Source organism: Carya illinoinensis, chromosome 4 (assembly GCF_018687715.1).
Source record: "Carya illinoinensis cultivar Pawnee chromosome 4, C.illinoinensisPawnee_v1, whole genome shotgun sequence".
Taxonomy (NCBI): Eukaryota; Viridiplantae; Streptophyta; class Magnoliopsida; order Fagales; family Juglandaceae; genus Carya; species Carya illinoinensis.
The window spans coordinates 31,877,578-32,021,756 of NC_056755.1; the positions used below are offsets into that span (position 1 = coordinate 31,877,578).

Genomic DNA, 144,179 nt, shown 5'->3' on the forward strand with positions numbered 1-144,179 from the left:
TTAAACTTTCAAATAAAAAATAAAAAACAATTCCAACTTTTTCAAATTCTCAAACAAAAGTAATATTATAAAATTATATTCTTACAATATTTTAACTTTGTCATATTTTTTATTCAACTTTTTCTCTCTCTTTTCTAAAAACCTAAAAAATACTCAACTTATACTATCTTACTACTATTCACAAATTATCTTACTACTATTTACAAAATTTTCATCTCATCTCACTCCTCAAACCTCCTCTTAAACGATCTTGGAGTACAAACCAATAACAAGTATGAAAGATCAACACATAATGAGTAAAAATCATCACCACCAACAAGTAAAAACCAGCACACAGTGAGTACCAACAAATATGTGACAAATGGGCACTCTAGGGCAAAAACCAACAAGTAAAAATATTGAAATCGTTACCCTAGCTTCAAATTGAAAAAGATTACTCTAAACCAATGAGTAAAAACCATTGCCGAGTGAAGTAAAAATCATTCCCATGTCGGATGGTGTTTAGTCATGCATAGGAAACCGAAATTGAAATCAAGAGTTGTAGCTGACAAATGTTCTTAAGCCAAGCTGAAATAGAGAGGAAGACAACAATCAAACTTCATATGTGTCAGGAGTACTCTTATACTCCAATGATTCCTTGCCAAAAAGAACATAAAAAAGAAGAAGAAGAAAGATCAAGAACAATACAACTTCAAGAACAAAACCAAGATTCCATTGACAAATCTTGGAGAGAATTTTTGAGGAATTCTAAGAACCTCCACAATGTCTTTCAATACCAAGACTTGAACACCTTCCGGCTTATATACTTACGGGAATGTGTTTATTACATAATCAAATCGCATCACTTCAACTAAGTAATAAAACGCAACAACAACAAAGTAAAATGCACACTATATACCTTTCCCTTAGTAAAATACGTTGTTTCATTAATTCATTTTATAAGAAAATGCAAAGTCTTATTAAATCCACACACCTTTTTTCATGTTGACTTCCTCTTTTGCACTTAAATTCATTAAAGCCTTTCCCCATGTAATTTCCGTAGGGAGTCCCAAGTATTGTTCTCCACTAAAGCCCCTAGCCACTTGATCAAAACCATTGTTGATGCATGCCCACTTTCTTCATCCTCCTTTCAAGTATAGCTTCTGGTCATAGTTGTATGGTACCCTCATGGTCGACTGGTGGTAATGAGGGCAAAGGCAAAATGTGTTCACCCAGTTTCTTCTTCAAGCATGACACATGAAAAACTGGTGAATTTTAGAATTTGAAGGTAGAATCAACTTATAAGCCATTGTTCCTCCAGGAGTGAGGCCAGAGGTTCCTACTACCATACCATCTTGGGGAGTGAAGGAAGGGCTGCTCACCCTAAGGTTCCACAACCCCCCCTCCCCCCCCGCGGGCCGCGGCAAAGGGCTCCTGTGTAAAGGGTGCCGCATCTTTTGCTTGTGGCGACCATGGCTCCCTCGACTTTAGGGTTTACAGCTCTTATAGAAGAAGGAGATGATGACCTTCAGATGGCCTTCTTCAATGCCTTCCTCAAACCAGCACCCCGTGGGCACCCCATGGAGGTGAAGTAGTTCCCTACTTTCAAAGAACCACCTTTGTCAGTGCATCCCAATACCCTGCTCGTGGTGCTTGAAGCTCCGATCCTTCCTTCGAGTCAACAGTTGCCTATCTGAAAGGAGACTAAATTGGGCCCTCTCGTCGTAGATCTAAGTAAAGTCTGCATTTCCATCCCGTCGCCTTCTCTTAGTCACTCTATGGAGCAAGAGATTGGTTCCTACTTGGTCTTAGAGGAGGCCATGCCGCAGTCTCCCTTTGTGGGGGAGTTCGTCCCCTCAGGAATGGAGGCCACCGTCAAGCCGAAGGGGCCCCTACATAGGTTGAAGTTCCCACAGCAATCGTGGAACCCTCCGAGCTTTTCTCAAAAGTTACTACCTTCGAGGAGCCGGTGGTCAAGTCGATAGAAGTTGAGGCTAAAGGTAAGCGACTGTAGTCCTCTAACCCGGGCCTTCCTCCAAGTCCCTCCCAGGCTTGTATGGGCCCTTGTGGAAATTAGGGGGCATCCAGCCATCCATGTATTCTGGAGTCAAGAAGCCCGAGGCGACGGGTTCGAGCTTCAAAAGAGCTCAAGCTAAGGCCTCTCTTCACCCAGTTATCTTCCATTCTCACTCAATTTGATTCTCTTAATCGTTCCTTTTCTTTAATATTGCTCATGGAGTAGGCTACAGATCAACTAGCTACCATGATCGTGGGGGAGCGAGGGGAAATCAAGGAGGAGGACCAAGAGCTTATCTCCCTGGCGCTGCTTGCCCACTTGGAGATCTGCAAGGTGAACTAGGAGGTGGTGGACGTGACACCCTGGCGAAGGACTTGGACACATTGAGGGAGCATAATATGCTCCTACGAGAGAGGGGCATGGAGCTTTGGGATGAGATGGCCCTCACAGATGGCAAGTTGGGCAAGGTGAGGGAAGAGCTTGCCTAGGTCATTGTGGGGTGCAAGCATCTTCGGGACAAGCATGCCAGGCTCCAATGACACTTGGGGAAGCAAGAGGAGGAGCTGTAATCAGCACAAAGTGGGCTCGTGGAGCTCCAGGCCTAGTGGAAGCAACTAATCAAACAATGCAACTCAAAGGCTGGGTGGCACTCGTAGTTGTTGTTCGAACATTTTGAGCTGACTCGGTCTGTCCAAAGCTAAAAATTCCTTTTGCAGCAGTGTGAGGCCTAGGTTCACTCACTGCAGTCAAAGTTGCTTGGAATAACCAACACCATCTTGGCTCGTGAGGTCCATATTTTGGCCATGGAGTGCCACAGCCATTCGGAAAAAGTCATGGGGCCAAGGTTACAACAAGAGTCTTGAGCGACTAACGGATCATGTGCTCGAGCACCCCATGACCAACCCCAATACTCTGAACTTGGCTTCTGATTAAGATGGAATGTTGCATATTTTATAGATTTAGAACTAATATATTTTGATTATTTTATTAACATTATTATTAGTTTTAGATGAAAAAATGGCTAAGAAGCATAAATCCGAGCTGTGATTTAAATAAATTAATATCATGATTTATATTTAATTTTATAACCTATGATTTAATTGGACAATAATTCTTCACATGCACAACACGTTTTTAATATTCTAGTCTTGCTTTTTATTTTATTTATTGCTCTATTATTTTTATGGTTTCTATTTCTTTTTTTAGGCCTTATTTCTTAGGAGTTGCTCTACACTAAAAAACGGAGAGTTTTGCATGTGCTTTCTAGAGACACAAAAAATAGAACACTATTGGGCTTCAAGAGGGACTTCAGCGTTGGTGTTTGATGAAAAGAGGACTATCTAACGGGAGCTTTGGATGCAGCAGAAGAGAGAAGTGGACTTTACAGCTTGGAAAAGAAAGACGCCGTAGGGGTTTCGTTTGACGCAGCTTGGAAATAGGGGATGGAAAGGCTGGCTGTTTTATTTGGGAAAGTCTTGGATGAAGGAAAGAAAATGCTAGATTAAGAAGAGAGAAAATCTAACGAAGAAAGAGGAAAAGGAGAGGCAGCAGAAAATGAGGAGCGTTTTAGAGAAAGTCTTGGGCTTAGGGAATGGAGGAGTGATTTACGGAAAAAAAAAATGCAGAGCTGGGTCTTTTTTCGATACAGGGGACTTCTGGTTTAGGGGGACTTGGAGAAAAAGACGTGGGGCTGCACCGAAAACTTGACGGAATAGAGAGAGCTTTGACTGGGTTCGGGAATAGAGGATCATAGGGAGCTAGCTTTAGGAAAGTGAGTTTATGGAAAGTACTTAGAGAAAAGGAAAGGGGGCTTACGATTTTAGAGGTTTGGAGCCTGAGGGCCTTTCGGGGAAGCTTGAGTGAGACACCGACTTACGAGAGCTGCTCGGGCTAGTTAGTGAGAGACAATACAGGACCTGCTTCTTGGACAGCAAATGGAAGGAAAAAGGTTGGGTTTTCCTGGTGCTGAACGAAGGGAGATACTGGACTCTAGTGGAGTGAGGATGTTGGGGAGTTCTTTTGGGCTCTTCTCTCCACTTTTGCTCTCTTCTAAAGATTGTTTTCTTGTGTTTAGTTTTGTGTTTTATTTTAGTTTTATCATGGAGAATATTTATTTGATTTCCATGGCTCTTGTGATGAACATGGTTGGGTAAATTTTTACACTAAGGTTAGAGGTGAAGTCTAATGATTTAAACATTTTTTGATCAATATTAGAGTTTATATTGTGAGTTTGATCGATTGAATTGTTTTATTATTGGATATTTTGATTATCTATATATTTATCTTGATTTATTGTGACTTCAAAATATATTGAATGCTTGAAAATCCTTGTGATATTCAAATGAGTTTGTGATTGTTATAATCATCAATTGTTTATACTCAATCATTAGTGACTATGTTTCTTGACCTTAAATGCTAAATCTTCCAATTAAACAGAATCATTATTCTAGTTTAATTGAAATAAATTGATCGAAAACAATATTCTAAATTATTAGACGGATCCTCAAAAACTTAGTCATTCTCCATATCGATTTATTTTCTCATTTTAGTTTTATTCTGCTACTTTAAAAATCTTCATCTCGATAATTTTCTCTTCCATTCGATTGCAAGTTCCTTTTAGTAATTTCTTTTCATTGTTTGAGTTTATTTTCCTTATCATATAAGTTAATTCTTGTGGATTCGACCATGTTAGGTACTACATCCCATGTATACTTGTAGGTGAAACTGCTCTAAATTTTTTATTCACTAGTTTGAGTCAAATTTTAAGCGCAACAGCTTCCATTGAACCCGACCCCTAGGCCTTTGCATTCACTAAGTCCATTGAGAAGGATTTGATGCCCTTTTCCTTCTAGGTTGCCCTTGCCCTGCCTTGATAGTTGCACACGCCTCTGCTTCATTTCCCATTTTCTTCTTTTGTTTTTTGGCACCTGATGGGGCTGCGATTGTAACGCTTTCATATATATATATATATATATATATATATATATATATACACTTTGCCTTATGCAACTTTCTTTTGTTTCTTCGTTGACCGGCTCCTATCTTTGTGTATCTCCTTCTTTTCTTATTCTTCTTTTTTTAAATTTACTGAGTCCAGACCTTTTGATGCATCGTGGGACTCAGATTGGAGAGTACGAAGGTTAGCAAGTCAAGGGACTTTTGTCTGACTAGCCATGTGGAGCTCGGGATGCTCCAGCCTGACCAATGCATCATGGCGAGTCTAGGGACTCGGTTTGAAGGGCACGAAGGTCGGCAAGTCAAGGGAGTTGTGTCCGATTGGCCATGTGGGTGAGCTCGGGATGCTCTAACCCATCCGATGCATCATGGTAAGTCTCCGGACTCAGCTTGGAGGGCATGAAGGTTGACAAGTCAAGGGACTTGTGTCCGACTGGCTGTGTGGACAAGCTTGGGATGCTTTATCCCGTCTGATGCATCGTGGTTAGTCTAGGGACTTAGCTTGGAAGGCAAAAAGGTTAGCAAGTCAAGGGACTTGTGTCCAACTGGCTATGTGGACAAGCTGATACTCTAGCCCATCTGATGCATCGTGGCAAGTCTAGGAACTCAACTTGGAGAGTACAAAGGTCGGCAAGTCAAGAGACGTCCGACTGGTCTTGTGAGCAAGCTCAGATGCTTTAGCCCATCCAATGCATTGTAGTGAGTTTAGGGACAAAGCTTAAAGGGCACGAAGGTCGGCAAATTAAGGAAACTTAGTTCCAACTAGCCGTGTGGGCGAGCTCGGGATGCTCTAGCCAGGCCAATGCATTGTGATGAGTCTTGGGACTCGGCTTGGTAGTTCTTGATCTTAATATGGTCAAATCAAGGTGAATGCATCTCTTTATTTGTAAAGTGTGATCGTTACATTCTCATAGGTGAAGTTACAATATCTAAGGGAAGTACTTCTTTAAGTGCTCTGCATTCCATAGATGAGGAAGTTCGTTGCCCTTATCGTCTTTAAGGCAGTAGGACTTGGGCCTGCCACCAGCCATTACCACATATGGCCCTTCGCAACTCGGTCCTGACTTGCCCTCCTCTTGGGTGGTTACCCTGGTCTGCTTCAACACTAAGTCTCCTACTTTAAAGGAACACAGCCTGATACGTTTGTTGAAGTATTGCTCTGCCTTTATTTAATTGTTCATTGTTCGTATTGTGGCTTCATGCCACCTTTCTTCTAGAAGATTTAGGTTTTCCTTTAGTCCTTCACTATTGAGGTTTGGGTCGAAGTGCTGAACTTGGTAGGTAGGCATTCCTATTTTCATTGGTATCACCACCTCGCTATCGTAGGTGAGGGCGAAAGGTGTCTCTTCTATGGGGGTCTTGATAGTTGTTTGGTAAGTCCACAACACCCCCGGGAGCTCCTCCTCCCATCTTCCCTTCTTGTCTCCCAACCTCTTCTTCAGGATGCCCATCAAAGTCTTGTTGGTCATCTCAACTTGCCCGTTGGACTGTGGGTGTGCTGGAGAGAAATATTTAAATTTGATTACCAATTCAGTGCACCATTCCCAAGAAAGCACAACAAGCTACCTCTCCTGAGAAGTTGTGAAGAGTCACGTGTGCTTTAAAATTCTCCAAGTGATCTACCGACTCTCGAGATCCATCATACATGTTGATCTGGGAAACTTTGAATTTAGGTGGGAGTGGTAATGCCATCACTTCATCGTTTTAGAGAAGATCAGTTCGTTTCAATAGCTGCTCCATAGAGGAAGATCCTCCCATTTTTCTCGTCATCTCCTCATATTTATCTACGAGGATATGCAGCTCATTGCATAATCTCTTCTTTTCTAAGTCCTCGGCGTTCATGCCTCCTGCACTATGTGGGTCTCCTTCAGTCTGCTCGTTGTGTGGGTAGGTGGTGTTGCAGCATTTTGTCATTTTAGCTCTTTGTTCTCCTTCCGCAGCTACTCAACCATTGTTGTCGCCTTTTTCAACTTTTCTTCAGCTTCAGACAACTTCACTTCTTTGTTTGTCGTATTCATATCCTAGTCACAGGTTGTTTGGGATTGCAAGGTAGTTAGTGTGTGAAAGTCACACTAAAGTCTGCAGAGATACCATAGACGGTGCCACTGTTAAGAACGTGTTTCACAATACCAATTGCATGGATGACTTGTAATGGAGGAGACGGTGGCATGGTATGCCAAGTGGGACTCCAATGCCTAAGTTACCTTTATATGAATGAATGTCATATATGTTACATTTAGATATTATTTATAGGAGCATGAAAGTGATGACAATGACTGGCCTTAAAGTCTATTTTGGATCATCCTTTACTAAATACATAGTATAACCTTCCTAATCAAACGAATGCGTTATCTTTTCACTACATTATCCTTAACGCATCTGTAGGTTAAATCCTTGGGCTTGCAGACAAACTTCAATTCTTGAAGTCCCAAACTTGGGCCCTCCAACACATGGGTTTATCCTTTCGAGGCCTTGAATATCCCTTCTAGTAGTAATAACAAATCTAGAGCAGTAGTTTATGATGGATCATGTGGTACAAATAGGGGACTCTGAGTGTTTATTCGCACTAGAATGCTTTCTGAACATTGTCAAAGCCTAGGAATGGGGTGATATCTCTTGGTGGAGGCGTTACCACCTTCCTATATGCTCTAGCAGTATCGATATTGTAGGCATCCACATCTGCCTGGATGTCGATACTGACCTCAAGAGCGGAAACTCGAGGGAGAAGATGAGGACAAACTCTTCCTCCTTGGATTCCAATATGGAGACCTGGCTGCACAAAGTTTTGGGAAGATTATTCTTGAATGGCTCCAGCAAGGTTGCATTCCTATTTGGTAAGAAAGGAAATAAGGGGATAAAATGCTATGATTGTCTGGGAGGTTAGCCCGTTCTTTTTATTTCCATTTCGTTCAAGCCGAAATGACCAAAATTTTGTGTCAAAACAATAACCAACATTGGTTAACTAGTTGTTTTGTTTCGGCTCAAATTCTAGCCGTTATGACTATTTTCAGTCCATTCCAGCTAGATTTTGATGTTTTGGCCGAAATACATATTTCATTCCGAATTTGAAGATAATGGTAGTTTTTTAAATATTTCGAAAATAGGGAAAAACTTTTACCCTTGACATTTCTTTGTATCCTACCATGAAAAGGCAACTCAAGGCTCAAATACTCCTTCCATTCATCAGATGCTATGAGGTGCAAATCATATTTATTTTTTAGTTTTTTTAGAAATCATTGGATTTAAGTGTAAATTTGTAATCCGTAATTTCTCTACTTGACAAGTCCTCATATTTCTCTACTCGACGAGCCTTATTTCTCTATATGTTTTTTTTTCTTTCAAAATTTCTTAGATTTGAGTGTAAATTTCTAATCTCTCTCTCTCTCTCTCTCTCTCTCTCTCTCTCTCAAACTTTTGGCTTTTGGTTTTTCAAAGTACAGTGACGCCAGGTTCATACCCAAAAGATTAAAAAAAAAAAAAAAAAAAAGAAAAGTGAAATGAAAAGAACCTAGAGGCTTTTAAAGACTGTTAAGCATTCAGGTCTTCCAACTTCAGCTCAAATAATTTTGAGAGATATTGATAAGCTATTAATTGTATTTTCTCTATATTTTTCCATGTATTCCTGAATATGGATTTCATGAGAGAATTACATCATAAATAAAATGTCTTAAGGAAGAAGTCTAATTAATAACCCATTACATAGTTAATCATAAAATCATATCACTTAATCTTAAGTATTATTGAAAATTTGAACTTGTTAATTTATTTGTCAATGTTTGGAATATAGTTTATATCAGGCCTGTGCATAAAAGGCCATGGGCCGATCCGTCTGCAAGACCCATTATTGGCCCACCTGACAAAAGTCGGGTTCATCGGGTCAAGTGGAATAACGGGTTGACTACGTATTATATCGGTTGACACCGACGAAACCGATCACAAATTTTAGCTTTAAATCGAGTTATCTTCTCAAACCCTAGCCAACTTGCCATTCGCGGTCGCCGTTCACAGTCACCGTTTGCCTCGTTGCTTCTCCACGAGGTCCATATATGCCAACTCTCAACTCTCACGCACTTTGCCGTTCGTGGTTCTAGCCATTTGCCTCTATTGCCTAGTAGAAATGCCTATGCCGCCTATTTTTTTTCTTGTTTGGTTTCTAAGAAAATGTAAAATGGACAGGAAACCTGGGATCGTTGGTGGCGGCGAGATTTGTATGAGATTTGTTCCATGGGATGGATGAGATTTGGCATTTGTGGAATAAAATTGGATTTCAATGATTTTCCTTGCGGGAGTATTGGGTGGTGATGGGGGGTGTTGTGTCGTGTCGTTTATTTTCTAGCAAAAATGCCTCTGCCTCCTATTGTTTTACTTGTTGTTTGGTTTCCAAGAAAATGTAAAACGGGCAGGAAATCTGGGATCGTTGGCGGCGGCGAGATCTATATGAGATTTGTTCCATGGGATGGATGAGATTTGGCATTTGTGGAATAAGATTGGATTTCAATGATTTTCCTTGCGGGAGTATTGGGTGGAGATGGGGGTTGCTGTGTCATGTCGTTTATTTTCTAGCAAAAATGCCTATGCCGCCTATTGTTTTACTTGTTGTTTGGTTTCCAAGAAAATGTAAAAGGTTTAGGAAGCGATCAATATTTTTCCGTGTTGTTCATAGTATTTTTCTCTTTTTTCTTTTAATCTCAACATTCTTGTAGAGATCTGTATGATGGGTAAACTGTAGAGGTCGGCCGATGAAGAAGAAAGAGGGCATTTTTCTTTTTTTGGTCGGATCATGCGGGTTCGACCCTATTTCGTTGTTGACGGGTAGGGTTGGGTCGGGTTGGCGCCTTAAATTCAGAGGTTCGGGTCGGATCGGGTGTATACCCGGTATTTTTTGGACGGGTTGCAGGCCTAGTTTATATATATAATTGTCTATATAACGATTATTCTAAAATAATATATCAAAACATATCGATATTAAAATATTATGTTTCCATACTTCAACCGAAACAGTCAATAGAGCAAATTTCAAAACTATGGGGTAGCCCTTTGAATACTCGAACGTCTTTTTTTTCTTTTTTCTTTAAATAGCCACGAGGTCGCATGCATTTTTCAATATTGTTTGGCGGTGACCAGAGCATTGCCGATTTATATATTTTTAAGACACGCATCCCACATCTTTAAATAGTATTTGGATAAAGAGTCTTGCCATTGAACGGCCCGGGTACATTGGGCTCCGGCGCAACTCTGACTTGGCATATACTAACATTTTTTTTAATAAAAAATAAAATAATTTTAAAATACAACCCAACTACTCTATCGTATAAAAATTGGGATTATCACTTTTGTATCTCTTCAAGTTTTCTTTCTTTCAGTCTGTAAGGACAAGAACCATGGGGCCAGCCTTAATTTTAGAAAGAGACTCAAAATAGAAACCACTCCCAAGCCAAAAACTGTGTAGGGGATCCTTCTTCCCTCCCTCCCTTCCTCATCTCTCTTCTTTCTCTTTTCTAGTTTTTCTTTTCATTTTTTTTTTTTTGTTTTTCAATGTAAAGTATTGCGAAAGATCGATCTGGTACTCTCCTACATCCAGTGACCATCATGCACCCCACCTAGAATTCTCAAGGTCTTTCATACGGGTAAAAAAGTTTACCAAACAGAGCGATACATGAGCCACATGCATGGTCCAATATTGACGCGTGAATCCCACGCTCCTCCGCTAGAAGTGCTTTTCTACTTTCATGTGCAGCTTTTCTGGGTTCAAGACCACCGAATGCTTCAGACCAAACTATTTGTCATACTCCAAGGGTGGTGCGTGTCCCTCACGCGCCATGTCAATCTCTGTTTTGTACTTTTTTACTCTTTTTTTCATGTAGTTTCTCATGTATTTATGTTTTCTAATTTTTACTTTGCTATAGGTTTTATTAGGAAAAAAATACAAAAAAAAATTAAAAAATAAAAAACATTGTCTCTAAAACCCAGGTCCATAAAATATGTCATCCACTCCATGGGAGTGTGTGAGGGAGGTTTGTTGTTGTCTTAGACAAAGTTCTAAGACAAAATACTGTCTCTCAAGTGATTTGTCTGGAGAGGCTATAGCATTAGATAAGATCATGTCAGTAACAAAGAAATTTATATATTAGGGAGCTTAAAAAGTTAGTAAATTGCTTGTATTTATCGTGTCAAAATTGTAATATTTATTTATGAATGAATGAATAATATTTCACTATAAAATAATAATAATAATAATTAAATTAAATTTAAAAAAGGATAGGAAAACTCAAGCTGCATCGCGAATCTTCCGATGCCGTTGGACGCTGTTCTAAACTCTCCATAGTTGTCTTTCTACAGTCATTCTGATTATTTTATTTCTTTTCTACTGTCTTTCTCTAGTTCGGGAAGTTGCTGCCGCCGACGTGAAAAAGATACTACCGCTGGTGTGAGGAAGTTGATGCCGTCATAAACAAGCTAACGTCGCTACCATTGTGAACACGATAATTCAAACCAAGAGAAAAAAAAAATTAATATCTATTCAAAATTTCAAATCAAGATATGTTCAAAATATAATGCCCAAAGGAATCTTCAGACGAGAGCGATGGGCCATTTTACGCAATAACGAATCCCACGGTGGAAAGTTGAAATTTAGCCGATCTAAGTGAAATACAAACATGGCAAATGCTAAAGTTTCAATATAACAAAGAATTTAAAAATATTTAGATTCGATTTGATAAGTGAGATGAAAATTTTAAGTTTTAAGATGAAATATTAAAATATTATATTTTAATATTATTATTATTTTGAGATTCGAAAAATTTGAAAAAATGTTGAATTATTTATTATATTTTATATGAGAATTTGAAAAAGTTGTAATAATGAGATGAAAATTTTAAATTTGAGATAAAAATTTTATGGTACCAAACTGAACCGTAAATCCCTTGGAAGATACTCAGTCAAAAGTCACGGTACAAAATGAGAAAGAAATTATCTCCGTTAGCATTGTTGCAACTTCGGCAGGCTTTAGAGATTTTGTCTAAAAGGGGGGAAAGCAAATGGAGATTTGTGAAAGATGTTAAAAGTGAGTAAAGACTAGGGTTGATTCCTGCATGGTGTGGGGTAGTTTGGACCCTTCCTTGCACCTCGCCCCGCACCATGCGTGGGAAGGATCTTCAACCTCGCACCCCACCCCAGTGTCAGGGGGTGGAGTCGAAACACCTCATCCGCCTTGCCCTCAGCCCAAACCAATATTACTAATGGTTCATTGGGTCTAAAAATTATTTCTGAATCTAAAAATATATTTTTTAGACGCAAATTATAAAATAATTAAAATTGCAAATTAAAGTTTATAAATACAAAAATATTTAAAATATAATAACATAGTTCTTAAACTCGTTAGAGTTATATTTTGGATTGTCTTGGCCCTTTAGGCCAACCTTTATATAGAAGGCAAAGACAAGACAATATTCATACTTAAGCCAAGGCAATACATATTTATATGAATATTGTATTGTCTTGGCCTTCTATAGAAAAGTTGGCCTAGGAGGCCAAAGTAATCAAATAACTTGAATACATATTCAAATTTTCAACAAATTGTATATATTTATATATAATATATTTATATAAATATATAGCTGGGCGGGGTGCTGGGCAAGGCTCCTTTAGGGTTGCCTTGCCTGCCCCTCGCCCCCACTGGGCTTTCTCCTTGTGGGGCGGGGTCCCATGTAGGGCGAATAGAGGCAAGTTAGTGGGATGTGTGCCCCTGCTGCCCACCCCTTAATAAAATGGTAAGGTTGTAAGCTCTTTATTTTTCTTTTTTGTAATAATCTTCAAAACTTTGCTCTTTCTTCTAAAAATGCCCCCTAGTTCATCCATAAATTTACAAGCTTTTATTATTTTAGATGTGATGTGGTGGGGACATGTTAGGTGCATCGCGAGGCTTACGCATTTTGGGCCATTCCTTGAACTTTTTATTGATAAATCAATTTGCACTGAATGGACAAGAAAAGTTTTGTTCTCAAGCCAAGTTGGTATGTAGAGCATCTCTAAAAAAAATTTTGCATGCTATAATTTGATGTAGAAGATAAATTTTAAATTTTGAATATTACAAATCAAATTTTATTATTTAAGTAGTATGGATGGTGTATTCTACCCACCAACTTGAGAATAAAATTAACTCTATTAAAAATAGTATGAGCGTAAAAAAAATCAAAATACTAGTTAAACCAACGAATTAAACCCATTGGTTCAATTTGTAACTGGTCCAATCTGGTATTGGTTCTTAAGAATTTAAACCGATTCTAAATCGGTTTTGTACGGATTTTCTTATTTTAAAAATCGATTTGAACTGAATCAGAAAAATATATATATATATAAAATATTTTTTTATATTATATTACATGCTAAATTTTTAATTAATATAAATGAAATTTTAATCTTATTATTCATGCCTATTAATATTATAACTAATAAGTTAATCTTACTAATAACTAATAAATTAATTTCACTAATACGTTAGATACTACTACAGTATAATTAGACACTAATGAATTAGTAATTATTAATAATAAATAATAAATTCAAATAATTAAGTTTTGGGCAGGTTTGGAAGTAAGATAAGAATTTTGAGTTTGAGATAAAAGTTTAAAATATTATTTTTAATAATATTATTCTTATTATTTTGAGATTTGAAAAAATTATATTGTGATTTAAAAAAGTAAAATTATTTATTTTATTTTGTATACAAATTTGGATAAGTTATAATGATGATATGAGAATTTTGTATCTCTTCTTACTTTCAAACATATCCACGTGTTGAAAAAACCGGTATGTAGCGATTCAATTCCAAAACTTGACCAAGCCGAATCAGCTACACCTCTAAACAATAGTATCGTTTTATTTATCATTTCATTTCACTTTCTACCAATCATTCCAAAGACGGGGATATAAAATGCATGACATTTTTGTTTCGAGTTTGAGTGCATTTAAAATTTTAAAATCTACCTTTAAAGAAAAACTGGTATGCTTTGCAAATTTAATATAAAAAAAATTAAAATCTAATTTCTCATAAAAAAAAATTTAAAAAAAAAAAACTCAAAATCAAAATTCCATTGAAAAACCATTCCAAGAGATTATACAAAACAAATGTTACAATTTTAAAATTACTTTAATATGCTTATTAAATAGTAAATAATTTTTCAATAACAGAATTATTTTAAAAAATTCTACAATTAAAAGCTTTATTTATAATGTTTTTCTTGCTTCCTAATTATCACAAAATTTGATGATGTTTGACAATGACAAAAGATTTTTAAGAGAATAATGATTAAAAATATAATAGATAATATTATTGATAAATGTTAGTTGTATTCATAAATCTTACTCTTAACTTAACGTAATGTAGTAGGTCTACTTTATAATAAGACCAGTGTTACAATCTAATTGATCCATTAAGGACTAATGTTGATAGCAAGAGCCTTTCATCCTATCTCATTTAATCTTAATATCCAAACACCATAAATACAAACACCTTTTAATTTTAAGGTTGTATTTAATTAGTTTTTGAATTAAACTCAATTAATCTCAAACTGATCATTGATGGGATCTATTAGTTTTTCAAATTCTTATAAAAAAGATAAACTCATACCATCCTACTTCATATATTTTAACCTAAAAAGTTAAACACATCTCAACCTTAAATAATTAAACACATCTTAACGTAACTTACAAAATATTACTATTCACAACTCAACTCAACATCTAAATGTAGTTTAAATATTCGACTTTTTCGTTTAATTATTACTTAATCAACTTTTTCAAACTTCCAAACAAAACAAAACAAAAAATAATTCAACTTTTCCAGATTTCAAAATAAAAATTATATGCTATCAATATTTTACCTTTATAATATTTTTATTAAATTTTTTCACTCATTTTTCCCAAAAATCCATAAAACATTTTAATTCAAATCATGTACCTACTATTTACAAATAATTTTACTACAATTTATAAATCATCTCATCTTATCCCACTATTCAAACTATGCCTTAAATCTTGTCATTGGAAAAAGTGGACTTCTATGTATGTGGGGAAGCCATATGGGTAAATGGGGTTTAGGGATCTAGACTCTTTTAATTATGCACTCTTGACAAAGCAGTCATGGAGAATGTTAAACTATCCAAACTCCTTTCCAAGTAAAATTTTCAAAGCCAAATATTTTTCACACTCTTCTATTAGTTCTGCTACATCGGAATCTAAGCCTTCATACATTTGGAAAGGTATCTGGCATGCAATACAGTTACTGAACGAAGGAATAGTATGGTGAATTGATGATGGTAAGCAAGTCCACATTTGGAAAGATGAGTGGTTGCCGCATACTAAATCAAATCACATTTAATTTCCAGTGAGTGTATTATGTGAAAATGCTCTAGTTTTTGAACTGATTGACACAAAGGCTGGCCAGTGGAATATGGATCTACTTCAAGCTATCTTAAATCATAAGGATATAGTCCAGATCATGCAAATTCTTGTAATTGGTGAAGAGGTTTCAGACAAACTAGTGTGGGGTGAAAATTTAGATGGAAAGTTTACTGTGAAAAATGCTTACTACCTGTGATGCATCTGTCCCAGAGCAATAGAGGGGAATCTTCACAACAGGTTGTGCCTTAGTATCTAAGGAAGAAAATATGGTCTTTGAAAGCAACAAATACAGTTAAAGTTTTCATGTGGCGTGCTTGTGTTAATGCCCTCCCTACTAAACTAAACTTATTTAAAAGAAATGTGGTTGTAGAAGCTGTTTGTCCAATCAATTTACAAGAGGTTGAAGCTAGCACAAGATGTGTGGTTAACGAGAGATTGAGCTTTTCAGAAAGCAGCTATAACAGATCTAACTTTTGAAAATATCTTTATTAAGATGATGGAGAGATGTTTTTTCACAGGATTTGGTCTTATTTGTTGTTATTGCTAGATCAATTTGGATGAGAAGAGACAAACTGATTTTTGAAAGTTCATTCCAAGATCCTGCTTTTCTATACAATAATGCTATAAATGAAGTTTCTAATTACAAGGTTGCTATGGAAACTATAAGAACTCATCGGGGGATCACACAATCTCAACCACCACAGTAGGAAGCCCCTCCACCAAAGTGGGTTAAAGCCAATTGGGATGTAGCAATCAATACCAATAATCAGAAGATCGGTATTGGTGTTGTTCTTAGAGACGATGAAAGCCATGTTTTAGTTAGTATGATGAAACCTTTAACTTATTGTGTGGAACCTTCTATTGTGAAGCGAGGGGCCTACTGGAAGTAACTAATCTATGTAAGGAACTCAATATGTAGCAAGTCCTTTTTAAGAGACTCTATTAAAGTTGTTGAAGCTTCTATCGAACAGAAGGAAAATGATGGCTCTTTCAGATAGTTGATCTCTGTAATTCGTGGGGCATTTAATAATTGCTCTTGGAATATAAGGCATGTTAAAAGGGGAGCAAATGGGGGTGCAGACACATGCTAGGGAGGCTAACAGAGTACTTGGATGTTGACTCGATAGCGGCTTCTATCATATATTGTATGGGTTGAAAGCCTTATTACGTGATAATCAAGAAATGTCTTGTCTTTAAAAAAGAAAAAAAAAACGACAGAGAAGATGTATTATTTTATGTAGCGGTGCTAGACACACAGCTGGCGGCTCCCGCCAATGGTTTAGAATTATTTATTTATTTATATATATTTTTAATATATTTAAATATTTTTTAAAATATAAAAAAATTATGATATTATTAAAAAATATTTATTTAATTATTAAGGAAAAAAATAACAATAAAAAAATTAGAAAAAATATAAGGGTAGAATTCAGCGATGGAAATTAGCAGTAAGACTAGTATTTTCCTATAAAATATTATTGGGAGCACCCCCGTTTGGGAGTAGCCGGCGCACACCTTACATGGCGCTAAGGTAAAAGACCAAATTGTCCCCTTGTCCCCCAGCTTCGAATTCCCTCCCTTGAAGGCAAACATTTGATTTTCTCTCGAATTCGCTCCCGCCTCTTTTATACCTCTAGGATGCGCTTATGAAGCGAGTGCAATGGAGTTCTCCATGAGAATTGCCGGGGGATTGAGAAATGAAGATTCAGACCCTATCCTAACAGGGAATTGCAGCAGCAAGAACCCATAAAATAAACACGAGCACATAGCTCATGGTGAAAATGGGGACCGCGAGCCCACTTGTAGCTGCAATCTCATTCCCACCTCGTGGGATCAAGTTGTTGGCAATCGATTGGAGTTGCTTAGCTGTAGACCAAGAATGAGACACGCTCCATGAAAGAGACCGAGAATGCCGCCCCAGAGAAGGAGGAGTGACGACGATGATGACCCTTGCTTGTATTATGACGCCCAAATGACCGATTTCTGTGTGAAAACACCGAACTAGTCTTTCTCGTCCAGCATTGTGAGTGCTAGATCCATCAAAGCCTTTCTTGCACGCCTAAACTGGCCTTCACCCAATGCCCTCTGGCGAGATTCTAAATCGCACACAACTATCTCCAAATGCTTCTGCCATAAACGAACATTATCAATCCCATTACGAGTTGCGTTACAGATCTCAAGCGACTTCACACTCCTTTCAAAGAATTCAGCAACCAGTCTGTCCAAAGGCGGCTTTGAGACCCATACTCTGTTTTTCACCAACATAATCCTAAATTCCTCCTAGCAGCAGACAAGGATGTCCAAAAGCTTCCGTATCCACGCAATTGAGAGCAACTCATCGGCACTAACTTCTGAAAGGTCATGGAAGCGGTCTCTAACCTGTTTCTAGAACAATTAAAGCTCAGATTCCTGGGCACTGAGTTCGTGACTTGTTTCCAGGGAGGGAACTTGTTCTCGCCTTATACTCCAAATCGAACGACCAAATGAGGCCAAGAGTGAAGAAGAACCTGGTTTATCAGTGGAGGAAATTGTCACAATATTCGAGAAAAAGGCGAATCTAAAAATCCAAAACCAAAATCCACCAACTTTCAAGATCTATCATTATTATTCAATTGACAATCCGAACGAACGCAGAAGATTATCGGTAAATCTCAGCATAATTACGTCAACCAAATCAAGATTTTTAACCAATTTTATCTGAGCCAGATCCCATATACAAGAAATCTCAAAAACCTAGCTTTAGTTACGACCGGATGAATCGGACCGAAACCCATTAACTCCTATCACTGAGATCGAAAAAATCTTGACACTCAGATCAAGAAGTTTGAGAAACTAGATGGTACGAGAAGTCAATACTCAAAGAAATATTTGGTTTCCCAAGGACCGGCAGCTCTGTGCAGACGAAGTACTGTGCTCGATGTTTCTAGCCCGAGAGACGGCGTCACCGGTGATGCTGAGCGGAGGAACCTGTCATGCGGGTGACGAACGGGAGCTTTCGCGGGAGGATTTCGAAATGGAAAAGCAAACCGAGAACCCCATTTCAAAAACGCACGTTTTCAATTTTTTAATTTTAAAAAAAAAAATCGGATTCCATGTATGGTGTGCAAGTGTGCTCCGCTACGGTTGTGAATCTGTAGTACTACTCTTTTCCGATTGTATGATACACCCGGATTCACGGAAAAAAAACACGTGAAAATAACCCATATGATTCAAATGCCGAGAGAGAGAGAGAGAATTTCATTTATATTATTTTCCCATTTCTGGGTCAAAGTTGAGCCTCAGTCTTACGTGTGAATCATTACAATATTCAGATCATGGCGAAGAACCTAACAAGTGTGAACGCTGAATTCTATTGGCATGGAAACTTCCGTAGGCTCCAAATTTTTGCGATCTTCTTCGATGGCTTGGGTCCCACAATTTTCCAAGACCTTAGACCTCAAGTATCCAACTTTAATTTATGCTTCCAGTCAACTCCCCATGGCCGCCATCTCCTTTGATTGGCTCTTTCACCGTTTCGGAACACAGGCCTCACCATAGTTTCTCCAAAACAGCCATACATCTCCAAAACCCAAGAAGATACAGTCAGCGTACGACACGAAGAGAAGCTTTCCAGATGAAAGGGAGAGATATGGAGAAAAAGCTTTCAGAGGCAGCAATGGAAGGAAACGTCTCGACCCTTAAAGAATTGCTTTTAGAAGACCCTCTAATTCTCGACAGAATCATCGTTTCTTGCGTATCAGAGACTCCCCTTCACGTATCTTCCATGCTGGGCCACTTGGCTCTGACCAAGGAGTTGCTGAGTCTGAAGCCCGAGTTGGCCTCCGAGTTGGACTCGCACGGATCGTCTCCGCTTCATCTGGCGTCGGCGAAAGGGCACCTGGAGATAGTCAAAGAGCTGCTGTTGGTGGATCCCGAGGCTTGCTTGGTGAGGAACCAGGAGGGGAGGACTCCACTCCACCTGGCGGCGGTTAAGGGGCGAGTTATGGTGGTGAGTGAGATGATCCGAGTCAAATCTGAATCAACTCGTGTGCTTACGGATCGAGGTGAGACGGTGCTGCACCTGTGCGTGGGGAATCATAATAGGTTGGAGAGTTTGAGGGTGTTGTTTGAGGCTGTTGGGAAAGAGGTTGATTTGGTGAATTCGAGGGACTGCGATGGGAATACCATTTTGCACATTGCTGTGGCCAAAAAGCATATTGAGGTATTCTTTCTATACTCCAATTTATCATTAACACCAAATACAATTATTCTTATATGTATATAAAGATGCTTAAACTGGCGCTCATATCAACGACATTAGAGATCTTACCTATTCAAATTCTTGGGGTTATGGCGTTTGACAAACTACAATTGATTGATTGAATCTCAGAAATCTAACTCGCCTCTGTATTTTCAACTCTGTTGTGCTGAAGAACTGGGTATCTCTTTAGTCTTTTAGAGCGTCTTGTGGAAATAATCACCTTCTTTTTACTAAAAGGGCATTTATAAATTTTTGCAGACCATAAAGTTCTTGCTTGCTCATACTGGTGTGGATGTAAACGCATTGAATAGAAGTAACTCTACGGCATTAGACATTCTGGTAGGGAGTCCCAGAGATTTGAGGGATATGGAGATTGAGGAGTTGCTTCAAGGTGCTGGGGCTTTAACTGCAAAAGATATACCTTCTATTGTGCAAGACTGGGCTCCAACGAAAGTTCCTCAGGTAACAAAATCTGTAACCTCACCACTAATGTCAAAAAGGGGTAGTGATTCAAAGAAGCCAGCAGCCAAACAGAAAGATTCTGATTGGCTTGGTAGGAAGCGAAGTGCATTGATGGTGGTGGCATCTCTGATTGCAACTGTGGCTTTTCAAGCTGGAATAACCCCACCAGGAGGAGTTTGGCAAGATGACCTGACAGTGGACGGTAATGGGAACCCTGTAGAGAAGCCTCACTCTGCTGGAACATCAGTCATGGCATATACAGACTCATTTGAATATGGCCAGTTCATGATTTTCAACACAATTGCTTTCCTCGCATCTCTAAGCATAATTCTTCTACTTGTCAGTGGATTGCCAATAAAACGTCGAAGATGGGTGTGGATTCAAATGGTAATATTGTGGATTGCAGTTACTGCCCAAGTGGCAACTTACTTTATTGCCCTTCGTCACATGTCACCAGATATTATTCAAGCGCAAATTATGCTACGTAAGGTGACTGAGATTTCAGTCCTGACATGGTTGACATTAATGGCTGTTGTTTTTATAGGCAATATCGTTCGTATGAATTTATGGGTTCTCAGGAAGTATGGATATCTCAAGGAAAAAGAGGCAGTGCCTCAAGCTGCAACTGATGGTGAGCAGGAAGAGGTTTGAGGCAAAGTTTGTAGAGAAAATTTTCTTCGTTGTTTTGGTGTAGACAGTATATAGCCAATCCAGTTCTTCTTGCTGTAGTGTTGTTGATATCTCAGATTTTCGCTCCATTGGTCCACGTGATATGGATGTTGATGCAATCCTTTGTCAAGATTTGCTGCAGATCAGGCATTGTTGTTCTTTTCTCATAGATTCCTAAAGGAAGCCTATCTTGATGCTGATTGTTGTTGGAATGGGTTAAATACACCGCACCATGATCTTTCTTCGAGGACTCTACATCTGTGTGTCAAGTCTTTTGCCAAGTTTTCTACAGACCAAGCCCGATTCAAGCATGAGACGGTTTGAGTTTTAGCAGCAATTTTGGATGAAAATATTGAAAGCAATGCAATGTCTTCCTGATTATTCAAGTATGCAAGGCCGTTATTGTAATCTCTTCCTTTGTTAATTGTACATAGTATATATTTGTTTGAGAAGGCGTCCTTATACTGAAAAAACACAAAATGGTAAATTCTAGATAGTACATTTCCTTGCATTTTTATCTTGTTTCATTTTACTTTCAATGGCTGAGGTGTGAAGGAGAGAAATTCATGAATGGCTTTCAGCTGCTGCTGCTGAAGACTCCCCTAGAATTTTAGCCAACTGCAAAAAGCATGGAAGAGAAGACAAAAGTCAGCTTTCACCAAACCGGTGAAAACCCAAACATCGATTTCTTGGTGGGTACCTGATTAGTAATTTTTTTTCCCCCTGAATGGGAGATGATGATTTTTCTTAGCTGAAAGTGCCAATGTTTTTTCTGGGTTTGCTGAAAGTGCCAAGCTAACGGTTATCTAATTCCAAGGCAAATGTAGTCTAGAAATGAGAATCAAAAGTCATACAACTAAACTTTCAATGGTTTCAGCCTCAATAAGAGTTGTCAATCGTAGTGTTCTTGGTCATCTTGAATCGTTGAAGCTTTCTAGCTTTCTAGATGGAGTATAAAAAAGCGGCCTATATTTTCATACATAGACCGGAAGCATTTTCCCAGCCGGGTTGACCGGTTGGGTTCAATTTTTTGTCATACTTCAATTTATGACCCTTCTTTGGCAGATTTTTCATTTTTAGTAATGAATCGTTATACGTGTACAATTTCTTTTACAATTTTTTAGAAAATTATATTTTAGCATTATAAGTTATTTTACAAAAATATTTTTCATTCAAAACAAGATTGTATAAAGAGTTGTGAAAAGAATATATATATATATATATATAAATAATATTAGATACGGTACTAAGGTATACAAGTCTCACGTTATCTTTAAAAAAAAAAAAAAAATTAGTAAATTTGAGACTAAAAAATTTTTAATAATATATCTCATTTTTTTAAAAATGATTACTCATAACTTGAATATCATTTATCTAAATATATATCATTTTTCAATTATATTAATTCTTAAGTACATTCAAAATTCCTCTCCGCGTACGTGGCATGTTGCCATCCAAAGAGAACGTTTTTGTAACCGATAGAGTCCTTGTAAGATTTTCAAACGACGATGTATCCTAATGCAGCCACTTGGACGAATGGTATCTCGACAACCGTTTAACACCGGAAGTGTTAATGGGATTCGATTGATCTGTCAAAAAGAAGTCATGACTGGTTAGGATCGGGATATATTTTATCTTATTATTATAAATTTTTTAAATTTTTATATAAAATATAATAAATAATTTTATTTTTTTTAAATTTTAATTTTAATTTTTTAAATTTTAAAATAATAATAATATTAAAATATAATATTTTAAACTTTCATCTAAAAAAAAATTATGATCTCATTCTCCAAATTTAACCTTAGAGCACTTCTAATAAAATTTTTTATCTTATTTTTTAAAATATATTTTTAAAATATATTATTAAAATTTATTTTTTTTTATTTTGCATATTCTCTACATCAGTTTATTTCTTTTATATCATTTAAATGTTATACTTTTTAATATATTTTATTTATTTCAAATAAAATAAAAAATCAAAAAATAGAGAAATAAATGAATAAAGAGTAAAAAGTAGAGAGAGAAATTAATTAAATATTTATACAAGTGTGTACCGTATTTTATAAATGTAGAAAAAGAACTGTAGCAAACCGGATATTAGTGATAAAATACATAATCTACTAGATAAGCTATTTTGAACTATTTTATTCAAACTTTACAAAAATAAGAATTACATAATCCATTAGAAATGCTCGGTAAAAAGGTGCGCGAAAGATATTTCGTTACACCTCATTACCATTAAATATTTAGATATTTTGATAATTATATTAGATAAACATCAATAAAAATTATTACTTTTATATATTTTTCAAACTTTTAAATCAAAATTAATTTTCTTCTTAAAAATTTGAATATGTGAAAAAAATAACTTTTTTGAATATGATTATCAAATGGGGCTAAATATCATTTCCCTTTCTCCACAACTAACTAACAAGATGCGAGTCCCACGTAGGAATTGACTACACGGTACCGTCCCTTTGCAAATCGAATAGGTATCATAGACCATTAGAAGAGATAAATTGAGGCTTTAACTATTGTAATTGATAATTGATATTTTACTCTATAAAATTATACTTTGGAATATCATTAAGGCTTCATTTGGTTTTACAAATCATCTTATCTCATCTCATCTTATTTAAGTATTACAATTTTATCAGATTTTTACATAAAATATATTAAACAATTCAAATTTTTCAAATTTTAAAATAAAAGTAATATTAAAAAATTATATTCTAATAATATTTTATTCAATTTTCAACTTTCATCTTATCTTATATGTATAACCAAACGAGACTTAAGTTTTAACTACTTTTGACTTTTGATTGGTATTGTTTTCTGTCTTGGCTCGATGTATATGGTTCAAAAGGAATACTTTTATACATGAAGGTTGTTTTCAATATCCTGTTCTGTTTATCAACAAACAGTCCAAGCTATTGAGGACTTTATGGATGCAATGCACCATCAACCTGTGACTAGAAGTAATACAGAACCTACTGCATTACATTGGGAAGTTCCTTCTCCCAATTGGGCTAAGGTAAATTGGGATGTGGCTACGTGTGCTGACCATGATAAAATTAGAGTTGGTGTGTTGCTAAGAGATTGTTCTGGTTCAGATAAAGCCTATGTTTTATTGTATTGATCCTACAATTGCTAAAGCCAAGGGCTTAATCAATGCTATTTTATTTTGTCAAAATCTTGGCCTAGATTACTAGTAAAATTGTTAAATTTCTGATACTTTAGAATATCAATTGCTAAATTTGTACTTTAAACTGTTAGAAATATTTTAAGTAGTGGATGAACCTACATAGACAATAAATAATATAATGTATAATTTTAAAATATAAGGTTTGAGTAATGTTTGTAAGGCCCATTAAACGTGATTAATAAATTGACATAATTGGACTATTAACATATCTCTATAAGCATATGATTTTAGTCAGATCATGATCATTAAAGTGGTACAGGCCCAAATCATATATAGAGACTCGTTAAAAATCCATGTAATTCCATTATTTTATGATTTGTGGTTCCTACTTTAAATTCATTATTGACTCTATGCACTCCATCATTGTGACTTTTTTACAAATAGCTAATATTAGACGTGAAAGACCAAGCCGTTGCATTATTCTCTCTAATGGCCATAGGTACGCTCTCTTAACCATATTTATATAATGCTTTGACATGAGATCTTAGCATATTCAAATTCTTCAAATCCAACAAGTGTATTAGAGCCCTCTTGTCAGATTGTTGAGGTAATATGGCTTCATATTTGTAAAATACGGTTTTTTATCATTTGTAATATGATTTCATACTTTTATCGTTTTTCACCATTTGAAAAAATTTTATTTGGTTTTTGAGTGACGGGGGTAATTGGAACATTATTTATCAATCTATTATGGTGATTATTGATGTGTAGTTCATCTGATTTTTCCATAACCTCCACCTATGGTGGCACAAAACCAACTTTATGGAGACAAAGTTAGTGTGGAGACAATTGAAGTCTATAGATTAAAATTAGAGTCTAGTTTTTATTTAGATTTAGGTGAGACTTTTTATGTACCATTATTTAGACAGAATCTAATTTCTATTTTTTGTTTGGACAAATTTGGTTATTCTTTTTCATTTGGAAATAAGAAATTCAATCTTTTCTAGGATTCAAATGTCAATGGTACTGGCTTTTTAATTGATCATATTTATTTGTTAGACTTGCAAGCCTCTTATTTAAAGATAAATGAAACCTTGCATGTATATATTTTTGGTATGAAGAGGAGGTTGATTAATGAGAATCTCTCTGTGTTGTGTGGCATAAGCATTTTAGACATATCTTGAGAGAGAGAATTGAAAAGCTTATGTCAATTGGAATTATTGGTCTTCTTGATTTTTCGGGTTTTAAAATCTATGTTGAATGTATAGAAGATAGGCAAACAAACAAACATAAGGAAAATGAGTGTCAATAGGAGTTTAGGCGTCTTAGAAGTGATACATATTGAAATTTGTAGTCTATTCCCTATGGGATCTTAGATTGGTAATGATATTTCATCACTTTTATGGGTATTTATATTTGATACATGAAAACTCATAAGCACCAAATGTTTTTAAGGCATATAAAGCTGAAGTTGAAAATCACCTTAATAAGAAAATTAAAGTTGTTAGATTTGACTATAGTGGTGAATACGTGGTAGATATGACGGATTAAGCAAACAATGTTCTACGCCATTATTCCTCATCATATCAAGTCGGTGACTCCAAGCCAAAATGGTGTGGTTGAAAGACGAAATTGAACCCTAAAGGATATGGCTAAGATCATGATAATTATTCTTCTTTACCAGATTCATTGTGGAGGAGAGACTATAAAGATCAAAATTTATATCCTTAATCGAATACCTAGTAAATTAGTAGATAAAACCCATAGGAGTTATGAATTGGAAAAATGCCTAGTATTAGGCATTTTCATGTTTGGGGTTACTTAGTTGAGACTAGGCCCTATAGGCCTAATGAAAGGAAACTAAATTTAAGAACAATTAGCTGCTACTTTATTTGGCTACTATGAGAAATCAATGGGTTTCAAGTTTTATAATTACTCTTCAGGTGATACCATAATTGAGATGGATAATGTTAAACTCATTGAGGATATTCAGGATAGTGAGAGTATACAACCTAGAGATATTGTATTCGAATAAGAACAAATTGCCTAAGAGTATTAAATCAATTGGTTGTAAATTAGTTTTTAAAACAAAGCGAGACTCTAAAAGCAATGTTGAGAGGTATAAAGTACGTATAGTTGCAAAAGGTTTTACTCAAAAGTTTCAATCGATAGATCAAAATTAGGCTAAATCTAATAATGATTTGATTGTTTTTTACTTGTAAAGATTAATAAAGAAAAGACGGTGTAAATAAGGACATGCATAGAAAAAGTTGAGACCATTGCAATAGATCATATCATGAAAATTGATAGTTGTATATATTGGGATGGTGACTTGATTTTTTGTTGAAAATGACATTCTAGAGACTTAGCTCGACTGTGGCTCGAGCAAACTTTGACTCGACCTTGGCTTGAGCGAACTTCAGACAAATTATTCGCTCAATAGTCTAGTAAACTTTAGACAGTTTATTTGCTCGACATCCACTCGACACTTTGCTCGAGCAGATGTTTAGAAAACCTAGTTCTCACGTTGTTTTACATATAAACATATTTTTTGTGAAAGTGAGTGTGGCTGAAAAAGAGAGAGAACTTCTGTTTTGATATTTGAGTGCTCATTGGGTGTACTATGGCTTTGGAATTGAGGACTTATTTGTTACCTCTCTTGTACTCAATCTTTGTTAGTAATTTCCTTTGAAGATCAACTCCGCCAGTAGACGTAGGCTATAATTTGAAGCCAAACTACTTAAATCTTGGTATCTATGTGTGATTGTTGATTTTCGTTTCTTTTTTTAGCTTTGATATGCTTCCACTATTACTTTCTCTACATCTAGTTAGTCTCTAGATCTCCACTCAATCCCTATAAACTGGTATCAGAGCACTAGACTTTGGTGCTCATCTTGATATTTGAGTGCTCATTGAGAGATGGCTTCGATGAAGTTTGATATAAAGAAGTTCAATGGTCAAAATGGTTTCAACTTATGGTGCATCAAGATGAGGGCCTTTGTTACGACAACAAGGGTTGGCGAAAGTCTTAGAAGAGAGAGTGTTGGATGAGCCTTCTACATCAACAAAGGAAGAGGAAGAGAAATTGCATAGTGCGATTTTGTTATCTTTCTAATGGAGTTTTTTGTGAAATGTACGATGAAGAGACCGCCTCGGGTCTTTGAAGGAAATTGGAGAGTCTCTAATTGAGGAAGTCACTCACCAACTGTTTGTATTTGAAGCAACGGTTGTACACTCACCGAATGAAGGAATGTGCTCGTCCAATTATCTAGATGAATTTAACAACATTATTATGGATATAAGGAATATTGATATTAAACTTGACAAGGAAGTTCAAGCTTTAATTTTATTGTGTTCATTGCCTATGTCGTTTGATAACTTTGTGAACTCAATGTTGTACGGTAGAGATACCATCTCCGTAGAAGATGTAAAATCTGCTTTGAATTCTAAGGAGTTGAAAACAAATTTGAGTGTACAAGATACGAATAATAAAGTTGATAGCTTGTTTGTGAAATATTCCTCTAATGGTAGAGTTGGTAGAAGTGGTTTGGATCAGAGTGGTGGTAATTCCAATAACAACTATAAATCTAATAAGAAAAATGTTAAACATCACTATTGTCACAAATTTAGTCATTACATAAATGAGTGTCTGGGATTGAAGACCAAAGAGGACGGTACAAATTCCTCTAATGTTGTTAGTGTCATTGAGAATACTAACAAATCTAATGTTGTCTTAGCAGTCAATGATTCTAACAGTCATTTTGATAACAAGTAGGGTTATAGATTCAGCTTGTATGTTCTATATGTGTCCCAGGTGCGATTGGTTCACTACCTAGGAATCAATCAACGATGATTTTAGTTGGAAATGATATAGCTTGTGAGATTGTTGAGACTAGTTAAATCAAGATTCAGATATATGATGAAATTGTTAAAACTTTGTCTAATGTTTTGCATATTCCATCTTTAAATAAAAATCTTATATCTTTGAGCATTCTTGACTCTTTTGGTTATCGGTATTTAGCTAAAGGTGGAGTCATTCAAGTTTACAAGGACTTTTCAGTGGTAATGATAGGGAAGAATACATATGGTCTTTATTTTCTTCTTGGTGAGACAGTGATTAGTAAAACTATATCTTTAGATGTTCCAGATTCAGGTGTTAATGGTTTATGTCATATGTGATTAGGCTATATGGGTGAATGAGCATGGTCATTTGTGGGTAGGTAGAATACAAGGAATTTTGGTTTTTGTGTTGACATTGTATTCTTGTGAAGCAGTGCAGAATCAGGTTTGCTACAGTTTATTTGTTTTGATCTTTTGGGTACATTTTATACAAGGTGGTGTCCTGTTTGTACTCATGTTGTTTGATGACCAATTTGAGAAAAGGTTAGACTTGTTTTCTGAAGCAGTGAGTAATGTGTTTTATGCATTCAAGCACTTGAGAATGCTAGTGATCTATAGACATGAAGGTAGTGTTTTTCAAATCATACAGTCAGATCCAGTCTATAAAAATGGGATAACTAAATGGATGAATAAGACTCTTTAGGAGAGCCCATAATATGCTTTTGTGTTTAGCTAGCTTGTCTACAGATTTGGGTGAAGCAGTTAACACAGCTTGCTATTGAGTGAACCATTCTACTTTCACAACATATTCTATCTTCCACAGTAAAAGAGAGTAGGGTTATAGCAAGAAGGTGGAGTTGCTAAGAGAACTTCACAATAGAGTGCAGGTAGTACTCTAAATCATGCTATTGGAAAGAAGCATGATTTTGATTTTGACATTGGCATATAGTGAGAGCAAGTCTATAGGTTTGTCATGTAGATAGAAGAGGCAGTTTGGCTACCTTAGGGATATACTTACACAGACTTTGTAGTGTTCTTACTTTGGTAGAGAATATTTGTTGTTAACCTTCGTGTGTATTCAAAAGCTGTTGTTCAAGTAATCAGTATGTATCGTAGTGCATTTGTCTTTGTGTGAAGAGATTGAGATTCTTCGTTAGGACCAAGCCTCTGATTTGGTCAAATTGCATATGAAATTGAAGACTTTTGGGTGGAAATCAAGTTCCTCAAGGATAAACATTGTATTCTATTTGGGATTCATGGAGGACCCTTCTTGGTGCATAATTCACTTGTGTTGTTTAGGCTTGACAGAATTCAAGCCAAGGTGGAGATTTGTTGGAATGGTGGCTTGATGTCCTACTGAAAATGCAATTCTAGAGACTTGCCTTGACTATGGCTCAACCTTGGCTGGAGCGAACTTTAGACAGATTGTTCGCTCGACACCTGCTCGACAATTCCCTTGAGCGAATGTTAAGAAAATATAGTTCTCACGCCGTTTTACATATAAAATGTATTTTTTTCCAATGTGAATGCAGCCAGAAAAGATAGAGAACTCATTTTGTGATATTTAAGAGCTCATTAGGTGTATTGAGACTTTAGAATTGAAGAGTAATTTGTGATACCTCTCTTGTACTCCATCTTTGTTAGTAAATTCTTTTGAATATCAACTCTATCAGTGAACGTAGTGTCAGAATCCCTAAGAAAGTGGCCCCGGGCCATGCCTCGACACGACCACTGTTATGTCGTGTTAGCACCACGGCCAGATTTAATTAATTAATTTATTATTTTATTTTAAGTGTTTTATTACTTATGGGACCTATTTAGGGTTTCCACATTGTAAGCTTATAAATTGGACCCTTAGCTTTTATTTTATGATCTTTTTGACATTTTTTCTTGGTGGAATGGTTTGGTTTGTTCTTGTGAATACTTTCTGTACTTGTGCACTTGGACTTTTTTGGGTACAATTCGTGAATCCCAAGGAGAGTATTAAGATCTTGGAGGGGCACACCACAAGACTCACTAACATCCTTGATGAGGTCACCACTGTGGCCAAGTTAAGGATGGTTTTGAATACCACTACCCGAGATGGTGAAGAAAATAAAAGGATCATGGAAGCCATGAGAAGAGAGACACATGCGAGTATTGAGAAGCTCGAAAGGATGATGGCAAATGGGCATACTCGTGAGCAAGTGCCTATGATCAATGGGCAAAGGCATGAAGCCGTCGTGAAAGGGGTCAAGACAAGTATTACAAGTTCTATGCATGAACCACCAGGGCACGAATTTAGAAGGGGTGGAAGAATTGAAAATAATCTAGTGGTTGTTGAGAGATGGATCCGTAATGAGGATACACACACTACAACTCCTAGTATAAGAGAGGAGTATCAAGGTGCATGGTTTGAATGGCCACAAGGACAAGAAGACTATGAGGCCAAGTATGGGCATGAGCATGAGAGGCTTTATGGCCGTGGAGATCACTATGAGAGAAGAAAAGGTCATTATGGCTGAAGATATGAAGATGACCATTATGAAGATAGAAGGGGAAATAGGGCTTATGACCGGGGACCAAAGAGACCAAAGGTGGACTTTCCTAAATTCAATAGGGGGGATCCATACGAGTGACTTGATAAGGTGGATCACTACTTCCATGCATATAAAATTCTTATACACGAGAGGGTGTCAACGGCTTATTTTTTTTTTTTAGGGAAAAACAAGTAAGTGGTGGAGATGGATTAGAGACCAATATGAAAATGATGAAAGGCATTGGATGCACAACCTTTGAGAGGGAATTCTTGTTACAATTTGGCTGGTCGCCTATCATCAATAATTTGGACAACTTGCCATGTTGAAGTAAGAAGGGAAAGTGCACCATTACATTGAGGAGTTTCGGCAACTCCAAACTTTAGTGAGAGGTTGGTCGGAAGAGTCATTGATTGGCACTTTTGTGGACTGGTTGAAGCCATGGTTGGCTAAGGAGATCAAATTGAAGCAACCTAAAAGGCTTCAAGAAGTGATAAGGATGGAGGAAATTTTAGAGGAAAGCACACATACGGAGAAATGCCAATATAAGGATATAGAGAGCAAGCTTACTACACTCTTACAAACCAATGATCCTTGGAAAGGTAAGGAGGAAATATGGAGTACTTCTAAGTCTAAGCCGCTTGAAGTGAAGAAGCTCACAAGAGAATAAGTCCAAGAAAGAATGAAGAAGGGCCTTTGTTTCAAGTGTGATGAAAAATAGGACATAGGACACAAATGTAGATCGGGACAAGTGTACATGTTGATTGATGACAGAAATAATGAAGATGATGATGATTGCTTTGTTGAACCATCTAGCCAAGAGTCCCATTAAGAAGGGGCCAAAGCTAATGAAAAAAAAGAGGCAACTCCCTTAATACCATGATCGGGATTCAAAAGTATACTGTCATGAGGGTGATGGCATGGATAGGGACAGTTAAGGTCACATTCGTGGTGGATAGTGGCTCCACATATAACTTTACTAACTCCAAAATTGTCACCAAGGTTGGGTTGAAATCTATGGCTATAGAGCCATTTGAGATGAAAATAGCAAATGGAGACAGGATAAAATGTGAAGGGCTAATAAAGGAAGTGAAGATGAACGTACAAGGGGTGAGAATAGTGGCATACTTACATGTGCTTCCTTTAGTAGAGCTTGAAGTGGTCTTGGGTAATCCATGGCTCAAAAGCCTTGGAAGGGTAGTGCTTGACTACAACAAAATAACCATAGAGTTTAAGCTCGAGTCCAAGAAGAACATTTGGGCAACTTTAGCATCCAAGGAAGTCGAGTCGAGAGATGTCTCAATGTTAGTGAAGTGGGGCAAAGGTGGAGCACATTATTTTGCCATGGAGATGGCTAAGGAAGATTATGAGGAGAGGGCATGGAGAGTTTCGAATTTGATCCTTGAGGGCAAGGTTGTTCTTGAAGGGATGAGGATGTTAGAACCCCTAGGAAAGTGGCCTCAGGCCATGCCTCGACACGACCACTGTGATGACGTGTTAGCACCACGACTAGATTTAATTAATTAATTTATTATTTCATTTTATTTATGGGACCTATTTAGAGTTTCCACCTTGTAAGACTATAAATAGGACCCTTAGCTTTTATTTTAGGACCTTTTTGGCATTTTTTCCCGATGGAATGGTTTGGTTTGTTCTCATGAATATTTTCAGTACTTGTGCACTTGAGCTCTTTTGGGTGCAATTCTTGAATCTCAATGAGAGAATTAACACCTTGCAATTCATGAATATGTGTTGTCCATTTATCTATCTTTGTTTTATTACCTTGCAATTCGTGAATATGTGTTGATTCTTTTTATCAATCTCTTATTTATTTTCCATTCACTCTTCATATAATTTATTTATCAATTTTTTGCATATTTCCATTCTCTAGTCAAAAATCCAAAAATACTTTTATATTCTTATATTTTCTAGTTTGTTCATATATTTTCTTGCATTTTTTCACATATCAAATATATCTTAAGCCTCCATCTTTCCAAGGCCAAATTCTCATCTTCTAATCATAAATTACGCCCAACACATTTTCACATCTATAGATCTATAATTCTCACATGCCATAGCCTAGATCTATAATTTCATATCCATTCCATATACTTTTCATACACTACCTACCAAACACTCCATAAGCCTCCATAGATCCATATTCCATCATAAATCTATTTCATAAAACCATAAAACCCTATATCTATCCTAAATCTATTGCCTCTAACAATCCTTATCAAAAACCCTAATTCCCATAAGGATTTCCTATATCTTAGGAAACCTTAACCCTAGTCTATAATTCATAAATCTTAGAATCTTTCCTAAACCCACTTAAACCCTAAAGGTCCTATCTCTTCTTACCTTAGCCAAATTTTCTCAAACCCTAAAACACTTCCTCTACTTTTGGATCTCATCTTACATATCACTAGTCCTAAAATCATTTCCACCTTTGACCTAGCCAAAACCCTGACTATTCAAAACACTTCATCCAAAATTAGCAGCACTATTCATCCCTCATTCAAACCCTAGCCTCACTTCACCATATCAACCCTATTCATCATCTAAGTGTCGCCAACATCAAGGGCAACCATCAAGCCGTTTCACATTGCATCAAACACACAAAATTAACACTTAGATTACCTTACTACATCTTCATCATTATTACTTCCATCACTCAAACACTAAACCTTCATTAACCTAAGGACCCTCCATTGCCACGCAAGTTTAATGCCAAGCAAGTTGGCTAGGCATAATTGGTCATAACCACAACAAAGCGAGTTCGTGGACCTTAATGTTTAGGACTAGACTTCCACTGATCTCCACTCGATTCCTATACGATAAGATATTTAAATAATATTTGAGATAGATTGAAAATAACAACTAGGTCGTATCTTGAAATTGCTTAATAATTATATAAAAAGAATTAAAATAAAAAAATAATGAAGTAGTTTACTCAATGAAAATATAGAAGAAACAATGAAGAAAATGAAAATAAAATGTTTTTATTTATTTTATTGATGTGATTTACTAAATAAATTATTTTATATTAAAAAAAGGAAAATGCTAGATCCCTGCTGGGAGCTACCGCTCCCATTTTTTTTTCTTTTTTTTAGTGATTAAGTAAAAATTATTTAATATTATTGTAAATTTTTTATATTTTTTTAAATATTTAAAAATATTAAAAAAATAATACAAAAAAAAAAAAAAAAGAAACACAAAAATAAAAAAAAAATTTTGCCCTAGCGGGAGCGCCAGCGGTGGCGGTATCACTATCCTTTAAAAAATATGCAGCGAATCACTTTACAGAAAATGCACCAAAGTTAATGGCAGGTTGAGGCGTAGGGTTCTTTCTGCCTTCGACTGTATGCAGAAAAGGTCTTTGGTTCTTGTCGCTGTGGAACTTTCCCTCGTCACCGGCGTTAACGATAAAAATGGAAATATCGTTTCCCCTTGATCACGATTAGAATTTTAGAAGTGTATATATGTTTGTCCAAATTTTAAGAGTTTTATATCAGAGGAAGAACAGATTTCTGTCTCCACATATACGTTAAGCACCACGCTCTCTCTCTCTCTCTGTCTGTGATACGGTTTTGGCATAGCAACAATGTCGAGCAGCGAAGAGGAGGACATAAATGGGGATTCGTTTCAGAAGGTGAAGCAGAGGTTCAAGGATCGGTCTAAGGTAATCGTTATTCTCTGAAATCTATTGGTTTTGAGGCGTGATTTGTGTTTCTTATTGGTTTTTACGGTCTGGGAACGTTTGCTTCTGTAGGCAGTGGCTCAAACCAAGGAGATGTTGTCGAAACAAGCGGTTCAGACGAAGGAGATCCTGTCCAAACAGGCCATTAAGATCGCCAAACAAGCCGAGGAGCACGAGAAGTTCATTAACAAGGTGGTCTTTTCCTTTTTAAGCTGAATAGATTGATGGGGTTGATTCAATGACACTAGCTTTATTCCATGAATGGTTTACATGCTATTGTTTATCCGTTGGGTAAGTTAATATTTGGATTTGATATCAGCGTGATCTGGGTTTCTTGATGTCCAGGTAACTCATCTTGTCGGGGTTCTCGGGTTTGGTGGGTTTTGCTTTCTCTTGGGAGCGAGTGAGTAGAATTGTTTGATTGATGTATTGCATTAGCACAAGTGCTCTTGAGAATCTCTTTTTAATTATTGGCTTATTCGTTAATTTTTCCTTCATCAGGACCCCAGGATATTCGCTATGTGTATTGCTTGTTCTATGTCATCTTTGTTCCTCTCCGGTGGATATATTATCGGTTCAAGAAATGGCATTACTATCTTTTGGTAAGGTTTACATTAGCTTTAGAAGTTGAAATATTTCGTGAGTGCCAATGTTCACTTTTTAATTTGATTTCTAAGGCGTAATTAATTCCTTGGCCATGGGTTTTGAGCTCAATGGTATATTTCTGTATGTTGTTACAAAAAATAGACAGGCGGGTCAATTCTTTAAAAGTTTTGTGCAATTTTAGTTGCTGGAACAGCCGTTTTCGGCACCAAGACCCTTTAGAGAGAAGGGCGAGCTAGTTCTGGAGAGAGAAGACTAAAGAACCTATCCAGGACTAGTCATTTGAAGTGTTCTATTTGGGCAAGAAAATATTTGGGTTGAGTTACTGGGGGAAGACTTCTTGGTGTCAAATTTAACAGAAAATGTGGAGAATAAGCGTTTTTTTTTTTGGTTTCTTTTGGTTTTCCATAATATGTAATGTTTCTTAACTTAATAGCGGTAGTGTTCCCTGTACAATATGACTTTTTTAAAACAAGTAATCAGCAAACAATATGATAAAAGGAGCATAGGAGGAACTGTATTTTTAAGGGAAGTGTGACTATGATTTTGGTATAGCAAAATTTTCAATTCTCTATATATTATATGCATCTCTTTATGCATTCTATTGAAAGCAGCTTGAGGAAGCTTTGTATATTTGTTGGACACTTCCTAATTTCAGCTTTGCCCCCTTCAATCCAAAGACAGTCATATATCATTTTTAAGATATCAAACAGTTAGATTGTTGTACTTCGTTATAGGAATGATCTAAGATGAAAATGAGGAAGTGACATAGGTGTTCTTGTGTCTCAGGATTTTTGCTACTATGCCAATACAATCTTCTTGGTCCACCTTCTCTTTTATCCGAAGAATGAGAAGCTTTTTATGGTTTGTTTCTCATTTGCTGAGGTGAGCAAGCAGTCTTAGGGTACTCTGCACCTTACTGGAAAATGATTTACTTGTCCACTTTCTAGCTCATTTTGATGGTACTGCAGGGACCATTAGCATGGGCATTGATTGTTTGGCGCTGTAGCTTGGTTTTCAGTTCTCTCGACAAGATTGTTAGTGTCCTCATACATCTTTTACCTGGTGAGTCATACCTTCTTTGTTTAGGTAGCCTTTTTTATAAAGTACATAGACAAAATGTTCTAATGACTTATTGGGGGAAGAAGTTAAAAAACCAAGATTTAGAAGATGAATCATTGAACACTTCCACATACCATAGTGAAGCTATGAACAAAATTATTGTATTCAAGTGAAATTAACTTTGAGTTCCTAATTAGAAATTCAATTCTTTACTACTAGGCTTGAAGATTATCTAATCCTATCTCAAGTGCTGAATCTGGAAATGGCCTAACATGGGGTGGCCCTATGATCCACCCACCAGCATTGGGGTGGCTCGGCCATCCCCATAGGTTGGAGGCCCACAATATTATTATGGGTTTCCATGGTCAAAGACCCAAGCCATGGGTCTCAACGGCGAGAGACCATGGCCAGAATATTTGACCTAGCTCTGCCATTGCTTATCTTGTATTTCTTAACTAGAACCTCCTAAGATTCTAATATCCTTTTTAATATTTTTTATTGGTCGGTAAAACCTTTTTTATTGATGAAAATCGTAGGCAAAAGCCCAAGTATACGGGACATATACAAGAGCAATGCCTAAGCGTGCTAGTTTAGTGATACAAGGAATTCATGGAAGGTCATGCCATGAAAATTAATTACAATTGATCAATGGAGTAAAGTGTTGAAAAATAAATTTCTAAGCTCATCCATTGACTGCTCTTGGTCTTCAAAACTTCTTTCATTCCTCTCCCTCCAAATGCACCACCATATGCATATTGGGACCATCTTCCATATTGATGCAATAAATGAAAGTTGCCCCTAATGCTTCTCCAAGAAACTAGGAGGTTGCTTACCCTTCTCGGCATCACCCAAACTAGTCCCAACTGAGCAAAGACTTTATTCCACAAAGTCATGACAATCTTGCAATGAAGTAGTAGATGGTCAACAAACTCTCTGCTCTTCTTGCACATACACCACCAATCCATGACTATGATTTGACGTTTCCTCAAGTTGTCTAGAGTGAGAATCTTTCCCAAAGAAGCCATCCATACAAAAGTGCTACCTTTAGAGGTGCCTTTGTCTTCCAAATCCTCATCCATAGGAATGAATTTGTGTTATGTGTGGTCATGGTTTGGTAGAAAGAGTGAATTGTAAACGTCCCTTTCTTAGAGGAGCACCAAAAGATCTTGTCTTCAACTCTCCCCAACAAACAGGTGGAGTACACAAGGTCAAAGAACTTTGAAAAAGCATCAATCTTCCAATCCTGTGCTTCTTTGAGGAATGTAACATTCCATTGGGGAATGCCAAATTTTCCCAATCTTCTTTCATTCTTGCTAAGCCATAAACTTATGGATAAACTTCCTTGAGCGCCCGATTGCTGCACTGTACATCATGCCAAAATGTGGCCTTCAATCCATTACCCATAGTAAAGCGAATATTTCTTGCATATGTATCCCAACCTCTTCTTATATGCTTCCGTAGCCGCACTCCATAAGGCCCACTCACCTCATTAGAACACCGTCCTCCCCATGGTTCCCCATGCTTCAATTCGATGACGATTCTCCACAAGGCCCCCCAAACAAGGCTTTGTTGAAAGATTTCAAGTACTGAATACCCAAGCCTCCTTTAATGGGAAAGAAAATTGTGGCCCATTTCACCAAGTGGAATTTAAATTTGTCATTTATCCTCCCCATAAGAAATCATGTTGGAGTTTCTCCGTGCGATGAGCCACCTTGTCAGGGAGAGGAAATAAGTTGGCAAGTTGGAAAGAGTACTTTTGATTAGGGTCATCCTACCACCTTTGGATAAATACATTATCTTCCAACTAGCTAATTTTTTCTCCATTTTTTCTAGGACATCATCCCAAATGATTTCGATTTAAATGTAACACCCTATAGGAGACCAAGATATTTCATGGGCAATTAAGATATCTTACATCCCAAAATGGACTCCATAATCTCCACGTTAGGAACATCCCCCCACTGACATTACTAATTTGGCCAATTTCACCGTCAACTCTGATGCAGCTTCAAAGCATAATAGGAGAGCCCTCAAGGCTCGAATTTGATCATGGCTGGCCCACAAAAGATTAAGGTATCATCGGCGAATAATAAATGAGATATGTTGAGTGAGCCAGTACTTGTCTCCCCCACTAAGAACCCAGATATTGACCCACATTCCATAACACCTGAATCATCTTACTAAAAACTTCTATTAGAAAAATAAAGAGTAGCAGAGATAGAGGGTCACCTTGTCTCAATCCTCATGAACTTTTAAAGAAGCCTTTTGGCTTGCCATTTACCATTATAGAGAAACAAACTGTAGAGATACAATGATGGATCCATGTATGCCATTTTGTACCAAAGCCACATCTCTCGAGCATGTAAAGTAAAAATCTTCAATTGACATGATCATAGGTTTTTTTCCATATCTAGCTTGCACAAAAGCCCTAGCTCTCTTGAGTTGAGTCTACTATCCAAACATTTATTGGTAATAAGTACTAAGTTGAGGATTTGCCTACCTTTGACAAAGGCTTTTTGGGGCTTTGATATTAACTTCTCCAACACCTTGCTCAACCTATTTGTCAGTACTTTGGAGAAAATTATGTACAAACCACTCACCAAGCTAATGGGACGGTAATCTTTTACCTCTAAAATGCTAGGCTTTTTTGGTATGAGCGCTATAAAAGTTGCATTTAGGCTTTTTTTCAAACCTTCCATTTTCATGAAATTTATGGAAGACCCCTTGATGTTTCTTTGAGCTCTTTCCAGCATGTTTGAAAAAAGCCATAAAGAAGCCATTCAGACCTGGAGCTTTGTCACCTGTCATGTGTTTTAATATTGCCTGACCTCTAACTCGTCAAATGGCCTTCTGAGTTGTTTCATTTCCTGTGAACCAAGAACATCAAAAGCAATCCCATCTAGTCTTGGTCGACAAGAAAATTGTTTCGAAAGCACACTCATAGTAATTGACAATGTGATCTGCAATCTCAGTTTGGTTGGAGGAAGCCCCCCCATCTATCATCAACATCTCTGTAACATTGTTTCTCCTATGTGAGTTAGTCACATGATGGAATAACTTGGTGCATTTATTTCCTTCCTTCAACCTAATGCTCGCGATTTTTGTCTCTTAAGATATTTGTTCCAAGAGAAAAACCCTTTCAATGTCTGCAGTCACTTGGGTTTTATGAACCCTCTCTGCTTCAGATAGTTCCCTCACCCCTTAAGTTCCTTCAAGAGAGTATTTTTTTGGCGTTCCACATCACCAAACACTTGCTCCGTTCCACACCTTCAAATCTTTCTTCATGGACTTAAATTTGCAAGCTAGGATATAGCTGGGGTTTCCATGAGATTGGTAAGAAGACCACCATTGTCAAACTCTGTCAAGAAATCCCCTTGACTTCAACGACATGTAATCTTGGGCCTCTATGAAGACCTCTGCAATCCAGGAGGATAGGAAAGTGATCCGAACACAAATTGGGGAGTCTCTTTTGAATAAGGTCCAGATAGTGTGCCTCTCGTTCTGGGGAAATTAAAAATATTTCAAGCATTGACCTAGAAGGTTGTTCTCGGTTGCTTGACGAAGTGAAGGATCCAATTGCAAGAGGAATATCCTGTAAATCTTGTTCAAAGATGAAGTTAGAGAAGTCTACCATTGGTGGGTTAAAGCTAGAACCACCCGATCTTCCACTCGAGAATCAAGTGACATTGAAGTCGCCACCAAGACACGAAGGTAGATCCCATAAATCCATGAGCCTCTCCCTTAAATCTATCAGCTCCTTCTTTATGCCAAGTATGGAAGTTTTCTCTACACAGCACCCCTTGAACAGAGAGCCACCATCACTTCTTACGTAGACACTTCTGGTTGATGGTGCATCAGACCTCCTCTCTGCCCTTCTCTCTAATAGTAACTTCTTTCTCCTTCGATATCCTGATACTGCCCTCCAATTCTTGGTTTGACAACCCTCTCTTCCCAATATCACCTCTGTTCTACCGGCATCAACTCTCATGGCTGGAGTAGAGCTTGCTACTGCCTCTGCATATGTCTTAGCACTAGTTCCACCATGTGTGGCTATCTTCAGAGGTCGCTGGATGAGAGCCTCAACACTCCCGTATTTCTTCCCTGCGGCTTTACCCAGACAACCACATATCTCACGAAGCTCCATAGCCATCTTTCTCCAACCTTGACCTTTGACTTCTTCGGGTATGATGATTAGGCTTCTCCTTCCACCATCTCTGTACTCTACTATGGTCAAGTATCTTCCATAACCATTAGAGGACTGTTGTGCACGATAAGCACTACTACTGAAACTTGAAGTTTTGATAGATTCCTTATTACCATCCGATCGAGAGCATTCTTCCAGAGTCTGCACAACCCATATCACTGTTGTAGAACTTAGTACTAACTCTTTAGTCACCTTCCTTCCCCTCTCTATGATACTTATTGCTTGAGTTCCTGCAAATGAAATCTTGAATAGCTTTTCTCTGAGGAATACCTTCGTGCACCCCATCCTTAACAATTAAACCTCCTAATATCTTCCAGAAAAAATGCTAATTGTGATCGCAATTACCGGCCATGAACATTGATAACAAGTAGCAAAGCTAATGAAAGCCTATGTATCCTTTTTAATATTGATAAATACAGATGTTACATTCATGTCTTTTTTAATAAGAATTCTATAAAATGTGAAGAGTAGATATTACATTCATGTCTTCTGGTTTGATGAAGCAAATTCAAGTTTTACACATGCAAGAGTTTCATTTTAGGTTAGGTTGTCTCAAGTTGTGACTGGCTTTAGCTAATGGTAAATTTGTATGGCTATCTTAAGAAGGATTGGTCATAGATAACCTGCTGTAGTTTATTGGTCTAAAACCCATATCAATGTTGAAAAGATTAATTGATTGCTGGAATTGCTCACGTTTGACTACTAGATCTAGGTTTTAAAATATCTTGCTTCGATCTCATATCTTTAGCAGGTGCTTTCGAAGTCTGAGTAAATATTATGGGTAGCTTTTTGGCTTGTAGTTTTATGCAATATACTTTTTGAGGGGGTGAAAAAGTGGTGTGACTGCTATTTTTTGAGCTGCAGGTCATTCCACTCTTCCATTTGCAGTACTCATTTAAAAATTTAGTCATTTTACTAGCTAGGCCTGTACACATAGGCAGTCAGAGAGATCTTCCATTACGATTCTTATTGGATGTAAAGGTTTTTGTGCATGGATCATCTTATGATGAGAGACATTAATAACCAAAACGACACCCAACCAACTCCAGCATCGGCCCAAAAACTGTTGGGGAAAATAATTAGACCTTTGCAGTTGCCATTTAAAAAAATGAGACTGAAGCTCGTATCCTATTAAGGAATTAATCTATGTAGTGACCATAGCAAATTCAAGTATTAAATTCCCGTGGACTGCAACTTGAAAGACAAGTAAAGCTGGTTTACTGGGCTTCTTCCAGAAGATAGGACAGCTTTATGATGTTACAAAACAACATCCTTTTAGCATATTATCAGCAAGTTCTCATACATCTAATCCAATATTTATCTTTTCAGGTCTAGTTTTTTTCACCATTCGATGGTGGGATCCAGCAACCTTTGCAGCCATGCACCCAGAAGGAACTGCTCGTAGAGCTTCTTGGCCATATGTGGAGGACAAATCCTATCTTTGGACATGGCTGTTTGTTGTTCCACTAGTTGCCTATACCCTATGGCAGGTTCTCTATTTTCTCATTGTCGATGTCTTGCGTCGACAAAGGCTGTTAAGAGATCCGGAAGTTATGACATCTTACAGGTATCCTTTTCTGCTTCGCCCTCTCAAAAGTATTTCTATGGTACATTTATCATTTGTTGTATGGTTAGAACTGTTCACACAGATTTATTTGCTATCTTCTTTTGTTAATTATATTTTTCTGCACTTCACGCCAAATTAATTTTCTTTTCTACTCTTTCGTTTGGTAGGGAACTCTCAAAAAAGGCACAGAAAGCAAACAATCTTTGGTGGCGCTTAAGTGGTTTGCTGGGGGATCAAAATCGCTTGTTCATGTACATTGTGTTCCAAGGGATATTTACTGTAGCAACCATGGCACTCACTGTTCCTATCTTCCTGTCATATGAATTGCATGTCATTTTCCAATTACTTAAGGTCTCTGCATCTGTATGGAATGGCGGAAGCTTTCTGCTAGAAGTAATGCCTAGGCAGGTGATTCTCAAGGAGATGAAGAAATCGGAGATGCAGCCAATACAACCTCAGCAAAATGAATCCTCAAATGCGATGTGAAGTAACACGAAGACAGAAATCTAAGCAAGCTATCCAGTCTGACGACCACTTAACTTTCTTAATAGTCACACTTATGTAGAAGTTTTTGTTCTTTCTTTCTTTTTTCCTTTCTTTTTTCTTTTTTATTTTTTTTTTATTTTTTTATTTCCTTTAATAGTTTGTGTTTTTCTTTGATAGATGGTTGGACCTGCCTTGGGTACATGTTATAATATCCATGCATACAACTTCACTGAAAGAAATCTGATAATTGCAAGGCTTGTGTGTTGTTAGTGTGCATCACCTTGTTGCTCATGTTGGATTGATACTAAATTCTACCATCGTGTTAGTTTGCAATCGCCTTCAAATTATAGCACTTACTTTCAGGATTTCAATGCAGTAAGTCGGAACTTTAAGGAAATCGCACAGGTTATGATCCAAAACTGATGGTTAATTCCTTAGTGATTTCACTCTTTGGGGGCAATTCACAGTCCCCACTCCCAGAGCAACAAATCAAGAGGCACATCTTTTGGCACAATGATTCTTAACTGTCAATTTGACGAATATTTCCCCCATCATCTATCCCACTCTATTTCATACTTTACATGATGTTGCTTCTATCGATTTTTGTATTATTTGGAGAGAAAAAAATCCAACATTTATTTCTGAAAAAAAAAAAAAAAAAAAAGAAGAAGAAATACATCTTACGAGATTCCACCAGATATTTCAAAAACCTAAAAAGAATAATTACATCGACAACAAATTTTTGTCTTTGATATTCTATTTTCTTTTGAATACAACACATGATGGCCTGTGACATGCATTTAGCAGTTGCTAATTACAATAACAAAACCCACTACAAGGCCTGAAAACCAAACAAGAATATGAAAAAGAAAAGAAAAACCACCACTGCCGGTTTGACAGTGGTTCCAGGACACCAATGCCCATATAAAATTGCACACTATCACTTTAATAGTGACATATGGCTTCTTAACAAATAACCCCTCTCGTTGATGTAACACGAGGGGAAAAAAATGAATTGACCCAGACGTCAAACCAAGAAACCGGCCTGGGTTGATGGAGTGTACTATACATATGAATGGCAACAAACAAAAAGACTATGCACAGGTTTTAGCACATCACTTGACATGCAGGTCCCACAGGCAGGCATGAGAACAAGTTTTGAGCATCCAAAACCATGATCATGAAACATCACTCTGCACGTGGAAGTAAAAACCCAAACCCCGAGTTTTCACTAATTAAGGGAGGAGGATCGATGTCAGCTATATCTACTTGTTGCATTGACTTGGAGATGTCATCAACAGAAAAGGGAATGCTGCATCGATTGAATAAAATGTAAATAAACATAAGGGGGGTGCGGATATGATTGGAGATAGAAAATCGACAGAAAAGTGTAGTGATGTAAAAATGGTACCTTGAGTCATCATCTAATAGAAATGAACTACTAACAGCATTGCTAGAATCCTCAGTCATCATAACTCTCATGCTAGAAATAACCTGTACCATTAGAGAAAAGTACATATGATATATCTGAAGAATAAAACTTTTGTTAACACCATGGCAATGACGTAGGTTTCAACTTACATCTGAAGATACGCTGTGTGTGCCATATTTGTCATCCCAGTACATTGTACTAATCCTGTATAACTGCTGTATGCTGAGCACCTGAAGAAGTAGACAAGCAGCAAACAATTTCACTGAGAGAAAAAAAGAAAAGGGGGGGGGGGGGGGGGGGGGGGGGGGGGGGGGGGTATATCAAACGGTATTGAGTAATCTAAATGAAAAGAGGCACTAACAGGACAAAGTTCCTTTGTTATTTCATTCAAAGTCTTCTTCGGTTTTTGATGTATGACCTGAATTATTAAGATATAGGTAAGCCAATATGAAATAGCGGGGTAGCCAAATTAAAAGATATGAAAGACTTATGCGCATGAATCTTACTAGGAATCCAACAGCCTGCCTAATATGCTTTAGTTCATCCCAAGCTGAGCCTGCATACTGTACACAAGAATTTCAGGTTAGACAAAATGCAACAAAATGTAGGGAACAAAGGTCGCACATTTTTTAATAGTGCTCACTTCCTCGGTAGCCTCATAGCACCATTGTTCTAATTCAGCCAGACCCGCTTTTACATACTCCCCATTACTGAATGAACAACACTCACGCCGCAAAAGAAGACTGCATCAGCAAGCAAGTAAAATTTTGAGTTTTATACAATTTAACGAGTATCTTGTGACTGCAATATATAATAAATCAAGATTAGATGCAACAGAAGAGAGGGACAAGAGGAGAGAGATGGATGCATCTACCTGTTGAATAGCTGAACATTGATGAATGAGAATATCTGAGTGAACACTTTACGGACTAAGAATGGGGGCACCTATAAAGCCAGAACATGTTAGAGGATAATACCATTCCAACAAGAACATAATTGCAGACACCATAGAAAACAAAAAAAGAACACAATTGCAGATATTCTATTTGAAATTTTATGACTTACATAGTTTGCTTTCATTGTCTTCAAAAAATTGTTTAAGCTTTTAACAATGCGCTGCCAATGGGCAATTAAAGCTTGCTGAGCAACGGCATTAGCTTGGGAACGTCCTTTCACTAAACTCACCCGTAATGTCCTGGGTGCCTGCATAATATCGAACAAACAAATGAAAACAAAGTGGTTTTTGCTGGTCATCCTACTAAGATAGTCCCTTCCCTGAAGAAGTGAGACCAACTACATGTTTGTACCCAACAGCTTTTTATGCATTCAAATATACCATAGTGTGTGGGGATATTCATGTTAGTGTTGTGAGTGATTTTAGCTTCTTCTTTTTTTCTCTCTTTTTCAAAAGAGTACAAAATGAGTGATTTTAGCCAAAATGGGGGAAAAAACTGGTTTTCCTATATGTTTTCAACAGACTGAAACTTTGAGGATGTCATAAGTGGCATTTTCATCTACCCATCACTTTTGATTAAAAAAAAAAGGATTTATTCATCTACTGCTTTTGATAACAGAGATATTACCATAAAAAGCAATCATTAGACTGCTTCAGCCGGTCTTTTTTCATTATTTTCAATTGCAGTTCTTTTACAGTCCAGCGGAAGTGATAAAAATTGTAGCAAAAAACTTCTTGAGTTACCTGGATACATAATCCAAGTAATGGAGAGATCTCTTTCTTTAGATTGTCTCTTATCATTCCATATATCTTCTCAAGGAAGGCAGTAAGTTGCTGCTTAAACAATAAAGCCGGATACTTTGCCTCCACTTGCCTCAAGTCATCAAGTCTACCAAGCCCTCGACCATTAAGAAATGAAGAGAGCCCTGCACTTTGAGGAGATGCCCGTAACCCCTAGAATTCCCAATAAGAAAGGAATAAAAGGAAGAAGAATTAAGGGACAACAATAACAAATAAAACCCAGAAGAAACTACATGTACAAGGTTACATGGATGCTTCGTACCTGAGACACTCTTCCAAAAAGAGAAGCCGTTGCAGTTCTCCGCCGTTGTGGAGTCAAGCTAGCAGCTCCACTTGCTTTTAGGGTGTGTTGGAGCAGAAACAATAAAGTTGATGTATTTGATAACCAATAAGCTAATAGATCATTATTATTCGGGACCTTCAATAAGTATGAGTCACCAGCATTAGTAACATGAAAAGGTATTGCAGGAAAAAAATCCAACACAACACAAGGCAAATAAGAGTTGAAACTTGGAAGTAATTCGGTCATTGGACAGATGCACATCGCTCAAAGACGACAGAACGGCAACTTACCTCTAATGCTGAAGCTATGGTATGAATGATACGATCAAAAACACTAGTTCTTTCAACCTCAAATGACCTCCAGTGCAGAAGGCATTTGTATATGACACAAGCAGAAACAGGTTTGCCCCGAGAAAATCCTAAATCTTGAGATATACATTTGATCAGAAGGTCCTGGTTCTCCTGTAACCAGAAAAGCAGAGAGCAAGAAACCAGTGAGAAGAAAAGGAAATACCAAACAAGGTTTAAGTAGGCTAACAAGGTACAGATTGTTTCATGTACGTCAATGGTAACTTACCTGCTGCTTCTCATTAAGACATTTCTGTGGTTTTTCCTCCGATTCAGGCCCACGTGCATTTGATATAGCAAGGGTTGTATCCTGAAAAAAATAACACAATAAGAACTAACTGTTCGTCCATTGCCAAGACTTTTATTACCACCTTAATTATCAAAAGGAATGATCTCTTACTGATGCAACCTTGGCTTCTCCATTTAGAACAATCCCATTCTCAGGTGTTCTCTGTAAAACTCAATAAACTTCCCCATAAATTTCTTCACAGTTGTATATTATATGCAAAGAAATTAAAATGACAGTGAAAATTCTACGGATACCTGAATAATCATAGTCTTTGGTCTTGCAGACAAAGCTTTTCCAGTTGGTGACAAGGCTAGTGCCTGCTGTCGAAGTACTTGATTCTCGGACTCAGAATTGGAAAGTTTCTCTTCTAACCTGAATCACACAAAAATCAAACTTAATGGACATTCTAATAGTTCAGTCAAAAGGCAATTATATGTATGTGTGCGCGCACATACACACAGAGGGAAGCAGGGAGGGAGGGTAGAGCTGTATGCCCTTGCATGCACACACAAACACAGAGAGAGTTTACATTTCTAGAATAGAGGTGACAGGAGTGGCAGCCCAAATGAAAACTGATAGGCAGGTTGGAGTTGGATTCCTTATGGAATTAAGGTAAACTGAGAAAAATATTTACAGCCAAAGAACAAAAGCCAATAAGCAATGAGCAAACTGTGAACTTGCAGATATGTTTCAGCGTCATCACCACTTGGTTAAAGGTCTCTCTCGCTGTTAAATTTTAATTTTTCCCCTTTCATGTGGCTTAACTAGTAGTTTTACCCAAGGGTACAACATAGAAAGCCAAAACAACAAATAAATTGACCATAGGGGATAGTTAAGATCAACTTAATGCAGCTGCACTCAACTAGACAGTGAAAAGAAGGGGTGGATTCAGTCAAAGATGGTCTGCAATCACAACAAAAACAATACTTGACAACTAAACAGTTTGATTCTCGCTGCTCTTTACACACCTTTGCAAAGACTCCTGAAGTTGATCCACTTTTTGCCCTGCATCTTCAAGTTTTTTGTTCAGTTCTGTATTTCTAGTCTCAGAATCTGTGCAAGCTTTCCTCGCTTCCTCTGCCGTCTGCCTTTCTGATAGTAGCAAGGCCTGCACAGTGGGAGGTTCATTTAGTCAGTGAACCCAACAAGTTCAATCTCCCAAGTCACTCATAATTAATAACTCGTAATTGTTACAACACGACATCGCATGAGATTCACAAAATGCTGGAATGATAGCTCATTTTTTGGTTCTAAGAGTTGAATCTAAGACAATGCTAAACGCCACCCAACCTTTTACCACCCGAACCAAGAGACACTATCAATAAACCACAAGTTTGTTGCTGTAAATATTGTAATTCTCACTTAAACTTCAAATGATACCTAGTATATGGTACATCGACAGCTTGATCAACACACAATAACGAAGAACAGATGGAATTCACATGTATGTGCCATAATGAAATTTCATGTCTCCATTAAAGAGACATGCCCATCATGTTTCGTTACAATTTAGCTATTCTAGTCTGGGACAACATTATTTATATACTCACATCACATCAGTTAATGAACGCCTTGGGTAAAAACTCTACAATTACCATACACTCAAAGAACTCATGGAGAAAACCTTATGGATACAACTATTATCATCCAAGCTAGACTGCATACCTTTAAACTCTCCATCTCAGCAGTCAAATGATCAATCTTTTCCATATCTTGGATTATAACAGGAGTCTCCTTAATGACTGGAGGTGCTTCTTCAATAGATTTCCGAGATGCTTCTCGTTCATGGATAATCCTGGCATTTGTTTCTTCTACTTGTATTTGCATTGCATGCAAAGCATCCTGTAACTTTGCAATTTCCTGGGCCTTTTCCTCTTCCAAGTCAGTCTGTGATTCAATTCAACATGAATTTAAATTATATTGCAAGCAAATTGAGGTGTGTATAGTCTCACCAATCAAGATCATACCATACTTGATGTGGAAGAACAACATAAAATATAATGAAGTTACCCTTAATCTCTTCTCAAGCTGCAAACGCCATGTCAGTTCTTCCACACGCTTTTCTAGTTTGTCTTTCGCTTCTTTAAGGGCCCCAGTTTCTCTTGAAGCCTGAATAGATTTACAGAAATGGTTACCTACAACCTAAACTTTATTCCTCATAGACAATGTTTGATGTAATACATCGTACTGGAGAAAAAGAAGCAGATTAGGGAACATGATACCATTTTGAGCTTCCTGAGCTCTCTCCGGGCAACCCTTTGCCTCCAACCACACTGAGAAACTAGTGCAGCCTTCTGGAGACTCTTATAATAGGAATATGCTACGTGGCCACGTAAATGAGCCTGCATTCCACCCAAAGAAGATCACCCACTCATTAAACTTTTTGACATGTTTCAAACAATATTTAACAATATTTAAGTGCTACACAGATACTGTTATTGCAGCACAATTGCATCATTTCTTTTTTTATATCCCATGATAATGTATTTAGAAGACATGTGAAATAGGACCTGGACAATAATTGCCGCCTTCGTTTGTTTTCTGAATCTGAATTCATTGCGAGCAATCATTGCCCTTAACCCTGTCTGCAATGTGATTGCAGACAACCGTACTGTTAAGTATGATTTCCGGATAATGTATCGTCGGAAGTTCTTCTGAATCATCAGAGCTGCTGCTTCTCGACGTAATTGCTCATAGAGTTTCCGAGCCAATATACCTGATCCAAATCAAGACAAATTGATTTTTAAAAAACCTGGATTGGGACTTTGATTGGCTAAAAGATGCAGTTACTAGAATACTACTATGTACCGTGTTGGTTTCTTGTCTTAGAAAATAATACTATCATGACTATGTCCAGCATATTGGAGTAAATAATTCGATGCGAAACTATATAAGCTTTATGCACTGTACATGAATATGTCCCCATCTTACTTAATTGTTTTCCCAAAGCACTACATCCCATCTCAATGAACCAGCCCTCTCCAACTCACACATACAGCTAACTTGCAGACAAGCACACACGCACATAGCTTGAGCTAATTAATATATGCACAGTTAACTTTGAGCTTGCCTTTGTTTCTTAGAATGTATTTAGGTGTTTTCTTTTGTATACTTCCTGTGTAGATGGGCTTCGCGGCTTTCGCCTATACATTTGTTTCTAATAAAATTAGTTCTTACTTATCAAAAAAAAAAAAACTTTGAGCTCAGGTAGTTTAGTTTGAAAAAGGTTCAGAAAATTCTCAAGGAGTTTTTCATTGTAAAGTAGTTAAAATCATATGGCCTTAGAAGAAAGGACAAGGTATTAAGTTTTATAGAAATTTCAAACTAATCTAAATTGCAGATAAATTTAAAAAGAAAAAAGAAAACAAACAATTAAAAAAAACAAAAATAACATTTGACATTAAATCTCTCAAAATAAATTGTGATCAGATGCTGCGAATCAACATCATAAGCAGCATTGATTGAAATCAACTTGAAGGTACCTCGTAAACATGACTGCAATTGAATCCCAGCTTTACGTAATTCAAGGAACTCTTTGCGTGCAATATATGTACGACTTTGTCTTTGAATGATTCTAGCGGCATTTCCAAGCACCTCTGCTCTTCTTGTGTCCAACTCAGCCATCTGACCAGCTCGTAGGAAAACTTTTGTCTTGCCTATCTGCAAAGCCATGATGAACAAAGAAAGATATCAGAAACACAAAGATGGCGAATGGCCTAATGCATAGTGCTGAAATATATCAAATACAAGCATTTAGAAACATTTAAAGAAATCGCAATGAGATTCCTAGATAGGTGTCAGGTAAGTCAGTACCAGGTGGATAAATTATGATAGAATTGTACAAGTACCAGTTCCTATATTGGGTCTTTACTGGATAAAACTAAGCTTTACAAGTAATTCTTCTCTTTTAATTGGCACCGGGTGTCTAGGAAGTCCCGAATAATCCCGGGGGTGCACAAGCCCTCGGCAAGGAGTTTCCCACAAATGCACCTTGAGTAATTCAAGGAGAAAATCCCCCAGTCCGATGGCCCCTAGAGATTGTTTGCACACAAGGGGATTGACCAACTCTTTTGGAGTATAAGTTCGAATGTAGTTAACACTTTCCATGGGCCATTATAAACGACATCAAAGCAAATACCACCTTGTGGCACTATAGTGTGGCATGGACTCTAACGCCAACCATGTGGCACTAGGGTACTAAATTGTGCAGTGAACTCGAACAGGGACATCAGAGAAATGAGTGAAGGCTGTAATGCCTCAGATAAGTCCCATATTGGACCAATGGATTCTTTTATATATATAAGTAGGAAGATATTTTATTGATATTGAAATAGGCATAGCCCAAGTACACAAGAAGTATACATATTGGACCAGTGGATTCGGATTTAGCATAAGTGTTAAGTTCCACATTAATTCTTTATTAGATAGAATTCAAATAAATAAGTTGGGCCAAGTAATTGGGAGTTCGGAACCTGCTTGTTTAATCAAGCACTTTTGGAGAAGTGACTTTGGTGCTATCAAAATGAGAGAGGCCTTTGGGAGAATTTTAATAGATTCTAAAATATAGATGCAATTGGTGTGGATGGTATTCCAATGAGGTCCAAGGATTCCATGGAATAAGATTACGGAAAACATAAGAAAAGATCGGTAGAAGTTCTCTAAATATACTCAAATCCTCTTGGGTGCAAACAATTTTTAGGAGCCATTGGATTTGGGGAATTATCCCTTAAATTACCCGAGGTGCATTTGCAGGAAACTTCTTACCAAGGTCTTGTGCCCCCCGAGATTAGTCGGGACTTGTTCTCGAACACTTGGTGCCAAAAAAAGAATTTTCCTAAGTATACTAGATTTGAGGTGGGAGATGGATCCAAGATTAGATTTTGGCATGATTTGGGATGTGGAGATAGGGTTCTCAAAGAAGCTTTCTTGAACACATACAATGCTCAAGGAAGCTTTCTTAAATGCATATAGTGTTTGCTCGTGCTAAGGATGCTTTTGTGTTGGACCATTTGGAGAGATATCTTGTGACTTCCCTCAAAATGTGAGCTTTATCCGAGCAGCTTATGACTAGAATACGCCCTTCCTGCATTCTTTCATTTTTTGCACTCTACTAGGTGAAGAAGAGGAAGGTAAGATAAACTTCTTTGGGCCCTTTCCAAGAGAAGTCATATTTGAAAATTAAAATTTAAACAAGGAAATGGCATATGACAAATTGTCATAAGTTATCCTTTCTTTGTCACTCATATTCCTGATTGCTGTAGGTTTTCAACAGTGCAGGTGGGGAAGGAAAAGGCATCAGATATTAATGACAAAATATTGGGATAAAATCAAATTCTTATCTTAATCCAACCTTTCCCTGATGCAGGTTTCAAACTGGCATAAGAAGTTATCCCCATGGCAGCAGGGGCCCTAAAGGGTGTCCTTGTCCCAACCTAACCCCATTACAATTTACAACTAAGTAGCATCATCAAGATAAGTCAAAAAAAGGTATGTGAATTACCTGATAACCTTTCAATCCTTTCTTGTCCATAATCATTTGGCACGCAACTTTCTCATCGTAGCTGTTCATGAAGAGGTGATAACAGTTACTTAAAAAACAAAAATATACTGTACAAGAATAGAAGACTAACAGAAGAATTAATGAAAAGGAATTAACAGAGAAAAACAAACACATGATGTGACATTAAATATTCACATTTTTAGCTTGAGGTTAGGAAGCCAAGCAGCCAAAAAATCTAGAAAAAAGGAATCTAGACTTACTTCCCATCCAAAACTTCAGGAGCAAGAACGCCAAAGCGGAGAAGAAACTCATAAAATGTTCGTCGTGTAGGATATCCAGCACAGCTGATTCTGATTGCCTCAAGAACACCCTACAATAAATAATAACCACACATGAAAATCACCAAATGAACAGGATTATAAAACAATAATGATCTTGACAGGTTTCGCAAAATGAATGAAAAACTAAAACAAAGCAGAAGGTATATATAGATTATACTTACACCGCATCGTAATTGTTGGATAACATTCAGGTTCTCAAAAATAGCGGGCTTGAGGACATTGTTTGGCTTTACACATCTGATGTAATGGGGTTCTGTGGAACTCAAGGTCTCCATCAAAGATTGAAGTTGTAACTGCATTTTGAGAACACATCTCACTGCTTGTCAGAAAAATATCTATCTAAATATTTGGGTTGAGAACGTAAACCATATATAGTAGGCACATAACTTTACATAGGCATATTCAGAATTCTAAGTATTAACTGTTTTACAACAAGCACCATAATTGAAAAATGTAGTAAATCTCTATCTAAAAATTGTTAGTCGTTATGTTCATCAAGTTAAACTGTGGTATGTCAATCGAGTCAGAATTTATTCCTTCAACATGACCAATTCCATAAGAAAAAGGAAATTCAGTTCTGGACCAGATTCCTTTTTCTCATATTAATCTCCATAACTATTACATCAACAGGAAGTGAACGCCACTGAAATAACAGAAGATCACAATCCACCAACATGAAATTCACAAGCTTTTGCAATTATGTGTGGGATTTCTTTCGTACAGCTAGTTAGTTGGGCTCAATAATAATGTGTGTGATTTCTTTCATTGGCCTTATCAGGTCAATTTTCATGTGTATTTTGAACTCGGCCTTAAATCCACTTCATCCTTGGTTCACAAGTATGCTAGCAAGCACATGCAACCCATATAAGAAATATACTAACACAAGTTGACGTTAATGAAGAAAACGATTGAAAAGCAAATACTATTACAGGATTCCTGATTCATCTTCTCTTGGGTGTTATGCTTAGGGAACGCAGCATGATGCTAGGTTGATTTATTTGTTCCAATGACATTCCTACATGTAGGGATGTAAATGAACCAGTCCGCAAGATTGCTCGCCCGATAATTGCTCACTCGAACTGAGCTTGACTCATGAAAAAAAAAAAGCTCGGTCGTGTATGCCTATATATTGAATATAGTCCACAATTATATGTTAGTTAATTAAGTACTTCAGTGATTAATTATGGTAAATATTTTATAATATGTGTAATAATTTGTATGCAGGACCTGGTAGTTTCATATACGATGTAGAAACCATATACAAAATGTATTCCTAAAAGTGTTATAATCTTATAATTCAATATAAGGTTTATATATTAGTTGTAAAAATTTCATTAGATTTAATTTTTTTTATAATTTGGTATTTTTAATTATTCAATTCATTAAAAAATAAATAAAAAATATATAAAAGAGTGTAAACAAAACTCAACTAATAACTCGACTTAGCTTGAGCTCGTGTTTGATCAGATTGGCTTGGCGAGCTCTCAGCTCGAACTCGAGTTATTTGAATTCAGCTTGACTCGACTCGGATCGATTACAGCCCTATGGCTACTTGATGTATTTCAACCTCCAACCAGTAATCATTCCTCATCGACAATCCGTACATTGGAGCATCCAAAACACTTGAGAAAAGGCAAGCAGATAATCACTACAATTAATTTACTATTCTTGAGATATATTGGCCATCAAAATTGTTTGGATTTTGATGGAAAACATGCCCTTTCATGTCGGTTTTCAGCACTATACTATAGTGATTATGGCTCTCTCAGACTAGACTCACCAACATCAACTCAATTGACTATGTCAAGCATGATGCTAGGGTGAATTTTTATGTTTCTCTGCAATTCCTACATGCTGTATTTCAGTATTCACGGCAGTAATCATTCCCCATACAAGCCCTACATCTGAATATCCACACTTAAAAAAGCCAAGTGGAGAATCACTGCAACTAATTTATTAGACTTGAGAAAAACCAAGTGAAGAATCACTGCAACTAATTTATTGGACTTGAGAAATGTTGACCACCACAATTGATTGGATTTTGATGACAAACCTGCTCTTCTATGTGGTTGAGTTTCAGCACAATTTATGGCTCTCTATGAGATGCAACCAACACTAGACTATCCAAAATCAACTCTATTGACTATTTCAATCATACCCATGGCTCCCCTTTCCCAAAACACGACCATATATTATTAAATTCTACAAAAAATCAATAATTTACCCTCGCCAAACTACCACTCTTTCTGCAATATGATCATCAAATACCAAAGTTGTCACTCTACCCATCCAAACTACTCTTCCTTTTACAGTTTGACCCTCATTTAAGATCCAACAGTTAACATCAGCCACATCACTTACTTTTCATTCATCTTAATGGTCAGATATTAATGAGGACTTTTTTTTTTCCTTCTAATTGGTGATGTAACAGGATATTAATGGTTAAATCTCAAAGAAGGGAGAAAATTACAAAATGAGCAGTAATTTGGAGAAGGAGAATCGACAACTTCCTTTTCACCTTGAAATGAATTCCTCAATAAGATCTGACCATTAAAATGTATAAAAAGTATGTGATGCGGCACAATATCAACAGTTGGATCTAAAAGGAGGGCAAATTGCAAAACAAGCAGTAGTTTTCTTAGATAACTAAGATAAGTTTGATTAGTGTTCACTAATACAGAGAAAAGGATCGTAAAATACAAGGGGGTTAACAACAAAAATGCCTAGCAAGAGACGGAGAAAAGCGCAAGAAAATCCTGGAAAGTAAAGCTAGGGAGACATAGGTCAGTTGCTGTCCAAATGTATAATGAATTTAGAAAGAAAGCCTTGAGGTCTTCTATGTTTATTGCAATTTCTTCAAAATTCAATCATTTCTTTCACTCTATATGTATCTCATCAAGTGAATAAGAATCATCCTCCACAATGTCTCATTGCACTGGTTCCCAAACCACCCCTTTCGACATGCTAAAAGGTCTACCACTCTTATAGGCATCACCCAACTTTTTTTTTTTTTTTTTTATAAGATAAATTTGATTAATGATAAAAAAAAAGGCACTAACCAAGTACATAAGGAGTATAAATTAGATACACCTAGCTTGAAGAAATAGAAAAGTCAAGAAAACTATGAAAGCTGAAGTTAATTAAAACAGTTTGCCATGCAGTGCTAGTTACGTCACCATGTAGTAATCAAGGTTTTCCTATTCCTCATACTTAACATCTTTCTACCACCAAGATGTGTCACTTTCTTAAGTTGTCCAAAGTAATTACAGCCTTGCTCTTCCAAATGGTCTTCCATATAAATTATTCTTTCACTCTACTATTCAATATATGCCAATGCATCTTGTTTTTCTCACCCAGTCTTAGTTGAAGAGAATAGAGCTCGATAGGCAACAAGGTAGAGTCACCTCCCATTCCTGTGCTGCTACTCTACTCCCCATTGAGGGGAGCTATCGAACATATGTCAGTTGTCTACCACCAATACATCTTCTCCCCAGCAATGTTAAACAGATCTGGGAAGGCCCTTTTGAAAGGCTAATCACCAACCTTACATCATTCCAAAACTTCATTCTGGTTCCATTCCCCACCTCATATCTAATGTGCCAGCCAAGGAGATTCCCCTCTCTTTCTTCGGATATTCTTCCATAACCTAACCCCATAAATCTCACTCACCTCATCGGTGCTCCAACCACCACATTTTTGTCATATTTGATCTCCAACACCCTCCTCCAAAGGCTACCACTATCATTTGCAAATTGCTAGAGCCACTTCCCCAACAAAGATGTATTAAATGTAACCAATCTTCTATACCCAAACTGCCTTCAAAAATTAGAGAACACACCTTAGGCCACTTCATCAGGTGGAATTTCCTCTCCTTCCCGCTCCATAGGAAATCACTTTGTATCTTCTCAATACAGTTAGTAATGCCTATAGGTAGGGATACGGTTATAACGTTAGTTGGTGTATTTGAGCGGCTGCTCTTCATAAAGTTTGCCCTACCTCCCTTGGATAAGTACTTTGAGAAAACTTCTAAACTTCTAAGGACTTTCATGGAGTTTTGTAAAAGCGTGGGTCCCATTAAAAATATGCTTGGATTAAGAAAATTTTTTAGCTATGTTTTTATTAGAGTTTGAAAAAGTGGTGGGGCCCATTGAAAATGTGTTTGAGAAGAAAATCCTTCTAAGATATATTTGAGTTTAACGAAAGTCATTTGGGTTTTTGTTTTTATGGAAATAAAGAAAAAAAATTTATGATATTATTTTTGAGATTGCTTTTGTCTAAAGATTTGTATTGCGGAGAGAATTTTCTCACTCCTTGTTCCTGAAAATCACCATCTCCAAACTTGAAACTGCTTCAAAATAAAGGAAAAACCAACACAAAGAACGCAAGTGTTTAGTGTTTGCCTCCCAAAAAATCAGCATATGATTTGCAAATCATAAGTGTGAGATAAGAAATCCTTCCCCATTACAAGTTCTAGCCAAGAAGCCTGAAAGATGGTCACCATCCACTAGTACTGAAATCATTCAACTAAGGATATCCCTGTCGTAACCCATGTGAGCTGTCAAAGAAATCCACAGGAGAGCCATTCACCACAACTAAAAAGCACATCGTGGAGATATATATGGGGGACGAAAACTTTGGTAAACTGAATGGTAGTAGGGTGGTAAACTATATAGGTGAAAGTGAAGTGACAATTTTAGTGTTTTGGTGATTAAATTGCAAAAGGAGTAGTATTTTGTGGGGTAAAATGTAATTTTTCCAAAGTCTTATCTACTATCTGATTCAGGCGGAAGTTTTAAGTGTGAGATAATCATATGGACATGGATTGACTACGCTACCCTATTTAATTTGGCACCGTTGTAATGTCTATATCAAACCTGAGTTACACACTTATCGTCAAAAGGCACTCAAACTTCAGCAGAATAAGTCAAACCAACACCAAATGCAGTCACTTGATCTAGTTTTTTGGGAAGAGTAGAATGGTGATACCTTAAAGCGAGAGCCAATGGAAGAAAATTTGGATGACTTTGATGATTCCTCAGGAAGTCGAGGAAATAGGCCTGCCACAAAAGAGCACTTTGACGCCGTCAACAGATCCTGATGTTCAGCCACGACATAATCTTTGTTTTTATCAAGGAACAAATCAGCCAGATAAAGTACCTGTTACATAAAATTGAAATATTTCAGCAAACATGAAAGTGAAATACAGAAAAACATTAGGATATATGTTTACCTCTCCTGCATAGTGAGATATGGTAAAACTAGTACGAGAAAGCTTAGGCTTGATAAAGCGCTTGTTGTTTTTGAATGTCTGATACAACTTCTGAGCAAATGTTTCATGTGTGGATTTGGGAAACATGCTGTCAAAGCAATCAAACAAACATGAGGATGAAAAGAGAGGATTTGAATTATGCTAACATGGCTAAAAGTGGATGTAGTCAGATATCACCTTCATAATAATAAAAAGGAATATGCATCATAAATCCATGTATGGATTGGTATTTGGGCCCATTGAACTTGGAAGCAATGGTGGCTTATGTAAAGCAAAAAATTTAGCTGCTTACCAGGCTTCATCCAGAAGTGCAATAATTCCTCCTGGTTTCTGCAAGAATATTGAACAGCTTAGTTGTAATAAAATGATGCTTTGGAAGAACAGGTGTGAAATTTGGGTATAAAGAAATGTGCTGGGATGGATGGTGATGTGTCAAACATATAAAATTGACAAGCAGTTGATGAAATTAACATGAAGCAGCAACTGACAATAGAACACCTTCTCAATCAGATCCAAAACATCTTGGTTATCAACAAACTCTATGTAGCTCCAATTGATTTCTTCTTTCGTATACTCCTCTTGTTCCATTTTGAAGACATGCTGCAAACCTCACAGTTACCCCAAACCCAATGGTAAGAGAGTGTAGAAATTTCATATAAAACGGGGTTCATGAACAACGCTGTGTGTTACCATACCTGATTGAAATGTTGTTGCAGTTTCTCATTTGTAAAGTTGATACAAAACTGCTCAAAACTATTGAATATAGAAATTTGTCAGATGCAAGGCTCAATTCATTGCAAGTGAAATTTATATTCAATGACTTACCTATTCTGCTTAAAACTCTCAAACCCATAAATATCAAGAACTCCAATTAATGATTTTGAGTTTGGATCTTGCCCAATTGAATTGTTGATTTTATCCACAATCCTGTAGATAATTGATGAAACACATATTAGAACCCAAATATGGAGTAAACAGGACTTATTAAACACATCAACTTCCTTGTCTTGTTGACATGAGACATCATATATCCCTATTGATGATTATATTATGTTATGAAGTGGCCATGCACATGAGCACACACGCACAAAGAGCATGTTCAGGAAATTCCATTTACCAATCAAACAAACGAGAGTAGACGGTTTTAGCTAATGCATCCCTGCTACCCACTGCAGCAACAGCATCAAGAGTTCTTGTAATAACTTCTTCTGGTGTCACCATTACACGCTTAATCAGTGCATCTTCCAAGCTCTTAGCATCACAACTGCCACAGGAGATAAGTCAATAAAGGTGTATGACTCAAATAAACAATAATTCAAATGAACTGAAAATTCAACAAAAAAAAAAAAACAATTGAAACAGAGCGTACTTAAGCAGCTCAGCTGTCATATTCAGATGGAATCTAGACTGCTCATCTTTAATGACAGAAGAGTCAGCCTCGTCTCCCTTTGCAAATTCAATATTTCCAAGATGCAGGATTGCAGCTACAACCCTAAAAATGGCCTCCTGAATAGAAAAATCTATTACAAATCATCCGAATGCAATAGCAACATATACTCTTTATTAGAACTAAAGGGAAGACTGACCTGCTCTTCCTCGCTGATTCCAACTACATCCATAGCCCTTCTGGTGGCAAGATACTCATCTGCATCATCTATTGCAGCCAGCTCATAACAGTCGGATTGATTCAAGTAGTGGAATGACTTAGGGTTTCCCAACTTATACTTCTCTCTGTCCTAAATTTAGAAAGACAACAGTGATAGTATAACTACAGGCATATCTGGTATTAGATGCGCTCAACACTTGATGAGAACTTGTAGTCATCTCAAAAAGAAAATAGGGTATAATTACCTCAGGTGGTGCCGCACAAAGAAGGTAAAAGCAATGGTAGTTTCTTTCAGGATTTGAAATTTGGCAAACACGAGACCTTTCAAGCAAATAAGTTCGTACAGCAGCCCCAGATATCCTCCCGCTCTTGTCAAATTGGATCTCAACAAATTTACCAAAACGACTGCATTGTGATGACAGGATAAACATAAAGTAAGACGCGCTCCTATGCACAAGTTGAACTATACAACAAACATTCATGAAGACTAGTTGTATCATAACTCAACTATAACAATATATCACAACAATTAGCAGTGATGAACCCACTGCTGCCAGAACAGAGACAAACCATCCTGTGAGGACAAAGGAACCAAGAACTGACCCTTGGTCCATTTGAGTACATCATTGATATCTTTCCTAGCACAATTTCAGGGAGAAAGAACGAGGGGGATTGAGGGGGACAAAAAAATTACCGTTGTCATCATTTGAGTACACCATTGATATTTTTCCTAGCACGATTTCAGGTAGAAAGAACAAGGGGGATTGAGGGGGACAAAAAGATTACTTTTTCATCTAAAACTTCCCCAATCTCCTCATATACTCGTGTTATGACATTAAAATTCACCTTAAGAGGCTTAAGATCTTTTATATGTCATCCAACTTTTGTCATCATTTGAAGAGAAAATGAACTGGTGTGCTTGAAACCTGCCTACTTACAGCTAGGCCTCTGGCCCATGTATTGGAGGAGTGATAATCTTCGCAAGTTTCACAGTGAACGAACACTCACCTTGAGTTATTGTTTCTAACAGTTTTGGCATTGCCAAATGCTTCAAGAACTGGATTGGACTGTAAAAGTTAATCAACAGAAACTCCAAGTCAGGCAACATTTCTATCCCTTAAAAATTTATGGACATATATCAAGAACTGAAGATAATTTTTAGGAAATAGAGTTCTGAGCCAAAAAAAAATTGGAAGCTTAATCTTACTTCTAGGACTTGTTGTTCAACCGTCCGACCTTCTACTCCAGATCGACCACCAAGGTATGCAAGATATCGCATAAGCATCTTTGTTGTCTCAGTCTTACCAGCACCACTCTCTCCACTAACTAGAATTGAGTTGCTTTTCCCCTCATTGATCATTGCCCTGGTAAATATAAGTATAAAACAAAGCATAAGTATGGAAAAAAACAAAGTATGAAATCTAAGAATATTTATATCACGTACCTGTATGCAGCATCGGCAACTGCAAAAACATGAGGACTTAGCTCTCCAAATGCAGCTCCTTTATATTGTTCCATCATGTGAGTATCGTATAAATGTGGTAATCTTTGAAAAGGATTTACAGCAATCAGGATATTTCCGGTGTATGTCTGGGGAAGTATTTAAAAAAAAAGTATAATAAGACTATCCATAACTTTCTTGTTTTGTTTGACTCAAAATCCACTTCAATGCATCAGTTTACAGAAGGGGAGGGGAAAAAATCTTAAACATCTTACATAAATTTCATTAAGTTCATATCGAGTTGCTAAGTTGTGCAGAACTCCCGGTTCATGTAAATAAGAAAGCTTTGTCATGTCATCTACACCTCCAGGAGGGGCCTCGGTATCCTTTGGAAATACTTTCGTGATATCCGTGACAACCTGCAATTAATTTTTCCAGTCAGTGAAAACTATTCAACCTTGGATCCAAAATTATTTATAGAATTTTAAAGGAAAATTGCACTTTAACACACCCCCCCCCCCCCAAAAAAAAAATGACAACTTCTTTTTGCAATATGATCACCAAAATTACGAAAAGTGTCAATTTACTCCCCAAATTGTGAAAAATGAAATGGTCTATTTTTTTGCAACACTAGATTAAATTTTTTTTACAAGTACCATTTGCCTTAGAAATCAATAAACTTGATGCTAGAAAATGGGCCACCCAAGCTATGGAACAAATTTCTGCCATACAATATGATGATCTCATAACAATATTTGCATCCCAAATTTAACACATCCTATGTAACAAATAAGCTAGTCTGACTCACGGTTTTCCCATTTGTGGTCTGCACATGAACTTCTTCACCATTGATTTGGAAGACTTCTCCATCAATCCATGCCAGTGATGGCTCTTCAACCCATACGTGGGAACCCACAATGATGTTATCTGGTCCAGCCTACAAAAACAGCAGAGGTCATAGGTGTAAAGAAGATGCAGAAGTTTTCAAAAGAAGTGAAGAAAATATAACTGTTCTACAATGTATATTCATAAAGAAAAGATGGGGAAGAAGCAACACCAACTACTGAAATTATTGTCTTCTCTCCAACATTTGACAGATGCCAAAGAAGTGATGTGCTAAATTAGGAATCAATCCATGCCATACCATCCAAAAATTGATTACAAAAATGTTTGAATCATAGGAGGATCATATGAAGAACTTATTCGATGACTAAAGAAGTATATCATCAAAAATTGTTGAATGATATGACAGGGACATAAACATGCATAGGAGGATCATATGAAAAAATTATTCATGCAAAAAGAAAAAATATATATATTTCAAACAGTACGGGCCGATAATTAGTCAGGCTCTACATGATCAATAATGTTGGTCCGGGAGTCCATGAATACTTCTTTTCTACCAAAAATAACTTTCTACTTACCACAAAAAGCACCAAGGATAACATGGAATGAGAGAAGAAACTAGCAAGACTAAATTTCATCGCTGAATTCCCAATGTAGCAACACTTTGGCAGACATTTCTGTGCATCCACAGCCACTGAACATGAAGCTACTGTCACATTTCTCAGCATCACCTACTACCCGCCACTCCCAAGGGATGTTTCACGTCTTAAGTTATACCTTTAGTGAAAATTCCACCATCATGTACAAACACTTTCATACAAACAAACAACGTGAACTCAAAATCATTACTCCCAAGTCTCAAGGCACAACCATCACACCTCAGCTTCTCTTCAAGCAAACTGGTTGGCCCAATTCTTTTAATTTGAACTGAGACAGAACCACATCAGGTTGTACTGATCGCTCTAATGTGTATAAAAATTATTTTCTCCATGGTGTTCAGTTCAATGAATCTCACTTGCCCACGGCCAGACTGAACTCGTTCACCCACTAAACGTCGATCCCATCGAACTTTGTGCCAATCGCAATGTATCCTTTTATTTTCAATGGAACTTTCTGTGTTTTAATTGCCATGTGCCCGTACCCCCAAGAAGCAATGCATTAAACCACAAATTCCGCAATGCAGGTGATAAAACAGGAATGACTTTGCAACAAAGTGTGAGCCATATACTTTGCCAAAAAAATTTCAATGAAAAAAAAAAATCCAAAGCTTTATAATAGAACTATCGGCGTAATAGATCCTAACATAATTACTAACAAAATCAATCCGGTTCAAATATAAACTTATATCCCAAAACATATCAAATCCGATTCAACTGAGCCAATCAACGAATCAAAGTAAAAGAAACAATCAGCCAAATGAAGAAGAACAAAAACATATACATATACATAAAAGAGTCTCTACTGCATTCACTGAATTACCATAACGATTGCGGAAAAAGCGATCTTCCTCTCTAGCTCATCCGAGGCTGGAACGAGTCGAGCAGAAACAGAATCAGTGAGTCAGATCGGACAGGAAGCTTTTGAATTACAACGGTAAATGGAGCAAAAGAAGACGATAATAAGAAGAATACAAAGTTCTATAGAGCGATTTGATTATCTTTTGCCCACTTCCTTAGAGCTCTTTTGGTTCCTTTCTCTCTTTATTCTCTCTCCTCCAGAGAATGAGTTGTGGAGGGTTTATATATATATATACTGAGACACACGAAAAGCAAGTTTAAGCTTCTCGCTGTCTCTCTATCTCTCTCTAGAGTTCTTATTGCTGCTGTGTACCTCTCTCTCTAAGATTTTAATGTTTTTTTTCTTTTTTTCAAATTACTGGCTGAAGGGGGTCGGTTGGGGTCCGTTGGAGGCTCAGGCTGGTTTCAACCTTCGTGGTCTCCCATAAACCTTTGTCTAATGGTCCAAAACCGACATTAAGGAAAAAAACAAACGTGCCTTTCGGCTTTTTTCCGTGTTTTTAGACAGATATTTGCTAATATTTACGGGTTTATCCCTTCCTTTCATGGTACATAACCTTAAAGTTATACTCTTTGTACAAATTAACAATTTCAGTGATTCGGGATCCGATCATAGCAAATATATTTTCTCTCTTTCTCTTTTTTAGTTAAGAAGGAGTAATCTCAAATTAAAAATTATATTCTAATAATATTTTAATTTTATAATTTTATTCAATTTTTTCAGTCACTTTTCTTAAAATTTAATAAATATTTTACTCAAACTATCTCACTATTATTCAGAAATCATTTTATTACTATTTATAAAATTTGAAATTTTATCTCATTTTCTAAACATTCCTTAAATATCATTTAGAGAGGGCCACTGAATGCCACCAAGTCCAAATCTACTTACTTATTCGGCATTAACATTACATTGTAATATCATGTATTCCGTAAAAATAAAAATAAAAAATAAAAAAATAATCCACATGAGCAATTATAGATTTTATATAGATTGTTATCATCCTATACTATACTATTTCTTTTTATCTTTTTTTATTTTTGGTTAAGGAGGACGGTGCCTCTAAAATTTCATTAAAACTCTCATTTTTAATAGACAAAGACCGTGGTTACATCTTAAACCCATTTATTAAAAATCAATCAAACAATAAACATCATTCAACATGAAAAATAAAACTATACAAAACCTCAACTAAATCCATAACTTAGGAAGACCCAATTTTTTAATTTTTAAAAACCCTTTTAATAACTTAAAAATATTCTCATAAAACACCCAACGATCTGACAAGCCTTCTGCTCCAATTTTTGCAAGATAATCAGACAATTCTATACTATGATTGCTTAATGTTGATTAATGATCAGACTTTCTGTTGGCAGGCAAAATATCCAATCAATCAGAGATTCCCAATCCCATCCTTGGTTTAAACCATCAAACTTTCGAATATTAGGCACATTTTTATTCTTGAGGGCATATCCGTAATTTCGAATAATTGAAAAACTCATTTATGAAGGTTTGAAAATGGAAAATGCTTTCCGACCATAAAGAGAGAGAAAAGAACAGGTTTGAAGATTTTCGGCGAGATGTGATTTAACAATATCGTACTCATACAGTCATGGTCGTCCCAACATTCGCTGGCGATTTTTATTTTTTTAACATAAATATTTGGGCCGCATGTAACTGCTCGGACCGTATTGTCATGTCCTAACATCCCTTAGGGGCAAAAACCGACAATTATGCCATCATCAAAACTCATTTAAAAAAAATATAACTTCTATTAGGTACAAGTAAAATTATATATTAATTTACGTATTAATATTGATTCTTTTATATTTAAAATTTAAATTAAAATTTTTTTAATAAAATTTATTTTTTGACCAATCATATTAAATTGATATACATATTAATACACAATTATGTTTGTAACTAGATTTTTTTCAAAAAATATATATATAGAAAAATTTTATATAAGCAAAATTGACAATTTTTTGAGTGTTCGATAAATATATAGACAAATTATATGGAATTACAAGAATAATAATAAAAAATTTTAAAAAAATAGACGCAAGCAATGTGTAAAGAGAAATGATATTTATTATTATAGAGAGTGTAAATACCGTGCATTCTTTGTTTAAATAAATAAATAAATATGAAATTTATATAAAAAAATTAATTTTTTAATAATTGATCTTATTATGTTTTAAAATGAGTGCGTAACACTTACAAAACTTATGACTGTATCCATGATTGCTCTGATATATTCTCCCCATATTTATATAATTTCTTACAATAATTTATCACCTCTTTGTACTATATTTTTGTGAATAACTTTAGATTTCATTATGGGCATGATCATTTATTTAATTACTATATTTTGTAAACTAAGGCCAAAGGGAAATATTGATAAAAATTGAAAATATAAAAAGCCTTATGAGAAGGAGTAAAACTTGTTTTTAATACTTCAATTTATTATAGAATAAAACTGCATGCGATGTTCGATTGGTAATATTAAGATAATATAATATTGAAGGACTTGAATGTATAAATTTAGTAAGATATTTCTCAGTATCTTATACGATGATGTCATGAAATTCTCTTGAGCATGTTCGGGTTTAAGTGATTGGATGGAAGGTAGTTTCTTCTTGTGTTGGAATGTTTTTTAAAATATTAAAAGAAAAGTAACCGAAAAAACGAGATCTGGCGGCAAGTGGGCGGAGTAGGCACAGACAAGAGAATTTTCCGAAATTGACCCAAGTTTCAAGGGCACGACAGTCGACTAGACATGGATATCTTCGAAGACAAGACACCAAATTGACCGATTCGTCCATGGTCTCTCGAGCGCACAACCAATCGCGTTCTATTGCTTACGAAAACTAACAAACCAGACGTGGCAGCATCCTATTGCCCAGTTTTATCGAGTTCACTTGGCCGGTTGCTTTGTTCTTTAAAAAATGAGTTTTTATTAAGCATAAGTAAATTTACATATTAATTTGACTATTAATATTAATTTTTTTATATTTAAAAGTTAAGTTAATATTATTTTTAATAAAAGCACATATTAGTGCATAATTATTCTTACAAATAGATTTTTCTTTAAAAAATTAATAAATAATTAAGATATTTTGAGAAAAAAGATATACTGAGTTTACTTTTTCATTTTAATCATTATTATATTTATTTTTATTTTATTTTTCTTTACTTAATAATTAAGAAAGTAACTTTTAATATATTGATGTATTTTTTTATTTTTTAAAGATATTTAAATATATTAAAAAATATAAAAAATAAAATTTGTAGTAATGGGCATCCCAGTGGTCAAAGCTAGGCCGCACCCTAGTACCACCTTTTTGAAAATTTAGATAAGAAATGTTTTATTTTAAGGAATTTCCACCCCACTGAAAACGTTTTGTCTTGCATTTCAGGTTTATCTTTTTTAAAAAAAAAAAATATATGAGACTTGCATATCTTAAAATTATAAATATAATTTATCATCATAATAAGACTCACAGTATTTATACGAATTTTGATCAAACGATAGGATATGTTTGAGAACACAATTGTTTTTATATTACTTTATTACTAATTACTATTTTTTTTATTATCCACAAATTATTTTATCATTATTTACATACTATTTTAGATACTCTTAATCTGTGTTGGGGAATACAAATGTTCTCATACTTGATCAAACTACTTCACTATTATTTAAAAACTATTTACTATTATTTCATTACTATTCATAAATTATTTTACTATTATTTATAAATAATTTTATTACTATTTATTGATAATTTAAAATATTCTTAACATTTAAACAGAGCCTAACATCCAAACAAAACCTCTTAAAAAGTGTCCTCTTTTTCCTCTCTTTCGTGTTACTATTGACTTGTCATTTGCCTGCAGTAATTATAGGAAAATCATAATATAAAGAAAAAATCTTTATCTATAAAAAAATTAAGATTTCTTAAAAACATTTGTTTAGTCTTAGATATTTTATTTTTACATTATTATTATCTAAAATAATTTAGTTTTTGAAGTATTTCTAAACATGTTTTTGAATTTAATAAGGTATTTTTTATATATAATTATAAGGGTAATCTTCTTAAAATAAGTACAATGTAAAGTTTTGGTAGTTTGGTGGATAACTGTCAAAATTATAAATTGGATGATTGCTTAAGAAAAATTGTGTTTTTGTCTCTTAATTTTTCTAAGTTGGTAAATTGTTAAAATATAAAATAAATAATAAAATTTACCTCTTTTCATTGAAATAAGATTTTGAGATAAGTGATGTTTACAAATGATATTAGAGTAAAGGTCTTGAGTTCGAATCATGATTCTATATTTTATCATATTTAATTAAATATTCTGCATGTTAGGTCACCTATTAAAGTGTTAAAATATAAAATAAATAATAAAATTTACTACTTATCCCAAAAGCTTAAGTCAATGAGAAGATAAAAATTTTATTATTTATTTTATATATTAACATATATATATAAACAGTTCTGCTTGCCGGTTACAGTCGATGTACAGGCAGCTGACGTCAGCATCTATTAAAAAAAAATCTCATTTACAGTCTTCAGCAAAATTACTGAGAAGAAGAACGCCCAAACTTGATTCAAGTGAGGGTATTTCAACGAATAGGAAGAAGCCATTTGAGGAGAAAAAATTGCCGAACTCATTTTGACCGAGAAAGAAGACCATCTGAAAATAAAAACACCAAAACCCATGCCGAAACTCATTTCGACGGAAAGAAAGAAGACAATCTGAGAATAAAAACGCTAAAACCCATTTCGACTCAAAGCATTTCAATGGAGAATGAGATATTAGTACACCAAAATGCCGAAACCCATTGGAGAAGGAAACGCCCAAACCCATTTACAACAGAGAACAAAAATGTCCCTCGACTGAGAAGAAAAACCAGGTCCCAAACCCATTTCTTATCTAAGCTTGTCTATGTCTAGATGCTTTAAAATACTTTCTTCATGTCTTTTTATCCACTTTTTAAAAATGTAGAATTATTTTTCTTTTCTTTCATTGCCCAATTGTGTGTGTGTGTCTTGAGAGTTGAAAAAAAAAATAAAGAAGAATAGAACCTGGGGAAGCAGTGAAAGGAAAAGCTTAAGGAATGAAGAAATTGAAGGAGATAGGAGAAAGAGAAACTCCAAATTAGAGAAAAGTCAACTGTAATTCGTGATGGACTACGGAAAGATAAAACGTACCGTTTAATTAAAATTTATGCCACGTTGGAACCGACTGCACGGCGTCTCTCCATCCCAACTGTAAAAAGTATTTCTCATATATAAATGAAAATTTATGAATTTTTAATACTTTATTGGTAAAGTCATGAACTATATTTAGGTGAATTTTGCTTTTTTATTGGTTTGCGTGAATACGTAGATCTCAATGAAAGTCAAACTTTTTAAGTTATCAAATTGAAATAAAAAGTTTGTGAAGAATTAACTCATGCCTCACTATGTTCATTGCTAAAACCGTAAAAGGTGGGTAATATTGTATCTTTTAAGTTAATTAATTATTGACCAACAGAAGTCGTCACTAATTTGAGCCTTAACGGTGAAAAGTGAACGTAGGTCTTTTTACGGCGAGCCTTTCCGTCGTGATTGCTGTAGTAGGATTTATTAATTATTGTGGACCAGCAATACTTTAATTATTCCTTAACTCGGACAGGTTCAACGGCAATGCTGCCTTTGGAACTTTAATGCATTTAATGAGACGTGAATGGCGCCTTACTGCCTTTCTACATATAGAATATTTTAATATATTATAAATAATAATTAAAATATTTTATTAAATTTTAAAAAAATGAGAGAAAAAAATCAAATAAAAATATGATAAATTGAAAATATTATTTAAATAGAATTTTTTAACATAGTTTTTGTTTTTAAATTTGAAAAAATAGTATTATTATTTTTTATTTTATTTAACAATTTTAAAAAAAATTATAATGATTAGATAATAATAAAATAAAAAAGTTGAATTGAAATTAAAAATATTTTGTATTCGAGTAATATTTAAAAAGAAATATCTAAGAAAGAGTACTTAAAAATAGTTATGTTGTCAGTTAATCAAAACAAGAAATAATCAACTTTATAAGCTAATAAAAATAAAAGAACCAAAATAAATTCTAAACATACAAATTAATCTAAACAACGAATAAACTACGTACTAACAGAGAATGAACTAAAGTTTTGGAATCTACATCATTAATTCATAGTGAAAATGCAAATTGCTAGAGTTTGGCTATGATTAGTGACTAAGATGATAGACATCTTCTTAAATTTAAAATTTGTATTTTAGATGAATGTAAAATACTTTGAGTTCATCTGGAGTCTATAATTAAGAGTTTAGATAAGTCAAAATACTATTGTGAAGATAAGTTCAAGATGTAATTCTAGTTTCAAGGGTCTTAACTTATCTAGAGAAGAGTTTGAATTTAAAACCAACACATGGTGAGAAGATAAGTTCTAGACATTAGCAAACTGTCAGCAGAATTTCACTAGGACTTGAAACCTACTTTCAGAAATATATTTAAGTTGTCCTAGTAATTAGGATTTGTAGAGATTTAGTTATGGAGGTTTTTAGAGCACCTTTTAGTACTTATTTTGGTGTTGAAGATAATTAGAGATTCTGACTGCTACTGCAATAAAGACAAACAAGTAGTTTGTCTGGTCAAATAAGAGTATCAATTAACAAAGATTTTGTAATTGAAAATTACTTGTAAATGATTTTTGAATAATAAAATTGAATTTTTTAAATTTGGCTATCCTGTAGGGTTTTACCTTTAAAGAGTTCTTTAAAGGGTTTTCCTTCGTTACTAATCTTGATGTTATGCAATTGATTTATTTTATATTAATGCTTTCTTTTCGTATAATTGCATGAATATTGATTAACTAATTGATTGAGTGAATTTGTAGATCTTTGTGTTACCATACATGGGTATTTGGATAATTTCACATAGTAATATATTTATGATAATTGATTCTTCCTAAACATTTATATGACAATTTAGAAATCAATCTTGTTATCATGGAATATATGATCGTTGAAACTTTTTTTTTTTAAGAAAATATTTAAAATATGTTCTTTTTTGCTCAAAGATATAAGATCAAATAATCACTTATATATGGTGAAACAAATCACAAAAGATATTAGATTTTATTTTTAACAAAATTATGAATCGGGCTCTTAATTGATTAAGATTATTCTAAATCATAAGAAAAATATGATTGAACTCATATCAAGAGCTCTATCTCTCGCAATTGATATGAATCAAGATAATATATCGCTAAACGTATTAATAATTGGAAAAAAAATCAATCTCATATATAAAATTATTAATTTTCAATGAATTTTCATCCTCAACCTTAGTTGAAAACTTAGCTAGACATGTTTATGAAAATAAACTCCACAATTTGAACTTAAATAAACATCACAGCAATATTTAAAAGTGGGCAAGGAGAGAGTTAATAGATCAAGTTGATTATTGAAAATAAATATCTTGCAAAATATTAGCTCAAAGAAAAGAACAAGAAAGAAAGAAAAAAACCTAGGTACTAAAACAAAGATCAATTGAAAATGAAAAGATACAAAAAAAAATTGTGATTTCTTTTGTAATAATTTATAACAAAATTGCCAATTAATCCGGATAAACATGATCCTCTAGTGCCACTTTTCAACTTTTGGGCTCTCAATTTCTAAAAATGATTTCAAATATTGATTATCAACATTAAAAATATCACCAATTTTAGAATTTTCAATCTCGATTGTCTAGTCAGTCTAGATCGTAATTTTCCTAAAAAAAGATGTAAATGAGAATCATCAAGGATTTCTTGATTGAGTTCAAAGGATTTTCTTAATATGTTTTGATCATGAACCATTTTCATTTGTTTCTTATATGATTTGGCACAATCGTAGGAATAATTACTAGTGTCAGCCAACTCATTCAATTGTAGTTTCCTATGGGTACTTGCCTGGTCAAGGTCAAAATTTAGCTGGTTAATAGCCCAGTATGCTCTATGCTCTAATTCAAAAGGGAGATGGCAGGCCTTATCAAAGATGATTATGTATGGAGACATTCCAATGAGAGTCTTAATTGTTGTACACTATGACCATAATGCATCATTGTGTTTAAGTGACAAATCCTTTCGAGTGGGGTTTCTGTTTTCTCTAATAGTCTCTTGGTTTCACTATTTGATATATATACTTGACACTACTCTATGAGTGATAAGGGATGGCAACTTTATGATCATTGCATCTGCAAGTAATGACCTCTACATTAGATGGGAGAGATAGTGTGGAAGATAGAAGAAGAGGGACAACTTTTGGTTGCCACTTGGTGGTGATCAAAGAGGGAACTAAATCTAATAAGGAGTTGATTTCCTCAATTGATTTCTTAATAGTAAAATTGCATCCAAAATGAGTAAGACAAGATTCAGGAGGGTCCTCACAACTTGCTTGTATAAACGTGTCCTGAACAAGACCCTCAATCATATTAATCTCATAAAGATCTTCATCATCCAGTATTTGCTTGTTTATGTGGAAAATATTAAGCTCAATAGTCATGTTTCTAAAAGATATTTTCATCACACCAATTCGGCAATTAATTAAAGCATTAGATGTGGCTAAGAAATGGCGACCCAAAATAACATGGACTTGTTTATTAACATTTTGATTGGGCTCAATGTCTAATGACAAAATCTACTAGAAAATAGAATGAATCAGCCTTGATCAACACATCCTCGACGATACCTCTTGGAATCTTAATAGACCTATCAGCTAGTTGAAGTGTCATTTGAGTGGGGGGTAGTTCTCCTAAGCCTAACTACAAATATATAGAATATGGTAGTAAGTTCACACTCGCCCCCAAACTAGTAAGTCGATGTGTATGACCACGTATCCATGTTTTCATACACTACACAATAATGTAATTTTTTAATTTTTTTTAAATAACTAACTACAATTTGTAGAAAAATAAATTTAGTCAATATTCAATATGTTTTCCTAACCTAGATCCCAACAACGGCATCAAAATCTTATTGTGAAATCTTAAATATACTCTCAAGTGCACGAATCATGTCAAGGTACAGTTTAACAAGAACAATTTCAAACCCACACAGACTTGTAAAAACATAGAAAACAAATCAAATATAAGTCAAATAAATTCTAATCTAATTTAAAAAGATGAATTGTAAAATAAAAACGAAATTACTAAACAATCAATTAGTGAAAGTAAGAAATAATCAGCTTTATAAGTTAATAAAAATAAAAGAACTAAACTAAATTCTAAAGATGCAAATCAATCTAAACAATGAAAAAAACTATTAACGGAGAATGGACTAAGATTTGAAAATTCACCTCACTAATTCGTAGTAATATATTTATGATAATCGATTTTTCCTGAACACCTACATGGTAACTCAAAAATCAATTTTATTATCATGGAATATATCATCGTTGAAACCTTTTTTTAAGAAAATATCTAAGGCATGTTCTTATTCACTCAAAGATATAAAATTAAATCATCACTTATATCTGTTAAAATAAATCACAAAAGATATTAGATTTTATTTTTAACCAAATTATGAATCAACACTCAACTGATTAATATTATTTTAGATCATGAGAAAATCATGATGGAACTTATATCAAGAATCCTATCTGCCTTAATTGATTTGAAGTAAGTACAATATATTGTTAAACTTATAAATAATTATTGAGAAAAAATCAATCCCATAAATAATATTATTAGTTTTTAATTAGGTTTCATCCTCGAACTTAATTAAAAACTTAGTTAGACATATTCTTAAAAATAAAATTTAAAATTTAAACATAAGTAAATAACAAGCAGTATTTAAAAAAATTAAAAAATTTATAAATTATAGTACTGTCAAAACCTAATCATATGTGCAAAACTAGAGATAGAATTCTACTGCTACGGCACTTGTCTATTTTTTTTCCACTGTTCGTATCGTCGTACGTTCCCGTCTGTGCCCTTGTGTAGTGTTAAAGCTCCTTTTCAGTTCGTAAGTATTCCAGCAAGTGCCTTTTTATTTTATTTTCTTTCTTTTCTTGTATCCAATATTCCACCGTGCAACACTTGTCTTCTAACTTTTCCAAATCCTCGGGGGCAAAGGAACAAGTCTTTTCTTTATCTTTTTTTTTTTCTCTCTCTCTCTTTTTTTTTTTTTGGCTTTTTTTATTTTTATTTTTTTTATTTTTTATTTTTATCTACTCCACTCCTTATACGTTCAACATTTAAAATTGATTTGAATTTAGAGATAAGATGATACGAGATAAGATACTTTACGAATCTAAATAGGACGTTAGCCTTTCTTTACTACTTGTATTATCAATAGAAGTTTATCTTTTGGAAGACCCCAACTTCATATTATCTTAATCATTACAAGAAACTGTTTATTTGTAACCAGTTATTTCTTGTAAAAGTGACTATTTTCTATTAAAAAAAGTCTATTACCTCTTGGTGTTGGTTCGAATAATATAGTTGAGTTATTATCTTTGTTGTATGGCCTTAAAGCTTGCAAATCTAGGGGGATTGGTTATGTGGAAATTGAACTTAACTCGCAAGTGGTGGTTTCGTGGTGGAAGCATTGTAGATATGAAGTTTGATATCTGGAGGACTTTTGGGAGGAGGTTCTTGAGATTATAGATTTTATGGGTTGTTTTGTGAGTCATGTCTTCCGAGATGGTAATAAAGCCGCCAATTGGCTTTCTAAGTATGACGCGCTTGGTCATCACATGGAACAACAAGCGATTGGGAAAATGCCGAGGTTGTTGAGAGGTTTAATCCATTTGGACAAGCTGGGTCTTTCTTCTTTACACTGCCGCTTTTATTTTGTTTTTCATTGCTTTTGTAATTCTTTATTTACTTATGGTTTTTTGCTTAGTTTTTGTTTTGTTTAAAGAAAAAAGTCTATTTTTATCGTAAGTGGTCTTTTTTGTTGTAAATAATCAATCATAAATGCTCGTTTTTTATATAGTGCTTTAAAATTAATTCTTTCCCAACCTTAATTCCTGCATTGAGATAAAATTCAAAGTTAAAGTGAAAAAAAAAATATAAGATGACTAATAAAAATATAATAGTTAATAGTACATAATTGTAACAATGCTTTACATAAAGTAGTAAAATTATGCAAATATAAACTATTATCACAAGGGTAAAAGGCTAAAGCTCATCAAGAACCTGTGAAAAATTGAAGGCTTGGTTTGTAAGAGCGTAAAAGAGAGAGAGGAAGGGGGAATTATCAACTGAGTGACGAAACATAAAAGTATAAGGATTGACTAGACATGAAGTAATGATGGGACATAAAGCACGACATGAGATATAAAGCAAAGAGGGAAGCTAGAAGAGAGTGAGGGCAACAGAGAAGTAGATTCCAGTTGAGCCTTGGGGTGGAGAAAAGGAAACCAAAGAGTTATAAGGGAATTCTTAATGGGAGTAATTGTAGAGAATTTGGTGAGAATGGAGAGATTGTAACAGACTCAATTTATATTGGGCTTACACCCAAAACTCGTGGACGTAGGACTCAATACAAAACCAAGTAAACTAATATTTCATATATTTTCAATTATTTATAATTAAGCAATCCATGAATGAGAGTTCCAAACACATCACCATCCTCAAACACCTCGTGAGAAGATAGGGCCTTTCGACCATATTGTAATGTGTTCAACTATGATCGGAGAGTGCTCTCCCTACATGGACAAGTTGATTTGCTTAGATCGGAAATGGCAAGTTCCCTTGAAGAAGCCCACCAGCGTCGACATGAAGCATAGGTCCGAGGAGCAGAATAGGATGATCTACTTGCCTAACTTAGCCAAATGGAGAGAGATGTTGAGGAGCTTAAGAAGAAGAACGCTGACTACACCGCTCGCCTACTAGCCTCCGAGGAGGAACATCGGGAGGTAAATATCTGACTTAGTATGGCTGAGGGTGAGAAGGTCAAGGCAGATCAAGATCTGGTAGCAACAAAGAGGGAGCTCAAGGAACATGACCACCATTATTTGTAGCTGAATGAGATCCTAGAGTCTCACAAAAAGCTGGTTTCAGAGTCGGAATAGAAGGTGACAGAGCTAAATGTCAAGTTAGCTTGCTCGTAGAGCGAGGTTGCTTGCCTTTTTCCTCTACTGACAGCCACCCACTTCGTTCGGGCTGACCTTGGGGTCTTGGATTCAAACTCGGGATCAAACAATTGAGGGAACTCTTGCTTGCCCATCCCGAGATAGATATTTGCACCTTGGATTGGAAGTCGATCCGAGCTAGTTCCTCTGCTTATCATGTTTTTTATTCCCTTGGGTTGGATACAATGTCGGACGCCTTTCCTCCTCCTCGTTGTTCCTAAAACCCTTTTTTACTTTTTATGTTTAGATTAGGAATGGGATATTGTATATGCTTGGGATGATGTGTTTTGAATGACTATCTTGATTTTAATGGTATGTTTTTGTTTAAATGAATATTGTGTTTATGTTTCAAGGATTATTTTCATCTTGGCTCTTACGATGTTGTGTGTTTTATGGGTCGTGCCAGTGTGATGTGTTTGTGATTTTTCTTCCTTTTTGTTACTTTTTATTTTCACCCCTTCCATTGTTTATAAGTGAAATGACTAGTGATAAGAGTGTTACGGGAGGATGGCTAGACCGCGTAACCTTGGCAATAAGAGTATAGCGAGTGGGTGCCTTGATAGCGTAACTCTGGTGATGGGTGTAGCGAGAGGATGCCTCGACCGCGTAACTCTAGTAAAGTGAGTGTAGCAGGAGGATGCCTCTATCGCGTAACTCTGGTGATGCAAGTGAAGTGGGAGGAAGTGGGAGGATGCCTCTACCACGTAACTATGGCGATGTGAGTGTAGTGGAAGGATGCCTCGACCATGTAACTTTGTAGATGAAAGTGTAGCAGGAGAATACCTCAACTATATAACTCTAGCGATGGGTGTAGCGGGAGGATGCCTCGACCACGTAACCATGGCAATAAGAATGTAACAGGAGGGTGTCTCGACAGCATAACTCTAGTGATACAACTGTAGCAGAAGGATACCTCGACTACATAACTATGATGATGTGAGTGTAGCGAGAGGATGCCATAACCTTGTAACTTTGGAGATGAGAGTGTAGTGGGAGGATGCATCGACCGTGTAACCCTGGTGATAAGAGTGTAGTGGGAGAGTGCCTCGACCGCGTAGTAACTCTAGCGATATGAGTGTAGCAGGAGGATGCCTTGACTACGTAACTCTAGCAATGTGAGTGTAGTGGGAGAATGCTTCAACCGTGTAACCCTAGAGATGAGAATGTAGTGGGAGGATGCCTCGTCCGCGTAACTCTGGCGATGGGTGTAGTAGGATGCCTCGACCATATAACCATGGCAGTAAGAGTGTAGCAAGAGGGTGCATCGACCGCGTAACTCTAGTGATAAGTGTAGCGGGAGGATGCCTCGACCGCGTAATCTTGGCGATAAGAGTGTATAAAACAACAAAATAAAGTACTTTGTAAGCAAAAGAGTTTATTTATTGCATTGAAATTAATACAACATGAGTTAAACATAGTATTTTCTTAAATGCTCAATTCTAAGGGTAGGGGAGCTCACAACTTGTAGTGTCCTTGAGACGATAGGCCCGATGGGACTAGCCACTACTACGTATGGCCCCTCCCATCATGGTCCAAGCCTCCCTTCTTTTGTTGTGGTTACTCTAGTTTCTTTAAGGACTAGGTCACTCACCTTGAAGGATCTCGACCTCATCCTTTTATTGAAGTATTATTTTGTTTTCCTTTTGCAGGTTGCTCTCACTTCCTCAAACAGATCCAAATTTTCTTCCATCTTTTTGCTATTTCCCTCAGCTTCAAAACTTTTCATCCGGTGGCTCGGCAACCCCTCCTTTACTGGTATCACTACTTCACTTCCATATGTTCGGTCAAAAAGTGTTTTGCCGGTTGAGGTCTTCACTTTTGTCTTGTGTGCCCATAGTATTCCAGGGAGTTCATATTCCCAAGTCCCCTTCTTCTTGCCTACCTTCTTTAAGATTCATAAAATGGTCTTGTTGGTTGCGTTGCCTTGCCCATTCACCTACGGGTGTCTAGGAGATAGGTATTTAATCTTGATCCTGAGTTCTGCTCACCATCCACAATAATGCTCGGAATCAAATTGTTTGCTGTCGTTAGAGATAATGCTCTGCAGTATCCCAAATATGCATATTATTGCCTTCCAAAGAAACTTAGTAATGCTTTGGGCATTCATTGTCGCTATTGCTTCAACTTCTGCTCACTTTGTAAAATAATCGACGGTGACGATGATGAACTTAGTTGCCCCCTTGGTCGGAGGCATGGGACCGACTAGGTCCACACCCCATTGAGCGAACAACCAAGGGGAGACTATTGACTTTAGTTCTTCAGGCAGACAGTTCGGGATTGGCTCATGCAATTGGCACTGGACACATCTTTTGTCAAATTCTCTTGCGTCCTTCAGGGAGTTTGGCTAGTAGTATCCTGCTTTCATGATCTTTACGGCGAGGGCTTTCCCCCTGAGTGATTTCCACATATTCCTTCGTGCACCTCTTATATGACGTAGTTAGCTTCCTATTTTGAGATACATCTTAATAATATGGTGCTGAGAACCCTCATTTGTATAATGTCCTGTCCATTATAGTGAACTAGGTGGCTCTGTTTCTGACCTTTCTTGCCTCCTCTTGGGAGGAGGGGAGGTTCCTGTTTTCCAAATACTTGACTATGTTGTCCGCCCACTCTGGAGTGCCTTTACCTACTTCCAGGATCTTGGTTCCTATGGTTGGTGTGTCAATTTCCTAGATATTAACCTCCTACGATAGAGCTTCTTCCTGCTTTGCTGAGGCTGCTTGTGCTAATCGATTAGTTTTCCATTCGTCAACTAGAGGGATATGCTTGATTAAGAAATATTGAAGGCAACTACACCTCTCTTGTACCTAGTGGAGGTACTTTGTTAACTTCTCTCTCTTTGATAGTACTCCCCGTTACCTAGCCAAGCACAACCTATGAGTCTGCCTTCATTTCAACTTCTTCTTCATCCCTTGGTTTTTGCTATGGCTAGCCTGGCAAGTATTGCTTCGTATTTAGCCTCGTTGTTTGTTATCCTGAAATTTAGCCGTATTGATTGGTGCATCTCAACCCTGTCGCTTATTACCATGTGCATTCCTATTCCACCTCTCGTTCGACAAGATGATCCATCCATGTACGCCTACCACGACTTCCCAGCAGGAGTTTTTGGTACCTCTTCTTGGAAGTTTGTGAGGTTTGCTACAAAGTCAGCTAGAACTTGTCCCTTTACAGCAGTTCTAGGAAAATAACTAATGTCGTATTCACTCAATTCGATGGACCACTTAACCAATCGGCCTGAGGTGTCGGGCCTTTGTAGCACCCTTTACAAGGGTATCGAGGTGTTGACTTTTATGGGATGCACTTGAAAATAGGGTCGCAAGCGTCCTGCAACTGTCACAACTACAAAGGCGATCAACTCTATCTTTGGATATGTTTTTTCAGCCCCTTTAAAAGCTCTACTTATGTAATACACAGGCTTATGTTCGTTTCCATCCTCCCTTACCAATGCGGCGGATACGACGTCTAGGGTCGCAGTCAGATATAGTAGAAAGGGCTCCCCTTGCTTGGTCTGGCTGAGCAACATTGGGTGTGCCAAGTGCTCCTTCAACTATGCAAAGGCTTCTTCAGGTTTAGAGTCCCAATCTTGGGCCTTCTTCAAGAGTTGGAAGAAGGGAATACACCTGTCTGTTGATCAGGATACAAATATGTTGAGGGCCGCTATACTCCCCGCTTGCTTCTGTACCTCATTCAAATTCGCAGGCGACTTCATCTCAATGATTGCTTATAGCTTTTCAAGGTTTGCCTCAATACCTCTTTCCGACACCATGAACCCCAAGAATTTTCCCAATTGCACCTTGAATGCATACTTTGTCAGGTTGAGCTTCATCTTGTATTGGCATAACACTTCGAAAACTTCCCATAAATCCTTCATATGTTGCTTGAACTCCATGCTTTTCACTAGCAGATCATCCACATAAACCTCAATGTTTCGGCCTATTTGATGTATGAACATCTTGTTCACCAGTCTCTGGTATGCTTCCCCCACATTTTTCAAGCGGAAAGGCATGACCGTGTAGCGATATAATCCTTGATTGGTGATAAAGGTTGTCTTTTCTTGGTTAGCCTGGCCCATCTAGATTTGATTGTACCTAGAACAGGCATCCATAAAACTTTACATTTTGTGACCTGCAGTTGCGTCAACAATCAAGTCTATCCATGAGAGAGGGAAACTATCCTCTAGACAAGCTTTATTAAGGTTGGTAAAGTCCACACACATGCACCACTTCCTGTTGAACTTCTTCACCAACACCACGTTTGATAGTCACTTGGGATATTGAGTTTCTCTAATGAGTCATATTGCTAGCAATCAGTCTAACTCTTCCGCAATCGCCTGATACTTCTCAGAGCTAAAAATACTTTTCTTCAGCTTGACTAGCCATGCACCCAGGCTAATGTTTAGTCGATGCTTTATAACCTCCTCACCAATCCCCAAGCATGTTTCTGTGACTCCATACAAAGACATCCTTATGCTTAGTAAAGAGCTATTTCAGTTGTTGCCTTTCACTGCTGCCATCATGGTCCCAATCTTCATAGTGTTATCCGGTTTGGCCGAATCGAGACTGACTTGTTCCAAGGGCTCATATGCTTCTTCTTGCCTCAAAGCGTCTTGATCACTCATTTGTGTCTTGGTCATTAGTACCTCCGTTGGCGGGGGAGGGATCATGGTGTTATTCTCTCCTGAACGAGACTTGACCATCTTCACTTCTCCATCTCCTTCTTATGAGATCCTGGACGTAACACTCTTGGGTGAGCACTTGTTCACCATGAAATTCTCGTATTTCCACTTTCATGGGGAACTTCATTTTCAGATGACAAGTGGAGATGATTGCCCTCACGACTTTTAATGTAGGTTGACCAATGATAGTGTTGTAAGCCGATCAGGTCCTCACTACAAGGAAATTTTTCATTATGGTGGCAATGTGGGGGTCTGTCCCTTCCAATACCCAGAACGTGATGGACCTCATGGGTTGCACTACCTACCTAGTGGACCCTTTCAATGTAGTCTGCGCCGAACATAGTTAGTCCACGTTAACTCCCATCTTTGTAAATGCATCCCAAAACAGGATGTCGGCAAAACTTCCATTATCAATCAATATCATTCATTTAGTGTAGTTTGCCACTAACATTGTCACAACTAATGCATCATCGTGCGGGTAGACTACCCTATGCAGTTGTTATCGTTAAAGGAGATGGTGGGTGAGACCTGTATCCAAGGTTGTTTTATCGGTCTTCCTACATTGTATACTTCCTTGTGCCTTGCCCACCTAGCGTAAGCTTTTCACCTTGAGGAAGTGGTGCTACCCCCTAAGTATCCCTCGAAGATCGTTCGTATCTTGCCTAAAGGCAGATGTTCTCAGTTTGCGTCCTGCCTAGGAGGTTGATCTCACGGTTCTTGTGACCTCCTCCCTCTTTTTGGTGAACCTCTCCTTCTCGGGCTCTCGCTTGGTTGGCGCTTGCACTCCTACTTTCTATCGCCTGGACACTGTGGTGGGGTATTGTTTCGGGTGACAATGCACTCCAGCTTGCCATTGCCCCTCATCTCTTTGATTTTTTGTTTTAATGTATGGCAGTTTTTAGTCCTATGGCCACTTCCATTTTGATACTTGCAGAACTTCTAGGTTTGTTGCCCATGATCCTCACCACACTGGGCTTCTCTGGTATTGTCTTGAACATGCACACTAGCGTAGTGCACATAAGGGCCATTGTGACACCCTGTTTGGGTCGGGGCATCTTGCCTTCCATCGTGTTGGCCTCTCCTCGCCTTTGAGCCTCCTTCTCGATCTCTTTTCGATCCCCCCTTTACCGCTTGTTCCACCTTTCATTCTAACCTCGCTATTAAGGCAAGTAGTGTTGGTGTTGACGAAATTGTCCACCCTGTCCATGAACTCTAGCAGAGTGGAAAGAGTTTTCCTCGCCAGCTTGACCATAAAGGGACTCATTGGCCAAATACCCTTGAGCAAAGTCGCCAACATGGTCTTTTCATCTTGGTTGGCGGCTATCATCCTTTGTCTATTAAACCATACTAGATACACTTTCAAACTTTCATCTTCCCTTTGTTTTACTATCAGTAGGAATTGAGTGAGGAACTGTTGACTCAATTCCTCAAAATTGTCGATGGAACTTGGCTGCAGTGCTCCAAACCACCCTCGGACCATTTTCTTCAAGTAGGAGTGAGCACGGTTCGGTCCCCCGGCCGGGGGTGTGGGGTGATGGACCGAAAGTCCATCATTTTCTTCGGACCGGACATCTCTAGGGACTTGTTTCTATTGATTTGGTCCGGTCTATTCTGTCCAATCCTTTTTTTTAAATCGATTAATAAAAAAATTTATTTAAAATACTAAGTTAAAATTTGGTGATTTATTAAATGAAAATTACATAATAAATTATACAATTATTAATATATACTAGTACTATACTATAATTATACATTAAAAAATATAATAATACATTGATTTAAATATATAGTTATAGACTTAGTACTAATACTATATCTAATAACTATCTAGTAGTATTACTAATATTCTATATGTTGGTGATAAATTGGTAATACTATATTAAATAATACTCTATATAGTTATAGTGATTTAATGCTAACATATTAAGTTAACTATACTAATACTATTATAAATTTATACATATACTATAATTTATATCGCAACTCTTATAATATGTTAATATATTAATATATACTCGTAATATATATTATAATTATACATGAAAGAATATAATACTTATGTAATATTGTGATATATTAATAATTAATTATATATAATTATTTATATAAATAATATATAAAAATAATAATATATATATTTTTTCATTCAGTCTTGTCTAAAAAAACCCCTGGACCAAGAGCGGACTGAATGAATTCAGTCCTAAAAAAATTGGATCTGACCAGACCGGACCCAATTTGATCCAGTCCAAAAATGGTCAGTCTAGTCGGTTTCTCCAGTTTAGACTAGCTAAATCTCACCCCTACCATCAAGGTCAAAGGAAAAGCACCGCACACGATTTCGGCAGGAAACCCATGAAGCGTCATGTGAGCTTTAAAGGTCTCCAATTGCTTTACGGGATCCTTGGACCCGTCATACATATCTATCACAGGAACCTTGAATTTTGGTGGTAATGGCATCGCCATGATCATTACAATATACGGCAGATTGGTGCTAGTTAGCAACCAATCGACTGAGGAAGATGTACTTATTTTCTTGGTCATTTCCTCGACTTATCCATCAAGTTGCGCAAGTCATGTTGCATCTTCTGTCTCTTCATTTTCTTGGGGAGGTTTGCCTATTCCTGCGCTATGAGCTTCTGTCTCGATCCTATCAGCTTGGCTAGGTTCCGCGTCCTCCCCTAATGACCCATTCCTTGCCTTGAGGACCTCATTCTCTTTTCACAGAGATTCTACCTTGGCGGTGAGTTTCTTCACAATTTCCTCCATCTCTGCGAGCCTCCCTTCCATATTTCTCAATGATACCTCTTAGTCTTTGGTTGTTTGAGATCGAGTTGTAGCAAGCACGTGAAAAGCACGCTAGTTATAGGACAAATGATCTCACAGATGGCGCAAACCGTTATGGACATATTTCACAGCTCCATGCATGCAATCACCTGAGGTTCATGGGAACGCCTCCGATGCCTAAGTCAATAAAAGTAATAGAGATTTCTCTGGTCGTAGAAGAAGATGATCCTTGTTGTCATACTTGGGTGATCTAAATAGAGCACGTGAGGTCTTCTGTTTGATATTATAATGCCTTATCGCTTATTTGAAATTCAAGTTGCTAGATATATAAGCTTCTCTTACTAAGGATAAACTGATAACCTCTCTTTTGAGATTATTGGGATGTTATCCTTTTGGTGATAACCGCTTATATCCTTTCAAACAATCAAAGTTTCGATTCAAGACTTATTGAGTCAGGCTAGTGTTCGGGCTCATGACATGGCCCAACTGGCCCCCGAAGAGGAAAAGGGCTAAAAAATAAATGTATATTTCTTAAATAATTTGATATAAAAACCACAAGAGAGAGAATCGAAGAGACTGATAAATGAAAAAAAAAAATGATGTATTTGTTTGATAAAAATAGCTAAGTTGCCTACACCTTGGGCCGGCACTGGACTTCCATTTTCATGTAGTTATTCATATGCATCATCCTCTTTCTTGACATTTATCTTGAGTGTGACTTTGTTTCCAAATTCAAAATCTCGTTGATAGAGAACTCATCAAAGATAAATTTAATTATTTAAATTATATTCTATAACGCTCTCTCAAGTTCGGGACTAAAATACACGTGGATCAACTTATTAGGACAAGAATTTAATATTTTAAATTTTTAATCAGAATGGAATATTAAAAGAGAAGAGGGGCAGAAAAAGAGAGCAAGAGTTAGGATCAAAAAGCTACTCCCACGAGACTTGAACTGTGAGCTTAATTAAGGCTTAGTTTGGATAGTAAGTTGACATAAGATAAAAGTTAAAAGTTAAATAAATTATTATTAGAATATTATTTTTATTTTGAGATTTAAAAAAATTTAATCATTTATTGTATTTTATTTAATAATTTTAAAAAAATTATAATAATTAAATAAAATAAATTGAGATGATTTTATTATCCAAACTATGCGTAATTTGTTCAAATAATACGCAGTAGTTAGAAAAATTGGGCAAAACTAATGGACCATAAGTGGGCCTAGGCCGACCAGAGCGTGAACAAAGGCCGATGTGTAATGCTGCCAAATTTATTCTGGATAAGAGCGTTATTGGGCAAAATATTTTAATTAAATAAAAACAATTTAATGAATAATTAGGTCTAATTTAAATAATGAGATGAGATGAGATAAAATTTAAATAAAATATTATTATAATATATTTTTTTATTTTGAGATTTGAAAAGATTGAATTATTTATTATATTTTATTTAGAAATTAAAAAAAATTATAATAATTAGATGAGATAAAATGAGTTGAAATAATTTCACGATCCAAATCAGATCTAGCTAGTTTGGGTACTAGAGTATTATGAAAATACTCTACAACTATTCAACATTTTATCATTAATTTTTACATACTTTTTATTCCTTTTTACTACTATTCACTACTATTTTACCATTATCTTTTTCCTATTATTCCAAAACAATGTGGGATTTCAAATATTACTTCATATATTCATTCAATATGAGCTAGGTATCACAATTCCTCTCAATCTTTTTTCAACATCTTCGAACTATGTAATCATAGGTTGCATGAGTCGCACATTTTTAATTAGTATTGACTCTGATTCTATTTATAACATCTTAAATAAATGCTTAAGCTACATTTGAATAACATTTCAAGCAAGCGGCTAAATTAACTACATTTGAACCGTACTAGAAAAAGAATAAGTCAAGACAAGAAATTTTCCTTTCAATCAACGTGAGATCTGTTTACCACTTTTACATTTAATACATGGTTTCACTATTGAGGAATGCAAATAGAAGTCTCATGCTTTTATGAGGACTATAAGTCTAAGGAAGGAATAAATGATAGTTGAAGTCTTAGAGTGTGCACATCTCGTACATTTTTTTATTTTTTTTCGGAAAAAGGTGAAAACATATGACACATGAAAAATTATTTTTTTTAATAATGTACTCTACTTTTAAAAAAAAAAAAAAATTACGTAAGATTTGCACATCTTAATTGTATTTACCATTACTCATCAACATATTATTCTATAATTAAAAAATGACATTTTAATTTGAGAATATTCAATTTTTCACATGAGAATAGTTTGGATAATTTTAATATGAGAATATTATAATTATAATATCCTTTCAATTTGAAGGATAATAATCTTTTCGAACAGATTATTATGAAAGGAAAATATCCAATTCTTAGTCGTCTGTATTGTTTTTTTTTTTCCCTTGACAGATTCTTGCATCTTCGTTATTTAATATAATATTTATAAAATATATAATATTGAAAGTGGTCACTTTCACGAGGATTAAAAGCTGTCCTTTTTAAGGCAAGCGGTGAGCCCTCCTCAGTTGATTCCCACACTATTCTTGATGAGTATTAATCTCTCTCATGAGTAAGCATTTAGGCTTTAGGGTTTCTTAAATGTTAATCAAGTTCATTCTATATAGTACACTACACCAACAAGAAGAGTCATTTGAGACTTGGTGGAATATTTGGTTAGATTGGATAATCTCTTGGAGTAACTTGAAATGTTGTGCTTGAGTTATTTCTGTACTCTTATATTGATATCTGAGCATTTTAAATAGTTCCTTTCAATTTACTAGAATTCTATTTTTGTCACATATTTTCTTTATCTAAGATGAGTGCCATTTTTTATGTTTTTTCTTCATGTTTGAAAATTGTTTTGTGTTTCTTGATAAAATTGGTGGAGCCAATGCACGCACAAGTGGTGCTAGCACCAACAACGGTGTAGTGAGCACAGGAGGTGTTGTGTGCACTTGGGTGGTGCTGTGCACAGCCCGTGCACTGTGGTTACGCTATGACCCAGTGTTCATTGGCCTAATTATTAATTTTTTTGAGTTTTGTTATGTATAATCACTTTTGCGATTTGGTTAATCACATCAGTAATATGTAAAAATAACTATACATAACATTTTTTTTTGTACACTACAAAAGTAAAGAAAGTGGCTCACCTGGGTGAACCAAGGACCACCTCATAAAACCATGGGATTGAGCACACCACTGGGCTACGACTTTCTCTTGACGTATGTGGGGTTTTTAATTGTATTTATTATCCATTTATTCCTTTAAAAATATCAATTTATTAATTTTTTTGCATGATTTATTAGACTTGTAACAAGCTTTATATATATATATATATATATATATATATATATATATATATATATATATATATATATATATATATATATATATAATTCCATGTTATTAGATTTCATGTGATCTTTTGCTTAATATTTTAGATTAAATGTGATTATATGTATGTGTGAAATGAACATATGAATATGTGCTTATTTTATCAACTATGTTTGTCAAGCTTGAATGTTTAGACGTTAGCCTTCAAATTTTTCTTTTTTTAGTGATAAAATAGAGAGTTTCCACTAAGTAGTCTTAGTTAGTATTGTTAGTATGAATGATATGTTGAAAGAATTACAGTGACTCCAGTAAGAACTATAAATGCATTGTATAGCTAAAGGATTACAGTGACCCTAATAAGAACTGTAAATGCACTGAATAACCAAAGGATTACGGTGGCCCAAGTAAGAATTGTAAAATTGATGGGACAAGAAAAATGGACTATATGGTTTTAAAAGAATCATCATTGTAGATTACCCCCAACAGGTTTCTGTAGTTTGAGTGTCTTTGTAGACTAGCCCAATAGGTTGTCACAGTTTGAGTAGCTATCCCTGTAGACTGGCACAAAAGGTTATCGCAGTTTTAGTAGGACTTGTCTTTACATGTGACTAAGGTTAGATGAATAATTAGGATAGTGCGAGTATGATTACAATCAAGTAGGTTTTGATCTCCCATATAATTTTTTTTTTAATTTTGCATGAAAATTGGATTAGGAATTAATAATTAGATAATGTAGCTTAAGAGATGATTTTGAAGCCTAGCAAATTTTCGATCTTGCAACATATCTGTATTATTTTTCTTCTAGTTCAAATGGATGCAACAGATTTCTTAAGTATGTATGTAATATCTCATTTGCATATTTTGTAGTGAAATGACATTCAAGAGTATAGTTGCCAATTTGAACAAGGGGGAGAAATTAGATGTGAGAGAACTATGACATTTGGCATCGTAAGATCCAATATATATCTTAGATAAGCAAGAGGTCTTGGAGACCTTAACTCACTCCCTAATTGAGTTCAAGAAGGGGACTAGGGCCAACACAAGAAAGATCATGAAGCCTATGATGGATGGGCTAAAAACAACTATTGTGCATGCATTATCATGTTAAGCATCATGCACAATGATCTCATGTATGAGTTTGAAACCTATGACACTGCCTAGAAGATGCAGCAAGCACTAAAGGTAGTGTTTGGGAGAACTTCAACCATTAGGTTGCGCTGATTGATTATGAGGTTTGATTCCTATAAGATGCACTCTAACCACACAATGAAGCAACATCTTAGGGCGATGCTAACCATGACCCACAAACTCAAGACGACAGGAAACAACCTAACTGATGACCAACAAGTCCAGCCAGTGATACACTCACTACCCCTCCTTGGGAAGGGTGGGATCACTAGTTAACCTATTCTCATCATAAGGTCGAACCAATAGGGAAGACGCTAAGCGTCTGTCTCTCCCTCTGCAGTAAGCCCTACTCCCTAGCCTTTTTATCATTACTTGGATGTTGCCTCTCCCTCTGCAGTAATGCCCTGCTCCCTAGCCTCTTTATCATTACCTAGACGTTTAAAACATAAACACAAAGTGAGTCTAATACTCAGTAAGCAGTACACCATGCCCTTAATGTAATAATCATCTATTCTTTTTTTTTTTTGAAAACATGCATACATAAACATTTTAGAAATTGACAATGCTTTCATACATAAACATTTTAAGGAATAAACAATACTTTCTTGCGTAAACATTTATGAGAAATAACTATGCTTTCATGTTTCACTTTCCTTTGGTTGGTACACACTATTACGCCCTGTGTGTGAGGATTGGCGGTCTTCTTTTGGATCTGGACTCCGCTCGTGGCCACGGGTTGGGGAATCCCTTTCAATCAAGGGGTAGCACTGGGTGCGCTACCAGTATTACTTGCCCAGCGTTGCAATCTGCCAATTCCTTTGGTATCCTTTCATTGATATAGCCGTTACGTATTTTCATACATTAAAGCATTCATTCATTTAATCGTTAATTTTGTTTCAGTCATTTCTTTCATTCATCAGTCCGTTCATTCATAAACGTTAAAAGCATGAGTTTAAACATCATTTTTTAATGCATCATTTAAAATGTCAGTTCATGCCATCCTTTAAAATATCAATTCATAGGAACATTTAAAACACTTCTTCAAATCATTTAAAGCATTGTTTAAAGTATTGCTTAAGCATAAGACATAAGCCTCAACATTTGTTTTCGTGAAATAAAGACTATAGATACTACTTATAGTCATCCATTACATGCATACACTTAGATGCTTAGGGTGCATAAGAAGGGGCTATCAAAAAAGGCCGTTACATACATATACCTTTAAACATTATACTTAACATTGTTTCATAAAACATCATTCGTGTCATTTTGTAAAACATCGTAAAGAAAAAGCATTTCGTTTTCATTTTCATATCTTTAGAAAACTCTAGAAATGTATGAACATAATACTTACAATACATACTACATATTACCATCTATTCACATGCGTACTCTTAATACTTTGAGGTGCATAAAAATGGGTTGCCAAGAAAGGCTTGTACATATTATATTCATTTACTCTTTTCTTCACAAGAACATTTGCAAAGAGAGAGAGAGAGAGAGAGAGAGAGAGAGAGAGAGAGAGAGAGAGAGAGAGAGAGAGAGAGAGACATTCTTTTATAAAGAGAACTTGGCGTAAAAAGCATAGTCATAGCTACTTACATCTATGCTCCAATTCAATAAATAACATAAGTGTTAATACTCATTCAATATTATTAACCCTTCCCTTCTAAAAGAGAAAGCCACGATATTATAACTTAACATCCCTTTTTACACTTAGCCTTAACCCAATGACTACTTCTCGCTTTAGCTTACAGGAATAATATAATTAATACTAAAGCAAGCTAGCTGTCTATGAAAGGGTCAATTGGGTATTTTACATGGAAATGTAGTTGAGAACATATAGGTTTAACAAGGTTTATTTGATTTAAGCTTATTTTGAAATTAATGGAAATAAAAGCTTAAAATATGGAAATAAAAGCTTAAAATATGGAAATTTGCTTAACAAAGGGGCTTAGAAAAGATTTGGCATCTCGGACAAGCTAATCAATTTATAAAAAAATGCCCTTTAGAATAGCTAGTTGTCTCTTATTATAAAAGGGCTCACTTGTCATCAAAACAGGGTATACACATGGGATTAGGCTTGCTGGACAGCTTACATTCAATAGTATGACATGCACAATTAATCATCTACTTGTAATACCAACTTATGCTATAAATCTAGTGACACAAATATAGTAGTTAGCTTAGTTAACATACTCTCTTTAATTAAGTGTAACATAGAGGATAGCAAGAATAACCCATTAATTAAACTTAAAAATCTTTAAACATCAAAGTTTATAGTTTAATCATTTCATACCTTTTAAAAGCAAGTTTATAGGATTACATACAACCATGATAAATTTAAAAACCAAACACCTCTAGCATCCTAAGACAGAACACATTACAACCTCAAAACAGAACCCACAACACCAACATACATACCCAAAAATCATAATAAAGTCTCCTATGGTTAAACCAAGCTTATTAGAAAATCCCAAATTTTGAAATATGGAAAATCATACAATAAAACAGTTCCTTCATCATTCAGTTGGCTTCAAAGCAGAGCATCTATAATATTTTGGCAACATAGAGAAATAAACACACCTAAGACACAACTTTCCATCACAAAGAATTCGGCTGGGGCTTCAAAATAATACCCAAATCAAATAGAGTCAAGTTAGGTTTTCTACCTTAAGCTCTTAACTCCTTTCAAGAGGTAAGATAGAGGGCCAATTAGTGGTATGGCCACGTGGATGAAGAGCAACGATGGTACTATTTTAAACCCCCAAAACCAAACATCTATAGGTGAAATAAATAGTGAAACTCGAAACTCATATATAAATCATAGTAGAAAGTGAATCAAGCATTTATTACCTTCAATATTTCACCTTTTGGAAGATGAAAACAAGCTTGGGATTTAAGCTTTGAACGAAAATTAGAAATGGGTAGAGATGATCCACACTCGGCTTGGAGATGAAAAAAGGATAATATTTTCATTTTCTTGTTATGGAATCGCACGGCTTGGAGATGAGGAGATGAAGCTTGGATCTCTTGAAGGTGAAAAGAGAGAAGGAAGGTGGAGATGAAGGCATTGACTAGGCTTGGAAGAGAAGAAAACTTTATCTTCTTACTTGGAGAGACCGACGGGTTCAAAGGGGTAAGGACTTGCGTTGTTTACTTGGTCAAACTTACTTCATAAGCTAAGGAAAAAACGGTGGGCATCTATCCACCTCAAGATATTTTTCCACCTACCAATCCAATGGTAGAGAATGATTGGCCAATCTTGAATAAATAAAACCAGAGAACTTAAGGGAAATTATTACAAAGTCTTAAAATCATGCCATTGATTTATTTTAATAAACTACATTAAAAAATAAAAGTACATTCATCTTAAAATAAAATAATTAAAAATTTTATTTTAAAATACATAGAATAATATTTTACTTAAAAGAATTAATCAAATGATGTAAAAGTTTACATAGTAGGAATCGGGTATTACAAGACAATGAGCCAGAATTGGAGCTTGAAGTTGAGCCCTTAGAGGCTATTAAGCCCAAACATTTAGCCTACATGATTGAGTTTGGTTCACACAAGACATTTAGGCCTAAGCACAAGAAGTCTAAGATAGGAGTAGCTACTGGATAAGTGAAGACAGGGTCAGGATCTACTCAATGTAGCCATAGAGGCAAGCGCATGAATAACAAGTCCAAGTTAGAGTGCTTCAACTATGGAAAGAAATGCCACTTTGCTCCTAACTGCACTGAGTTGAAGAAGGTACAATCTGACTATTCTCACTTTATTTTTGTAACTAGCCATGTGATGGTTGTTCATTTATATCCTATATGGACTGTTGATTCAGGAGTGATCGAGTACATAATGTGAGATTGAGTCGGATTTGTAGAGTATTATCAAATTCTAGCTAGGAGTCGTGACATCAAGGTGGAGAATAGAGCTAACATGGAAGTGCTGGGACTTTGTACTTCCAAGTTGGACTTGTGAGGTGGCCGCGATCTATTTCTCCACGATGTGCTATACACTCTTGAGATCTAACGAAACTTACTTTCTGTAATTATTTAATTAGGACTTGGTTTTCTGGATTGTATATGAAAACAATGGTGTTTCTTTATGTTTGGGCAATGCCTTTTTTTTAATTGTGATTTTATATTAGATGACTTTATGACAATGGATTTGAATTATTCAAGTATGAATAAGACTATTGTTTTTCATTTTGCGTCTGATAATCTGAATTCATGTAAATGACATGCTAAACTTGGCCATATAGGAAGAGAGAGAATGACTAGGTTAGCTAGAGAAGGCCATAGGCCATCTCATTAAAGTCACATTGCCTATATGTGAATATTGTCTGATATGAAAAACTAAGAGAAAACCATTTGAAAATGCCAATAGGGCATCTTTTTCATTGTAATTAGTCTACTTAAACATCTGTGACCCAATGAGTGTGCAGGCAAGACATGAGAGTGTCTACTTCATCATATTTATAGATGACTTTTCACTTTATGGTCATGTTTACTTAATTTTCCATAAGTCTGAAGCATTGGAGTGCTTTAGATGATGTCTTAGAATGGTTTAGAATCAGTTAGAAAAAATCTTAAAAACTTTGAGGACTGACCGTAAACATGAATATCTGTTTGAGCAATTTAAAAAGCTCTATCATGAAAAATAAATCAAGAGACAGTTGATGATGCCAAGTACACCACAACAAAATAGCATGGTGGAAAGGAGAAATCAGAAATTACTTGAGATGGTTAGGTCAATGATAGTGCAAGCAAACCTACCAATATCATATTAGGGAGATATACTTTTGATTGCTGTCTTCATTCTTAACTGAGTGCCCTCCAAATTAGTACCTTCCACCCCATATGAACTATGGAACATTAAGAAATCCAATTTGAGTGACTTGCGATCATAGGGTTTAGCATATTTTGTTCACGATACTTCTCATAAATATGGAAAGTTAAATCCTAAAGGAAATAAGTATATCTTTATAAGGTATCCAGAACAGTCTAAAGGGTGTGTGCTAATAGCTGAACAATCTTATGGAAGTGTGACTGAGATTGAGTCATAAGATGTAGATTTCGTAGAGGATGTGTAGCAACTCGGTAGAAATTCAACAGTGGAATTTCTATATGCTTTAGGAGTCTCGTGAAAATCTTGTAAGTTTTCATAAATTGACTAACCGCATATATTTTAGTCTGTCAGCATAGTAAGTATTATCACTCACTATGGTGCCAAAAATGCGATTTTATTTATTTGAGATTTATGGTTGGCGCAATAATCCCATTTTAGTTTTCGGATGATATGCTTGTTCAAAAATGCATTTTACTTTGTTGAGGCATACGAGGTTGAATTTTGATAAACAAATTGTATAGTTAGATTTGTATGAATATTTAAGATTTTACAGTGTAAATTTTATTTTTCACTTTCTCGGAATGAATAGTAACCTCAATAGTAGCACCTAGTGCAATGTTTTCAAAATTACAGTGTGGAATGTCAAAATTAGGTTAAAGAAGTTTTATTTAGACACTGATAAGATCTTAGCCACAATTGGTGAATAGTTTTGGACCCTTAGCACAAAGAGGAACCATGAGATGAATTGTGAATGAATCAAGGTGTGAGATCATGCCACCAAAGTAAAACCCTATTTTTTCATTTGATCAACAAAATTGTACTAGACCAAAGAGGGTTTTAACCCTAGTGAAACTCTAAATAGTTAGAATCCAATTAAAATCTAGAATGCTTGGTTGAAACCAAAACTCTAAATAGTTTCCCCAAACCCTAAAGTTGACCTTAAAACCCTTTTTGATCCGCTAATATTAAATTTAATCACTTGATTAAATCACTTTCACATGTTATTAATTCACAAAATTATTATTATATCATTATCCAACCTTTTAAATCTTAAAAATTTTATTGGGTTAAGAAAAATTGGATTTGAGTTTGATAGCATCCCAAACCCTAATCAAACCCTCTTTAAACTGTAAGTTATAGCCCACTTGGTTGAGGCTCACGAAACCCACGAATTTGGCCACATTGAAAAAGATTATTGAAGCAATTTACTCCCCCACATTGTAGGCCATCCATTGCTCTTGACTACACCCAATACTGCCTTGATGTGAAGAAGCAATCTACCTCATCACCTTTCACACCTCACAATTGCAGTAGGTAGTCCATGCCCCTCACTATTCTTCACTTTATGTGACATAAGCACCTCCAATTAAGGGTCATTCAAGCTCTGACTTGCCCCTCCAGAAATGTAAAGTTATACAAGACACACTTCACTCCATTTCATCATTTCTTCGCCCCAATCTTAGAGAAAAATCCAAAAGAACTCTCTCAGATAGATTTCTAAGTCTTTTTTCCTGGAGATTTTCAACAATTTATAAGTTTTTTCTCACGATAACTCCTTCATAAAAGTTATTCCTCTTTGACTGTAGCTTCCGTAGATATCTTGTTCATCTTATTGGTTATTTTTTTTGTTAAAAGTATTTTTAACCATGAAAAGGTCATTTTGGGCATTAAATTGGAGAGTATGTTATGTTTTGGAGTTTTTGACCAAGCTAATGGACATATCTTGACCCAAAAATTTTATGGAGTGTTATTAGTATGTGTTTATAAATGTTCATTGAGGTTTTTTTTTTTCATGACTAAAGTTTTTTATGATAGATATTCTTAGATCTAGAAACTTGAAAACTAGAAATGGAAAAACAGTTTTGTTTTGTGAAAGTTTGAATATTTCGGGGTTTAATCTTATTCCAAAGGCTTTGATTATATTATGTGATGATCCCAAGCTTCTTATATGTATGTTAGGATTTTATTTCCAAGATACTTAATATTAGTTTCAAAGATATAATTTTTTTATGTAAGAGGATTTTGGTTAGGCCTATGATTTGATGTTTTGGATTATATCTGTGTTTTATTGATTTTAAGCGTATGATTTTAAGTTTGATGGTTGGATCTTCTTTAAGATATATTTTTAAACCATGTGATGTGATAGTTTGAATATCTCATCTTTTTAAGTCATGGATCAAACGAATGATCAAAACTAGTTAAAAAAAATTTATTTTTTTGGACTAAGTGTAGAATTGAAAACTCCAAGTGTTGTTTAGTGATTTTTGGTGACTTTGTTTTATGATTTAAAGTATGTTTGATCTTATGATGATGTTATGAATATGTTAGAAGTAAGATTTGATTTTTTAGAATTCTTGAAAATGTTTTGATTAAGGTCAAAACGTGTGATTCAAGAGTTTGTTTTTTGTTAAAACGTTTGGGTCTTTTTACAAAATTTTGGTGTTGATGATTTGCTTTTTGCCAATTGATGTCTTAAGTATATTTTTAAACTTAGGATAGGAATACATTCGTTGCAAAATTTTGGTTTGATCATGAGTTTTGAAATTTAAAGAAATTGCAACAAAAATCAAGAGAATGGGCCTACAGATATTTCGGTCACAGTGAGTTTCTCATAGTTGTGAGTTTCTCATAATTTATTTTAATTTGACAGTTGGGTTAGGACAAAATTTACATGAGAGTAATTTTTGGAATTAGAATGTGAAATTCTTAAATTAGGAGTAAAATTATTATTTTTTCACATGTAGAGAGTAAAATAGTAATTTTATTCTAATTATTAGTAATTAAATTTCTAACTTGTAAATACCCTCTTACAGTTCCTTATGTTTCACGCTTTATTCTTATAGAACGTGACAATCGAGATAAGTTAGTTTCTAACTTACTATCATTTTACTATATATGCGTGATGGGTAAGGGAACTATACTTTATGTATATATGCTATCATATATATCATACCATACCATATCATTTCATATTTATCTGTTGCGCATGATTTTTTTTTATCACGAATACTTATCTATTATATAATCTATTCTGTATGTATTGTTATAGTTGAGAGTATGTCATGTTACGTTATGTCATCTGTTACATGTATGTCATGTCATGTAATACTTACTATTACATGTATGTAATATCACATAATATTCACTGTTACATGTCATACCATGGTATGAAATATTGTATGTTACATGTTATGTCATGCTATGAAATATTTTCTGTCAAGTACGTCATGTCTTTCGATTTATGTTCATGTACGTCCTCTTACAGTTAAGTTATTATTCAGTTTATGGTTATTGTTAAATCATGGTAACCCCATGAGATAAGAATATTCTATCATGATAACCTCATGAGATAAAAATACTCAATCATGGTAACCCCATGGGTTAAGAATACGCTATCATGGTAATCCCATGAGATAAGATTACTCAAACTTGGTAACCCCATGAAATAAGATTACACAATCATAATAACCCCATAAGATAAGATTACTTTATCATGATCACACCACGAGACAAAAATACATTTCAAGTTCACATTTATGTTATGTTATGTTATGTTCACGTTCATGTTATGTTTAAGTTCACATTCATATTATGTTCACGTGTACGTTTTGTTTCAAGTTTATGTTCATGTCATATTATGTTCACGTTCACGTTATGTTTTAAGTTCACATTTATATCATGTTATGTTCAAATTCAAGTTATGTATGTTGACATTCATACTATATTTCAAGTCTATGTTATATTTTAAGTTCACGTTCATATCATGTCAAGTCAAGTCTTAGTTTCAAATTCAGTTTTAGTTTAACTTATGTCAGCTCATATTATGCTATGTCAAGTAATGTTATACTTATTATTACATGCCATGTTATGTCAAATTACGTTATACTTACTATTTCATGTCATGTTATGTCAAGTTATGTTATATTTACTATTGACTTTGATTGTGCATTCATGCATTTACTGCTATGCATACATCATTAACTTATGTAAGAGTTTCCTATTAACTTTTTAGGATTTGTAATCGAATCTCATCGTGGTAGTTTCAACTACCATTCCTCTCGAATGGTAGGTAATGTGTTAGGATCAGGACAGGGAGCAGACACTGGTAGACTGGAAGAGGTTGACTAGACGTCGCAGACGCAACATGGAGCTTACAACTTTCATAGTTAGGTTTTTGGATAGTATTCTAGCCTTGTTAGTTGAGTTACATAAGTTACTCGATGAACTAGCTCAATAGTATTTTTTTGTATGTAGATATAAAGTTTATTCTCACATGTTTTGAGATTATAGTCTTCTAAGATCCATACGTGAAAGTATACGTGAAAGTATTCCCCATTGTCATCTTGGGATTGAAGGGGGAAAGTTTTCATTGTAACTTTGTAGATGATGATGAGTTTAGGACAATTCATGAGACTCTCTTATCTTCTACTAAAGATGAGTGGATGAAAGCACTAAATGATTATATAAAGTCTATGAGAACTAACCAGGTCAAGGATCTTGTAAATCTATTATCAAGGTGCAAGACTAATGGGAACAAATGAGTTTTAAAGGTCAAGTGCAAGTCAGATAGATCAAAAGAAACGTATAAAACTTGCTTAGTGGCAAAAGGATATGCCCAACATCATGGTATAGACTATGAGGAAACCTTCTCACCTATGGTGAGGTTTGCCTTGATTCACCTAACTCTAGCCATGCTAGTGTACATGGATTTGAAACTCTATCAAATGGATGTTTAAACAACATTTCTCCATGGAGAATTAGATGAGGAGATCTATATGGATAAACCTATGGGCTTTATGGTCAAAGGTCAAGAGCGCAAATTGTACAAGCTCAAACAATCTATATATGACCTAAAGCAAACATCTAGACAATGATATCTTAGATTTCATCAATCCATTCTCTCGAATGGGTTTACGATGATCACGGAAGACCATTGTGTCTATGTAAAACAGTCGAAAAAGAGTTTCATTATGTTGTCATTTTATGTTGACTACATATTATTGGCTGGAAATGACAAAGGGTTGATAGTCACCACAAAATAGTGGTTATCCTTTAATTCTGAGATGAGGATATGGGTAAGGTAGAATATATTCTAGGAATTAAGATTTACAGAGATTGATCAAAGAGACTTCTGTGTTTGTCCCAATAGACTTACATAAAAAAAGTTTTCGAGCGCTTCCAAATGTGTGAATGTAAATCTATTGACACTTTTATTACTAGAAGCGAGAGCTTGTCCCAAGAGATGTGTCCCAAGATTTAAAGTGAAATGGAAAATATGGCTTGTATGCCTTATGTAAATGTTGTGGGCAGCCTAATATATGAAATGATGTGTACTCTGGCTAAACATATGCTATGCAGTTGACTTGGTGAGTAGATTCCAATCTAATCTTGGATTGACTCATTAGAAAGCAGTCAAGAGGATTCTGAGATATCTAAAAGGAACTGCAGACTATGTATTGTGCTATCAAGGCTTGGATTTGTAGTTAGGAGGTTATAGAGATATTGATTAGGCAGTGACCTAGATGAATGCAAAGAAACTACTGGGTATGTTTTTTTGCTTAACAATGACGCCATTACATGGAATAGCAAGAAATAATCCTGTATAACCTTATTCACATTAGAGGCAGAATACATAGCTTGTTCAGCAGTAGTTGGAAAAACTAAATACATATATATCATATATCACTACATCAAAGACATGATGGTGCAAAAAAAATAGTGGTCTTGAAACACCTTTTTACGAGTCGCATGGTTGCTCATCCCCTAACAAAGCCTATAGCAAGATATGCTTTTGTGGCTCATGTTAGGAATATAGGACGGCATAGATTGTGAATGTAATTGTTTCAGTTGACATTGAGATGTAAACTTTCCTAGAAATTAATGTAATATGACTTTATTCAATTCTTATCTTTATCATATTATTTTTCTCTTTCAGATACACACACAAGGAATGTCAACAAGTTTAGATCGGCTTACTCACAAGAGTGATCACCTATGGCACTTCAGTAGCGAGTAGAGATGAGATATTGTGTCCCTAGGTACTTTTCCAAGGGGATAAGTTGGTTGCCATACACTCTTAGAGAAAAAAAAAATCAACCGTAACATGTATTTTATATTATATGTGCTTATTCAACCAAATGAGGAAGTGAGTAAATGGTTTCCTTTTTTCAAACTATGTGAGTCTTATATTTTATCGAGTGCCTATTGCGCCTAAACTTTGACTCAAACTAATGAATCAAAAATTCATGACAGTTTTACCTGCAAGTATACATGTATTGTAGTACCTAACAAAGTTGAATTCACATGGATTGATTTATATGATAAGGAAAATAAACTCAAACAATGAAAAGAAATTACTAAAAAAAACGTGCATTAAATAAAAGAGAAAATTACTGAGATGAAGATTTTTTAAAGTAACAAAATAAAACTAAAATGATAAAATAAATCTACATGGAGAACGACTAAAGTTTTGAGGATCCGTCTAATAATTTAGAATATTGTCTCCAATCAATTTACTTCAATTAAACTAGAATAATGATTCTGTTTAATTAAAAGATTTAGCATTTAAAGTCAACAAAAATAGTCACTAATGATTGACTATGAACGATTGATGATTTTAACATTCACAAACTCATTTGAATATCCTATGAATTTTTTCAAGCATTCAATGTATTTAGAAATCACAATGAACCAAGATAAATATATAGATAATCAAAACAATAAAACTATTCAATTAATTGAACTCACAATGCAAATTATAATGTTGATCCGAAAACAATGTTTAAATCATTAAATTTCACCTTTAGCCTTAATGCAAAAATTTAGCCAACCATATTCATCACAAGAGCCATGGAAATTAAAGAAATATTCTCCATTAGAGAACTAAAATAAATCACAAAATTCAACACAAGAAAATAGCCACAAGAGAGAGCAAAAGTGGAGAGAAAAGCCCAAAAGAACTCCTATATGGAAACCGTAGAACTCCAATGACCCAAAGTGAGCCAGCCTCTCTTTAGTTCAAAAACGAGCCTAGACTCATGCATTCCATATGTCTCCTCTGCAGAAGCCCCAGCAACCAGCTACCTTCCAGCTTCAATCTCTACCAAACTAGAAAAATAATCCCTTTTGTCCAGTCCAACGTCTCCGTGTTGCAGCCTCTCTCAAGTCCCTGAGCTCCAAACAAAAAATGTCTCCCTCTCCGTCTGTTCTATCTACCCAAACACTAAAGTCCCTCTTTTGCATCGTTCTATGCGCTGTCCAGGAAGAAGCTCGACCTCTCTGTGAAGTCCACTTCCCTGAAGCCTAGAAAAACCCAATGCCCATAAGCCCTTTCAGAAAAGTGCCCAGCGTCTCTCCCCACAAACCCAAAAAATCCCCTCTGGTTCAAAGCTCTCCCAATCAGTTCGTCCAAGCAATTCTCTCTCTCTCTCTCTCTCTCTCTCTCTCTCTCTCTCTCTCTCTCTCTCTCTCTCTCTCTCTCTCTCTCATTTTTATGTCTGGTTCAAGGGTCCCTCTTCCTCTTTTCTTTCCCAATCCAGGAAAAGGAACCCCTTTCCTTTTTTTCTGTTCTTTTTCTCTTTCTTTTTTTCTCTTCCCTCTATTTTCAACCAAAGTGCTTCCCCCCTCAGTTCGTAACCCAAATGAAAAATCCAAAGCTCCTCGTCACGTTGTTTCTGTCCTGCCCCTTTCCAAACGAAAAGTCTTTTCTTTCATGCCAGCCTGTGCCTTTTCCTTTCGGTAAGTCCCTGGTACAAGCCAACCATGTTTCATTCCAGCCTTCTTCTAGGCCTACTGCATCTGACCCAAAACCAGAAGAAGCAAACTACTCTATTCCTTTCTTTTTTTCAAATCCCAAAGAGACCAAAACCAAGAGCTTCTGTCTATGCATTTGACCAAAAGCCGCCCAAACGAAACAAGGAAAACTACCTTTTTGTTTTGTCCATCTTGTGCAAAATCAACTATCCATCACTTGATGCCTCTTACCTTCCTCAAAATGCCACTCTGCTATGAGTGCCTTTCCTTAACCAGAAAAGAGCAACTGCTCTTTTCCTTTCTAGACCAAAAAGCACTTCCCACGTGATGCCTGTGTAGCCCTTTCGAAAATATTTAAAAGCCTGAAAATAAAACACAACAGGAAACTGAAATAAATTAAAAGTAAGAATTGAATATAAAAAATATGTTGTGCATTTGAGGAAATATTGCCTAATTAAATCACAGGTTATAAGTGTAACCATGAACCATGATACTAACCAATTTAAATAACAACTCGGATTTATATCTATAAACCATTTTTTCATTTAAAACCAATAATAATATTAATAAAGTAATCAAAATATATTGATTCTAAATCTATAAAATATGCAATATTCTAGCTCAATCAGTGCCATTTATTTAGCTTTGACTATGTCATGAGATAGAAGTTATAATGTCTGCTACTTTGGTGTGTTGTCTGTGATTATGATTGATATGTTCTAAAGACGTATTACTGGACAAGTTGTTCAATCAAAATTAAATGACATGAGGGAGAATGGATGACTATTCAACATCATATCTTCTATGGTGTTTACTAACATCAAACCATGGCGCTATGCATTGGTAGCGATTAATGTTGTAAACACATCAAAATGATTTAGAGGTAGTTGGACATTGTTCTGAGTTTTTGTTTTTTTGTTAAACTCAAGAGGGTTAAAAAATGCTTGATTTGATGTGATTGAATGAATCTAGGGCATAACAAGACACTTTAGGGATGTTTATGTGCTGGTCTTCTATGGGAGAGATTTGGTATAGTGCTCACACCTTTCTTTTATAGGTGTGCTTGGTGGTTGTACAACCTATTTACTTGTATGAACAAGATTGTGAACGATTAAGAGATATAGGCCTGAGGTATTGCCCACTATGTGGGATTGGGAGATGTGAGATAGAGGGATGTCTACATAGGCAGACCCTCTCATTTGCCACAACGGCATGTAAAAGACCATGCATTACATGCTTCAAATTGAAAGTGGTCATTTGCCACTTTCATGAGGATAGGAGATGCCTGAGGCTTGCTAGAATATCTGGTTAGGTTGGATAAACTCTTGGAGCAACTCGAAAAGTTTTGCTTGAGGTATCCATTGTGTACTCTTATACATCTTTCTCATGGCTTGGAAGGGAAATTTTTATAATTTCTCACTATTCTCAAGCATGCTTCTCTCTAAGTTTATCAAGTTTGAAGAAAGGATATATATGGGTAATGTGATTAGCAAATCATTTCTCATATCTTATTGATGTTACCCATTTAGTACAACTAGTGTTGTACCATTCCAATAAGAACTTGATCTTGATTTAAATATACAAACCAAATCACATCGGCTATTTCTTGGTTTCTATTGTCTCTTTCTAGATCAGAATGTCTATGCTAGTCATGAGAAATATTACGTACCATGCTTTCAACACCACAAATGATTATGAGACCACCTTAAAAGTGATTGAAGTTGCACTTGGATATGCCCATGATTGTTTATACACAAAAGATGTTAGAAACTATTTTAATTAGTAGATTTACATAGATCATAAATTATAAATTATATAATTGTCAAATATAAGATTTAGGTAATGTCTACAGGTGAATAACTATATCACGGTCCTCTCTCTAGGAGATGAGGTTTTCTCTCTATGCTCTTTAGAACATAGAGTTTCTTTTCAGTTCTCTATTGCTGGTAGTTCTTTTCTCATTAAAGGTTTAGTCCTACAATGGAGGAGGAACTTTCTTTTCTATGTAAGGGATTAAGGCTCACAGAGGAGGAACAACAAGAAATACTTCTCCCAAAGGAGGAACTGTTAATTGCACAGGATATTAGTAACTTGTGTCTTGCTGCATTGGTGGTATCGGAAAGGGGAGTAAATAAAGGAGCCTTCAAAGCAACTATGACTAGGATATGGAATGCTGAAGGGGGTCTATCTTTCAAAGACTTTGGCAGAAACAAATTCCTCATTGAATTTCAAAACCTCTCTGTGAAAAACAAGGTGCTGGCTGGCCGCCCCTGGTCCTTTGATAGAAGTTTAATCTGCCTCCAAGAATGCAAAGGCAAGCAAGCCTTGAAAGACATCCAGTTCGAGTTAGAACCCTTCTGGATCCAACTACATGACCTTCCTTTTGCAGGCCTAAATAGAACTATGGGTGAAAAACTGGGAGCAAGTGCTGTTAAGGTCCTTACAGTAGAGGTTGATGAAAAAGGAAGAGCATGGGGGGGAGTCCTGCGGGTAAAGGTACTCATCAACATCTCCAAACCACTGGCAAGGGGAAGACTAGTATCTGTTGAGAATAACAAGATCTAGATACCTTTCAAATACGAAAGGCTCCCTTCTTTCTGCTACCTCTGTGGAACAATCCTGCATTCCCACTCCAACTATTCAAGGCAAGCTATAGATGAAAGTTTCCAGCCTGCATCTCAAGCACAATATGGCTCCTGGCTTAGAGCCACTGCACCGCATAAAACATCAAGCCACCAACCTCAGGCAGGCAGTCCAGTGGGGAGGGTCTCAGGTAGGGGACAACATGGTAGTTCAGATGAACAAAGTGCAGAATTTGACTGGAACAGCTGCTCTAGAAAGTCAAATGATGTTAGGGAAACAGTACCTAGTGACCCTGTGCTCTCAAAGGGTGATGTGGAGGAGGTAAGGGGAGTTGGTAACTTTCAGACTCATAAGTACAATGAAAGTCTTCAAAGATCAGAAAAGGAAGCTTCTCATAGTCTCGAGGTGTCTGATGCAGCAGCTATCAAAACCATCTCTCCCAAGGACCAAGCAGTCCACCTGGCAACAGACACCAACATGGCTCCAGCAGTAGAAACTCTACAAGTAAGTCCCTCTATTTTGAATACCCAGATAGGCCCAAAACCTCAGGTTCTTAACCCTCCTTTGACAAATTGGAAAAGGAGGGCCCGTGGCAAACCAAACCCAAATGATGGCCCATCCATGTCTCTTCCCATCTCCCACCATGTCATCAGTAAAAACAAAAAAAGAAGCACACCCCTATCTTCAAAGCCCACGAGATCCTAAAAAAGACTCAAGCATGGTAACAAGGCAGAGGCTGTTCGACAGCCCTGCCCATCTCCATGAATGCCCTGTGCTGGAACTGCCGAGGGCTTGGGAATCCTTGGACAGTTAGAGAACTCCACAGTTTAGTGAGAGATAAGTCCCCATCATTGGTGTTCCTTATGGAAACCAAATGCAGAAGAGAGAAATTAGAAACCATCAAAAATAAGCTAGGCTATGAATGTAGCTTTGTTGTGGACTGCATTGGTCGAAGTGGAGGCCTAGCCTTCTTTTGGAAACTTCAAACTCAAGCTAATCTGGTTTCATACTCCCTCAGTCATATAACCCTTCAAATCCAATTCTCTAATTTCCCAAATCACTTCCTAGTCACTGGATTTTATGGTCACCCTATAGCAGCAAGAAGAAAGGAAAGTTGGGCCCTACTTAGACATCTTAAACCTGACCAATTCACCCCCTGGATGTGCATGGGAGACTTTAATGAAATTACCTCTCATGGTGAAAAGTGGGGTGGCCTTCCCAGATCCTTCAGACAGATGGAAGAATTCAGACAGTCCCTAGCAGTTTGTAATCTTGGTGACATTGGTTATGTGGGCTCTCATTATACTTGGTGCAACAACCATGAGGGAACAAGTTTTACTAAAGAAAGATTGGACAGAGGACTAGTAAATTGTGCATGGCATGATTACTTTGACTCAAACTTAGTCACCATTTTACCCACCTTATGCTCTGATCACAACCCTCTCTATATCTCAAGCAAGGTTACAGATCCTACCCCTCGCACCCATAGGAAAATATTCAGGTATGAGGCCTCTTGGGCTAAGCAGGAAGAGTGTGTGGCAGTAATTAAAAAGGCCTGGCTGGGATCCCTCCAAACAGGATCAAGGGTAGATGTCACTAGAAGGAGCCTTGAGAGATGCAGATTCCAGTTAAGAGAGTGGAATAACATCAACAGGAAATCTCACCAGTAGGAACTGACCCATAAGAAAGAACTTTTGAGAACCCTGCAAGCTTCCAATACTGGTCTGGATAATGATCTAATCAAATCCTTACAAAAGGAGTTGAACTCCTCACTAGAGCAGACTGACCTGAAATGGAGGCAAAGAGCCAAACAAAGGAGGCTCCAAGATGGTGACAGGAACACCAAATACTTCCACAAGTGTGCCTCGCTAGAAAACAGAAGAATATAATTCAGAAACTCCACACTGAGGAGGGCCAGATTTTGACATCCCCTGAGGATATAGGGCCTGAATTCCAAGCTGTGTTTATGGACCTCTTCACATCCTCCAATCCCAATATTTCCAACTCCATTATGGAAGTCCTCAATACCACGGTCACCCCTGAAATGAACCTGTCCCTTACTAAGGCATATACCAAAGAGGAGATTGAGCTGGCTATACATGAAATGAATCCACTGGGCTCACCTGGCCCAGATGGTTTTCTAGCAATATTCTTCCAAAGCCACTGGCTCACGGTTGGCAAAGATGTAACAGATGCAGTACTAGAGCACCTTAACACAAAGGCTGGGTTCCAAGCTATCAATCACACTTACATAACCCTCATTCCTAAGAAGAATTCCCCTAGGAAGGTCACTGATTATAGGCCAATTAGCCTTTGTAATGTGTACTACAAGATCATAGCTAAGGTCCTTGCAAACAGGTTAAAGACCATCTTGCCAAAGCTAATATCAGACACCCAAAGTGCTTTTGTTCCAGGAAGAATGATCTCAGATAACACTATTGTTGCTTATGAACTCCTTCACTCAATGCAAAACAGAAGGAAGAATGGTAGAGAAGCCTACATGGCCCTCAAGCTTGATATGAGCAAGGCCTATGATAGGCTAGAGTGGTCCTTCATTCATCAAGTGCTTCAGCAAATGGGTTTTGACAGAGAGTGGACTGATCTGATCATGCAGTGCACAGGAACAGTGACTTACTCAATCCTAGTCAATGGCATCCCTCAACCTTCTTTCAAACCCTCAAGAGGAATACGGCAAGGAGACCCCCTTTCCCCATATTTATTTATCCTATGCTCAGAAGTACTTTCCTCGGCTCTGAACTTGGCTGAACAGCAAGGCTCCATCTCTGGTTTCCCTCTTTCAAGAGGCTCTATAACAGTCAATCATTTATTTTTTGCAGACGATAGTATGGTCTTCTGCAAGGCACATCAACAGGAATGGACCAATCTTCAGCTCATACTCAATTCTTATGAAGCAAGCTCTAGTCAGAGGCTCAACCTGGATAAGTCTTCAATTTATTTCAGCAAGAACACAAGCCAAGTAGCTCAAAATTCCATTCTAAACTTGGCTGGTATGAAGGCATCGGGTCCTTTTGAGAAGTACTTAGGACTACCTTCATCTGTTGGAAAAAACAAGGGCAGAGCTTTTAATCCTATCTTGGATAGAATCAAGGCTCAGATGAGCAATTGGAAAACAAATCTCTTGTCCTCAGCCGGGAAAGAGGTCTTGCTAAAATTAGTCATTCAATCCATTCCCACATATTGCATGGGAATCTTCATAATTCCCAAAGGAATCCTGAGAAACATAAACAAGCTGATGCAATCTTTCTGGTGGGGGATAAATAACCAAAAATCTAAAATGCACTAGCTTAGTTGGAAAGGAATTGGAAAGGGCAAGCAAGATGGGGGCCTTGGTTTCAGAGACTTTGAAGACTTCAATAAAGCCATGCTAGCCAAGCAAGGGTGGAGGCTTCTCATCAACACCCAATCCCTTGCCTCCAAGGTTCTAAAAGCCAAATATTTTCCCTTTGGTGATTTTCTCTCGGCTAAAGTCAGAGGAAGTGATTCCTTTGTATGGAAAGGGCAAGCAAGATGGGGGCCTGGGTTTCAGAGCCTTTGAAGACTTCAATAAAGCCATGCTAGCCAAGCAAGGGTGGAGGCTTCTCATCAACACCCAATCCCTTGCCTCCAAGGTTCTAAAAGCCAAATATTTTCCCTTTGGTGATTTTCTCTCGGCTAAAGTCAGAGGAAGTGATTCCTTTGTATGGAAAAGTATAACAGCAGCTAGGCCATTGTTGGCTGAAGGCCTCCTCTGGAAGATTGGAAATGGCAACTCAGTGAAGGTTTGGTTAGACCGATGGCTGCCTACCCCTACTTCTTTCAAGGTCCAATCTCCTCTCAAGATTCTCAGTTCAGGAGCTACTGTGAACTCTCTCATAGATCAAGATACTCACTCCTGGAACCTGGCTCTCATACAGGATGTCTTCATTCCTGAGGAAGTGGCAGTCATATCCAAGCTACACATCAGTCCTTGCAGTAGCAGTGATAGACTAACCTGGAGATGCACCACAAATGGCATGTTCACAGTAAAATCAGCTTACCATCTACAGGTTTCCATGAATGATAGCAGGCATGGGCAAGGATCTCAACCTCCTACCCAAGGGGCCCTCTGGAAGCAACTGTGGAAGCTTAAAGTGCCGAGCAAAGTTAAAGTGTTCATATGGAGAGCTGCAAAGGACATCCTTCCAACTAAAGCAAATCTGTTTAGAATGAGGATTGTTGAATCTCCTTTATGTCCCATCTGTCACTCTTTTCCAAAAACCACAGCTCATGTTCTATGGTCATGCACGGCAGCCTAGGATGTTTGGAGCTATGGCTCAAGAAGACTCCAAAAATGTAGGTCAGAGGAACAACCATTCCATGAACTGCTGGCAGACCAGCTCTCTCTTCTCCCTACTAAGGAACACGTGGAACTGGCTCTCACAGCCACCAAATTGTGGCATAGGAGGAACAAGTTTGTTTTCGAATCTAGCTTTATCTCTCCTTTACAGGTCTCCAAGTTTGTCTCATCGAGAAAGAGTGAAGTGGAAGAGCTTAACAGTCAACCAAAGAAGCAACCTCTCCCAACTCAGGCACCAGTTGTGTGGTGCAAGCCTCCTACAGATTTCTACAAAATAAACCGGGATGCAGCCATTGACAAGGTGAATTGCATGGTGGGAATTGGAGTGGCAGTCAGATATTGGGATGGCCTAGTCACAGCCACCCTTAGAAGTCCTAAAAACTCCTTCCCTGATCCTCTTCTGGGAGAAGCTTTGGCTGCCTTGCGAGCTGTGCAGTTGGGTCTAGAAATTGGTCTCCATAATGTCATATTTGAAGGGGATTCTAAGCTAGTGGTCAGTGGGATTAACAGTTGTGCTGAGGACTGGAGTACTGCAGGCCTGATCTTCCTTGACATAAAGAAACTTTTGCTTTCCTACCATACTTGGTCTTTTAGGCATGTACCTAGGCAGATCAATGTAGTGGCACGCACCTTGGCCAAAAGCTCTTTGGAGCTTGGTGAGGAGTCTGTTCTTGTAGAGGATTATCCTCAATGCATTTGTAACCTCTTTTGCTCGTAGTATTAATATGAAGTCCCCATCTTCTCAAAAAAAAAAAAAGGTAATGTCTACAGGTAGACATATTTAAAAGGCCATGATGTTGGTTTGTTCATGAGGATTAAAGTGGTATGGTCCCAATTCATTTATAGAGACCCATTAAGATCCATGTAATTCTATTATTTTATGATGGATAAAATTGAAATTCAGGTAATATAAATAGGCTGCGGTCCCCACCCTAGATTCACTCTTAACTCTATGCATCCCATTGCTATAATTGTTTTTAATAGAAAGTGAATATTGGACATGAAAGACCAAACCACTTTGCTCTTCTCTTCAATGGCTACAGGTATGCTCCTTCTACCAAAGTGCTGAACACTCACCAATGTTGAAAAATCCATTTATTGGGAGATGAAATTAAAGTTAGTGCAGAGTTACATGGAGTCTATACATTAAACTAGTGTTTGGTTTTTATTTGGATTTGGATGAGATTTTTATATACTATCATTTAGATAAAATTTAATTTTTGTTTATTATTTGGACAAATTTGGTTATTCTTGTTCATTGGAAACGATAAATTTAGTCTTTTATGATATTCAAATATTATTGGTACTGGCTCTCTAATCGATAATTTTTATTTGTTAGACTTGCATGCGTTTTACTTATAGATAAAAAAATCTTGCATGTAAATAGTTATGGCATAAAGAAAAAGATTAATTAATGATCATTCCTTTATATTGTGGCATAAGCATTTGAGACATGAAAAATTCTAAATGTAAGTCTTATACTACACACATCTACCTAATTAACATGTGATTTGTCATTTTTACCCTTCTATCTTAATGTTTAAATATGTGCATTTAAATAAAATGATAAAAATAAAAAATCACATGTTGGTTAGGTGGATACTTGTGGTATAAGACTTCATTCTAGTATTTCTCTTTAAAATCTGTTTTGAATGTATAAAAGACAAACAAATAAATATAAGGAAAACAGGTGCCAAAATGATTTCAAGCTGACATTTGACTTTCCATACGACATCTTGAAATGGTCAATAATATTTTATTTTTCATAGATGACTATTCATTATAGTTATTTATATTTGATATATGCAAAATCGCAAGCATTGGATGTTTTTAACGCTTACAAAGCTAAAGTTGAAAATCTACTTGATAAAAAACCTAAGACTGTTAGATCTCACCATGGTCGCGAATATTATGGTAGATGTGACAGATCAAGTAAACAGAGTCCTGTGCCATTTGTGAGGTATTTAGAAGAAGAATGTGGCATCATTAATCCTCAATACATGGTCCCAAAATGGCGAAGCTAAGGGATGAAATTGAACCTTAAAGGATATGGTTAGGAGTGTGATAACTCATTGTTTTTTTTACTAAAATCACTAGCAAAAGGCCTATTATTAAGTATTTTCATGTCTACGGTTGTCCAGCTAAAGTTAGGCCATATAGGCCTAATTAAAGGAAACAGAACATAGAACAATTGCTACTTTGTTGGTTACTTGGAGAGATTGAGGGGTTTCGAATTTAGGAGATAATACCATAATTGAGACAGCTAATGCCAAATTCATTGAGGATATTTAGGATAGTGATAGTACACAAACTACAAATATTGTATTTCAAGAGGAACAAATTGAAATTCTATTGACAAATACTAAGAGTGGCTAGGTGGTTACAAATATCATAGTACAAGATATGGATGCAGATCAGTAAATCATACCTGTGTTGTCAATAAAGAGATCAAATAGGGAGAGTAGATAAGCAATTCTAGATTGTTACATTGTTTATTTTCAAGGATATGAGTTTGATATTAGGGTTGGACAATGACCCAATTTCTTTCAATCAAAACAAACAAAGAGCTAACTCCCAAAAGTGGATGGGCGCAATGCTAGATGAGTTAAAGTCTATGAAAGACAATGACGTTTGGGACCTTGAAGAGTTTCCTAAGGGTATTAAATCAATTGATGGTAAATGGGTATTCAAAACCAAGTTAGACTCTAAAAGCGATGTCAAGAATTATAAAGTAAGTCTAGTTGCAGAAAGCTTTACTAAAAAAAGAGATTTTCTCTCCAATCTTGTCTAAATACTCTTTATGATAGTTGTAGCTCATTTTGATTTAGAACTTCATTAGATGGATGTGAATACCACTTTTCTTAATAACGACAAGGAGAAAACAATATATAGGGTGAAACCAGAGGACCTTGAGTTGATGAATCAAGTCATTTGGTTTGCAAGCTGAAGAAATCCATTTATGGTTTAATGTAGGCATCCCACCAATTATATCAAAAATTTGATTGAATAATTTCCTATTATAGTTTTAAGGAAAATGTTGTGGGTTAATATATTTATCATAAGATCAATGAGAGCAAATTTATATTTTCAATGTTATATATCCATGGCATCCTACTAGCGAGTAGTGACATAGGCTTATTACTTGAAACTAGGAAGTTTCTTTCAGAAATCCTTGAAATAAAAGATCTTGGTAAGTCATATTTTATGATAGGCATACAGATTCATCATGATCGATCACACAGTATAGATGGCTTAACACATAAGGCATATGTTGAGAGCATGCTTGTAGGTTTGGCATATGGTATTTGCAAAGAACGGAATACTATATTTGCTCACAGCTCAAAGGTCGAACCGTCTTGAGAGTATTAGAGTCTACATAAATAAGTACTAGAGTCAGTATTTCATAAGTAGAGCACTGAAAAGCATAACTACTGAACTAACTCGTCGAGTCGCTCACACAACTTGGCTAAGATAGCCAATCCTATCTATGAACTGGAGGACTGAAGTAACTATTTTCTTATCGTCGTGTTGGGGCCTAATCGAACTCATCCACTCTATCCTCAGTTGTTTCTCCAGATCTTAGCATAGTTTACCTTTCCGGGAGGAATAGTAATTAGGACTACCAAATGATATTTGATTACAAATCTTAGCAAGTTAACTACTAACTTAATTAGCATGACATGTACTAACATATGTTGAAACTTGACATAGACTAAAAACTGACATGAACTGAACTTGAACTTGGAATCTTATTCAACATAAACATGGTTAATTAAACATGATTATGTGGATTCTCTACAAGTCCCCTTGAGTTGTGTACTCCGGCCGTTGCAACGTCACATCACAGGTATCTGCTATATCTATGAGTATGTCATCATAACTGAACTGATTAAAACTGATAAACACGAGGTTAGAACCATCAGCGTTGGGTGCCTGATTTCGCTTTGGCAACCAATTACTTAGGTCCCATTCAAAACTTGTTGATGGTACTTTGTTAACCCAGTAAATTTAACACTATTTTAAATACTCTAGCATATAAAATAGAGTTCTACTAGGATAATATGCAATCCTATCACTTGGGGTCGTGATAAAAATAAAAGATTTCACTGACTTGAAAATAATTTTTGTGATATACTTTATGCATGGGACATGACGTGCATAGGGTTGCAAACGAATAGAGGTACTCATGAATAGTTTGAGCTTGACTCGTATAAACTCGGTTTAGATTCGGGTCATTTGATAAATGAGTTGTTCACAATGACTAATATTGGTTCGAATATTAAACGAGCGAAACTCGTATAATCTCAACTTGACTCAGTTTAGGCTCGTGAACAAAATTTGTATAAACTTGACTCGACTCATTTTGAACTCGTAACCTTATAAAAATACTTCTAGATTGATTAAATGAAGTAGTTTTTAGTTTTTAGTTTTCTATTAGTGGCTTATATTCTTGTTAAGTTTAATTACTTAATAAAGAATGCACCTTGTTGCACAAATTTAAGGTTATAATGTTCTATATTTGTTAAAAACTTACAAGTTCCTATCGTCTGCATGATTATAGTTGTGGGTAAGGTAAGATGCCTTTATAATCTTCACTAAAAGGTTGTTTGTGTTTTAGGGGGTTGCTGGTATATCTAACAAATTTTTGTAAATTGTTAGTCATACTTTATTTTAAGCGAGATTCCTTCGACTTGTTATTCATTTATTGTTAAATTGTTATTTATTTATTTTGACTTTATTACTTGTTATTCAGTTTTGTGACTAATATTGCCACTACTTGTCTAAAAATCTTTTTTTAGACATGTCTGAAAATGTTATAATTATATAATGCTCATCTACAAGTTCACTCATGGAAGACATAGAACCTACATAAGAAGATAAAACTGCCACAACTTTAATAGAGTCTGATAGTAATGATGGGAATCATGAAATTGACAGTATTATTAGTAGAGAAGAAAACCCAAGTGCCCCTAAGGATCCCCACAAATATGTACACAAAAGGAAGCCTGGAAAGAAAACTTCTACTGTTTGGAAATATTTTGAAATAGTGGTTAAGAATGGTGTAAATAAAGTTGAATGTAACTTTTGAGAAGACCTCTTGTCTATTTCTTCATCAGGTTCTACAACTTACTTCCATAGCCACTTGACTAGTTGTCTTCCACACATAGCTGGTTCTACAAAGCAAAATGTTTTAACTATTGACATGAAGGATCCTAAATGTGTGAATAAAGTGAAAAACTTCTCGTATGATACGAAAAAGGTAAGAGAACTTGCTTCTCACATGATAATTTGTCATGGGTATCCATTTTCCATGATGTAACATGTTGTGTTTAATAAATTTATAAGAGCTAATATTCCTTATTGGCAAAAGATAAGTTGTACTACAACAAGAAATTATTGTGAATCCACTTATGAAATTGAGAAAAAGAAATTAAAAACAATATTGAGAAGTGCAAATAAAGTTAGCATAACAACAGACATCTAGACTTCCAGTCAAAAGATCTCATATATGGTTGTTACCTGTCATTTTGTTGATCCTGATTGGCATTTACAAAAAAGAATCTTAAACTTTTATAATGTGCCACCCCCACATAGTGGGGTTATTGTTACTGATGCTCTTCAAAAGTGTTTCACAGTTTGAAAAATTGAGAATAAAATGTCTACAATAATAGTGGACAATGCTAGATATAATGATGTAGTTTTAAGGGTTCTCAAATATGATTTCACTTTGAAAAAAAAAAGTTATCTGTCGAGGGCAACTTTTTCATCTACGTTGATGAGTACATATAACAAATTTATTGGTCAAAGATGGACTTAGTGAGATTGGTGAAATTGTCAATTGTATTCGAGATTGGTGAAATTGTCGATTGTATTCGAGAATGGGTGAAATACTTGGTTACATTAGAAGCTCGTATCAAGCAATTTAGTGATATTGCAAAACAATTGCAATTACCTACAAAGAAACTTATTTTGGATGTTCCTACCCGATGGAATAGCACTTACCTAATGCAAGCAGTAGCCGTAGGGTTTAAAGAAGTCTTTCCAAGATATGGAGAGAGAGATCAAGGTTCTAATTATGTTCTAAGCATTGAAGATTAGATAAAAGTGGAAAATGTCCATCAAATTTTGGCAGTTTTTAATGAGGTGAAAAATATTATCTCAGAAACTAAGCATCCAACTGCTAACTTATTCCTTCCTGAGGTATGGAGAATAAAAGATGTGTTGAACAAGAAGTCTCCTGACCAAAATGATTATATACGAGCAATGGTTGTGAAGATAAATACGAAGTTTAAGAAATATTTTGGGGGAATTTAACTTGCTTATGGCAATAACTATAATTTTGGATCCAAGGTTCAAAATGATGTTTGTTGAATTCTGTTTTCTAGTAATTTCTCTGAATCTGAAGCCACTAGAAACATAGAAGCTATCTTGAGAATCTTACATGAGCTGTGTGATGAATATGCTGAAGATTATAATTTAGCCCATGTGGAGTCAAAAGGACATGAAAATGCTCGAGACATGATTCTTCTTGTGGTAGCTCTATATATTTGTAGTGAAGATTCAGATTCACATTTCGATGCCTTGGAATGGTGAAAGGTTATTGATTTAAAGCACCACATTTTATGTATGATGACACGTGATATTTTGTCAATTCCAATTATTACAGTGGCTTTAGAATCTACATTTAGTTCTGGTGGTAGAGCGATTGATCCTTATCGTGCATCAATGTCTGTTAAAACAATAGAAATGTTGTTATGTGGAGCTCATTGGATAAGGTACTTCATGGTTTGAAAAATGTGATATCCCGTTTTTACGTATATTTTCACTGAAGGAGTATTTTAATTTAATTAATATATTATTTCTTTTATTTTAAATTATTGTATTTTAATTGGATTTATTTAGTTGTGATATTTGTTTTGTGGAGCTTTCTTTATATTAATAATCGTTTTGAATTTATTGCTGTGTAATTTAATTTCATTTGTTTTTGGATTTAAAATTTAGTTCTTAGTTTTTATTAGTTATTTATTATTTTAGTTTGATATGGTGTTTAATTTATTTTAGTCGTTTTATAGTTTTTATATTTGTTTTCGTCGGATCAGTTTTTGGACTCCGAAGGTGAGGATTGGACCTAATTTCTTTTTCCCCATCTTTTCTTTTTTTTTTTCTCTTTTTCTTTCTCTTTTCCTTTTCTTTTCCTTTTCTTCTTTTCCTTTTTTCTTCTTTTTCTTTCTTCTTTCTTCCTCCTCCTGCGCGAGCTGCACCTTCTTTCTCTCTCTCTGTCACTAGTTGCTTCCTCAACCCAGAACCGCCGCTCGCCGGTGACGTGGCCGGCACCACCAACCCAAAAAGTTCTCCCTCTGGCCGGCTCACCTCCCCACCAAATCTCACCTCCATCCGAGCCGCCGTTTGCCGCCGAGAGCCCATCTAAGCCGCATGGTTTTTGGCCATTTTTGCAGCCGTCGCTCCACCTCCGGCCACCAACTTTTTACCACTTCATCACCTACCTCTTGCCGTCCTAAACCACCCATTTTCGACCCCGATCCGTTGCCAGATCAACTCCCACGAGCTCAACTCCGATTTGCTCTTTTTCCACTTCCACCGCCATTTCCACCACCACCCATAGCCAAAACTTACTTCCATTAGCTTCATAAACATCTTTAGGCCATTCCCTATCAATTTCAAGTCTTGGTTTGTCTCCGTTCAAAAGTGGGTATTTTACAACCCACGACCACAGTGTATTTTACACTGTTACGTTACTTTTTCTCCGCCGTTTGCAACGTCGTGATCCTTCAAAAAATATCTTATAGCGCTGTAAGTATTTTTCAAACTCTATGTTAGATTTAAATATATTATTGCTTTTCCAATAAAATCATTGACTGATTGGTTAATTCCAGACTGAGTTCGAGGAGTCGGGGGTCGAATGGATTTGACGACGGAGTGTTTGGTTATTGTTGATATTGTTATTTGTTGGATGAATTGTATCTTGAGATGTGCATTGCATGTATGTACATGTGTTGGAACTTGAAAACTGGACTTTCAAGCGAGAAATATTTTTGGTATATATGAACGATTGGATTGACTGGTTTGAGTCAAAGGCACGTATAGGGATGGTGGTAAGCATGGACGGTGGTAGAATCCCGCCTGTGGTTCCCGCCTACGGTGCACGCGACGTAAGGATGGTGGTAAGCAGGGACGATGGTAGAATCCCGCCTGTGATTCCCGTCTACTATGCACGCGTAGGGACGGTGGTGAGCAGGGATGGTGATAGAGTCCAGCCTGTGATTCCCGCTTACAGTGCTCTGATGGTTTGGTTTTTGAACCATTATCTGGGATAATGACTGTGACGCCCCCAAATCCCCACGCAAGGACACGGAAAAATCGAGACGTCCGGATGATGACATTGCGGGTCACCACCCTATCGACGAGTGCCAAGTGTGTATATAAGCAACAAATGTACACGAATAAACACGCAGTAGATAGCAAAGTCATAAACTAAGTACCAGAATTTTCATTAGTTTAATACAAAACTGTTCAAATCATACATATAAAATATTACAAAACACAAATATTGTTCAAACCAACAACAAAGCTTAAACTTCAACTCAATACTCCGGCAGAGCCACATCCTTGGGCTCAGCCTCCTCCTCTTCCTCGAACTCTGCACCAAAATCTACGAAACCAAAAATGGTGCCACAGGTAAGTAAAATCCAAATACCACTAGATAAAAATATATAAAACTCAAACAATATGTATGAAAGAAAAGCCAGTGCACATGTCCCATGAAAACCACATTTTTCCATGCACGTCAAAAACCCATTTGGCCCAAAAATATTACCATTAACACCATTCCTCGCCATTATCTCAGATAATGGCCCAAAACAAAAACCATCATTTTCCCAGAAAATGGATCACATAACCTCAAAACGAACCTCACCATTTTCCCAAAAAATGGCCCGTAACCAAAACCATAAAAACCGATTCATTTATGCATGCACCATGATCTCCCCTAGGGATCATCCGCACACTCTGGCTTTGTACCACATTGCAGGTAATGTCTACGCGTGTGACACCTAAACGAGCGATGCCCAGTACTCGCGCCCAGCACGTCCCTGGCCAGGCCATCCTCTAGTCCCCGCCACTCTAGGGACCACAGAGTCGACACGACAGCGTTACCATATCATGCGATCCGGTCGTCGCCCTACGACAACCCAAGGGATGTCACTCAGTATTATCCACTCTCAAGTGACCAGAGGAGCTCCACCGAGATAATAACCCATCCCGGCTTGGGCTCGTGAGACACACGCACCCGAAATTCCATTTACGCCAACAAAACATAATTTTTCTCAGTTAAAATAAAAAGCACATGAATGCAATATGTAACGCACGCCTCAAGGCACAAATAACCAACCAATCACAAAAACAACCAAACCAAGCAACTCCGTCCTCAATCCATCTGACCCCCGAACTCCTCGGACTCAGTCCGGAATCAACCAACCAACAGCAAATATTTATTGTAAGAGTAAAATATATTTAAATCTAAAATTAGAGTTTGGAAAATACTTATAGCGCTATACGGTATTTTTTGAAAGCTCGCGACGTTGGAAAAAGCGGAGGAAAAGCAACGTAACAGTGTATTTTACACTGTGGCCGTGGGTAATAAATTACCCACTTTTGAACGGGGAAAAACCAATGCACAAACTTGATAGGGAATGGCCTTGAGATGTTTATGAAGTTAAAGGAAGTGAGTTTTGGCCGTGGGTGGCGTGGAAGGCCAAAAAGGGGCTGAACGGAGTTGAGCTCGTGGGAGCTGTTCCGGCAAGGGATCGAGGCCGGAAATGGGTGGGTTAGGTCAACAAGAGGTAGGGAAAGAAGTTGTGAAGAGTTGGTGGCCGGAGGTGGAGCGACGGCGCCGAAAAAGCTCAAAAACCGTGTGGCTTGGAGGAGTTCGTGGTGGCTAACGATGGCTTGGATGGAGGTGAAACTTGGTGGGGATGTTCACCAGTGGGAGGGGAAGAAAATTGGGTGGTGGTGTCGGCCACGTCGCCGGCGAGCAGCAGTTTTGGGCTGAGAAAGCAACCGGCGACAAAGAGAGAAGGGTGGGCTGGTGCCGTGACTTCCAGCCGTGCGTGGCAGCTAACGGCTGGATGGATGGCTTTGAAAATTGGTGGGGGTGATCACCGGTGGGAGGGGAAGATTTTGTTGGGGGTGGTGTACTACACTGCGGCCGAACGGCGGCGATCTGGGCTGGTCAATGGGCAGCGATGGGAAGGGGAGAAAAGGAAGCAGCGCGCCCATGGGGAGAAGAGAAAAAGAAGAAGAAAAAGAAAGAAAGAAGAAGGAAAGAAAAGGGAAAGGGAAAAAGGGAAAAAGAAAAAAGAGAAAAGAAAAGAAATGAGGTTCAATCCTCACTCCGGAATCCAAAAACTGATCCGCCGAAAACAATTTTAAAAACATAAAATGACTAAAATAAATTAAACACCATATCAAATAAATTAAAACCAATTAAAATACATTAATTTAAAATAAATAAACCAATATATTAATTAAATTAAAAACACTCCTTCAGTGAAAATACACGTAAAAATGGGTCATCACATCCTCCCCCCCTTAAAAATAAATTTCGTCCTTGAAATTTGCAAGATCAAACACCAACTTGAAACAAACCACATGATTCCACTGAGATCTAGATTAAGAAGCGTACCGTCATTTACTCAAACAAGTAGGGGTACTGCTCCATCATGTTAGCTACTCTCTCCCAAGAGACCATGCCACCTTTACCAGAGGTATCGTCTTGGATCTCAACTGTTGTTCTTTCAAATTCACAATCTGTGAAGGAACAACCTCATAAGTAAGGTCCGGTTGCAACTGATTACTCTCTCGATCGACAAAGCGTGGCTCTTGTTGTCCAAAACTCTTGTTCAACGATGATACATGGAAAACATCATGAATATCCCCAAAATATTCTGGTAAAGCAACTCTATAAGCGATGGACCCTACCTTCTCTAAAATCTGAAAAGGGCTGACATACCTCAGATCCCGTTTCCTCTTCTTACCAAAACGCTTAACTCCTTCCATGGGAGAGACTTTGAGATAAACCCAATCACTTTCTTCAAAAGATAACTCTCTCCTCCTGGTATCAGCATAGCTTTTCTGACGACTCTGAGCTGCTGCCATTTTATCCCTGATGATCTAAACTTGGCTTTGCATCTCTTGAATTATTTCGGGCCCAATTATCTTATTCTCCCCGACTTCATTCCAACACAAAGGCGACCTGCACTTCCTCCTATAAAGAGCTTCATAGGGAGCCATCTGAATGGTCGCATGGAAGCTATTATTATACGCAAATTCTATGAGCGGCAAGTGATTTTTCCAACTCCCTTGAAATTTCATAACACATGCTCGCAACATATCTTCAAGGGTCTGAATGGTGCGCTCTGATTGGCCGTCCGTCTGCAGGCGATATGCAGTACTGAACTTCAACTTAGTACCCAATGCTGCCTGTAAACTTTTCCAAAACTGAGACGTGAACCTTGGGTTCCGATCCGACACAATACTCTTCGGTATACCGTGCAATCGCACTATCTCCTTTACGTACAAGTGGGTCAACTTACCCAAGGAATCGGTGTTATTAATAGGCAAGAAATGAGCACTCTTAGTTAACCGGTCAACAATCACCCAAACAGAATTCTTCCCACTAGGAGTCCTCGGCAAGCCCACTACAAAATCCATCGTGATGTCGTCCCACTTCCACTCAGGAATAGGGAGGGGTTGGAGCATACCGGCGGGTCTTTGATGCTCGGCCTTAACTTGACGGCATGTGTGGCATCTTTTGATATACAAGGCAATATCCTTCTTCATTCCATCCTACCAATAATTTTTCTTTAAGTCCCGGTACATCTTCGTACTACCAGGATGGACTGAATAAGGGGTCTATGAGCTTCTACCATGATCCGCTCCTTGAATTCTGAATCTTTAGGGACCACTCTACGATCTCGAAATCGAAAAATTCCATCTTTATCCATACTGTAATGCAACGGCCCTCGAGATTTTCTGACTCTCTTTCTTATATCCAACAGCTCCGGATCCTTCCTTTGAAGAATTGAAGATAATACCTCCTCTTGCTGTGAACTTTCAATAAGGAGTCTTCTCATCCCGCAAAGCAAAGAATCCAATCCTGACGACTCGGCCTCATCTTCCAAGTGCGATTTTCGAATCAAAGCATCAGCAACTATATTAGCCTTCCCCGGATGATACTTGATCTCGCACTGGTAGTCACTTATTAGCTCTAGCCATCGCCTCTGCCTCATGTTCAGGTTCTTCTGGGAAAACAAGTGTTCCAAGCTCTTGTGATCGGTGTATACTTCACAAACTTCCCCATACAAAAAGTGCCACCAGATCTTAAGAGCAAAAACAAGCACAGCCAATTTCAAATCGTGCGTCAGATAATTCTTCTCATGATCCTTTAGCTGATGGGATGCATAAGCAACAACCCGTCCCTCCTGTATAAGGACACAACCCAATCCAAATTTAAACGCATCGCTGAAGACTACGAATGGCTTGTGCGGTTCTGGGAGCACTAACATTGGTGCAGTCGTCAACCAGTTCTTCAATTCTTGGAAGCTTCTCTCACACTTGTTTGACCAAACAAATTCTGCATTCTTCCGAGTCAAAGCTGTGAGAGGTCCAAATAGGCGACCAAATCCCTCCACAAATCTTCGGTAATATCTGGCAAGTCCCAAGAAACTCTGGATCTCACGCATGGTAGTCGGACGCTGCCATGACAAAATGGCTTCCACCTTACTAGGATCAACAGCCACTCCGTCTCGGGAAATCACATGCCCAAGAAATCTGACTTCCTCCAACCAGAATTCACACTTGCTGAGCTTGGCATACAACTGGTGTTCTCTCAATTTTCCAAGAACTAGACGAAGATGATAAACATGCTCTTCAACATCTCGGGAATAAATCAGAATATCATCAATGAATACTACTACAAAGGAATCCAAATAATGTTGAAATACCCGATTCATTAAATCCATGAAAGCAGCAGGGGCATTAGCTAACCTAAACGGCATCACCTTAAATTCATAATGCTCATATCTCGACCTGAAAGCAGTTTTGGGCACATCCTTGTCTCTTATCATCAACTGGTAGTATCCTGACCTCAAATCAATCTTTGAGAACACAGCTGCTCCTTGCAACTGATCAAATAAATCATCGATCCGTGGGAGAGGATATTTATTCTTGATGGTCACCTTATTTAATTCCCGATAATCAATGCACATACGGAAGGTTCCATCTTTCTTTTTAACAAACAGTACTGGCGCATCCCACGGCGAAGTACTTGGTTGAATGAACCCCTTATCTACCAGCTCTTGCAACTGAGTCTTCAACTCTTTTAATTCAGCCGGTGCCATGCGGTAAGGAGCTTTAACGAACTCTATTTCACGAACAGGGTGTAGACCAGGCAAGTCATCCACAAACACGTCGGGGAATTCTTCCACAACTGGAATATCTACCACAGACTTCTTCTCAGACGGCGTAGACACCATCTAGACTAAAAAGGCATCCGCTCCCCATATAATCTCTCTTCTTGCTTGAATTGCCGATATAATTACCGGCTTTTCTTTTAGCTTACTCCCCGCAAATTCCAGACAATCACCATCTAGAAGCTGAAAGCTAATTACCCGACTTCTGCAATTAATACTCGCAAAATATCGGTATAGCCAATCCATCCCGAGGATGATATCAAAACCCAGCAGTTTAAACACAACCAAATCAGCATCCAAAAACCTTCCATCAAAATTTAATGGGCAACCTAAAGCAACCTTGGAACACCATACCACTTCACCATTTGGGAGAGCCACTACCAATGACTTCGGCAAAGGTTCCGTAACCAAATTACACATCCGAGCAAACGTGAAAGATACAAACGATTGTGATGCACCCGAATCAAACAAAGTGCAAGCATAAAACTCATATAAACGGACTCTCCCTGAACCAAATACATTAACCCATGAAATCCAAAAAAAAAAAAAAAAACAAAGAAGAAACCAGAACACACCAAAAATCAAATCCAACATTAACTTAAATTAGATCCATACCTGGTAATTACTCCAGTATCATGGGTCACTGGTGCCTCATCATCAATATCTCCGGGTGTGACAGCATAAACCCGGGCTTGTACTGTTTGCCTTAGATTTGTTCTTCCACCGCGTCTACCTCCACGGCTTTCTTGAACTGGCCTAAGACACTCACGAGCAAAGTGACCCTGCTGGCCACAATTATAGCATCGAGCCCCACCAGAAGGGCACTCACCCACATGGGCTCTATTATAAATTCCACAAACTGGCACTCGTCCTCCCATACAAACACTTGAGGACGCTTGTGGTCGAGTTCTGGTCTGCTGAACAAATTTCTGAGGAGAACCCGAACTACTTCTTTCACCAGAAAAACTCCACCTCTTATGTCCTGGAGGGGAGCCCATACTCAGATTATTCTCTCGCTCCACAAGAGTGGCCACATCCACTAAATCCTGAAAAGTGGATATCCAGTGGCTGACCACCATTCGGCGTATATCAGGACGTAGACCCTCCTGAAAACGCTCGGCTTGCATTTCCTCTTAGGCGATGAGATGGGGAGCAAAACGCCCAAGTTCTATAAATCTCCGGGCGTACTGTTCCACGGTCATGCTCCCTTGGACCAAGCTTGAGAACTCTCTTGCTTTTTGTCGCCTCACAGAAGCGAGAAAGAAATGATCATTAAAATTTTTCTTGAAGCGCTGCCAGGTCACAACGGCAAAAGACCCCAATTCTGATTCCAGCATTACTCTCTTGGTATCCCACCACTCAGAAGCGGTGCCTTGCAACAGATAGCTGGCATAGAGTACTTGTTGCACCTCAACGCAACCACATACTTCAAAGGTTCTCTCTAAATCTCTGACCCACTTTCTAGCTTGAAGTGGATCATCTTCTCGAGTGAAGTGTGGAGTTCTATGCGCCAGAAAGTGCTCATAGGTGCACCCATCTTGCACCCCTCCACTAGGCCCTCCAGGTAGTAGCCAAGGCCCTCCTTGTTGTGGCCAAGGACCTCCTTGTTGTGGTCTAAAATTCTGTTGCATGAACTCAGTCATCTGCCGTATTGTTTAGGCTATGGAATCATCCCTCAGCGTATCGTCCTGAGACTCTTGAGTAGATTTTCTTGGCCTGACCATTTTTCCTGCCACAACACAACCTTTGACCCCCTTTAAGAAAAACAAATAAAACCAACAACATAAAACCAAAAACCAAAAACTAAAACCACATAACAAGAAACAAAAGAAACCAACATGCAATAACATAACTAAATAAATAAAACAAGCAACAGGCTCAAACAAATAAAACAAATAAAACATGTCAAATAGCAACTTTACTTAAAATAAATTTTAAAACACAATTTTAAAAACATTCTGGTACTACATATGGGACATGTGGTTTTACCCAGAGTCAAACCACTCTGATACCACCTGTGACGCTCCCAAATCCCCATGCACGGACACGGAAAAATCGAGACGTCTGGATGATGACATCGTGGGTCACCACCCTATCGACGAGTGCCAAGTGTGTGTATAAGCAACAAATGTACACTAAGAAACACACAGTGGATAACAAAGTCATAAACTAAGTACCAGAATTTTCATTAGTTTAATACAAAGCTGTTCAAATCATACATATAAAATATTACAAAACACAAATATTGTTCAAACCAACAACAAAGCTTAAACTTCAACTCAATACTCCGGCGGAGCCGCATCCTCGGGCTCAGGCTCCTCCTCTTCCTCGAACTCTGCACCAAAATCTATAGAACCAAAAATGGTGCTGCAGGTAAGTAAACTCCAAACACCACTAGATAAAAACATATAAAACTCAAACAATATGCATGAAAGAAAAGCTAATGCACATGTCCCATGAAAATCACATTTTTCCACGCACGCCAAAAACTCATTTGGCCCAAAAACATTACCATTAAAACCATTCCTCGTCATTATCCCAGATAATGGCCCAAAACAGAAACCACCATTTTTCCAGAAAATGGATCACATAGCCTCAAAACGAACCTCGCTATTTTCCCAGAAAATGGCCCGTAACCAAACCATAAAAACCGATCCATTTATGCATGCACCATGATCTCCCTTAGGGATCATCCGCACACTCTGGCTCTGTGCCACACCGCAGGTAACGTCTACGCATGTGACACCTAAACGAGCGATGCCCAGTACTCGCGCCCAGTGCATCCCGGGCCAGGCCATCCTCTAGTCCCCGCCACTCTAGGGACCACGGAGTCGACACGACAGCGTTACCGTATCGTGCGATCTGGTTGTCGTCCTGCGACAACCCAGGGGATGTCACTCAGTATTATCCACTCCCGAGTGACCAGAGGAGCTCCACCGAGATAATAACCCATCCCGGCTTGGGCTCGTGAGACACACGCAGCCGAAATTCCATTTACTCCAACAAAACATAATTTTTCTCAATTAAAATAAAAAGCACATGAATGCAATATGTAACGCATGCCTCAAGGCACAAATAACCAACCAATCACAAAAATAACCAAACCAAGCAACTCCGTCCTCAATCCATCCGACCCCCGAACTCCTTGGACTCAGTCCGGAATCAACTAACCAACAGAAAATATCTATTGTAAGAGTAAAATATATTTAAATCTAAAATTAGAGTTTAGAAAATACTTACAGCGCTATACGGTATTTTTTGAAAGCTCGCGGCGTTGCAAAAGGCGAAGGAAAAACAACGTAACAGTGTATTTTACACTGTGGCCGTGGGTAATAAATTACCCACTTTCAAACGGGGACAAACCAAGGCATAAAATTGATAGGGAATGGCCTTGAGATGTTTATGAAGCCAAAGGAAGTGAGTTTTGGCCGTGTATGGCGGTGGAAACAACGGTGGAAGGCCAAAAGGGGGCTAAACGGAGTTGAGCTCATGGCAGCTGCTCCAGCAACGGATCGGGGCCAGAAATGGGTGGGTTAGGTCGGTAAGAGGTAGGGAAAGAAGTTGTGAAGAGGTGGTGGCCGGAGGTGGAGCGACGGCGCCAGAAAAGCTCAAAAACTGTGTGGCTTGGAGGAGCTCATGGGGCTAACAGTGGCTCGGATGGAGGTGAAATTTGGTGGGGATGTTCACCGGTGGGAGGGGAAGAAAACTGGCTGGGTGGTGTCAGCCACATCACCGGCGAGCGGCAGTTCTGGGCTGAGAAAGCAACTGACTACAAAGAGAAAAGGGTGGGCTGGTGCCGTGACTTCCAGCCGTGCGTGGCGGCTAACGGCTGGATGGATGGCTTTAAAAATTGGTGGGGGTGATCACTAGTGGGAGGGGAAGATTTTGGTGGGGGTAGTGTACTACACGGCGGCCGGACAGCGGCGGTCTGGGCTGGTCAATGGGCGGCGATGAAAAGGGGAGAAAAGGAACTAACGCGCGCACGGGGAGAAGAGAAAAAGAAGAAGAAAAAGAAAGAAAGAAGAAGGAAAGAAAAGGGAAAAGGAAAAAGGGAAAAATGAAAAAAGAAAAAAGAGAAAAGAAAAGAAATGAGATTCAATCCTCACTCCGGAACCCAAAAACTGATCCGCCGAAAATGATTTTAAAAACATAAAATGACTAAAATAAATTAAACACCACATCAAATAAATTAAAACCAATTAAAATACATTAATTTAAAATAAATAAACTAATATATTAATTAAATTAAAAACACTCCTTTAGTGAAAATACACGTAAAACGGGTCATCACAATGGCAATGACTGGTTTTAATGGATATGTTTTGGGCCAAAATGGGTTTTTGGTGTGCGTGGAAAAAATATGGATTTATAAATTGTGTGCATTTGGCATTCTTTCATGCATATTGTTTGAGTTTAATATGTTTTTATCTTGTGGCGTTTGGATCTTACTTACCTGTGGCACTATTTTGGTACCGTAGATTTTGATGCAAAGGTCGAGGAGTAGGAGGAGGCTGAGCCCGAGGAGGTGGCTCCGCCGAAGTATTGATTTGGAGTTTTATGCCCTATTGTTTGGTTTTGAAACGATATTTGTGGCTTGTAATATTTTATTATGTATGTTTTAATCGGATTTGTATTAAACAAAAAAATTTTGGTATTTAGTTATAAGACTTTATTTATCCGCTACGTGTTTTCTTTTGCACACTTGTTGCATGTACACACACTTGGCCTTGGCGATAGGGTGGTGACCCGTGTTGTCATCATCCCAACGTCTCGATTTCCACGTATCCGTACATGGGATTTGGGGGCGTCACAAAAAAAAATCAATAAGTGTAAGTATAATTTTATTTAGTAAATTTTCATTGCCACTAGAACTTGTCCTAACTAATTTTTCTTTTTCATTTTGTAGAGAGAAGAACCAACTTATAAGAAAATTTTATTGTCTTGATGTGAATTACTGGTAGGTTGTTGCCTTTTGGTATAATCGTAAATATTTATTATTAAATTGTTATTTTGTTATATCATGTTGCTAATGAGGTGATGTTTTTGCATCATAGGTTGATTGGGATTGGCTTCTGGCTTATTGTTGTTGTTGTTGTGTTTTTTTTCTTTTTGTGTGAATTGATCTACCATTAGCAGTTAAAGGAAGTGTGCTTATAGGACAGGTTGTTTAAGTAAGAGTGTAATTATTTTTGTAGAAAAAAACTTGTTCACTCGTTGGAGCTCTCCAGTTAGACAAGGTTGTTGAAAAATTGGATTTTTTGAAAGTTTGCATATATGAGCAATTTCATTACTTGAATAGCCGACTTACTTGAATTGTAGAAGTATAGGGAATGTTGCAAACCACTGTTTTTAGTAAAAGTCTAATTGTACATTATGGAGAAATATGGAAAACATGAAGTAATTTTTTTTAGTGTTTTAATTTTGTACTTTGTGCTCAAAGAAATGATTTAACAGGTTGATATTGCTTTCATATTTGTTATTCTTGGTTATTATTATTAGATTGTTTATTACTTTTATTTATTATTCTACAGGTTATCATTCAATCTATTGTGCTTAATTCATTTATAGACTAGCTGTTTATTATTAGTATTTATCATTTTATCAATAAGTTGCTTATTCTTAGTTAAGATGAGTGGATTTAAGTAGTTGAGTCTACCTAAAATATTTCTTTTGCATTGTAAGAATGAGTAATCCTTAATACCCTGGGAAATGTGAGAATGATCTTAGAGTAACTTTTCTTCAAACCTCCATTCTCATGCACAATAGCCTATAAGTAGTTATGGTAAGCCGAAAATTCAAAGGGGTTACCGAAGTGTTTATCTTTTTCTTTTTTTTTTTTTAATTTTCTTGAAACTAAGACCAACTTTTACACACTTATATAAACTATGTCAAATGTAGAATGGGCTCCTATATACAAAGGTGAAGGCCAACGTATTTACATTGATTTATTTGTAATGAGAATGTTGGCTCCTATGCCATATGTGCATCAGAAATGGGGCTAAAGTGAATTAGAGTTGGTGGACTTTTCTTCTACCAATTTTTTAGTTAGTTTTCCTAGTTGATGCTATAATAAGTGATTTACTATTTGAAATTGTAATTTATTGTGAATATGTGATACTTTAGAAGTTGGAATTATTTACCTTTTTGTAACTACATTGTGGCAAGTGGTCAATGATTGATTTACATTGATTTATTTGCAATAAAAATGTTGTGAATAAGCAATGTTATCTCATATGTTGTTGTGCATCAAAGATGTGGCTAAAGTGAATAAGAGTTGGAGGACTTTTTTCTAACATTTTTTTAGTTTGTTTTCCTAGTTGATGCTATAATTAGTGATCTACCATTTGAAATTATAATTTATTATGAATATGTGATACCTTAGAAGTTAGAATTATTTATCTGTTTCTAACCATATTATGGCAAGTAGTGAATCATTGATTTACATTGATTTATTTGCAATAAGAATGTTGTGAATAAGCAATGCTATGTCATGTGTTGTTGTGCATCAAAGATGGAGCTGAAGTGAATAAGAGTTGGAAGACTTTTTTCTACCATTTTTTTAGTTTGTTTTCCTAGTGGATGCTATAATTAGTGACCTATCATTTAAAATTGTAATTTATTGTGATACATTAGAAGTTATGATTATTTACCTATTTGTAACTATATTGTGGCAAGTGATGAATCATTGATTTATTTGCAATAAGAATGTTGTTTAAGCAATACTATATCATGTGCTATTGTGCATCAGAAATGGGGTTGAAGTCATGAATAAGAGTTTGAGGACTTTTCTTCTACCATTCTTTTAGTTTGTTTCCTAGTTGATGCTATAACTAGTGATCTACCATTTGAAATTGTAATTTATTGTCATACCTTAGAAGTTAGAATTATTTACCTATTTATAAGTTTGTAACGATATTGTGGCAAGTGATGAATCATTGATTTGTCCAACGAGGGGTTAGATTGAATAAGAGTTCAATCTAATATTTATTGTCAAAATTCTAATTAAAATTGATTAAAAGAAATAATCTTATTTCAAAAGATTTAACTTGAGCTCGATATTTATTTTATTCGAGTTCAAGTTGAGTTTGATCTTAATATATATTAGCCAAGTTGAGTTCGATTAGAAGCTTTTATTTTTTTTTTAGCCTGAGTCGAGTTCGAGCTTATATACATGCTAATCAAGCTCGAGACCCCTTATTCAAATTCGGCTTGACTTGGTTCGTTTGAGGGCATAGATGTACATATAAGAATGGACATGTGACAGATAACATGGCAGAATATGGCATATAACAGATAAGCATGTACTTGGCATGGCATATTAAAACGTTTATAATAATCACAAGTGACAAGAATATGACAATTACGGCATACCATCATACATACAAAAATATACAGAAAAGTAAGTTAGATGCTAACTTACAACGATTGGGCATAAAGTAAAAGTAACGTGAATTGAAATAAGAAATTTCTAAGGATTAGAATATCCCACTATTTAGTTAGAAACATAAAATCAACAGATTTATAGAAAAATTGTCATTTTTCCCCTCTACTTGTGGGAAATAACCATTTTACTCCTAAATTAAAGATTTTGTATACTAACCATAAATTTTACCAAATTTTATGTTGTTCATGTAAATTATTTCCTAAATCCAAATAGCCAATCATAAACATTTAAATCATAACACAACTATAAAAATCATGCATTGGCCGACTCACATGAAGGATAGAAAATATTGATTTTTATTGCAATTTTTTCAAACCTCAAATGATACACTTAAATCAATTTATGCAACACTAAAAATTATATCCTATGTTCAAAGATCATTCTAAGATATAAAAACATAAAAAATCTAAACTCCTCGTAACAATAAAAATGCCCAAAACTTCAAGTTTTGGTCCAATAATAAAAACCCTTGATATTTTTGTTCTAACACTTTTCCAATCAACTCTAAGGACTCCAAAAGTCCATGAACACATTTTTAACAGGTTTATAAATCAACCTAAATGATAATCATACTTGACCAACAACTAAAATCACAAAGCTTATCATCAAACCAATCGGCATGCATACTAAGTCCAAACCGAATATTACTCACATATTTTTTACTTGGAATAAAAACACTAAATCTGAAACTTTAATAAAGTATACTTTCAAAAAATAGAATCATATACTTCATATTCAAGTTCTAAACTAGAACTAAGCATTTAATCTAGGATCACATGGCTAACATTCCATAAAACACCAAGTAAACCTGTGAGCTTCAAGTTTGTGCCATTATCGAACCTTTTTATGCATAAAATACTTCCAACAAAGATTTAAACCAACTCTCTTTCCAAAACAAAAAACTCTTAACACCTAAATGAAAGTCTTAAGAATAGCATATATGAATTCTATAGCCATTAAACTAGATTTCTAGAACCAACAATCATCATGTCCTCAAAACAAAAACCGTTTTGTGTGTTTTGGTTTCAACCTCAAAGAAAAAATGTACAACTCTTTAATAGAAATGCTAACATGCTTTGCATCAACTCATAACATGTATAAAAATGTACTAGCATTTCATCATATCAATATATAACCCTAAATCTAACAAATACTTCATCAAAACATCAAGATTTCACACCATCATCCAAATTGTCACCCAGTATGACCCTTACATGCGCAAATCCTTTTGCACAAATCAAGACTCCACAACAAATTAAATATATATATATATATATATATATATATATATATATATATATATATATATATATATATATAAAACTAGACTCAAAGATGAACAAATGATATGAAGGGATTTTTTTGAGTATCGACTTAAAAAAGTTTTAAGAAAATGGAGCAAGAACAACCAGAAAAATTGTCAAAAGCTTTCACCCTAGTTCTCTCCAAATAAGTGAAAGAAAAGTGACCAACGGGTGAAGGGATTACATGGGGCATCCTTTATAGGAGGATAGGGTGGATGGGGGATGGATGAATTACCATTTTATTTTATTTTTATTTTTTTTTTGGGGAGGGGGGGGGGGGGGGGGAGGGTGGAGGTTTGAGCCAAAACAGTGGACAAAACCATAGGCAACTCAGCCCATGGTATTGAGCTGCTACTACCGAGAGGGGTGGTGGTTTTAGATGGCTGTTTGGCCTCCCATCAAATTACTATTTTGGTTGACATGTCAGTCAACCATGGGTTTCCTCAAGAATCTTTGCATTAGTGGTGGTTTTTGATGAGCCTAAATGGGCCTTAATTGAATGAGCTTCACTTTAGGGTTTCTACCTACAACTTTCTTCTACACCTTTAGCCCATTTTCACAGCTTGCAACCTTGTTTCTTTATCCAATTTTTCTTTGGTAAGAATATCTCCCTACCTCGCCGACCTAGAATCAAATGAGTTTGCTAATACCTGTTATGTAACCCTTCACGCTTAGTTTTCCTGTTCTCTGGCTGAGCCTTGTTGCTTTGTTTAGGGTTTTGTCTCTATCAAGCCCAATCTCAATTTTTCTTGGACCAATAAAATTATCAAGGTATAAAAGAATAAATGAGAGTGTAATATTATGTACTTAAGTGGTTAATTGCATGTCGAAGTGATTTAATCAAATGATTAATCACTTAAGCTAAAACCATTCATTTAGGGTTTAGGGAAAATATTTTTTGGCTCCCACCATAGTTTTAGAGTTTCAACTGGATTTCAATGATTTGGGGTTTCACTAGGGTTGAAACTCTCTTTTGATTGGCCACAAAGTGTTTGGTTGGATGGCATAGTACTTGACTTAAGTGGCATGATCACATGGCTTGATTTTATCTTCTATTCATTCACATTTCTATCTCATGGTTCCTCCTTATGTCAAGCGTCTTACACTATTCACTAAATGTGATTAAGATCTTGCCAAGTATCCAAGAAAAACTTTCTAAGACTATTTTGGATAAATTCACACAGCTATTTGACAATTATCTAAACTAGGTATCACATGACGCTATCCCGGGTGATTCTACTCACCTTAAAAATTGTGAAAATAAATATTGCACCATAAAATCTTAAGTAATACAAGTCCGGTGGTACAATTCGTTACGCAAAATTTGACTCCTAAGTGCCCCCAAATAAATTTTCGAGCACTTTTCATCTAGAAAATGAAAAACGTATTATTACACTGTAAAATCCTAAAAAATCATATGAAACTAATAGTGTCTTAAACTCATACTCCTACGTATCTCAAACAATTAAGACGACACTTATATTGCCATAACGAGTAGAAAACTGACTATTTCGACAAGCTAAAACCTAAGCGGTTGCTATATTTGTGAAATTTTTTTGAAATTTTCCAACGTTTCTAAGATTTAAATAAATTCATTCACTGAATTTTTGGTAAATTATTACATGTCTTGAGTTGTAGTTATATATAAGGCTTGAAAGAATAATACAAGGACTCATGTTTGAGTCAAAAAATTGGACCAGATAGAAATTGGCATAATAAAGGATCACATTACATTATATTTCCATGCTACACATCCACACTTGATCTATGTTATTAAAGATATTCGTGTTTATAACTGTAGATGGGTCCTATCACAATAAATACGACAACGATTACCATAATCCTATGTTGATATTATTCAATAAAACATATTGGTTTGAAATCAGATCCATAGAGTTTGGCAATTACAGTTTGAGCTTATAAATTTTATAATGTTGGATTTTTTCAGTGACCAATGTGGTCTAAGTGGGAGGTTGTTAAAAGTAATTTAATTAGTGGATCTACATAGATCGTAAATCATACATTTTATAATTGCCAAATATAAGATTTGGGTATTGTCTATAAGACCCATTAAGTGTGATAAATAAAGTGACATAACTAGACTATTGACACATATCTAGAAGTCCCAAATTTTGGTCAGATCATGATTATTAAAGTGATACGTGCCCAATTCATGTGTAGAGATCCGTTAAGTACCTATGAAATTCCATTATTTTATGATGAAAAAAATTGGAATTCGGGTAATATATATATATATATATATATATATATATATATATATTTATGTTATGGTCCCCATTCTAGATTCACTCTTAACTCTGCACATTCCATTGTTGTGAATTTTTTATAAACAATGAGTATTAGACTTGGAAGACTAAACATTATGCTCTTTTCTCCAATGACTATATATTCGCTCTCTCTACCAAATTCCTAAAACGGTTTGATATGAGATCTTGAAATATTTGGATTGTCCAAATCCACAAAAGATTCCTTTGTTTTTTACAGCTTGCAGTTTGATATTTCATTTTATCAATATTACTTATATAGCTTTTGTTGGAAATTTGGACTTCTCAAATTCACCCTCTAAGATCTACCTTTTGCAAAAATATCAAGAAAAATTGAGAAATAATAACAATACAAGATTTTACATGGAAAACTCCTAAAATATGAGAAAAATTACCAAACTAAGAAAAAAATCTACTATGTAAAAAATTGTTACAATCACACAATTACTCTTCTCACCCCAAATATACCCACAAAAACTTTCCCACTAGCAAAACTTTAATTTTATATCTCTTTCCATTTTACAAAAATGGATAATAGAGAAATTTAACTAGAGTCAAAAGTTACTAGCAAAGCATTTGACTGATACACTTTACCAAGGAAGCTAAACCCCTTTTATAGGCCTTGTGCCTTTATCCTTCTTCATTTCTCACCCAATGTGGGCCTAAGACAAATAAGCAAAACCCAAACAATCTCTACCTCGCGACTTTGGCTGGTCCCACAGTCAAGTTTCGTCTCAATGAAAATTTTCATAACTTCCGCTATTATGCTACACCATAAAAGCATACACACTTAGAATAAACCAATTCTAAACATTTTACTTTGGCCTATGTAAAAAACAACTTTGCTGAAAATTATGATGTAATTTCCACGTTTGGCTTTCCTGGAAGTTCATCAGTCATCGATATGAATTTTCACATGAACTTCCTTCACACACCCTGCATCAATGCCAAACCAATGCATGTGTGCAAACTTATGGACATACTAATATTAACACATCATCTATCATGACAACTTTAGAAATTAGCAGCATATCATAAGGATATACATGTCTCTTTTTCTATAGAGAGACACAACTTTAGCACCAATACCAGTATCTCTATTTACTGACTTGGAGCCACTTGTCGACTTACTCTTTGTAATAGCCGTTTCACCAATCGCTAATATCATTGCTGACTTCAGGAGTTAGTCTGCCTTTCAACGCCTTATGTAATCTAATTTATCCAAAACATCCTACCATTGCCTCGATGAATTTTACCGTAGAAGTGAATAGTACCTCACTAAGTAAGTTTTCAGGAAAGATTGGAAGGTCACAATGATCCCGCTTAAATATCAAACTCCTAGATAGGATCTGTTTAGACTATACGTATCAAGAGTACCACACCAAAACTCTACCCACAAAAAGAATTTAGCGGCTTCGATACCACTTGTTGAGAATTTGGACCTCTCAAATTCACCCCCTAAGATCTACACTTTGCATGAATATCAAGAAAAATAGAGAAATATTAACAACATAAGATTTTAAGTGGAAAACTCCCAAAACAGAAGAAAAATCACAAGTCTTAGAGAAGAAAATCTACTATGTAAAAAATTGTTATAATTACACAATTTCTCTCCTTACCCCAAATACACCCATAAAAGCTTTCCTACTAGCAAAACTTTAACTTCACTCCTCTTCCCAGTTTACAAAAATGGAAAACAGAGAAATTTAATTAGAACTAAAAGTTACTAGTAAAGCATTTGACTAGTACACTTTACCAAGGAAGCTAAACCCACTTTTATAGGCCTTGAGCCTTTATCCTTCTTCATTTCTCACCCAATATGGGCCTAAGACAATTGAGTAAAACTCCAACAGCTTTTCTTTGTTTGTGATTTTCTTCATAATAGAAAGTCACAAGCACCAAAATATAGTTTTGATAATTACTTGTATATTAATTATTGGTTGGACTATATATTCTTGTAGTGATATATGTAATCTTCATATTTATTTCTACCGATTGGTCATATCATGTGTTAAGAAGGATCTTTAGAAACTTTTTCATTGGATGATAAATTGATATTTTCATCTAAATAACCAACGTCCATTAAGAATACCGAAGGTCGGATAATTCTTGTCGACAACCTCTTCTTATAGAGTGGGGCTTGTCGCTGCCATAAAATCTACAATTTTGTATTAGTAAATATTGAAACTGCAGGTGGACCATGATGGAATTTACATTTTATTGTTCAAGATCCATAAATTAGACATATGATTTCTATGAATTTTTGTACTTCCCAATTTAATGCATAAATAACAAATAAACAATTATATTAAGAATCATAATTTAGTTCATAATTAATCATATAAGCAATAAACATAACCTACAACCAAATCACAATTAATTCTAATTCTGCACTTTATTATATATTTTGTCAATAGAATATAACTTCATAAACTTTATCAATGAGCATTCATTTCATAAACTATAAGTTCTTTCCATCATTTTCTTTTTCTTTCGTACTTTGATTTATACATAAATCACGAACCCTCACATTGTCCAAGTCTTCTGATATATCTATAGTCTGAGGATGAAACCTCATTATTTAATTTGGGTCTCGGTCGTGGTACTCTCACCTCGTTCAAGAACAAACTACGGCCCTTCTCCAACTATAAGGGTAAGTCTGCCCAAGGTCCGCTCACCCCGCCTGAGGCTATTAATGGTTTATCATCAACTCGAGATATTGAGGCTCCTATACTTTCAATAATTACAATTGGGCCCCAATTTTCACCAAAATTTATAAACCTCATGTATTTTCTATTCTAAATCTATTTTTGGGCTTAGAAATTCGAGAATCATGCATCTATTTTGAGAAATCCATCAAGGCTGAGACCCCTAGAACCCTAAATTTCACTCATTGTGATTTTGGTCCTACTTGCATACCATTAAAGATTTAATCTGAATTTGGCACTTAATCACCTTTTAAACCCGAGCTTAGTAACATGTTAAGTCAGTAGATTCATATCCTTCATGATCATATTGATTGAGCTGAAATATTATATATTTTATATATCTAGAACCAATATATTTTAATTCTTTCAGTACATTATTATTGATTTTAGATAAAAAAAAAAAATGATTAAGAGGCATAAACCTGAGTTATGATTTAAATTGGTTAATATTATAATTTATACTTAATTTTATAACTTGTGATTTAATTGGGTAATATTTTTTACATGCACAATACAATTTTGATATTCTGTTCTTTCTTTTTATTTTATTTTATTTTTTTCTTATTTCCATTTTTTATAGGTCCAAGGAATACAAAAATTAGAAATGTCAAAAAGTCAAAAATGCAAAAAGGCACGAGGCTGGATTTCAATTGGGATTTGAGTGGGACTTCAAGACCTATACAGCAACATATATTGACCAAGGGCACACCTAGGAGACTTCTTTGGTTTAATTTTATTTATGGCAACACTTTTAATTCCCATAAGATTGATACACGCCGCACGAGCTGGGAGGCTTCTTTTCAGCCAATTAATCCAACTCATGCATGGCACATTTTCTTTTATCATTTGGGGACTTTGACCTGCACTGCACACTTTATTTTGGCTTGGACATTTTCACGCCGAACACAATATATTCCTCTCGCATTCATTCAGCACTGCGCTTACATTTTTCCTTTTGGGGCATTTTCAGTACAGCAAAACATATTAGCACACAGGGATAGAGGTGTTTGGGTCTACACTGCAATGTTGTTTGGGTCCAATTGCTGCCACAATCCAGACTCATCCACTGCTTTCAATCTCCATCTCCATCTATCTGGCTTGCTCTTTTCATTCCATACTCTTTATTTAATTTCAATTTGAAGTTTATGATGTATTCTTGATATTTTTGGCTTAAATGTTTGGGCATTTTATTTATTGTTTATTTTATTTTATGTTAAGTTATTGTTTTTGTTTATTTAAGCTTCCATTAAATATGCATTACAACTAAATTTTAGATTGATTAAAGGTTAACTAGGACTTGAATAATTTTAGTTTATTATTTAATTTTTAGATTAATTAAAAATTTTTAACGTAGTTGAATCTTTAATTGTTAATTTCAATTTGTTATTCTTTTATGTTCCATTTCAACACTCAAAAAAATCCAAAAGTATGAATCTAGTCTATGACTAGTACCCTTTTTATTTCAGTTGCACTCTTCCATTCATTGTACATACTACTACTTTTGTTTGTGAAACTTTTCACCATTTTATACAAGTTTGGATTTAAACAACTTTCTCCGAGGAGACGATCTAGAAATTTTATTTTTAATTATTATACGACATCCTCATGAACTTGGAATAACTTTTGTGCTACTCATTTTTTAGTGAGTCACATATTTTTGTCATATGATCAAACAAAAACAAACACAACACTGACCTTGCAACCCGAAACCTTAGCATGGTGTCCTTACTCTTAGCTTTTCTCTTGCAAATAAGCATTAAGAACTTCAATAAACCACACATCCTAACTTCTAACATTGCCTAATACTCATTTATAAATGGTATTATTCAGTCCTAAGCAACAAATCCATGATATCAAAGAGATAGAATTCGAATCACACACAAAATCCTAAAACATAAACATGTAGCATGCAAATTTTCTTAAAATCACACACCCAAAATCATCATAATCAAGTCCTAGCTAGTTCTTAGCACGATTTTAATCATATAATAACCAAGATTCAAAGCTTACACCAAAAGCATGCATCTATGAGTATTTATCAAAGACTCGACTCAAACCCTAGTTTCATGGTTCAAAACAAGGTCTAACACATAGATATAACTCTTATAAAAAATGGTTTTGAAGGTCTAGTCATAAAACCAAAAGTTGCACGATGCAATGTAGGGTTGGCGAAGCCAAAATACTAGTGTGAATTGGCATTTCAAGGCAAAACTCCAATACAAACAACACATGCTAGCCGAAATCATTATACCCCATCATTACTAAGATTCAACCATTTAACTCAAAGAAAAGCATTCAAACACCCAAGCCATCAAGTCCATAACTTAGAGTAACACAAAATAGAAGAAAAGAGGTTGAGAAAAAGGAGCTTACCGAGCTAATCACCAAGAGAATTTCCTAGCTTTTCCTTACTTCTCTCTCTCTCTCTCTCTCTCTCTCTCTCTCTCTCTCTCTCTCTCTCTCTCTCTCTCTCTCTCTCTCTCTATTTGCTTTCAAAGGTGCTAAGTGTGTTGTGTGAACTTGTGTATAAGTGAGGGGGACTAAAGTGGGCGTGAGAAACAAAAAGGGAAACGAGGGAGATGGATGTTGGGTTTGGTGGAGCAAGGCATGGGGTGATGGGAAGGTTGCTTGTTGAAGTGAACAAGAGATGTGGGGGGGTTAGGACTTGGCCGATTGCTGGGGGTATGAAGGGTGGTTTTACTTGAGTGTGGGGGTGCATTTGAGGGGCTGAAAAGCTTGTCCTAGGGGCATGGAGCTAGGTAGGTGTTACAATGAAGGTGCCTTAGTTGCTTGCAAAGAGGATCAAGTCAAGTGGGAATGAAAACTTGCAAACCGATTGCGGTGGAGGGGCTCGGTTTTGGGGCAAGTTCAAATTCAATGCGGGCTGATATTGGTTGGTACAAGGGTGTAACTGGAAGGGCATGGTGTGTGTAAGAGAGGTATGAGTTTGTAAGAGAAGCATGTGTTTAACGTGTTTCATACTCTTCTTTCTTACACGTGTACTAAGCTTGACATGTGTAAATGAGGTCCAAATGGAGGGTGGTGATGGTGAATGTGTCAAGGAGATTCCCTAGTGTCCCTAGGCTGTCTTGGACATCCTACATAGCAAGGGGATAGCTGGTTAATGATGTGACGCGCTAGACGCCATGCAATGCTCTCCGATTGTTCCATTTGGCACTGTAAATTGATAAAACTTTTTAATTGCACAATAAAATCTTAAACATTTATACAAACCCAACGATGCAATCCATTTCATCTAATTATGATCCTAAGTTCCTTAAAAAATTCAAAATGCATTTCGTTTCCTTAATAGATCATAATTCGACTACACTAACAAACCAAAAAACCTAACTAGTTTTTAATCCATGAACTTCTCCTAAATTTTCATGACAATACTAACGTCCAAATAAAAGAAATTCGTTCCGTAAAATTTCTTTCAGTGCGTTACAATTTTTGTCTAATTTGATTCCTAAGTGTCTCTAAAAGTTTTCTTAAAGTTCTCATCTTATGCGATTTTTCTTACAATTTGAAAAATGTTTACCTGGTATTGTTTCTTTTCTTTCTCTTTTACTTATTACTATTATTATTTATTTTAATTTTATTCTTATATTTTTTTAATATTAAATTTTTTTTTTTTTTTTTGGTCGTCACATCCTTCCCAAAGAAATTTTGTTCTGGAAATTCCTGCTAGAATCTAATAAAAAATCTCTACTTATATGTAAATTTTATGGGTATGGAAATTTTCCTTAAACTCTCATCATTATCCTCCTCCTGACTCTCAAGTTGGAGAGCGGTGGACAGAGCACTCCAAGCTTGAGACGGTGTTGGTAGAAATGATCTTTAGCTAATTCCTTGGTAAAAGATATCGTCTACTTGCATGTGAAGTAGAAGGAACATATAGTATGATGAGTTTACCGACAACCACTTTATCCACGAATAAAATGTCCGTGAAGTTCGATATGTTAGGCATGAAAGACATGATTGATGGTCATATGAAGCACACTATGTTATTGTCACAAAATAGTACCACTGGATTTGCTAACTTTTTGAGACCAATACCCGAAGTAATTTTTAAAGGAAACTGGCATTATAACGCACATTGAGGCAAACTCCTCTCTATTTTCTTCTTCAACCCTATTTGCACTAACATTTATGTCAGTAAGGTGGCCAGAGATTGAGGCAAAGTTCTATGGGTGCATGGTAAAAAACTCCAAGAAACTGTTAATAGAATTTCCGTAAGACAACTTTTGCAGGCATTTGCTTAACTCTAATCTAATCAAGACTCAAGCTGAGTTGGCCCTCCTTTTGAAAGTGGCTTCCATTTCAGGGTCTTGGTGCCGGGTGGAGTTTGTGATGTATTCATTTATTTCACTTAGAGAGATCTTGTTGGGATTTTGCTATGATTTCAAGTAATATTTTCTTGTACCAACTCCTTTGACAGCGTTTTAACAAAAAAGGATAACACTTGGCAATTCTTTTAATAATCAAAGATGCATTAAATTAAAACAGAAATACAAGAGGAGGGGTTGGAGTGTCCCATACAAAAAGCCCTTTACAGTAACTATAACGCTCAGTGGGGGAGGATGTAACATAAAATAGAAAAGGATAATGAACCATAGGTTCCGGCCTGTGTTCATTAGTCGAGCCGAGGAAGGGATTAAAAAAAAGTGGTTTGAATTGATTCAACAAGTGAATCAATTAGTTGTGGGTATAAACCACAATCAGAAGAAAGACACTGCAATCGACCATTCTGGTGCATTTTATAGAACTTCACTTTCATTGCCTCCACGTTCTCATTCGGGGAAAGTAGGAAGGTGGTACAATTAAAGATGGAAAACCACGATCGTCAGAGTACTAAATGAGGACCAACCACTCTATTGGAGCTAGGGGCCCACGCACAAACAAGAATAGAATGGGTTTGGCACATCTTGAAGAGCTGAGACCAAGGAATACGCTGATGCTACATATGTAGTCGTCGGTGTCTCATAGCAATGGTGGCACATGAGGCTCACGCGACTTAGGTGGTACATGAGAATTACACGCTAGTCAGACAATGGCATTTCTTGGCCCATCTTGTAGATCATCGCCTAAGAAGTGTGGTGGTGTGGCGCACATATGGATTTGATGGCCGGAATGTAGTAGATCAAGTATTTTCCGACCAGGACGAGAAACAAATAGGAAAAAAACTAGAAAAAGAAAACTAGTTAACAAAGTGAGAGTGGAGATGGAGTTCTCTTGGGAGAAGCAGCTGCTTCAAAAACGGAGTTCTCTTGGGATTTTAGAGAGAACTCTTTTTATATATGTATTACTTTCTGTGTGGCCTCTGTGTGATAACTCTGGGTAACTTTGATACAAGCATCGCAACCACCTGGGATCAGTAAAGAGGGCGATCACAATCACCTTCCCTCGCAATAGCAACAAAAGGCTAATTCATAATCTATCCAAACAGAGCATCCAATCTATAATAGTTACCAAACTGGCTAATATCTTTTCTAAACCTTACTGATTCCCGGGTCTCACTGTCTCAGGGGGGGTTGGGGGAGAGCCATTTCTTTGTTAATCATAACCAACTAAACGAATCAACTTGCTTTTCTACAAGAATGAGCCTCGTTATGACATATTGTTCTGGATCGTTGGATTGCTTTATTTAAGGAGTGCATATGACTGCATGGTTGGGCCATGGATAAGGTTTTCGTAAAGGTATCCCTGTATGACCCTTTGGGTTCCTTGCACATCAGCCGAGCTTCAAATGAACAATGATAAAAGACGAGTTTAAATGTGAACAAACTTTCTCCAAATCTGTTTACATACAGATGCAGGGTATTTGTAACAGGGGATTTTGTATTTTATCATCTAATCTCCATTTTATGGAGAATAGTCTTGGAACTATATGTTTTCTGCTCTTCTGCCGTGTTATCTACATGTCCTCACAATTTTACTTCAATTTTCTGATGCTCACAGAGTAATTTAGAAGCATCCCGGGATCAGAGTGACAGTGGCTAAAAGAGACGAATTGCTGCTAGGACCAACAACACTACAGTACAAGCCAGTGCCTGCAATGACAACGACAATTTTGCTACTTTAAGATTGAAGCTGCACAAAACGAAAATATTTTAACTCCAGCACAGTTTGGATTGGGGAGAGAGAGAGAGAGAGAGAGTTTTTACCGCAATTGCTGAGGCTGCCAGTCCTGCTCTCTCCCTGGGATCCCTGCGGTAGTAATTTCCAAAATAGAGAAATGTCGCATAGTACCAAAGAAGTGGGAACAGAAAACCTAAAAGAAATCTGTAACAAAAACATAAAAACCATCAGGGAATGCAAAGAGAGAGCTCCCGGGGGGGGGGGGGGGGGGGGGGGGGGGCGGGGCGGGGAGGAACAAAATATACTTACGAAAACCATCCTATTCCGCAGCCAAAGCATGGAAGGGGTTTGTCATAAATGCCTAGTTGGGTATCTTCTGGATCTCTGATGAGGGTATACTTGCTCCTTTCATAGCCTACCGCATCTGATAAGTGCCCTACCATAATCATAAAACCTCACTAGTCTGGACAAACACTTTAAGATTTTGTTTTATAAAAATTGAGACATCTCATATTTGTTGGATTAGGCTGAAAGTCTAAAGAGGGGCAACAGGAGAAACAAGATATGAAATAATGCAACTGATAGGTATGCCCCATTAAATTACATAACGAGAAATGAAGAAATTACGTTCCACTTAGAATCAAATCCAGAGAAAACTGGTGTCCTTGACTAATAGCTATTAGCCCATATTGGTATCATGAGATTGAATAATACCAGCCCAGCAGTGGTGCCAGAAAACAGAAAGAATAAGCTATATAATGGAACGTGGCCAAATTAGCCGAAAGAAAAAAACATAATGAATTTGAGCATAGATTTTATTCACTTATATGCAGAGCTACATTGACGTTAACCCAAAGAGTTCAAGTTTTTTATGGAGTATGCATTTAGTCCAAGTAGGATGAATACCTTTAACTGCCGAAAAATATCGAGCAGATGACCTCAAAAGATCACTATGCTTATCGGAAACTGATCTCACCAATTCAAGGCCATTTCTAGTAGCCTCTGCAACAACAAGAAATGCCAATTTATAATTAGGAGGTATTAACTGTCATGTTTACCTATTTGCTTATTAGCCACATGCCTGCATGACTTTGGCCTTCTAAAGGCAACAGAAGATTCATGTAGAAACCCTAAGATATGAACAAGTTAGATTTTCAGGTGATAAGAGCAGGCCTTTGAACATGTTTTGTGAGACACTGGCATAATGTCAAGCTGTTTGAGGCTTTACACACATTGCTTAAGCATATCACATCCTTTTTTGTTTTTCTATTTTCTTTTGATAAGTAACTTAAGCTAATAGCATAGCACATCTAGTACCATGATATGGCTTTATCTTCACATTTATCTAATTTAATTCTTATAATCCTGCACATCACATACACCCTCATTCTAGCTTATATGAGCAAAACCAAGGTCTATATAGGGGCAAAAACAAGAAGGGGCCATAGATCACCACTAATCTCTTTACAAGGCAACTAATATTAGTCTGCACAATGGCATGCAACAGTAAGAAAACACTCGTGATTAAGAGGAGTTGAGTACTTTTATCCATTGTGCAGGAAGACGTGTTCTGAAGGATGACGTCCTCTGCTCTGCTGCAGCCCTAAAAAAGCCTGCTTTGCAAGTTTGAAGGAACAATTTATATGTAAGAGTATCCCAAAAGCTGTCATTATGCAGTCATTCATTTTCAACTATGTTGCCAAGAAAACAGAGGAAAACAACTGAAAAGATGCAATTTTTAACTGAAAAGATGCTTCACAAAACCTCTGGCATGTTTTAGTAGTATGGCATTAAAACAATATCATAATTGAAAGGTCCATTTCTATTAAATGAAAAACAATAATAAGAATAGAAAGCTTCTTTTTTTCACGCAATATTTTATGCAATAAAATGGCGAGTCACTTCCATAACCCAGGTACGTAACAGAAACATGCTGAATTCTCACATGACAAATTATAAATTTCCTGTGCTAAAAGTATAGGTCAAGTGTCCTTGGGTAGAATAACTAAAGTCAATTATTCCCACAAGACGACAGGGTGAATACCGAAAAATGAGGCCTACCTTTTTTTTTTTTCCTTTTCTTTTTTTGTGCATACATTAAGGAAGTAAATTTTATTTATTTATTTTTTAAAGTTTCTTAGGATTATGTCATAGAGAGGCACAACACAAGCGTCAGCATGCTCCAATCAACACAGAGAAAAACAAGAAAACTATTCACAATTACAACCCAATTTGCAATTGAGAAGAGTGGGATGGTACTTTCAGAATGCTATTTAAGTTATAATAGATTGATTAACCATGATATGGATGGCAATAAAGCCTAACCCTCAAGGACTAAGGCACTAGAACAAGCTTTATGCTCATGCCTGTCTCATTCCATCTAGTATATAACTAACAATAAGGCATATGTTGTTGTCTTCTATGATTTTGTTTAGCAATTCTTTCATCTTTCAGAGCCTATATTCGTGAACATAGGGGCAATGCATAAAAATTGAATCTGAAAGCCTTTGACTGTACTGTAAGTAATTAAAGGGATCAATGATTTCAATATATGCTCTCAGTCCAGAGAACACCGGATACATAAAGACATAGGGGTCCACACCGCTTTTGTATGATACTAGTTGTTGCTTCATTGAGTTTGCATCATTAATAAGACCAATATAATGATACCCAGATCTAGTTCTAGAAAGGCCGACTTAGTTTTAATTGCAGGTACGGTAACAATGAAAATGGCTCCTTCTTCAGTGAGAATAAATTTATTTCATTGGCAACAGGTGTCTGGGACAAAGTCCCGACCAAACCACCCCTACACAGGCTTCAGTGAGATTAAATTAACAAATGCCTGAACCACAAGATGCTATTCCTATGGGAGCCCTGTACAATTACAAGGGATGATAAGTACTGATTATTTATAGTACTGATTAGGGGGTCAAGCTAATTCCTGTCAATGTCTATTTGCCAGCCAGTCAATCTAAACCCAAAACATTTATAAATGCTATAAGAAAAATGAGTAAAAAACTATCCCAAGGCCTTTGCCCTTAATCTTTTAAGTCACGTTTACAATATCCTTCCTATCGAGAAACCATCCAAAACTATGAAAATTCCCATAAAATGGTGGCTGCAGATGCCACATAAAACCAGAACAAATATCATATCAATTCATAAACCACCCAATATCATTCATAAATAATCCCCAACTTACATAAATTGCATATACCCATCAATCATTGAGCCAAAATTTCTCCAGATCACACAAAATCAACAACAAATCAGAACTTAATTCACTTTAGCACAGATACCCACAAGATTAGAACAATCATTACATCAAAACAATCAACAGAAGGCATATAAATAATGACATAACATATCAAAACTTGCCTGCGAAGAACAAGACTGAGCAATGGAAGCTCGTTTCCTTTCTGAGTTCGCGCTTCTTCCTTCAGATCAGATATAAAGAAAGAAGGAACAAAAAGATGGAATTTTTCCGCAAATGGGAACAGTTTTTGCATGACCAACAAAGGGCTCCCCTTCAAAATTTAGCAAAAGAAAGCTAAGAAAAATTGACGCCCTATTTGTGTCTATTACGAAAGAAAATGGATCCGTGGTAGCAAGTTATTTCAACTTAATTGAAGCTTAAAAAAATTAAAAATATGTTTTCAGGAGACGTTGTACATCTGTTGCTGAGTTAGGTATCTAAAGCATGACTTTTGATTGGTTAAAAACCCCACAAGAGAACCTTACCCTTCAATTGACTTCAATTGGTGAGGCCTCCATTGGTGAGAAATTATTTTCTAATTCTCTTATTCCTCGTTTTTATGTTTGGCCTACTTATTGCTTGCAATAATTGGTTTTTTTTTTTTTTTTTTTTTCCCTAAGGCAATAATAGTACTGACACTGACAGTGGGGCAATATCCCATATTCAATGATGTATTGTTTTGAACTTAGGCCGGTTAAAAAAATAGAGAAATGATATTACAATCATTTAAACATCGTTCAATTATTTTATAAAAATTAAATAAATATAGAATTTATATAAAATAATAATAATTTTTTAATAATATCCTTCACTTTTTTCAAATATTATTATGTTAATAATGTATAGAGTGTATTCATCGCATCAACTTATAAGTATAATTATTCAAGAAGTTATTGTTTTTGTGATCAAAATATTTAGAGCAACTTTCAAAATCTTAAAATCTAGATTAAAGAGAGTAATGTTATATACAGTTATGAAATACAGAAATATTATATAGTCGTTTTAAAAAAGAATAGGATCTACTTTTAAAAACAATATAAATTTAATTTTTTAATAAAAAACATAATTCCACATATCCATGACTATTGAATAATTACTCGTATTAAAATACACTTAAAATTGGTTTTTTATTTTAAAAACGGAAAAAAAAAAAAAAAAAAAAAAACTCGTAATTAAAATTGAGGTGGTGCATTTTTCATCATCCACATTTATGCTTATTTTTCTTCCCTGTAGGCTTAAAAAGGAGAAAGAAATTAATTAGCATGAATGAAAGCAGTACTGGACCAAGAAATTTAACTGGTTGGGTTACCAAATATCAAATCTTTGTTTGTTGTTAGAGATGAGATGAGTTGAAATTAAAGTTAAAAATTAAATAAAATAATATTAGAATATATTATTTTAATATTATTTTTGTATTGAGATTTAAAAAAATTGAATTGTTTATTTTATTTTGTGTGAAAATTTTAAAAAGTTGTAATGATGAGATGATATATTTTGTGAAAGTG

General features: G+C 36.2%; 5 protein-coding genes and 1 pseudogene across 9 annotated transcripts; 3 read left to right on the forward strand and 3 right to left on the reverse strand.

Moving 5' to 3' along the window:
• Positions 1-16,878: 16,878 nt before the first annotated feature.
• Positions 16,879-18,391, reverse strand: LOC122306416 (annotated as a pseudogene).
• Positions 18,392-18,638: 247 nt separating this feature from the next.
• On the forward strand, positions 18,639-21,234 carry LOC122308179 (ankyrin repeat-containing protein BDA1-like). Of its 2 annotated transcripts, XM_043121369.1 has the most exons (3): positions 18,639-19,553; positions 19,851-20,441; positions 20,599-21,234. In XM_043121369.1, exons 1-3 carry the CDS (start codon positions 18,810-18,812, stop codon positions 20,614-20,616), a joined length of 1,353 nt encoding a protein of 450 aa, XP_042977303.1. In that variant the 5' UTR covers positions 18,639-18,809; the 3' UTR covers positions 20,617-21,234. The 2 variants fall into 2 exon arrangements, with proteins under 2 accessions (XP_042977303.1, XP_042977300.1); XM_043121366.1 differs by having other exon boundaries at positions 18,640-19,553; positions 19,851-21,234.
• A 12,281-nt stretch (positions 21,235-33,515) lies between these two features.
• On the forward strand, positions 33,516-42,125 carry LOC122307896 (glycerophosphocholine acyltransferase 1). Its single transcript, XM_043121020.1, has 8 exons — positions 33,516-33,909; positions 34,000-34,119; positions 34,273-34,330; positions 34,429-34,529; positions 35,320-35,415; positions 35,502-35,595; positions 41,126-41,363; positions 41,531-42,125. Exons 1-8 carry the CDS (start codon positions 33,832-33,834, stop codon positions 41,847-41,849), a joined length of 1,104 nt encoding a protein of 367 aa, XP_042976954.1. The 5' UTR covers positions 33,516-33,831; the 3' UTR covers positions 41,850-42,125.
• Positions 42,126-42,547: 422 nt separating this feature from the next.
• On the reverse strand, positions 42,548-62,789 carry LOC122307895 (myosin-17-like). Its single transcript, XM_043121019.1, has 39 exons — positions 62,439-62,789; positions 60,922-61,050; positions 60,389-60,532; positions 60,117-60,262; positions 59,880-60,036; positions 59,681-59,739; positions 58,918-59,077; positions 58,653-58,802; positions 58,436-58,572; positions 58,184-58,330; positions 57,892-57,993; positions 57,762-57,819; positions 57,565-57,666; positions 57,359-57,396; positions 57,028-57,154; positions 56,784-56,954; positions 51,959-52,090; positions 51,717-51,826; positions 51,457-51,517; positions 49,439-49,616; positions 48,467-48,672; positions 48,179-48,298; positions 47,967-48,065; positions 47,622-47,843; positions 46,925-47,064; positions 46,211-46,328; positions 46,068-46,118; positions 45,897-45,977; positions 45,611-45,781; positions 45,300-45,455; positions 44,981-45,190; positions 44,347-44,484; positions 44,156-44,226; positions 43,925-44,024; positions 43,788-43,844; positions 43,643-43,699; positions 43,431-43,511; positions 43,261-43,343; positions 42,548-43,161 (listed from the first exon to the last, which is right to left on the reverse strand). The coding sequence occupies exons 1-39, from the start codon at positions 62,439-62,441 to the stop codon at positions 43,038-43,040; spliced, it is 4,596 nt and encodes a 1,531-aa protein (XP_042976953.1). The 5' UTR covers positions 62,442-62,789; the 3' UTR covers positions 42,548-43,037.
• Positions 62,790-101,167: 38,378 nt separating this feature from the next.
• Positions 101,168-106,824, forward strand: LOC122306417. Its single transcript, XM_043118845.1, has 5 exons — positions 101,168-101,683; positions 101,753-102,274; positions 103,665-104,930; positions 105,259-105,968; positions 106,107-106,824. Exons 1-5 carry the CDS (start codon positions 101,168-101,170, stop codon positions 106,822-106,824), a joined length of 3,732 nt encoding a protein of 1,243 aa, XP_042974779.1.
• A 32,254-nt stretch (positions 106,825-139,078) lies between these two features.
• Positions 139,079-143,258, reverse strand: LOC122307989. 4 transcript variants are annotated; one of them, XM_043121136.1, is made up of 7 exons: positions 143,160-143,258; positions 142,797-142,945; positions 140,961-141,031; positions 140,325-140,420; positions 139,728-139,854; positions 139,505-139,622; positions 139,079-139,390 (listed from the first exon to the last, which is right to left on the reverse strand). In XM_043121136.1, the coding sequence occupies exons 3-7, from the start codon at positions 140,968-140,970 to the stop codon at positions 139,337-139,339; spliced, it is 405 nt and encodes a 134-aa protein (XP_042977070.1). In that variant the 5' UTR covers positions 140,971-141,031; positions 142,797-142,945; positions 143,160-143,258; the 3' UTR covers positions 139,079-139,336. The 4 variants fall into 4 exon arrangements, with proteins under 4 accessions (XP_042977070.1, XP_042977071.1, XP_042977072.1 ...); XM_043121137.1 differs by having other exon boundaries at positions 139,728-139,842; positions 142,797-143,219; XM_043121138.1 differs by having other exon boundaries at positions 139,079-139,430; positions 142,797-143,217.
• Positions 143,259-144,179: the final 921 nt, after the last annotated feature.

Coding starts and splice junctions, on each gene's coding strand:
- LOC122308179 (XM_043121366.1), top strand. CDS start 18,810: ATGCTTCCAGTCAACTCCCCATGGCCGCCATCTCCTTTGATTGGCTCT. Junction 19,554..19,850: donor TGGCCAAAAAGCATATTGAG/GTATTCTTTCTA, acceptor AAATTTTTGCAG/ACCATAAAGTTCTTGCTTGC.
- LOC122307989 (XM_043121136.1), bottom strand. Junction 139,623..139,727: donor TGCGGAATAGGATGGTTTTC/GTAAGTATATTT, acceptor TTTTTGTTACAG/ATTTCTTTTAGGTTTTCTGT. Junction 139,391..139,504: donor TGGCAGCCTCAGCAATTGCG/GTAAAAACTCTC, acceptor TTGTCATTGCAG/GCACTGGCTTGTACTGTAGT.
- LOC122307895 (XM_043121019.1), bottom strand. Junction 60,263..60,388: donor ATGAACTTAATGAAATTTAT/GTAAGATGTTTA, acceptor ATACTTCCCCAG/ACATACACCGGAAATATCCT. Junction 57,994..58,183: donor TACTCTCGTTTGTTTGATTG/GTAAATGGAATT, acceptor AATTATCTACAG/GATTGTGGATAAAATCAACA.
- LOC122307896 (XM_043121020.1), top strand. CDS start 33,832: ATGTCGAGCAGCGAAGAGGAGGACATAAATGGGGATTCGTTTCAGAAG. Junction 33,910..33,999: donor GGTTCAAGGATCGGTCTAAG/GTAATCGTTATT, acceptor TTGCTTCTGTAG/GCAGTGGCTCAAACCAAGGA. Junction 35,416..35,501: donor TTTGTTTCTCATTTGCTGAG/GTGAGCAAGCAG, acceptor ATGGTACTGCAG/GGACCATTAGCATGGGCATT.
- LOC122306417 (XM_043118845.1), top strand. CDS start 101,168: ATGGAGGAGGAACTTTCTTTTCTATGTAAGGGATTAAGGCTCACAGAG. Junction 101,684..101,752: donor GGGGAGTCCTGCGGGTAAAG/GTACTCATCAAC, acceptor AACAAGATCTAG/ATACCTTTCAAATACGAAAG. Junction 104,931..105,258: donor TGTCCTCAGCCGGGAAAGAG/GTCTTGCTAAAA, acceptor TCTCGGCTAAAG/TCAGAGGAAGTGATTCCTTT.